We start from the raw sequence: 144179 nt of genomic DNA on the forward strand, positions 1-144179 counted from the left end.
TGAGCAGCAAGATGCAGCACTGGACTATTAGTAATGTACTCTAGTATACTGAGCACCACATTGCAGCACAAGACAATGAGCAGTGATACTGAGCACTGATGAGGATACTACTGAGAACTGACACTGAGCAGGAGAGACACACTACAATTTCATCTTGCGCCTCTTTTTTTATTTATCTTTGCATCATGTGCTGTTTGGGGCTATTTTTTTAAGTGCCATCCTGTCTGACACTGCAGTGCCACTCCTAGATGGGCCAGGTGTTTGTGCTGCCCACTTGGGTCGCTTAGCTTAGTCATCCAGGGACCTTGGTGCAAATTTTAGGACTAAAAATAATATTGGGAGGTGTGAGGTGTTCAGAATAGACTGGAAAGGAGTAGAAATTATGGTTATTGAGCTTAATACTATAGGATCAAAATTACCCCCAAATTCTATGATTTTAGCTGTTTGAGGTTTTAAAAAAAAATCACCCGAATACAAAACCCGAAAGGGTGGTTTTGCCAAAACGCGTCCATATCCAAAACACAACTGCGGATCCGAAACCAAAACCAAAACATGAAACACGAAAAATGCCCGCTGCACATCTCTAGTTAGGGGAGAAGCATGTAGCCTTGTAGACTATGCACAGCTATATCTAGAAAAATATACGATCTAATCTTTAACCAACCAATGCAAGAAAGTATTTAATGTGAAAATACGAAACACTAGACTAATTGGAGGTGCGCCCTAAAGCAAATTACAATGTTAGGATTAGGGGGTTCGGAAAGACCTCTAGTGTAAACACTACTATATACATTTTAAGATAGGAAGGTACAAATTACATATTCACATTGCATCTATGGGCTGGATTCAAGTGTCCCTTTCCTCCCTCAATCGTGCCCGTCAGCAGCTATTCTAATGTTGCTGCCAACGGGTGCGACATGTTTATTTCAGCTCGCTACCCCCAGGGGAAACAAGCTGAAATGTGTGCAAAGAGACCCATTTGGGCAACCAAACGGTGTCTTTTCATGATCGCGCCCATTACTTTATTCAGGTTTAGGGGCTACAGCCTGTCTCAATAATTTTACTGTCACGCTGTGTGTGTTTGTGTTTTTATTTGGGTATTTTTTGTTGTTGTAGAACTACAGGTACCAGCAAGCCCGTTATTTCCCCGCCTGCTGGTACTTGAGGTTCTCCAAGTACCAGCAAGCGGGGGAGGCTTGCTGGGCCTTGTAGTTCCACAACGAAAAAACAATATTCTTTTTTTACACACATGGCTATCAGCCCGGCACCCACCACCCAGGGGTGCTGGGGACAGCCTCGGGCTTCACCCCTGGCCCTTGGGTGCCTCGAGGGGAGGAACCTCTTGATTTAAGGGCCTACATAAAAGTGTCCCCCGGCTGTGGCATTATCTCTCTGGCTGCATGGTGAATATAGAAGTGGTGCTTGCTAAACAGCACCTCCTACTGCATTCCACATCACCGCTGGTCACACTCATATCAGGCCCATAATGCTGTATACTATGCCATAGTGGTGCTTACTATATAACACCAGGTGCTGTGCAGTGGTCAAAACACACTAACTGGTCCCATGCTGTTGTTGAACTAAAGGCCTATACACACGATGAGATTCGGTCTATGCTAATAGGTTTAAAAAGGTTACATAAAAGCTACTTTATGTATTTATTCATTAAAGTTTTTAAGTTGTATTTTACAACCATACAATGATATGATATATAATGTATCGTATAATCATTACATAATGTTGATGGCATTGAATTGTCTCTGCCTTGACTAGTGGCAGCAGCTTCAGCACTAGGTGGAAGTGGATCTTGATCTTTCCCTATTTTACCCTCCACCTTTTTGTTCTCCATTTTTTAATGTGTGGAATTATATGCCAGTAATATATCTGGAATTAGACGGTGGTAATGTCTGGAATTAGATACCACTAGATAGATACCAGATATCACTGTGACTGGAATGATGACATATGCACAGTGACAGGACACTACCACAGCACCCTACAGCAGCCATATGCGGCACAAGACACTGGAGTATTAGTAATGTACTGTAGTATACTGAGCACCACAAGACAATGAGCAGTGATACGGAGCACTGATGAGGATACTAGAACTGACACTGAGCAGCAAGATGCAGCACTGGACTATTAGTAATGTACTCTAGTATACTGAGCACCACATTGCAGCACAAGACAATGAGCAGTGATACTGAGCACTGATGAGGATACTACTGAGAACTGACACTGAGCAGGAGAGACACACTACAATTTCATCTTGTGCCTCTTTTTTTATTTATCTTTGCATCATGTGCTGTTTGGGGCTATTTTTTTAAGTGCCATCCTGTCTGACACTGCAGTGCCACTCCTAGATGAGCCAGGTGTTTGTGCTGCCCACTTGGGTCGCTTAGCTTAGTCATCCAGGGACCTTGGTGCAAATTTTAGGACTAAAAATAATATTGGGAGGTGTGAGGTGTTCAGAATAGACTGGAAAGGAGTAGAAATTATGGTTATTGAGCTTAATACTATAGGATCAAAATTACCCCCAAATTCTATGATTTTAGCTGTTTGAGGTTTTAAAAAAAAATCACCCGAATACAAAACCCGAAAGGGTGGTTTTGCCAAAACGCGTCCATATCCAAAACACAACTGCGGATCCGAAACCAAAACCAAAACATGAAACACGAAAAATGCCCGCTGCACATCTCTAGTTAGGGGAGAAGCATGTAGCCTTGTAGACTATGCACAGCTATATCTAGAAAAATATACGATCTAATCTTTAACCAACCAATGCAAGAAAGTATTTAATGTGAAAATACGAAACACTAGACTAATTGGAGGTGCGCCCTAAAGCAAATTACAATGTTAGGATTAGGGGGTTCGGAAAGACCTCTAGTGTAAACACTACTATATACATTTTAAGATAGGAAGGTACAAATTACATATTCACATTGCATCTATGGGCTGGATTCAAGTGTCCCTTTCCTCCCTCAATCGTGCCCGTCAGCAGCTATTCTAATGTTGCTGCCAACGGGTGCGACATGTTTATTTCAGCTCGCTACCCCCAGGGGAAACAAGCTGAAATGTGTGCAAAGAGACCCATTTGGGCAACCAAACGGTGTCTTTTCATGATCGCGCCCATTACTTTATTCAGGTTTAGGTGCTTTGTGCACCTAAACCAGAGTGTAATGGGCGCAATAATTGAGGGCATTTGAATTTCCCTTATATGTGTGTGTGTGTGTGATATACACACAGACACACATACTGTATTTCTTTATATAATGGACACCTCAGTTTCTATTCATTCATGTCCTGCCCCCTACTCTGTCAGACCCCTTCCCCTCTACTTTTCTGACCCCAAACGCCACTCATTCTTGTTGAGTGCTGGTGGGCCCATTCAGAATTTTGCTATGGGGCCCACAAAGGTCTAGTTACGCCACTGGGCAGGGTTATAGAGGAGGCGGTGCAAGGCATCCTGGGAACAGTCAAAGCTTTAGCCTGTTGGTGCCTTGGATCAAGATCCAACTCTACACCCCGATGTTAGTGTAGTGCCTTTTGGGGTTAAGGTTTTACAGAAAGTTACAGGTTTTTTTAATTTAGTAAAATATGCCCCATTTTAAAGATAGGGCATTTACATTTGTTGCACCTGTGCAGTACATAGCAGCCTGCAGGGCATGTACAGTGGCTTCATTTGGGTGCACATACATTGCCGGCTCCTGGTCGCAAACTGAAATTATTGTGTGTAAGTGGAATTAGCGGTGTTTATGTCATACAGGGGGGTGGGGGAGGTTTGTGGTTGGTGGGGGGCACGCTGTGTGATTATTATCCTGCATCTATACATACATGCGCTAACACCTGGACATACACTGATGTACCCACACCTAATATCCATACATACACGCCCTGACACCTGGACATACACCAACATTCCCACACCTGCATCTATACATACACATGCTGACACCTGGACATACACCAACATACAAGCACCTGCATCTATATATACACGCGCTGACAAATGGACATACACCGACGTACCCACACTTGCATCTATACATACATGCACTGACATCTGGACATACAAGCACCTGCATCTATACATACACGCGCTGACACCTGAACCTACACTGACGTTCCCACACCTGCATCTATACATACACATTCTGACACCTGGACATACACAGACGTACCCACACCTGCATCTATACATACACGCGTTGACACCTGGACGTACACTGACGTACACACACCTACATCTATATATGCATGGATGCAAATGTGGGTACGTCTGTATACGTCCAGGTGTTAGCATGTGTATGTATAGATGTTAGGTGTGGGTACATCAGTGTATGTCCAGGTGTCAGCACATGTATGTATAGATTCACATGTGGGTAAGCCGGTGTACGTCCACGTGTCAGCATGTGTAGGTATAGATGCAGGTGTGGGTACGTTGGTGTACGTTTAGGGGTCAGCGTGTTTATGTATAGATGTTGGTGTGTGTATGTCAGTGTACGTACAGATATAGGTGTGTGACTGTGTATGTATGTATGTATGTATGTATGTATGTATATGTATAGAGGAAGGTGTGATACATACATATAACACATACATGATAGATACATACATATATCACACACGATAGATAGATAGATAGATAGATAGATAGATAGATAGATAGAACACATACATACAAGATAGATACATACATACATACATACATGATAGATACATATATATACACACACATACGAATGATAGATAGATAGATAGATAGATAGATAGATAGATAGATAGATAGATAGATAGATAGATAGATAGATACATATATATATATATATCACAAACATATATGATTCATACATATATCACACACACATACATGATACATACATGAGAAAGACCTGGGATGGTGATGAGACCAGGGCCCCCTGCTGATGTTGCGTTGAGGAAGGCAGTGTTCCAGGGCGGATGCCAGTCGGGGAGAGCGCCGCGCAGCCCGGGAAAAATACTGCTGAGGAGCTACATCTGGAAGAGCCCCTGGGAGGGAGAGTGCCACATGCCCCATCCTGCGTGGCAGACTCTGCAGGCCTGCACATGGGAAGGGAGGTCTCTGGCCACACATACTCACCCTTCTGCTGAAGCCCCGCTGCTGTCCCCATCAGCGCTCTCCAGCGGGGAGCGGGGCCAGGATGAACCTCAACCTGTGAGAACTATCTTCATGATCAAGAGATCTCATATGCAAGATAAGTATGTGTTGGGATAGGGCTGGGGAGGGCGGCTGCTCGGGCACACCCCCGTCAAGTTAAGGAGATTTAACTGAGGAAGCACAAGGGAACTCTCGTCTGGGGACAACAACTGCAGGGAGACCACATCTTTTCAGATGAACATGGGAGGGCGGAAGGCTGCCTAATACTGAAGCACCCTCAGACATTAAACCATATGCAACAACTATTGCAAGCATTCCTGGGGGAAGGTCTGCAGCAGACGGATTTGCATACGGTGATGTCATCCAAGCAGTGGGCCAAAGTTGGCTGGAACCCTCATCTGTATATGAAAAGAGAAAAGGGGCATGCAGGGCATGGCGGCCTTTTGCGGCGCTTGTATAACCCCAAGTTTGCATTAAACACCCCCACCCTCCTTCGGTGTGGGGCTCATGTTGGCCATGCCCAAGCCCCTGAAGCATTCAAGCTGATTTCTTGCAGCAGCTGGGCACTGTAACAGCTTCAGAGCTGCTCTACAAGACAAGTAAAAGGGTGTGGGCCCTGCAGCACCACCTGTAGTTTGCATACACACATATATAGGACAGCATCTCTTATATGCCCCAGGGTCAATAAAATAGTATCCTTGTCTAGGCTATCCATCCCCTCAGATAAGGTATTTGTCCATGCCGCTACAGCACTACACACCCAGGCCGACGCAATTGCCGGTCTGAGTAAGGTACCTGAATGTGTATAAATGGACTTCAGGGTAATCTCCTGTTTGCGGTCAGCACACTCTTTGAGGGTAGCCGTATCCTGGGACGGGAGGGCTACCTTCTTGGATAAGCGTGTTAATGCTTTGTCCACCCTAGGGGAGGATTCCCATCGTAACCTATCCGTTGATGGGAAAGGATACGCCATAAGAATCCTTTTGGAAATCTGCAGTCTTTTATCTGGAGATTCCCAAGCTTTTTCACATAACTCGTTCAGCTCGTGTGAGGGGGGAAAGGTTACCTCAGGCTTCTTTCCCTTGTACATATGTACCCTCTTGTCAGCGACAGGGGGTTCCTCTGTGATGTGCAAAACATCTTTTATTGCCATACTCATAAATCGAATGGATTTTGCCAATTTTGGCTGTAACTTTGCATCATCGTAATCGACACTGGGGTCAGAATCCGTGTCGGTATCTGTGTCAACAATCTGGGATAGTGGGCGCTTATGAGACCCTGACAGTCCCTGCAACATAGGATCAGGCATGGGTTGAAACCCTGACTGTCCCAAAGCTTCTGCCTTGTCTAATATTTTGTGCAATGAGTTTACACTAGCATTTAAAACATTCCACATATCCATCCAATCAGCTGTCGGCGGAGACACCACATTCATTTGCTCCCGCTCCTCTCTAATATAGCCTTCTTCCTCAGACATGTCGACAAACGTGTACCGACACACTACACACACAGGGAATGCTTTTTCTGAAGACAGTTTCCCCACAAGGCCCTTTGGAGAGACAGAGAGAGAGTATGCCAGCACACCCCCCAGCGCTATATAACCCAGGAATAAAACAGTAACTTAATGTTTGCCCAGTAGTGCTGCTGTATGTAATTTGCGAATTATGTGCCCCCCCCACCCCTCTTTTCAACCCTCTTGTCTAACGTGGTATAAGCAGGGTAGAGTCCGGGGAGCTTCCTCTCAGCGGTGCTGTGGAGAAAAAATGGCGCTGGTGAGTGCTGAGGGAGAAGCCCCGCCCCCTCGGAGGCGGGCGTCTGTCCCGCTTAAACTGTAAAATTGGTGGGGGCTTATACATATATAAAGTGCCCAGCTGTATATATGTTATATTTTTGCGAAAGAGGTTTATATTGCTGCCCAGGGCGCCCCCCCTGCGCCCTGCACCCTTACAGTGACCGGAGTATGTGAGGTGTATGGGAGCAAAGGCGCACAGCTGCAGTGCTGTGCGTTACCTCAGTGAAGATCATGAAGTCTTCTGCCGCCTCTGAAGTCTTCTTTTCTTCTCATACTCACCCGGCTTCTATCTTCCGGCTCTGCGAGGGGGACGGCGGCGCGGCTCTTGGACGGACGGCGAGGGTGAGATCCTGCGTACCAATCCCACTGGAGCTAATGGTGTCCAGTAGCCTAAGAAGCAGGACCTTGCAACTCAGAGAGTAGGGCTGCTTCTCTCCCCTCAGTCCCTCGATGAGGGAGTCTGTTGCCAGCAGTGCTCCCTGAAAATTAAAAACCTAACAAAATACTTTCTGTCAGAAAGCTCAGGAGAGCTCCTGAAAAGCACCCAGTCTCCACTGGGTACAGTATCAAACTGAGGTCTGGAGGAGGGGCATAGAGGGAGGAGCCAGTGCACACCCTGAACTAAAGTCTTTCTTAAAGTGCCCATGTCTCCTGCGGAGCCCGTCTATCCCCATGGTCCTTACGGAGTCCACAGCATCCTCTAGGACGTTAGAGAAAATAGGATTTTAATACCTACCGGTAAATCCTTTTCTCTTAGTCCGTAGAGGATGCTGGGCACCCGTCCCAGTGCGTACTGTGTCTGCAGTTATTAAATGGCCCTTAACTCCAGAACATTTATGTGGAGATGAAAACATCCAAGGAAGACTTGACCATCTTCCTTGGATGTTTTCCCCCTGTGTGACTGCTCTCCAGCCTCGGAGGGTTGCATCCGTGGTCCCTAGGATCCCGTCCTGGATCCCGAACCATCGCCCCTCTAGGTGGTGAGAACTGTGCAGACACCAATGGAGTGAGATTCTGGTCTTGGAAGACAGGATTATCCTCCGGTGCATGTGTAGGTGGGATCCGGACCACTTGTCCAACAGGTCCCACTGGAACACTCTGGCATGGAACCTGCCAAACTGAATGGCCTCGTAGGCCGCAACCATCTTCCCCAGCAACTGAATGCATTGATGGATTAACACTCTTGCTGGTTTCAGAATTTGTTTGACCAGACTCTGGATCTCCAGAGCCTTTCCACTAGAAGAAAACCTCTTCTGTGTCCAGTATCACTCCCAAAAACAACAACCGCGTCATTGGGACCAACTGCGATTTTGGCAAGTTTAGGAGCCAACCATGTTGTTGAAGAACTGTCAGGGAGAGTAGATGTTTTGCACCAACTGGTCCCTGGATCTCGCCTTTATCAGGAGATCATCCAAGTACGGGATAATTGTGACTCCTTGCTTGCGAAGGAGAACCATCATTTCCGCCATCACCCTGGTGAAAATCCTCGGAGCCGTGGACAGACCAAACGGCAACGTCTGAAATTGGTAATGACAATCCTGAATTGCAAACCTCAGGTAGCTTGATGCAGTGGCTAAATGGGAACATATAAGTAGGCATCCTTTATGTCTACCAAAACCAGTCCGGGGGATAAATCTCCTTTATCCCCCGGACTGGAGATCACTACCCTGAGAGATTCCATCTTGAAATTGAATTTCTTTAGGTAGAAATTAAGGGATTTCAGATTTAAGATTGGTCTGACTGAGCCGTCCGGCTTCGGGACCACGAAGAGGCTTGAATAAAAACCTTCTCCCTGCTGACTAAGGCTGATTTGAACAATCGGTGAGGGGGAACGTCTTGAAACCCCAGTTTGTACCCTTGGGACACTATTTGTAAAACCCACGAGTCCAGGTCCGAATGAATCCAGAACTGACTGAAGAGTTTTAGACGTGCCCCCCACTGGTGCGGGCTCCTGCAAGAGAGCCCCAGCGTCATGCAGTGGATTTGGCAGAAGCAGAGGACGATCTCTGCTCCTGCGATCTTGAAGAGGCTACAGACCTCTTCCCTCTTTTCCTTCCTCTACCTGCAAAGAAAGGGGAATCTTAACTTCTTGCATATCTATTGGGCCGAAATGACTGCTTCAGATAATGATGCGTCTTCATCCGTTGAGAGGGAACATAGGGCAAGAAGGATGACTTACCTGCGGGAGCTGCCGAGATCAAATTAACTAGGCCGTCGCCAAACAAGGCTTCACCTTCATAGGGAAGAGACTCCCTTTCTTCTTGGAGTCAGCATCAGCATTCCCTTGGTGAATCCACAATGCCCTCCTATCCGAGACTGCCATGAAATTGGCCCGTGAGCACTTGTGCCCGGTGTAGGATTTTTAAATATGTGTAGTTTACTGTATGCAAGGGTTTAAAACCTTTTAGGAACTGAGCTCTAAGGTGTATTACATGTAGTTTAAAAAAAACAAAAAAGGTTTATTTTATGGCAGTAGTTTCCAAACTGGGGTTCTTGCACTGGTAGCATAGTTTGGTGGTCCAGGACCAATTAAAATTATTTATACTTTATTAAATTGGCAAAACCATTCCCTCATAACATAACTGAACCTGAGGATGACATGCTATAAACACAATTTACTTAATTTTATATTTTTTTCTGAATTTCTCAATAAAAAAAACTTTGGCCTAGGGGTGCCGTGAAACAAATTTTGATACTCTAGGGCAGGGGTGTCAAACCCATGGGCCGCATGCCGCCCCCAATGCATCCTTTTGTGGCCCACAGGCCGGGGTCCGGCAGGGGTCCTTTTGTGGCCCGATCACCTTGCTTAGAGCGAGGGCAGGAGAGTGCAGCCAGAGTCTTTGCTTTCTATGTGCGGCACCATCTTCCCGAAGAGATCACCGGGAAGATAGTGCCCCTTCCACTGGCTACAGCACAGGTATACTGGGGTGGGGTAGCAAACTGGGGGCCCCAATGGGCCCCTCCAGCAGTCCCTCTACCAAAACACGTCTTTTGGTGGTTTTGCGGTGTTGTTATAACTACATGGTGACGATACTGTAGCACAGAGATTTTCAACCATTTACAACTCACGTCACACAGAACAAGATTTAAATATTGACAAGGCACACTGAAATATAATGGTGATGCATGGTGCAGTATCGTGTCCTAGGATGTCATGTCGCAGCTTCTCCATAGGTAACGCCTGAACAGGCCCGGTGACAGGGGGGACAAAGGGGACACTTGTTCAGGGCTCCAAGTATTAAGAACAGAAATAATGGGGCCACAGTGCCAATATTGCTTTTTAAAGTGTATCCACCAACTGCTCAATTTAAGCAGGAAAACAATTAACAGGCCAACTAAACCCTCCCCCCTCCTTTTACCCCATCACTTTGTCCAGTCCCTGTGGTCCATACTGTATTGCCATTATTATGCATGTTGCTGTGCTGGCCCTTTTCTGAATGTCCCTGCCACCGCCACCGAAGAGCTGGATAGCCCAGTATGAAAACCACCTGCCGGCCTCACTGACGGTCCGAGTCAAAGGCTCCATTTTTTTTTAAAGATCCCTCTGCCAAGTTAAGGGGGGGTTGAGGGGGCCCCAGAGATATCAGTGTACTGGGCCCCGAGATTTCTGTTTCTGGCCCTGACCCTCAGGGGCGTATCTACCCCTTGGCCAGGATGGCACTTGCCAGGGGCACCATCCAGCTGTGCCAACCGTGGCTAAGGGATAGAGTTCTGCAGTCTCGAAAGGGCGCTATGGCAATCAGCATGGGACTGACCAATTAGACGGTGAGGGAAGGATACTGAAATTGTCCCAACCCTGTTACAGTTTGAAACGCCCCTCAACTGCTGTCCACTGCTTCACTCCTAGCTCTGCCCCTTTGCACAGTGGGCAAGGAGATGGCTGGAGACAGCTGCACAGCCATGCCTTGCAAGTTCGAGAGAGCTGTTGAATTTCAGCACTTCAAGTCAGAGCCTGCCCCCTGCTGCCCAAGCAGTCCGTGACAGTTAGTGTCGAGGAGGGGGGGATTTGTGCATGTGTGCTATCAGTGTGTGTGTGGGGGTGGGGGGGTGGGGGGGTGGAGGATGTGTGTGACTGTGAGGGAGCTGTCAGTGTCAGTGGGGAGAGGAGCAGGAGGGAGTTGTCAGTGTGTGGAAGTGATGAGAGTTGTCAGTACTGGGGAAATGTGTGTGTGTGTGTGTGTGTACTAGATTTAGGAGTGTGTGTTTGTGAGAGGTTTCAGTTGGGGAATTAGAGTTCATACAGTAATTAAATGTTTTCATATTGAGAACTACATCTCCCAGCATATACAGTGTGCTGGGGATGCTAACAAGCTTTATTTAAAAGTTTAAAAAACATTGCTTTTATGACTGCAATGGTTAAAAAGGGAGAGCTATAAATCAATTTATCAGTGAATGATCGCAGTTTGAGCTGTTACATTTTACTGAACCACCTATCCCTCCACACTCACTACCTGTCCTCAGGATACATTTACCATCCCGGCAGACGGTATACCGGCGGTCATTTGACCGATGTTGGAATCCTGACACCACTTGGGAGACTGGTGCCGGCACACAGACAGCCAACATCCCGAAGGCGAGTATTGGAGGGAGGGTTAGGACCGGGGGAGGGGGTGTTAGGGAAGGCACTAGGAGGGGGGGGGGTTAGTCCTAGCTGCCACCCCCTGAGGGTTAGCCCTATCCGCCACCCCCCCAGAGGGTCAGGATTAGGATTAGGTATCATGTGACTGCTGGAATCCCGAGCGCCGGATGCCATACCCAACCCCCTTTACTTTTTCAGGCATTTCTATCTCTCCTCTCTCTATGGTGTTCCGATTGCCCACTTTCCCTTGTGCTTTTCTCTCTCTCTCCTTTGTTTAGAGCATCAGTTTCTGAAGTCCACTTTATCCTTATTTTTTCCAGTGTTTCACTATCTCTCTGATGTAATGAGGATGTATGGTCTAGAGGGATCAGTAATGCATTGTACTGTATAGAGGCGTCAGGGATGTAGCGTAGGGTATAGAGGCGTCAGGGATGTAGCGTAGGTTATAGAGGCATCAGGAATGTAGCGTAGGGAATAGAGGCATCAGGGATGTAGCGTAGGGTATAGAGGCGTCAGGGATGTAGCATAGGGAATAGAGGCGTCAGGGATGTAGCGTAGGGAATAGAGGCGTCAGGGATTTAGCTTAGGGAATATAGGCATCAGGGATGTACTAGCAGGTATATAGAGGTCAGTGTACTGTATAGAGGGGTCAGTAATGCAGTGATGGTTATAGAAAGGTCAGTGATGTAGTGTAGGGTATAGAGGGGTCAGTTATGTAGTGTGGGGTAAAGAGGGGTCAGTATAGATACTAAGCTGAAGTACTTAGAACACTTCTTGAATTAAGACACAACCTGCAAGAAAAAGTATGCAATATGGGTGAAAAGGCAAATGTCAGAGGTCTGATACAAGTGACCAGCTCCACACCTTGCACCACATAGCGTTATGTTAAACTGGGATATGTTCTTTTTTGGTGTGTGTGTGTGTGTGTGTGTGTATGTGTGTGTGTGGGGGGGGGGGGGGGGGGGGGTGCCAAAGGAAATTTTTGCCATTGGCTCCTTTGGTCTAGAAACCAGCCCTGATCACAAAATATTTTTGTCTGAGCAGACTGGACACTGATCAGCGTTGGCTCATTCTCAGCCCCCCGCCCAGCCTCTGCTGCCAACAGACTGCTATTAGCTAGTTATCCTTCTGCCTTCCCTATCTATGACACAGACTGCTGCTAATGCTACCAGAATGTTCCCAGTGGCTTCACACCAACAGTGAATCCCAGCCGATGATGTAGGGCAGCGTGTGGGGGAGGGGGTCAGTTGCTGTGGCTCCAACATGGTAACCGCCAATGGACTGCAATGCTTTATCGAAAGGGGGGGCGCCAGTCCCTTACTTTGCCAGGGGCGCTTGGACCCCTAGCTACACCTCTGTTGACCCTAACCGATACCCCTAAACTAACCATAATTCCTGCAGTAAAAATCCATGTTTCTATGTATATAGGGGGTCATTCCGAGTTGATCGCTTGCTGCCGTTGTTCGCTGCGTAGCAATCAGTTGAAAAAAAATGGCTAATCTGTGCATGCGCATGCTCCGTAATGTGCATGCGCATCGTACGGGTACAAAGTCCATTGTGGTTTTGCACTAGTTCTAGCGATTATTCCAATCACAGAACAGGCCACAAGGAGATTGACAGAAAGAGGGCGTTTCTGGGTGTCAACTGACCGTTTTCAGGGAGTGCTTGGAAAAATGCAGGCGTGGCAGAAGAAATGCAGACGTGGCTGGGCATTCGCTGGATGGGTGTGTGACATCAAAAGCCGTCCCTCGGTTGTTAGAATCAACGCACACGAAGTGTAACTACAGTGCTGGTCTTATTTTGAAACGATTTTGCAGGCGCTCGGCTGCTCAAGTGTTCGCACTTCTCCAAAGTGAATATACACTCTCCAGTGGGCAGCGACAATGCGTTTGCATGGCTGCTAAAAACTGCTAGCGAGCAATCAACTCAGAATGACCCCCATAGTGTATTGCAAGAAAATATCTGTAAATCCAATGGTACCGTAAGTGCGGTATATACTCGCACTTCTTTGCGGGGTGAGAACATCTCCCCTAAGTGAAGTCAGCCCTATGAATAGAGTTTGTGTGATCCCTGTGCAGCAGTCACAGAAAGGGTTCATCTCTGCAGTTTGTCACTCAAATTACATTGCTGCATTTTTTCTAGAAGTGGATCTGAGAGCTGTTACCCGCAGACCAGCTACAATAATTATCCTGGGTACTCACTAGACCAGTGGTTCTCAAACTGCACCCTGGGGTGCCTCAGGACACTTGCCTTGGATTGATGGTCCAGGACCAATTCAAAATATTTATAGTTAGTGTTATAGGCAAAACCAGTGCTGTTGGCTGGCAATCATAACATATGTGCACAAGCAGAAGCAAATCCTGTCCCCTACCAAAGGGCCAGTGCTAGGGTGTTTGGCGCCTCCCTGCAAACTATTAATTTGGGCCCTCTCTCCAATACTTAATAAAGGGACAGTGCGCTCCTTAAAAAAAGAAGGTGTGGTATCACAAGGAAGGGGCATGGCCACACAATAGCACCCCAAATCAAAATACGCCACACAGTAGCACTATCTTATTGTCATTACACCGCATGTAATAATAATAATAATAATAATAATAATAATACCCACAGTCGCAGTGCCCTTTATACACATAACCACCATATCAGTGCAGCTTACACACATAATGCCAACAGTAGCAGTGCCCCTTCTACACATGCCCACGGTGGCAATCCTTTACATGGCAAATATCAACCTGGTTTTGCCATGTAAAAGGATTGCCACTTTAAAAAACAAACAATAAAAAAAAAAAAAACAACAGGAAAAAACACAAAATCTCTCACTTTCTGATTCTCACACCCTATTACATTCCTCCCTATATATTTAAATGTTTCTATTACTGTATGTTCCCTCTTCCCTTCTCCAAACTATACACATCAACATTTTTTAGTATTTCCAGGTAAGTTTTGTGATGTAGGCCATGCACAATTTTAGTTGCCCTAATGTATTTACAGCCTTCTGGAGATATGGCTTCTGGAACTGAACACAGGATTCTAAATGTGGCTGTACCAAGGACCTATACAGTGGCATTACAGGTTGAGTATCCCTCATCCAAAATGCTTGGGACCAGAGGAATTTCGGATATCGGATTTTTCTGTATTTTGGAATAATTGCATACCATAACGAGATATTATGGTGATGGGACCTAAATCTAAGCACAGAATGCATTTATGTTTCATATACACCTTATACACACAGCCTGAAGGTCATTTTAGCCAATATTTTTTATAACTTTGTGCATTAAACAAAGTGTGTGTACATTCACAGAATTCATTCATGTGTCATATACACCTTATACACACAGTCTGAAGTTCATTTAATACAATATTTTTAATAACTTTGAGTATTAAACAAAGTTTGTGTACACTGAGCCATCAAAAAACAAAGGTTTCACTATCTCAGTCTCACTCAAAAAAGTCCGTATTTCGGAATATTCCGTATTTCGGAATATTTGCATATGGGATACTCAACCTGTATTACTTTTTTCTGCTACTGGTTCTTTAACCTATGCAAACAAGCATCTGACTTGCCTTTCCTATTGCTTTGTTACATTGCTCACCTGAAATAGTAATACTTAGATAGCTTTCCTCTTGCCATTATAATGCCCTTAATATTATAGTTAGCCTTTGCATTTTTGAGACATGTATGATTTTGCATTTTTTGGCATTAAATGTTGCCATGTTCTTGACCATTCCTCTAGTCCAGGGGCAGAACTGCCAGAGACAACGGAGTCAGTTGCCGCCGGGCTCCAGCCCTGAAGGGGCTCCAGCCCTAAAGGGGCTTCCTCCATTGCCCCCCGGCTGTTACGTGCCCTTCCTACTAAATAGACAAAGGCGCTACCAGCAGGGTCTCGCAGTTTGTACATTCCATGCCGTAAAACCCTTCTTTCCACCTTTTTCAAGACCCAGCCCAGCAGCCTCGCCGCTGCCACCACCGCTAGCTGCAGCACTGCCAGCGGTGGGGTGCCCCTGCTTCTTCTCACACCACAGATAGCTGGGCAGCACTGCAACTGCCTGCCTGATTGCTCCGCCCCCTTCCGGCTCCCAAGCACCTCTGCTGCCCAGTGATCCAGGAGCCTGCTGCTAGGAAGAAGTGGCCGAGCTTCAGCAAGCGAGTCTGGACACTGGCGGAGGAAGCCATGATAACCAGATAATGGGGAGTGGAGAGCCAGTTCCAAGGTAATACTTTATACAGCTGGTTGAGATCCTGGTCGGTGGATATGGATTCCAAGAAAACCCTGGAGGTGCTTCCTTTCAAGGGAGACACTCTCTTTGGAGAAGACCTCAATAAGATTGTAGCTGATCTGGCTACTGCTAAAACAGCTTGCCTACCTCGTATGACTCCTACCACGCAGAAGGCTAAAAGTACTTTCCCTTGGCCCTTTCATCCCTCAGGTAAAGCGTACCCAAGGTCAGGCATACCCAAAGCAAGCTCATGCTTCCAGACCTGCCAAGCCCAGACTGAAGCAAGCCTGGGCTGCCCATCAGCCTGCTTCCAAAACGGACAAGCCTGCCGCATGACGGTGCAGGCCTCCCTCTGGGGGATCCCAGGGTGGGGGGCCCGACTTCTAGGTTTGGCATAGAAAGGTATAATTCTAAGCTAGAGAATTCTGTTTGGAGCTCACCTTGTACTTTGTGAAGAAATAATCAGCATTGTGGCTGAGCAGATACATGTAGTGTGTGGCTGCAAACTGCATGGATCTGCTGCGTTGTAATGCTGATACTTTTTTTTTGCAAAGTACCAATAGCTTCATATAATGTTCACAATTTTTATGCAGGATCAAATAGCTCAATAGGTAGGGTGTTTGATTAGAATTCAACAGGTTATAGGTTTGAATCCTGGGTATGGTAGTTTGAGATGTGTTATTTAATAAAGTATGTTGTTCTGACTGCTGGGATATCATACTAAATAAATGGAGTTGATCAATTTTTTTTTAAAGTTTTTTTTAAACTAGGGACAATTTCCAGATACTTTTCTTTATAACTGAGATTGCCCCCTGGAACTTCACATCAGTTGACAACTATGCATGAGTGGGCAGTGCTTGCTCTGGATCTGCCCACCCATTTATGTGCCGTCATAAAAGAAAGCACAACTGACAGTTATCCTGGGCGTACACTACACAATTATCTGTCAGGCTATCTATCCAGTCTGGATGGGTGGAATGAAAATATGGTAATGTATAGTAGCAAATGTCAATTAACCATTTGCTCCCAAACACTAGAAAAGTGGTCAAAAATGGTCATTACACAAATTGGTTAAACCCAAAATTTAACCAATTTGTTTAGGGGACCATGTTTGTCCATTTTCTAGTGTTTGAGAGTAAATCGTTGATGGTCATTTGCTCACATAGATAACCGGATTTCTATTCCAACCAGCCAGTGTTGGAGATATGGTCTGCCAGATTACATAATGCATACCAGAGCCATAACTAGACTTTTTGGTGCCCTGTGACAGAGAATTATATGCCCCCCCCCCCTCCCCTCCCCATTTTTGCAATATGGACAAAAGGCGCATGCCTTGTGGGGAAGGGGCATAACAAGATTGGTCTCAGAGAAAGCACATGAGATATGAAGATATATCTAGTATACTTGACACTCAATGGTTTGTGGTATTGCCGGGGTGCCCTCCTTAAATGCATATACAGTCACACATGGGGTGTTTGTGCAAATGGCATATCAGCAGTCAGCACTAACTGGTGACATGCCATTTGTAAAAGTAAGCCATGTGTGACTAATATATAAACATACTTTATTAAATAACACCTCAAACTATCATACCCAGGATTCAAATCTATAACCTGTTGAATTCTAATCAAACACCCTACCCATTGAGCTACTTGATCCTGCATCTATTCTAACCTCCAAAAACAGATTCAGTTGCATTTTCCAGCGTGTTTTGTTTGCGCCTTTGCAAATGTCTTACATCGACAAACTTATTTAGTACTATTTTGCAAATAGGGTTACATTGTCGCAACATTGTGTTCCCTAATTGCTTGATTTTTTAAATGCAACAATTGATAAAGACACCTGATAATTGCTCTGTGGAGTGTTATTTTGTGTCTACTTCTTATCTACATTTAATTCCCTACCTCTAATCAAGGCATTTTTAAATGCTGGGGGCTGCCAGGACGTGAGGCCTACCTAGACTTTAGATCGGAATTTGAATGTACTTGTGAACTAACTTAATTTCCTACTTCTAAATTAATTCCTAAATTCACTACTTACATTAATCCTGTAGTTGGGCATTTTGAGCCTTCAATTGTGGGTATTGTTTTGTGTCCAGACCAGCAGCTGGTGGTGTGCATTTGCTGGAAAGGCATCGAAGACCTCCGATATGCTGCATCTCCTGATGTGTGTCTCCCTCAAGTGGCTGTCAGCAAATGCATGCTAGACACCCCATTCCAAGCTGATTGTGACATCACGGAACATGCATCATAGAACAGGCATGCTAGAATATGGGTCTTCAACCTGCGACCCTCCAGCTGCTGTGGAACTACATATACCAGCATGCCCTGCCTCAGTTTTAGCATACCTTAATAGCAAAACTGTGGCAGGGCATGCTGGGATGTGTAGTTTCACAGCAGCTGGAGGGCCACAGGATGAAGACCCATGTGCTAGAGCCAAGCCGCAGGTACATTGAATGCTAGCAAGCTGAATGTTTAAATCCTTTTTGTTCCGCAGCATTCCAATGCGGAAGATTCCATGGAACCAGAGATTATTCCATTGAGAAGGACATGCTGCCTGGATGACTGCACTGTGCAAATTAAATCACGGAGCCAGTTGGCTTGTGGGTGGCTCTGGTGACTGGGTGGTTGGGTGGGCGGTGTGTCAGAGGTGGAGCACATGCAAATGAATGTGTATCATCCTGCTAGTGAGAGTGAAAACTCATGCAGGAGTGTGCCTGCTTGTCAGTGGGTTATGCACCTTGCCAGGCGTCAAATCTACATGGAGCAGCTGGAGGGGACAAGAGCAGGTTTGCAAAATATAGATAGAAGAGCATATATGCTGGCGCATTCTCCATGATTGTGTCAGCTTATGTTTTGGTGCACTGCACTTTCCTCCACTAAGTTTTAGCCATTTTGGTTAAACGCAAGTGTAGTTGCTTCTCGCCCTTTTGGCTGTGATCTTGTATCGTGGTTGAAGAGTCTGCTGGAGGGATTGTTTTCTTCATTGACGAGAGACTGAAGATATTACAGGATGGAAGGCTTGGGAACACTATCTGTTTTTCAGTTGTGGAAGAGTTGAAAGACAGCTTTTCCTTGCCAATATCTCTCTTTTGCAAAGAGCTACGCATTGGAAAATTCAGGGCTATACCGTGTAGATGAAGCACTAACAGGAGGCTTTAAAATTTTCATTCTAGTTACCTTCGTTTGGGAGAAAAATGCAAAGGTACAAGACAGCTTTTCCTTGCCAATATCTCTCTTTTGCAAAGAGCTGCACATTGGAAAATTCAGGGCTATGCCGTGTAGATGATGGCCTAACAGGAGGCTTTAAAATTTTCTTTCTAGTGTCCTTCGTTTGGGAGAAAAATGCAAAGGTACAAGACAGCTTTTCCTTGCCAATATCTCTCTTTTGCAAAGAGCTACGCATTGGAAAATTCAGGGCTATGCCGTGTAGCTGATGGCCTATCAGGAGGCTTTAAAATTTTCTTTCTAGTGTCCTTCGTTTGGGAGAAAAATGCAAAGGTACAAGACAGCTTTTCCTTGCCAATATCTCTCTTTAGCAAAGAGCTACGCATTGGAAAATTCAGGGCTATACCGTGTAGATGAAGCACTAACAGGAGGCTTTAACATTTTCATTCTAGTGTCTTTCGTTTGGGAGAAAAATGCAAAGGTAGCTTGTGCCATCGCCACTCTGCTCCTTGTGCCGCCTTGGCGGTTTACATGAGCCACTGCGGTGACGTTGTCTGACTGGATCAGAACCGGTTGGTCGCAAAGTAAGGTCTCCGCTTGACGTAGGGCATTGTATATGGCCCCTAGTTTCAGGATGTTGATGTGAAGACAAGTCTCTTGACTTGACCAAAGACCTTGGAAATTTCTTCCCTGTGTGACTGCTCCCCAACCTTGGAGGCTTGCATCTGTGGTCACCAGGATCCAGTCCTGAATGCCGAATCTGCGTCACTCGAGAAGGTGAGCACTCTGCAGCCACCACAGGAGTGATACCCTGACCCTGGGGGACAGGGTGATCAACCAATGCATCTGTAAATGTGACCCAGACCACTTGTCCAGTAGGTCCCATTGGAAAGTCCTCGCATGGAACCTACCGAATGGAATGGCTTTGAATGATGCCACCATCTTTCCCAGGACTCGAGTGCAGTGATGCACTGACACAAGTTTTGGTTTCAATAGGTTCCTGACAAGAGTCATGAGTTCCTGGGCCTTTTCTATCGGGAGATAAACCCTCTTCTGGTCTGTGTCCAGAATCATGCCCAAGAAAGACAGACGAGTCGTAGGAACCAACTGCGACTTTGGGATATTGAAAATCCAGCCGTGTTGCTGTAACACTTTCAGTGAAAGTGATACGCTGTTCAGCAACTGCTCTCTTGATCTCGCTTTTATGAGATCGCTCAAGTACGGGATAATTGTGACACATTGCTTGCGCAGGAGAACCATCATTTCCACCATTACCTTGGTGAAAATTCTCTGGGCAGTGGAGAGACCAAACAGCAACGTCTGAAATTGGCAATGACAGTCCTGTACCGCAAATCTGAGGTACGACTGATGAGATGGATAAATTTGGACATGAAGGTATGCATCCTGTACACAAATGCGGACAACAGGTGTCAAGCCGTGTGTTGCCTTTGTCAAGCTGTAATAAGTAGGGGTAAGGACGTTAACCACCTCAGAACATCCTCCCTTATACGTCACCTGCAGCGCATTAATCATAAGTCAGTGACAAGTTCAAAAACTTTGGATGACAGCGGAAGCAGTCCACTGACCACTAAATCCCTTCCTCTTGTAACCAAGCTCCTGCAAACCACACCACATACTCCCTCAGTGTCAATTTCCTTCTTAGACAGGAGAGCCAATAGTCCTGCAGGCCATGTCACTGGCAAGTCTGACGAGTCCTCTCCTGCCTGGGATTCCTCCGATGCATCCTTGAGTGTAACGCCTACTGCTGCTGGCGCTGCTGTTGTTGCTGCTGGGAGTCGATCGTCATCCCAGAGGGGAAGTCGGAAGACCACTTGTACTACTTCCAGTAGGCAATTGACTGTCCAACAGTCCTTTGCGAGGAAGATGAAATATCACAGCAGTCATCCTGCTGCAAAGCGGATAACTCAGGTCTTGTCAGCCTGGGTGGTGAGAAACGTGGTTCCGGTATCCATCGTTAATTCAGAGGCAACTAGAGACTTGATTGAGGTACTGTGTCCCCGGTACCAAATGCCATCTAGGTTCCATTTCTCTAGGCAGGCGATACCGAAAATGTACACAGACCTCAGAAAAAGAGTCACCAGTGTCCTAAAAAATGCAGTTGTACCCAATGTCCACTAGTCCACATGTCCGTGGTTAAGTGGAGCAGGGCAGACTCAGGACTATATGACTGTGACAGCCCACTGGGTAGATGTATTGCCTCCCGCAGCAAGAACAGCAGCGGCGGCACCAGTAGCAGCATCTCGCAAATGCCAACTCGTTCCTAGGCAGGCTACGCTTTGTATCACCGCTTTCCATAAGAGGCACACAGCTGACAACCTCTTACGGAAACTGAGGAACATCATCGCAGAATGGCTTACCCCAATTTGACTCTCCTGAGGATTTGTGACATCGGACAACGCCACCAATATTGTGCGTGCATTACATCTGGGCAAATTCCAGCACGTCCCATGTTTTGCACATACATTGAATTTGGTGGTGCAGAATTATTTAAAAAACGACAGGGGCGTGCAAGAGATGCTGTCGGTGGCCCGAAGAATTGCGGGCCACTTTCTGCATTCAGCCACCGCGTGCCGAAGACTGGAGCACCACCAAACATTCCTGAACCTGCTCTGCCATCCTCTGAAGCAAGAGGTGGTAACGAGGTGGAATTCAACCCTCTATATGCTTCAGAGGATGGAGGAGCAGCAAAAGGCCATTCAAGCCTATACATCTACCCACGATATAGGCAAAGGAGGGGGAATGCACCTGACTCAAGCGCAGTGGAGAATGATTTCAACGTTGTGCAAGGTTCTGCAATCCTTTGAACTTGCCACACGTGAAGTCAGTTCAGACACTGCCAGCCTGAGTCAGGTCATTCCCCTCATCAGGCTTTTGCAGAAGAAGCTGGAGACATTGAAGGAGGAGCTAAAACAGAGCGATTCCGCTAGGCATGTGGGACTTGTGGATGGAGCCCTTAATTCGCTTAACCAGGATTCAATCTGTTGAAATCAGAGCAATAAATTTTGGCCACCGTGCTCGATCCTAGATTTAAAACCTACATTGTATCTCTCTTTCCTGCAGACACAAGTCTGCAGAGGTTCAAAGACCTGCTGGTGAGAAAATTGTCAAGTCAAGCGGAACGTGACCCGTCAACAGCTCCTCCTTCACATTCTCCCGCAACTGGGGGTGCGAGGAAAAGGCTAAGAATTCCGAGCCCACCCGCTGGCGGTGATGCAGGGCAGTCTGGAGTGAGTGCTGACATCTGGTCCGGACTGAAGGACCTGGCAACGATTACTGACATGTCGTCTACTGTCACTGCATATGATTCTGTCACCTTTGAAAGAATGGTGGAGGATTATATGAGTGACCGCATCCAGGTAGGCACGTCAGACAGTCCGTATGTATACTGGCAGGAAAAAGAGGCAATTTGGAGGCCCTTGCACAAACTGGCTTTATTCTACCTAAGTTGCCCTCCCTCCAGTGTGTACTCCAAAAGAGTGTTTAGTGCAGCCGCTCACCTTGTCAGCAATCGGCGTACGAGGTTACTTCCAGAAAATGTGGAGAAGATGATGATCATCAAAATGAATTATAATCAATTCCTCCGTGGAGACATTCACCAGCAATTGCCTCCAGAAAGTACACAGGGATCTGAGATGGTGGATTCCAGTGGGGACGAATTAATAATCTATGAGGAGGGCGATGTACACAGTGAAAGGGGTGAGGAATCGGAGGATGATGAGGTGGACATCTTGCCTCTGTAGAGCCAGTTTGTGCAAGGAGAGATTGATTGCTTCTTTTTTGGTGGGGGTCCAAACCAACCAGTCATTTCAGTCAGCCGTGTGGCAGACCCTGTTGCTGAAATGATGGATTCGTCAATGTTTTTCTTTTCAATCTAAGCCCCTGCAGTTTTCTGTAAGAATCTGCTTCGCTATGATGATCAACAAGTCACAAGGGCAAACACTCAGGGCTGGAGGCGTAGATCTTAGGACCAGCTGCTACAAGCATGGCAAAGGTGTCACTATCATTTGTGACACCCAGAGAGGAAGCGAGGGAGATTGTAATGCAGTGCGCGCAGATAAGCAGCGCAATGGTAAAATGGAGGCATGGTCTCATAGGTAGGGGTGTGGCCTGTTGGCCTGAATCTCCATTTTGTTGCTCCGGGTATCCCGGGGGTTGAGTGCTGCACCCGGGGACTAGTGTGTGAGTGGTGCTGGCTCCTGCACAGTGACAGAAACTGGGTGTTGCACGTAATGTCACAGTGAAACACCCATATTCTGTCACTGAAGAGGAGCCGGCACTTTGGTGTCACCCCCCTTGGCGGGTGACACTCGGGTGTGGGCCGCAACCCCGTTGTGATGCCACTGACCCATGGGAAGCTTTACGTGGCTTACCCATGTGTTAGTAGCCCCAAGCATCTTTTGTGTTAGTCCCTGAAGAAAAACTTCAAATATTTACAAATAAATTTTGTAATCAATGGGCCTAATTCAGTAAGGATTGCAAATTCTGCTAAGTAACAGAATTTGCAATCCTTTGGTTCGCATGCTGGGGCCACCCAGCATGCCGCCTCCCTTCTTGACCACGCTGAAATTGCAGTCGCAGTGCAGTTCAGCGTGATCATAAAAAATGGGTTAGCCTCCTGTTGGTGCAGACTGTATGTGTGCGCAGGAAGCCGCCACCATTTTTGTGATCGCAGCTGCTGCATGTGATGTCATGCAACCGCTCTGACCACGCCTCCTGTTTCTCCGTTGCCGACCCCATTTTGAAGCCCTGCCCACGCACCGCTCCATCTCCGACTTGGAAATGGAGTGTTGCCGACCCCCCCCCCCCAGCACCGATTGACAGTCAGAGGCGATCGCATTAACTGCGGGGTGCCGCAGAAAATGCAGGCGCATGCGTATGCTCTTAGCAATTTTTGCAGTTGGACTGCTTATTGCGATTGCAATCCAACCTGAATCAGGCTCTATTACCTATCACAATGCACTGCGGGTAGTACAAAATGGGGTTAATATAAGAGAAAACCCCCCAGAGCTGTGCTCCTTAACTGTCCCTGGTGGCTAGTGGAGCAGCTGCCCAGTAATCAGTGTCCACGCCAGTGCGCACATGGCCCGCCCCCTACAGCCACGCTGGATCACGGTATAGTGTGGGCACAGAAGTCCCTTACCTCCCTTTCATCAGCGGCCTCGTGATCCCGGAGGGCGGTGTGTGTGTGACTGACCTTAGGAAGAAACCGGAGCCTCCGCTGCAGTGACCCAGCAACCAGGGCGCGGGAGTATACTGCGCCGCTGGGAGTGATGGAGCTGCAGTAAAGATGTCTATTAGACCTAGCCTGCTGCAGCCCTTGTAGATTCTTATAAAAAAAAGTTCTTCTTTTCTTGTCAAAATTAATAGCTAAGAATAGGCAGCCTGAGGCAGCCCCCTCTTAAGTGGCCTGCTACTGAAGGCACCAACTACAAACTGAGCTCCCTGTTCATGGAAGCGAGGTTATAGAGGAGGGGGCGCTGAGCATCTTGGGAACAGTCAAAAGCTTTGAGCCTGTTGGTGCCTCAGATCAAGATCCTACTCTACACCCTAATGTGAATCCTTGTGGAGTCCAGTGTACCCCACAGAAGAAATGAATGTGTCACACCCATTGGCAGCAACATTAGAATAGCTGCTGATGGGCACAATTGAGAAAGGAAGGGGGGAAAACATTTGAATCCAGCACATATATGTAATTTGAATATGTAATTTGTACCTTCCTACTTTAAAATGTAATGGATGAACCTCACCCTGTGAGAACTATCTTCATGATCAAGAGATCTCATACGCAAGAAAAGCATGTGCTGGGATAGGGCTGTGGAGGGCGGCTGCTCGGGCACACACCCGTCAAGTTAAGGAGATTCAACTGAGGAAGCACAAGGGAACTGCAGGGAGACCACATATTTTCAGATGAACATGAGAGGGCGGAAGGCTGCCTAATACTGAAGCACCCTCAAACATCAAACCATATGCAACAACTAGTACAAGCATTCCTGGGGAAAGGTCTGCAGCAGACGGATTTGCATACGGTGATGTCATCCAAGCAATGGGCATAGTTGGCTGCAACCCTCGTCTGCATATGAAAAGAGAAAATGGTCACGCAGGGCATGGCGGCCTTTGTGGGGTTGCGCTTGGATGACCCCTAGATCGCTTTATACACCCCCATCAGTGTGGGGCTCATGTTGGCCATGCCCAAGCCCCTGAAGCATTCAAGCTGATTTCTTGCAGCAGCTGGACCCAGTAACAGCTCCAGAGTTGCTCTACAAGACAAGTAAAAGGGTGTGAGCCCTGCAGCACCACCTGTAGTTTGCATACACACATATATAGGACAGCATCTCTTATATGCCCCAGGGGCAATAAAATAGTAGCCTTATCTAGGGTATCCGTCCATGCCGCTACAGCACTACACACCCAGGCCGACGCAATTGCCGGTCTGAGTAAGGTACCTGAATGTGTATAAATGGACTTCAGGGTAATCTCCTGTTTGCGGTCAGCAGACTCTTTGAGGGTAGCCGTATCCTGGGACGGGAGGGCTACCTTCTTGGATAAGCGTGTTAATGCTTTGTCCACCCAAGGGGAGGATTCCCATCGTAACCTATCCGTTGATGGGAAAGGGGAATCCTTTTGGAAATCTGCAGGAGATTCCCAAGCTTTTTCACATAACTCGTTCAGCTCGTGTGAGGGGGGAAAGGTTACCTCAGGCTTCTTTCCCTTGTACATATGTACCCTCTTGTCAGGGATAGGGGGCTCCTCTGTGATGTGCAAAACATCTTTTATTGCCATAATCATATATCAAATGTATTTTGCCAATTTTGGCTGTAACTTTGCATCATCGTAATCGACACTGGAGTCAGAATCCGTGTCGGTATCTGTGTCAACAATCTGGATAGTGGGCGCTTATGAGACCCTGACAGTCCCTGCGACATAGGATTAGGCATTGGTTGAGACCCTGACTGTCCCAAAGCTTCTGCCTTGTCTAATCTTTTGTGCAATGAGTTTACACTAGCATTTAAAACATTCCACATATCCATCCAATCAGTTGTCGGCGGAGACACCACGTTCATTTGCTCCCGCTCCTCTCTAATATAGCCTTCTTCCTCAGACATGTCGACACACGCGTACCGACACACCACACACACAGGGAATACTTTTACTGAAGACATTTCCCCCACAAGGCCCTTTGGAGAGACAGAGAGAGAGTATGCCAGCACATACCCCAGCGCTATATAACCCAGGAATAGCACAGTAACTTAATGTTTGAACAATCGGTGAGGGGGAACATCTTGAAACCCCAGTTTGTACCCTTGGGACACTATTTGTAAAACACACGAGTCCATGTCCGAATGAATCCAGAACTGACTGAAGAGTTTTAGACGTGCCCCCACTGGTGCGGGCTCCTGCAAGAGAGCCCCAGCGTCATGCAGTGGATTTGGCAGAAGCAGAGGATGATCTCTGCTCCTGCGATCTTGAAGAGGATGCAGACCTCTTCTCTCTTCTCCTTCCTCTACCTGCAAAGAAAGGGGAATCTTAACTTCTTGCATATCTATTGGGCCGAAATGACTGCATCAGATAATGATGCGTCTTCATCCGTTGGGAGGGAACATAGGGCAAGAAGGTTGACTTACCTGCGGGAGCTGCCGAGATCAAATTAACTAGGCAGTCACCAAACAAGGCTTCACCTTCATAGGGAAGAGACTCCCTTTCTTCTTGGAGTCAGCATCAGCATTCTCTTGGTGAATCCACAATGCCCTCCTATCCGACACTGCCATGAAATTGGCCCGTGAACTCAAGAGTCCTATATCCCTTGCAGTCTCACGTAAGTATGCTGCAGTGTCCTTGATATGATACAACGTAAGGAGTATCCCATCTCTCCAGGGTATCTATATCGGATGACAAGGTATTCGACCAATTCTTGAATACTACTACTCACCCATGCACATGTAATGGCAGGTCTAAGTAATGTACCCGTGGTTACATAACTAGAAATAATGTAGCTTCCTGCATACGATCCGCTGGATTTGTGACAGGGCCCCGTGCAGAACAGGGGGTGACTCCCACTTTATTCTGTCCGCGGCGGGAAATGAATAAACAACCAGAATCCTTTTGGGGATTTGAAACCATCTTGTCGAGCTGGCCCAGACTTTCTCAAACAGAGATGGAGGAACGTTACATCAGCTTTCATTATATATCTATATATACATACATATAGACCCCTTTGTCAGGAACAGCAGGGTCTTCAGTGATTTTAATATGTCCTTAATATCCACAATCATGTACTGAATGCTCCTTGCCAATATTGGATCTAATCAGGAAACATTATGGTCGACATAAGTATCAGTATCCGTGTCAGTATCAGTGTGTAGTAACTGGGCAAAATAACATTTTTGCGACCCAGCGGGGCCTGAGGGAAAAGAAACATAGCCATGAATATCACATCTATTCTCTACATCTGTGTCTGGGACACAGATTTATCCAACCTTACTCTGATATTACTGAAACATTTACCCAGTCAGTTATTGGTGGTGCCAACAGGGCCACCATCATATGTCTGCATTCCTAATATAGTTTCCTCTTGGGAAAAACATTCAGCCACCGACATGTTGACACACATATACCAAGTACCCACAGACACACCGGCTTATGGGGGACAGACCGTCAGTAAATCTGTCAGAGGGACACAGAGGATTTTTCAGCTCACAATCCAGCGCCAAAAGTACACAGTCTGGGAAATAATAAACTCTATAGTGATAGACTTGTAATGCTCTAAAGATGTTCTGGTGAGGTGAGGAAGAAGCCCCGCCGCTGTAATGGCGCGTATCTGTCCCGCTCAGAAATAATTAATTACGCTAGCGGGGTAAGGACAGTGCCCAGGCACTAATGTCCACTTTTTCCAGCCTTTTGTGAGGAATTTATGCTGCCCAGGGTGCCCCCCCCCCCGTGCCCTGCACCCTGCAGTGCCTGTGTTTGTGTGGGAGCATGGCGCGCAGCGTTCCGCTCGCTGCTCGGTACCTCAGAATGCCGTCACTGAAGAAGAAGTCTTCTGTTCTTCTGCTACTCACATGTCTTCTGGCTCTGTAAGGGGGTGACGGCAGGCTGCGGGAGTGTGCATCTAGGCGTACCCAGCGATCAGCACCCTCAGGAGCTAATGGTGTCCTGTCAGCCTGAAGCAGAGCCATTGAACTCACTAGAAGTTGGTCATACTTCTCTCCCCTAAGTCCCACGAAGCAGGGAGACTGTTGCCAGCAGCCTCCCTGAAAATAAAAAAAACTAACAAGTCTTTTCAGAGAAACTCAGTAGAGCTCCCCTGTAGTGCATCCAGTATCACTGCGCACAATACTAAAACTGGAGTCTGGAGGAGGGGCATAGAGGGAGGAGACAGTTCACACCCTTTGAAAGTCTTAAAGTGCCCATGTCTCCTGCGGATCCCGTCTATACCCCATGGTTCTTAATGTGACCCCAGCATCCTCTAGGACGTATGAGAAAACAAATAACGCACACACGAGGAGGAGAGAACTAAGGAAGCTATAAGGAGAAGAGGGGAGGGAGGGGGTGTTGAAAGGTAAGGTAGTAAAGGCATATTGGATAAACTACAACCTTATACATATTCATTAATGTACCAGTAGTTAGAAGTAGAAGAGCTCTAACAGAAACCACAAAGCTTATCTAAAGCCACACCACACTGGATATGCCCAATCTCATTTGATTTTTGAAGCAAAGCAGTATTGGACTTTGTTAATACATGGATGGGAGACTGCTTGGTAGTATCAGATTCTTTAGGTGTTTTTAAACTACCAACACCATTTTCTTGGTACATTTAATTTTTACATGTATTCTTTTATGTACCAGAAGTTAGAAGTAGAAGAGCTGTAACAGAAACCACCAGCTCATCTACAGCCACAGCACACTGGATTTGCCCAATCTCTCCTGATCATGGAAGCTGAGCAGTGTTGGTCCTGGTTTTAGTACTTGGATGGGAGACCACAAGGAAATACCAGGAGCTGTGTGTATTTTTACAATACTAACACCGTTCTCTTGATGCATTCCATTTTGAAACATTGGGGCAGATCTATTAAGCCTGGTGAACTGATAAAGTGCAAGGTGATAAAGTACCAGCCAGTCAGCTCCTAACTGTCATTTTTCAAACCCAGCCTGTGACATGGCAATTAGGAGCTGATTGGCTGGTACTTTATCACCATGCAAATTATCATTTCACCAGGTTTAATAAATCGGCTGCTTACTCATTTATGTACGAGTAGTTAGAAGTAGAAGAACTCTAACAGAAACCACTAAGCTCATCTACAGCCACACCACACTGTATATGCCCAATATCACCTGATTTTAGGCCTGGTTTGTTCTTGGATGTGAGACCACCTGGGAATACCAGGTGCTGTAGGTAGTTTTATACTACCAACACCGTTCTCTTGATGCATTCCATTTTGAAACATTGGGGCAGATCTATTAAGCCTGGTGAACTGATAAAGTGCAAGGTGATAAAGTACCAGCCAGTCAGCTCCTAACTGTCATTTTTCAAACCCAGCCTGTGACATGGCAATTAGGAGCTGACTGGCTGGTACTTTATCACCATGCAAATTATCATTTCACCAGGTTTAATAAATCGGCTGCTTACTCATTTATGTACGAGTAGTTAGAAGTAGAAGAACTCTAACAGAAACCACTAAGCTCATCTACAGCCACACCACACTGTATATGCCCAATATCACCTGATTTTAGGCCTGGTTTGTTCTTGGATGTGAGACCACCTGGGAATACCAGGTGCTGTAGGTAGTTTTATACTACCAACACCGTTCTCTTGATGCATTCCATTTTGAAACATTGGGGCAGATCTATTAAGCCTGGTGAACTGATAAAGTGCAAGGTGATAAAGTACCAGCCAGTCAGCTCCTAACTGTCATTTTTCAAACCCAGCCTGTGACATGGCAATTAGGAGCTGACTGGCTGGTACTTTATCACCATGCAAATTATCATTTCACCAGGTTTAATAAATCGGCTGCTTACTCATTTATGTACGAGTAGTTAGAAGTAGAAGAACTCTAACAGAAACCACTAAGCTCATCTACAGCCACACCACACTGTATATGCCCAATATCACCTGATTTTAGGCCTGGTTTGTTCTTGGATGTGAGACCACCTGGGAATACCAGGTGCTGTAGGTAGTTTTATACTACCAACACCGTTCTCTTGATGCATTATATTTTGAAACTTATTCATTGATGTACCAGTAGTTAGAAGTAGAAGTTAGAAACAGCAAAAATCATCTACAGCCGCATCACACTGGATATGTCCAATCTCATCTGATGTTGGAAGCTAAGCAGTGTTGTGCCTGGTTAGTTTTTGGATTTCAGGTCCTGCCTTCTGGTTTGGCCACGGCACCTCGGAAATTCACCAAGGTCATGGCCGTGATGACGACCCTTCACCATCGGTGGACCAGGGAGGAATCTCTCCTCCCGATAAACATTCTGGAATTGCGGGCAGTGTTCAATTCATTGACACTGGCCCTGCCTCTAGTACAGAACAGGCCTGTTCAAGTACAATCGGACAACGACACCACGGTAGTGTACACAAATCATCAAGGCGGCACTCGAAATTGCATGGCAAAGCTGGAAGTATCAAAAATCCTCAGTTGGGTAGAACGTCATCTGCCAGCAATATCGGCAGTGTTCATTCCCGGAGTTCTCAACTGGGAAGCGGATTTCCTCAGTCGTCAGTACGTTCACGCTGGAGAGTGGAGAGGCCGCAGCAGAAATGTCTGCACTGGTGTCAGTAGGTGACTGAGGCAGGGATGACTGGGAGATAGTGGGTGACTGAAGCATGTATGACTGGGAGATAGTGGGTGACTGAGGCCGGGGTGACTGGGAGATAGTCAGTGACTAAGGCAGGGGTGATAGGGATATAGTGGATGACTGTGGCAGGGGTGACAGGGACAGTTGGAGACTGAGGCAGGGGTGACAGGGATAGTGGGTGACTGAGGCAGGGGTGATAGGGTGACAGTGGGTGACTGAGGCAGAGGTGACAGGGATAGTGGGTGACTGAGGTAGGGGTGATATGGAGATAGTGGTTGACTGAGGCAGGGGTGACAGAGATAGTGGGTGACTAAAGCAGGGGTGACTGGTATAGTGGGTGACTGAGGCAGGGGTCGCAGGTATAGTGGTTAACTGAGGCAGCGGTGACTGGGAGATAGTGGGTAACTGGGGCAGGGGTGACAGGGAAAGTGTGTGACTCAGGCAGGGGTGATAGGGAGATAGTGGGCAGCAGATCACTGCCTCGCTGACAGCAGCACATCCCTGCTTCACTGACAGCAGCACATCCCTGCCTCATTGACAGCAGCACATACCTGCCTCACTTATAGCAGCACATCCCTGCCTCACTGGCAGCAGCAGATCCCTGCCTCACTGGCAGCAGCAGATCACTGCTTCACTGACAGCAGCACATCCCTGCCTCACTGGCAGCAGCAGATCCCTGCCTTACTGACAGCTGTATATAGGGCCTAATTCAGACCTGATCTCTGCTGTGCATATTCACACAACAGGAGATCAGGTCTGAAGTGTGTGTGTGTGTGCTGGTGCCGCAGTGCACCGGCACATGCCAGAGATGCGATCAGCATCTCTGCCCAGTGAGCGCCTCTGCCAACACATACTTATCTTGCATATGAGATCTCTTGTTCATGAAGATAGTTCTCACAGGGTGAGGTTCATCCATTACATTTTAAAGTAGGAAGGTACAAATTACATATTCAAATTACATATATGTGCTGGATTCAAATGTTTTCCCCCCTTCCTTTCTCAATTGTGCCCATCAGCAGCTATTCTAATGTTGCTGCCAATGGGTGTGACACATTCATTTCTTCTGTGGGGTACACTGGACTCCACAAGGATTCACATTGGGGTGTAGAGTAGGATCTTGATCTGAGGCACCAACAGGCTCAAAGCTTTTGACTGTTCCCAAGATGCTCAGCGCCCCCTGCTCTATAACCTCGCTTCCATGAACAGGGAGCTCAGTTTGTAGTTGGTGCCTTCAGTAGCAGGACACTTAACAGGGGGCTGCCTCAGGCAGCCTATACTTAGCTATTAATTTTGACAAGAAAAGAAGAACTTTTTTTATAAGAATGTACAAGGGCTGCAGCAGGCTAGGTCTAATAGACATCTTTACTGCAGCTCCATCACTCCCAGCGGCGCAGTATACTCCCGTGCCCTGGTTGCTGGGTCACTGCAGCGGAGGCTCCGGTTTCTTCCTAAGGTCAGTCACACACACACCGCCCTCCGGGATCACGAGGCCGCTGATGAAAGGGAGGTAAGGGGCTTCTGTGCCCACACTATACCGTGATCCAGCGTGGCAGTAGGGGGCGGGCCGTGTGCGCACTGGCGTGGACACTGATTACTTGGCAGCCGCTCCACTAGCCACCAGGGACAGTTAAGGAGCACAGCTCTGGGGGTTTTTCTCCTATATTAACCCCATTTTGTACTACCTGCAGTGCATTGTGATAGGTAATAGAGCCTGATTCAGGTTGGATTGCAATCACAATAAGCAATCCAACTGCAAAAATTGCTAAGAGCATACGCATGCGCCTGCATTTTCTGTGACTGTCAATCGGTGTGGGGGGGGGGGGGTCAGCAACACTCCATTTCAAAGTCGGAGATGGAGCGGTGCGGGGGCAGGGCTTCAACGGAGAAACAGGAGGCGTGGTCAGAGCGGCTGCATGACATCACATGCAGCCGTTGCGATCACAAAAATGGTGGCGGCTTCCTGCGCACACGTACAGTCTGCACCAACAGGAGGCTAACCCATTTTTTATGATCACGCTGAACTGCACTGAGACTGCAATTTCAGCGTGGTCAAGAAGGGAGGCGGCATGCTGGGTGGCCATGCCCTGTGATGGGTGGCCCCAGCATGCGAACCAAAGGATTGCAAATTCTGTTACTTAGCAGAATTTGCAATCCTTACTGAATTAGGCCATTGATTACAAAATTGTAAACATATTTGAAGTTTTTCTTCAGGGACTAACACAAAAGATGCTTGGGGCTACTAACACATGGGTAAGCCACGTAAAGCTTCCCATGGGTCAGTGGCATCACAACGGGGTTGCGGCACACACCCGAGTGTCACCCGCCAAGTGGGGTGACACCAAAGTGCCGGCTCTTCTTCAGTGACAGAATATGGGTGTTTCACTGTGACATTACGTGCAACACCCCAGTTTCTGTCACTGTGCAGGAGCCAGCACCACTCACACACTAGTCCCCGGGTACAGCCCCCAACCCCCGGGATACCCGCAGCAACAAAATGGTGATTCAGGCCACGCCCCTACCTATGAGACCATGCCTCCTTTTTACCATTGCGCTGCTTATCTGCGCGCACTGCATTACAATCTCCCTCGCCGCCTCTCTGGGTGTCACCAGTGATAGTGACACCTCTGCCATGCTTGTAGCAGCTGGTCCTAAGATCTACGCCTCCAGCCCTGAGTGTTTTCCCTTGTGACTTGTTGATCATCATAGCGAAGCAGATGCTTACAGAAAACTGCAGGGGCTTAGATTGAAAAGAAAAACATTGACGAACCCATCATTTCAGCGACAGGGTCTGCCACACGACTGACTGAAATGACTGGTTGGTTTGGGCCCCCACCAAAAAAGAATCAATCAATCTCTCCTTGCACAAACTGGCTCTACAGAGGCAAGATGTCCACCTCATCATCCTCCGATTCCTCACCCCTTTCACTGTGTACATCCCCCTCCTCACAGATTATTAATTCGTCCCCACTGGAATCCACCATCTCAGATCCCTGTGTACTTTCTGGAGGCAATTGCTGGTGAATGTCTCCACGGAGGAATTGATTATAATTAATTTTGATGATCATCATCTTCTCCACATTTTCTGGAAGTAACCTTGTACGCCGATTGCTGACAAGGTGAGCGGCCGCACTAAACACTCTTTCGGAGTACACACTGGAGGGAGGGCAACTTAAGTAGAATAAAGCCAGTTTGTGCAAGGGCCTCCAAATTGCCTCTTTTTCTCCACCATTCTTTCAAAGGTGACAGAATCATATGCAGTGACAGTAGACGACATGTCAGTAATCGTTGCCAGGTCCTTCAGTCTGGACCAGATGTCAGCACTCACTCCAGACTGCCCTGCATCACCGCCAGCGGGTGGGCTCGGAATTCTTAGCCTTTTCCTCGCACCCCCAGTTGCGGTAGAATGTGAAGGAGGAGCTGTTGACGGGTCACGTTCCGCTTGACTTGACAATTTTCTCACCAGCAGGTCTTTGAACCTCTGCAGACTTGTGTCTGCCGGAAAGAGAGATACAATGTAGGTTTTAAATCTAGGATCGAGCACGGCGGCCAAAATGTAGTGCTCTGATTTCAACAGATTGAATCCTGGTTAAGCAAATTAAGGGCTCCATCCACAAGTCCCACATGCCTAGTTGAATCGCTCTGTTTTAGCTCCTCCTTCAATGTCTCCAGCTTCTTCTGCAAAAGCCTGATGAGGGGAATAACCTGACTCAGGCTGGCAGTGTCTGAACTGACTTCACGTGTGGAAAGTTCAAAGGGTTGCAGAACCTTGCACAACGTTGAAATCATTCTCCACTGCGCTTGAGTCAGGTGCATTCCCCCTCCTTTGCCTATATCGTGGGCAGATGTATAGGCTTGAATGGCCTTTTGCTGCTCCTCCATCCTCTGAAGCATATAGAGGGTTGAATTCCACCTCGTTACCACCTCTTGCTTCAGATGATGGCAGGGCAGGTTCAGGAATGTTTGGTGGTGCTCCAGTCTTCGGCATGCGGTGGCTGAAGGCAGAAAGTGGCCCGCAATTCTTCGGGCCACCGACAGCATCTCTTGCACGCCCCTGTCGTTTTTTAAATAATTCTGCACCACCAAGTTCAATGTATGTGCAAAACATGGGACGTGCTGGAATTTGCCCAGATGTAATGCACGCACAATATTGGTGGCGTTGTCCGATGTCACAAATCCCCAGGAGAGTTCAATTGGGGTAAGCCATTCTGCGATGATGTTCCTCAGTTTCCGTAAGAGGTTGTCAGCTGTGTGCCTCTTATGGAAAGCGGTGATACAAAGCGTAGCCTGCCTAGGAATGAGTTGGCAATTGCGAGATGCTGCTACTGGTGCCGCCGCTGCTGTTCTTGCTGCGGGAGGCAATACATCTACCCAGTGGGCTGTCACAGTCATATAGTCCTGAGTCTGCCCTGCTCCACTTAACCACAGACAAGTGGACATTGGGTACAACTGCATTTTTTAGGACACTGGTGACTCTTTTTCTGAGGTCTGTGTACATTTTCGGTATCGCCTGCCTAGAGAAATGGAACCTAGAGGGTATTTGGTACCGGGGACACAGTACCTCAATCAAGTCTCTAGTTGCCTCTAAATTAACGATGGATACCGGAACCACGTTTCTCACCACCCAGACCTGAGTTATCCGCTTTGCAGCAGGATGACTGCTGTGATATTTCATCTTCCTCGCAAAGGACTGTTGGACAGTCAATTGCTTACTGGAAGAAGTACAAGTGGTCTTCCGACTTCCCCTCTGGGATGACGATCGACTCCCAGCAGCAACAACAGCAGCGCCAGCAGCAGTAGGCGTTACACTCAAGGATGCATCGGAGGAATCCCAGGCAGGAGAGGACTCGTCAGAGTTGCCAGTGACATGGCCTGCAGGACTATTGGCTCTCCTGTCTAAGGAGGAAATTGACACTGAGGGAGTTGATGGTGTGGTTTGCAGGAGCTTGGTTACAAGAGGAAGGGATTTAGTGGTTAGTGGACTGCTTCCGCTGTCATCCAAAGTTTTTGAACTTGTCACTGACTTATGATGAATGCGCTGCAGGTGACATATAAGGGAGGATGTTCCGAGGTGGTTAACGTCCTTATCCCTACTTATTACAGCTTGACAAAGGCAACACACGGCTTGACACCTGTTGTCCGCATTTGTGTACAGGATGCATACCTTCATGTCCCCATTTATCCACCTCATCAGGCGTAACTCAGATTTGCGGTACAGGACTGTCATTGCCAATTTCAGACGTTGCTGTTTGGTCTCTCCATGGCCCTGAGAATTTTCACCAAGGTAATGGCGGAAATGATGGTGCTCCTGTGCAAGCAAGGTGTCACAATTATCCCGTACTTGGGCGATCTCATAAAAGCGAGATCAAGAGAGCAGTTGCTGAACAGCGTATCACTTTCACTGAAAGTGTTACAGCAACACGGCTGGATTCTCAATATCCCGAAGTCGCAGTTGATTCCTACTACTCGTCTGTCTTTCTTGGGCATGATTCTGGACACAGACCAGAAGAGGGTTTATCTCCTGATAGAAAAGGCCCAGTAACTCATGACTCTTGTCAGGAACCTATTGAAACCAAAACAGGTGTCAGTGCATCACTGCACTCGAGTCCTGGGAAAGATGGTGGCATCATACGAGGCCATTCCAATCGGCAGGTTCCATGCGAGGACTTTCCAATGGGACCTACTGGACAAGTGGTCCGGGTCACATTTACAGATGCACTGGTTGATCACCCTGTCCCCCAGGGTCAGGGTATCACTCTTGTGGTGGCTGCAGAGTGCTCACCTTCTCGAGGGACGCAGATTCAGCATTCAGGGCTGGATCCTGGTGACCACAGACGCAAGCCTCCAAGGTTGGGGAGCAGTCACACAGGGAAGAAATTTCCAAGGTCTTTGGTCAAGTCAAGAGACTTGTCTTCACATCAACATCCTGGAACTAAGGGCCATATACAATGCCCTACGTCAAGCGGAGACCTTACTTTGCGACCAACCGGTTCTGATCCAGTCAGACAACGTCACCGCAGTGGCTCATGTAAACCGCCAAGGCGGCACAAGAAGCAGAGTGGCGATGGCACAAGCCACCAGAATTCTTCGCTGGGTGGAGAATCACGCAAGCGCACTGTCAGCAGTGTTCATTCCGGGAGTGGACAACTGGGAAGCAGACATCCTCAGCAGACACGACCTACATCCGCGAGAGTGGGGACTTCATCAGGAAGTCTTTGCACAGATTACAAGTCGGTGGGAACTGCCACAGATAGACATGATGCCGTCCCGGCTCAACAAAAAGCTACAGAGGTATTGCGCAAGGTCAAGAGACCCTCAGGCAGTAGCTGTAGACGCCCTAGTGACACCGTGGGTGTTCCGGTCGGTCTATGTATTTCCTCCTCTTCCTCTCATACCCAAGGTGTTGAGGATAATAAGACAAAGAGGAGTGAGAACAATCCTCATTGTTCCAGATTGGCCACGGAGGACCTGGTATCCGGATCTGCAGGAAATGCTCACAGAAGATCTGTGGCCTCTCCCTCTAAGACAGGACCTGTTGCATCAGGGGCCCTGTCTGTTCCAAGACTTACCGCGGCTGCGTTTGACGGCATGGCGGTTGAATGCCGGATCCTAGCATTCCGGTTGAGGTCATCCCTACGCTGATAAAGGCTAGGAAGGATGTAAGGTTAAAACATTACACCGTATATGGCGAAATTATGTTTCTTGGTGTGAGGCCAGGAATGCTCCTACGGAAGAATTCCATCTGGGCCGTTTCCTTCACTTCCTACAAACTGGAGTGAATTTGGGCCTAAAATTAGGCTCTATTAAGGTCCAGATTTCGGCCTTATCCATTTTCTTTCAAAAAGAATTGGCTTCTCTTCCAGAAGTTCAGACTTTTGTAAAAGGAGTGCTGCATATTCAGCCTCCTTTTGTGCCTCCGGTGGCACCTTAGGACCTTAACGTGGTGTTAAGTTTTCTAAAATTACACTGGTTTGAACCACTTAAAACAGTGGAGTTAAAATATCTCACATGGAAGGTGGTCATGTTATTAGCCTTGGCTTCGGCTAGGCGAGTGTCGGAATTAGCGGCTTTGTCACATAAAAGCCCATATTTGGTATTCCATGTGGATAGAGCGGAATTGCAGACCCGTCCTCAATTCCTACCAAAAGTGGTCTCATCTTTTCATATGAACCAACCTATTGTGGTGCCTGTGGCTACGCGTGACTTGGAGGATTCCGAGTTACTTGATGTGGTTAGGGCTTTGAAAATTTACGTGGCCAGGACGGCTAGAGTCAGGAAAACTGAAGCGCTGTTTGTCCTGTATGCAACCAACAAGATTGGTGCCCCTGCTTCAAAGCAGGCTATTGCTCGCCGGATTTGTAACACGATTCAGCAAGCGCATTCTATGGCTGGATTGCAGTTACTGAAATCGGTCAAGGCCCATTCCACGAGGAAAGTGGGCTCTTCTTGGGCGGCTGCCCGAGGGGTCTCGGCACTACAGCTGTGTCAAGCTGCTACTTGGTCGGGTTCACACACCTTTGCAAAATACTATAAGTTTGATACCCTGGCTGAGGAGGAACTCATGTTTGCTCAATCGGTGCTGCAGAGTCATCCGCACTCTCCCGCCCGTTTTGGAGCATTGGTATAATCCCCATGGTCCTTACGGAGTCCCCAGCATCCTCTAGGACGTTAGAGAAAATAAGATTTTAAACCTACTGGTAAATCTTTTTCTCGTAGTCCGTAGAGGATGCTGGGCGCCCGTCCCAAGTGCGGACTACTTCTGCAATACTTGTATATAGTTATTGCTTCAATAAGGGTTATGTTATAGTTGCATCGGTCCTGCACTGATGCTATGTTGTTTTTTCATACTGATAACTGGGTAGTTTATCACAAGTTATACGGTGTGATTGGTGTGGCTGGTATGAATCTTGCCCTGGATTAACAAAATCCTTTCCTCATACTGTCCGTCTCCTCTGGGCACAGTTTCTCTAACTGTGGCATAGAGGGAGGAGCCAGTGCACACCCAGAACTAAAGTCTTTCTTAAAGTGCCCATGTCTCCTGTGGAGCCCGTCTATCCCCATGGTCCTTACGGAGTCCCCAGCATCCTCTACGGACTACGAGAAAAAGATTTACCGGTAGGTTTAAAATCTTATTTTCTACTTTATTCTTTTCTATCCTAGTTTATTACGACCAACTCTCATCCAAGGAGTTTGATATTCTACTACCTGCATGCAATTTAAATTGCTTAAATTGTTTATATGGTTGATTTGTCCTTCACAATCCATAATCTGCAACTTGGATGTACTTGTGTCATTGAAAATCTTATAATAAAAATGTATATACAGATACTCAACCTGTATATTGAAAAAAAAAAAAAGTTATAAGACATATGCATTCAATATTTGAAGAAACAAAATAAAATAAAGCTATCTATTGGGTTTCACTAACAAGCACATTGGAAGACTTGACTACTGTTAAAAGACATGCATTACATGGTATAGAGCCACAAACCACAATGTAGTAAAATAAAAACAAACTTACATGTGTATCAAACCTATGTGAGGCTTACATTGATAGTGCAAGATCAACACTCTATCAACTGTGCAAACTAGACTGCACATAAATGCCATAAAATTTATCTGAGATTTTAGTAAATAAGGCCCGTTGCTGTCCGGGTCACGCAGCCGTCACGGCCCGCCCCCATACGGTCCGGTCATGTCTGCGTTGTCCTGACTGTGCCCCCAAAATGGCGGCACAACGCCGCTGGCCCGACTCCTCCTGCCCAGTGACCGCCTCTGCCTGTCAATCAGGCAGAGGCGCTCACTGGGCAGAGATGCTGATCGCATCTCTGGCATGTGCCGGTGCACTGCGGCACCAGCACACACGCACTTCAGACCTGATCTCCTGTTGTGTGAATATGCACAGCAGGGATCAGGTCTGAATTAGGCCCTATATACAGCTGTCAGTAAGGCAGGGATGTGCTGCTGCCAGTGAGGCAGGGATGTGCTGCTGGTAGTGAAGCAGTGATGTGCTGCTGTCAGCGAAGCAGTGCTGTGCTGCTGTCAGCGAGACAGGGATGTGCTGCTGTCAGCGAGGCAGGGATGTGCTGCTGTCAGCGAAGCAGGGATGTGCTGCTGTCAGCGAAGCAGGGACGTGCTGCTGTCAGCGAAGCAGGGATGTGCTGCTGTCAGCGAGGCAGGGATGTGCTGCTGTCAGCGAGGCAGGGATGTGCTGCTGTCAGCGAGGCAGGGATGTGCTGCTATAAGTGAGGTAGGGATGTGCTGCTGTCATTGAAGCAGGAATGTGCTGCTGCAGTGAGGCAGAGATATGCAGCCCACTATCTCCCTATCACCCCTGCCTGAGTCACACACTTTCCCTGTCACCCCTGCCTCAGTTACCCACTATCTCCCAGTCACCGCTGCCTCAGTCAACCACTATATCTGCGATCCCTGCCTCAGTCACCCACTATACCAGTCACCCCTGCTTTAGTCACCCACTGTCACCCTATCACCCCTGCTTCAGTCACCCACTATCCCTGTCAACCCTGCCTCAGTCACCCACTATCTCCCAGTCACCCCTGCCTCAGTCAGCCACTATCCCTGTCACCCCTGCCTCAGTCTCTTACTGTCCCTGTCACCCCTGCCACAGTCATCCACTATCTCCCTATCACCCCTGCCTTAGTCATTTATTATACCTGTCACCCACTTTCTTCCCATACTTACCCAACCCCTTCCTATCACCCCTCCCTCAGTAACCCACTATCTCCCTGTCACCCACTATCTCCCAGTCACCCCGGCCTCAGTCACCCACTATCTCCCACTCATACATGCTTCAGTCACCCACTATCTCCCAGTCATCCCTGCCTCAGTCACCTACTGACACCAGTGCAGACATTTCTGCTGCGGCCTCTCCACTCTCCAGCGTGAACGTCCTGACGACTGAGGAAATCCGCTTCCTAGTTGAGGACTCCGGGAATGAACACTGCCGATATTGCTGTCAGATGACTTTCTACCCAACGGAGGATTTTTGATACTTCCAGCTTTGCCATGCAGTTTCGAGTGCCGCCTTGATGATTTGTGTACACTACCGTGGTGGCGTTGTCAGATTGTACTTGAACAGGCCTGTTCTGTACTAGAGGCAGGGCCAGTGTCAATTAATTGAACACTGCCTGCAATTCCAGAATGTATATCAGGAGGAGAGATTCCTCCCTGGTCCACCGACCCTGGAGAAAGTGTTGCTCCAACACCATGGCCCAGCCCAAAAGACTGGCATCCATTGTCAGGAGGACACAGTTGGAGATCCAGAAGGGATGGCCCCTGCTCAACTGTTGGTCCTGTAACCACCAGCTCAGTGTCAGACGAACCTCCGGAGTCAAGGAGATCATTTGAGACATCATCCGATGAGGCAGGCCGTCCCACTTGGAGAGGATTAACCTCTGCAGAGGGCGGTAATGAAATTGAGCGTACTCTACCATATCGAAAGCCGACACCATGAGGTCTAGTACTTGCATCGCCGTGTGTATCAACACTCTTGGGCGAGAGAGGACGATACTGTCCTGAATTTTCAGGACTTTCTCTGGAGACAGAAACAATTGTTGGCTGTGTGTGTCCAGCAGTGCCCCTAGGTGCACAATGTTCCGAGCAGGGACCAGCGAGGACTTTTTTCAGTTGAATAGCCACCCGTGGACTTTTAGGAATTGGACCGCCAGTTCCAGATAACTGTGGAGAACCTCTTGGGAGTTCACCAGGATCAGCAAGTCGTCCAGATTTGTCAGGATCCTGATTCTCTGATGGTGAAGGGTCGTCATCACGGCCATGACCTTGGTGAATATCCGAGGTGCCGTGGCCAAACCAGAAGGCAGGACTTGAAATCCAAAAACAAACCAGGCACAACACTGCTTAGCTTCCATCATCAGATGAGATTGGACCAGTGGCGTAACTACTGCCCCCGCAGTCCTCGCGGTGGCTTGGGGGCGAGGGGCTGCGGGGGCGCCACTGATTTACAGCAGACTGACATGCGGACGAGCGTCCGCATGTCAGTCTGCAGTCTCCTTCCCTCCGCCGCTTTTTGGAGGGACACGGAGGGCACACAGCGTGCCTCCCTGTGTCCCTCCTGCTGCATCATCTCTGGCGGCCGCGGGTCTAATAGGGGGAAGTGCCGTCCGTGAGCTCTAATTGGCTCACGAACCGGCACTTCCCCCTATTAGACCCGCGGCCGCCGGAGATGATGCAGCAGGAGGGACACAGGAGAGACGAGCTGTGCCCTCCGTGTCCCTCCAAAAAGCGACGGCGGGGGGGGGGGGGGTAAATATCTGGCACTGGGGGCATATATGGCACGGGGGGGGAGGAATATCTGGCACTGGGGCATTTCTGGCACTGGGGGGAATATCTGGCACTGGGGGCATATCTGGCACTGGGGGGGATATCTGGCACTGGGGCATATATGGCACTGGGGGGGAATATCTGGCACTGGGGGCATATATGGCACTGGGGGGGGGGGTATCTGGCACTGGGGGCATATATGGCACGGGGGGCATATATGGCACTGGGGGGAATATCTGGCACTGGGGGCATATATGGCACTGGGGGGGAATATCTGGCACTGGGGGCATATGTGTACCTGGCACATGGGGGGGACGACTATATTTGGCACTGGGGCATGTAAGTACCTGGCACCGTGGGGGAATATCTGGCACTGGGGACATATGTGGCACTGGGAGCACTGCCCTAGCAACAAAGACTACCTCCTAGCAACGAGCATGACACCCAGTGCATGAAACATCTGGCAACGAGCATGACACCCAGTGCATGAAACACCTGGCAACGAGCATGACACCCAGTGCATGAAACCCCTGGCAACGAGCATGACACCCTGAGCATGAAAACCCCTGGCACCGTGCATGGAACCAAGAGCATGAAACCCCTGGCAACGAGCATGACACCCAGTGCATGAAACCCCTGACAACGAGCAGGTAATTGAAAAGTAATTAGAAGCCTTACTGTAGACTTAATGTGTAATGGGCATTACGGTGTGTGGCATAATGTATCACGGACATTGCGGTGTGTGTCATAATGTGTCGCAGGCATTACGGTGTATGGTATACTATATCGCGGGCATTGTGATATGTGGTATAATGTCTCAGGGTCATTGCAGTGTGTGGCATAATGTATCACGGACATTGCGGTGTGTGTCATAATGTGTCAGGCATTACGGTGTGTGGTATACTATATCACGGGCATTGTGGTATGTGGTATAATGTCTCAGGGTCATTGCAGTGTGGCATAATACATAACGGGCATTGCGATGTGTGGCATAGGGTATAACGGGCAGGGCATTGCGGTATGTGTCACAGGCATTACGGTGTATGGTATACTATATCACGGGCATTGTGGTATAATGTCTCAAGGTCATTGCAGTGTGTGGCATAATGTGTCACAGGCATTGTATGTGCTATAATGTATCGGGCATTGCAGTGTGTGGCATAATGTATCACGGACATTGCGGTGTGTGTCATAATGTGTCACAGACATTGTATGTGCTATAATGTATCAGGGGCATTGCAGTGTGTAGCATAATGTATAACGGGCATTGCGATTCCTGTCATAATGTGTCACAGGCATTACGGTGTGTGGCATAATGTGTCACAGACATTACGGTGTGTGGCATAATGTGTCGGGGGCATTACAGTGTGTGCATATTGTGTCGTGCATTATTGTGTGCGGCATAATGTCTAAGGGCCATTGCAGTATGTGGCATAATGTATACTGGGCATTACTATAAGGAGGAAAAATGACAAATAATGTAAGGGGCATGAATCAGGATAATTTTTCTTTCCTGTGGTGGCCAACGTATGGGCGTGCAGGTTGCAAAACTGGGGTATAAGGTAGTCTTTTCCTGCAATGCCACGCCCCTTTATGCGAAATCACGCCCACTCCAACAAAACCACGCCCCTTTTTTGACGCGCGCGCCTTAGGCGCGCGCATATTTATCCCTTTCTTGCTCCCAATTATGGAGCATGAAGGGGGGGGGGGGCGCCGAAGAATTTTTTGGCTTGGGGGAGAAAAATTTCTAGTTACGCCACTGGATTGGACATATCCAGTGTGATGCGGCTGTAGATGATTTTTGCTGTTTCTAACTTCTACATCAATGAATAAGTTTCAAAATAGAATGCATCAAGAGAACGGTGTTGGTAGTATAAAACTACCTACAGCACCTGGTATTCCCAGGTGGTCTCACATCCAAGAACAAACCAGGCCTAAGATCAGGTGATATTGGGCATATACAGTGTGGTGTGGCTGTAGATGAGCTTAGTGGTTTCTGTTAGAGTTCTTCTACTTCTAACTACTCGTACATAAATGAATAAGCGGACGATTTATTAAACCTGAGAAACACCTACTGTATTTGCACCTGCCAGTGACAACCTAATCTACCACTCACGCCGAGCATCAGGAGGACTTTGGACGTATCTCCGGATAAGGCTCGTTTGGAACGGTAAATTAGCACCAGAGCCGGGAGGGTTACAAAGACGGAAACCTGAGGCGGAGTGGTAATTAAAACTTAACATGGCCATGTCTTATAAAAACTGTGACTATATCCATTAATCCTACTGCTTCACGATGAAATTGCTGTTAATCTGATCAGCGTCATTTAAAGTGGACAAAAAAGCTGCTAAATACTATACGTACTATATATGATTGAAAGCAAGCCCTATTCCATATATCATACATTATCTAACGTTATAACATCTATCCTAAGATTACCATCACCAAAGAAAGGAAACAGCAGTAAACTAAATGAAACTAAGTAACCAGACATTGGACTCAGCTGTTGCAGTTGTAGCAGTTAAGTGAAACACTGGGACTCATTGAAACTATTGTATCTCTTTCTGTACTAAGAGGGCTAGCTAAACCAATTTGTGGAGCAGAGCATTTTCTTATATATTATTAATTGATGTCAATGTGGTTTTAGTTTTTTTATATATGTAAATTTGTTGTCAAGGCAAGGGAAAGATATTTTTTTTTTTATTAATCTATATCCTTGGTACTATAATAGTACTAGTGAAGAATTATCATTGAGATAATAGTTAATTAATAAATTTATAATAATAAATCTGCAAGCGCTATCTGTACTTCTTTTGTTTTGATTTATTAAACCTGGTGAAATGATAATTTGCATGGTGATAAAGTACCAGCCAATCAGCTCCTAATTGCCATGTCACAGGCTGGGTTTGAAAAATGACAGTTAGGAGCTGACTGGCTGGTACTTTATCACCTTGCACTTTATCAGTTCACCAGGCTTAATAGATCTGCCCCAATGTTTCAAAATGGAATGCATCAAGAGAACGGTGTTGGTATTGTAAAAATACACACAGCTCCTGGTATTTCCTGGTGGTCTCCCATCCAAGTACTAAAACCAGGACCAACACTGCTCAGCTTCCATGATCAGGAGAGATTGGGCAAATCCAGTGTGCTGTGGCTGTAGATGACCTCGTGGTTTCTGTTAGAGCTCTTCTACTTCTAACTTCTGGTACATAAAAGAATATGTGTAAAAATTAAATGTACAGTACCAAGAAAAGGGTGTTGGTAGTTTAAAAACACCTAAATAATCTGATAATACATGGATGGGAGACTGCTTGGTAGTAACAAAGTCCAATACTGCTTTGCTTCAAAGATCAAATGAGATTGGGCATATCCAGCGTGGTGTGGCTTTAGATAAGCTTTGTGGTTTCTGTTAGAGCTCTTCTACTTCTAACTACTGGTACATTAATGAATATGTATAAGGTTGTAGTTTATCCAATATCCCTTTACTACCTTACCTCCCCCCCCCCTCCCCTCCCCTCCTTATAGCTTCCTTTGTTCTCTCCTCCTCGTGTGTGCGTTATTTGTTTTCTCATACGTCCTAGAGGATGCTGGGATCACATTAAGAACCATGGGGTATAGACGGGATCCGCAGGAGACATGGGCACTTTAAGACTTTCAAAGGGTGTGAACTGTCTCCTCCCTCTATGCCCCTCCTCCAGACTCCAGTTTTAGAATTGTGCCCAGTGAGACTGGATGCACTACAGGGGAGCTCTACTGAGTTTCTCTGAAAAGACTTATGTTAGTTTTTCTTATTTTCAGGGAGGCTGCTGGCAACAGTCTCCCTGCTTCGTGGAACTTAGGGGAGAGAAGTATGACCAACTTCTAGTGAGTTCAATGGCTCTGCTTCTGGCTGACAGGACACCATTAGCTCCTGAGGGTGCTGATCGCTGGGTACGCCTAGATGCCCACTCCCGTAGCCTGCCATCACCCCCTTACAGAGCCAGAAGTCAGAAGACAGGCGAGTAGCAGAAGAACAGAAGACTTCTTCTCCAGTGACGGCATTCTGAGGTACCACGCAGCGAGCGGAATGCTGTGCGCCATGCTTCCACACAAACACAGGCACTGCAGGGTGCAGGGCATGTGGGTGGGTGGGGGGGGGGCACCCTGGGCAGCATAAATTCCTCACAAAAGGCTGGCAAAAGTGGACATTAGTGCCTGGGCACTGTCCTTACCCCGCCAGCGTAATTAATTATTTGTTTCTGAGCGGGACAGAAGCGTGCCATTACAGCGGCGGGGCTTCTTCCTCACCTCACCAGCACATCTATAGAGCGTTACAAGTCTATCACTATAGAGTTTATTATTTCCCAGACTGTGTACTTTTGGCGCTGGGTTGTGAGCTAAAAAATCCTCTCTGTCCCTCTGACAGATTTACTGTAGGTCTATCCCCCATAAGCCGATGTGTCTGTGGGTACTTGGTACATGTGTGTCAACATGTCGGTGGCTGAATGTTTTTCCCAAGAGGAAACTATATTAGGAATGCAGACATATGATGGTGGCCCTGTTGGCACCACCAATAACTGACTGGGTGAAAGTTTCAATAATATCAGAGTGAGGTTGGATAAATCTGTGTCCCAGACACAGACGTAGAGAATAGATGTGATGTTCATGGCTATGCTTCTTTTCCCTCAGGCCCGCAAAAATGTTACTACACACTGATACTGACTCGGATACTGATTCCTATGTCGACCATAATATTTCCTGATTAGATCCAATATTGGCAAGGAGCATTCAGTACATGATTGTGGATATTAAGGACATATTAACATCACTGAGGACCCTGCTGTTCCTGACAAAGGGGTCTATATGTATGTATATATAGATATATAATGAAAGCTGATGTAACGTTCCTCCATCTCTGTTTGAGAAAGTCTGGGCCAGCTCGACAAGATGGTTTCAAATCCCCAAAAGGTTTCCGATTGTTTATTCATTTCCTGCTGCGGACAGAATAAAGTGGGAGTCACCCCCTGTTCTGCACGGGGCCCTGTCACAAATCCAGCGGATCGTATGCAGGAAGCTACATTATTTCTAGTTATGTAACCACGGGTACATTACTTAGACCTGCCATTACATGCGCATGGGTGAGTAGTAGTATTCAAGAATTGGTCGAATACCTTGTCTTCCGATATAGATATCTTGGAGAGATGGGATACTCCTTACGTTGGATCATATCAAGGACACTGCAGCATACTTACAACTGCAAGGGATATAGGACTCTTGAGTTCACGGGCCAATTTCATGGCAGTCTCGGATAGGAGGGCAGTGTGGATTCACCAAGGGAATGCTGATGCTGACTCCAAGAAGAAAGGGAGTCTCTTCCCTATGAAGGTGAAGCCTTGTTTGGCAACGGCCTAGTTAATTTGATCTCGGCAGCTCCCGCAGGTAAGTCAACCTTCTTGCCCTATGTTCCCTCTCAACGGATGAAGACGCATCATTGTCTAACGCAGTCATTTTGTCCCAATAGATATGCAAGAAGTTAAGATTCCCCTTTCTTTGCATTAGAGGAAGGAGAAGAGGGAAGAGGTCTGTAGCCTCTTCAAGATCGCAGGAGCAGAGTTCGTCCTCTGCTTCTGCCAAATCCACTGCATGACGCTGGGGCTCTCTTGCAGGAGCCCACACCAGTGGGGGCACGTCTAAAACACTTCAGTCAGTTCTGGATTAATTTGGACCTGGACTCGTGGGTTTTACAAATAGTGTCACAAGGGTACAAACTGGGGTTTCAAGACGTTCCCCCTCACCGATTGTTCAAATCGGCCTTAGTCAGCAGGGAGAAGGTTTTTATTCAAGCCTCTTCGTGCTCCCGAAGCCGGACGGCTCAGTCAGACCAATCTTAAATCTGAAATCCCTCAATTTCTACCTAAAGAAATTCAATTTCAAGATGGAATCTCTCTGGGTAGGGATCTCCAGTCCGGAGGAAGGAGATTTCTTGGTTTTGGTAGACATAAGGTTGCCTAATTACATGTTCCCGTTTAGCCACTGCATCAAGCTACCTGAGGTTTGCAATTCAGGATTGTCATTACCAATTTCAGACGTTGCCGTTTGGTCTGTCCACGGCTCTGAGGATTTTCACCAGGGTGATGGTGGAAATGATGGTTCTCCTTCACAAGCAAGGAGTCACAATTATGCCGTACTTGGATGATCTCCTGATAAAGGCGAGATCCAGGGACCAGTTGGTGCAAAACATCTACTCTCCCTGACAGTTCTTCAACAACATGGTTGGCTCCTAAACTTGCCAAAATCGCAGTTGGTCCCAATGACGCGGTTGTTGTTTCTGGGAGTCATACTGGACACAGAAGAGGCTTTCTTCCAGTGGAAAGGCTATGGAGTTCCAGAGTCTGGTCAAACAAATTCTGAAACCAGCAAGAGTGTTAATCCATCAATGCATTCTGTTGCTGGGGAAGATGGTTGCGGCCTACGAGGCCATTCAGTTTGGCAGGTTCCATGCCAGAGTGTTCCAGTGGGACCTGTTGGACAAGTGGTCCGGATCCCACCTACACATGCACCGGAGGATAATCCTGTCTTCCAAGACCAGAATCTTACTCCATTGGTGGCTGCACAGTTCTCACCTCCTAGAGGGGCGATGGTTCGGGATCCAGGACTGGATCCTAGGGACCATGGATGCAACCCTCCGAGGCTGGGGAGCAGTCACACAGGGGGAAAACATCCAAGGAAGATGGTCAAGTCAGGAAAGTTTTCTCCACATAAATGTTCTGGAGTTAAGGGCCATTTAATAACTGCAGACACAGTACGCACTGGGACGGGTGCCCAGCATCCTCTACGGACTAAGAGAAAAGGATTTACCGGTAGGTATTAAAATCCTATTTTCTCTAACGTCCTAGAGGATGCTGGGGACTCCGTAAGGACCATGGGGATAGATAGGCTCCGCAGGAGACATGGGTACTTTAAGAAAGACTTTAGTTCTGGGTGTGCACTGGCTCCTCCCTCTATGCCCCTCCTCCAGACCTCAGTTTGATACTGTGCCCAGTGGAGACTGGGTGCTTTTCAGGAGCTCTCCTGAGCTTTCTGACAGAAAGTATTTTGTTAGGTTTTTAATTTTCAGGGAGCACTGCTGGCAACAGACTCCCTCATCGAGGGACTGAGGGGAGAGAAGCAGCCCTACTCTCTGAGTTGCAAGGTCCAGCTTCTTAGGCTACTGGACACCATTAGCTCCAGAGGGATTGGTACGCAGGATCTCACCCTCGCCGTCCGTCCCAGAGCCGCGCCTCCGTCCCCCTTGCAGAGCCGGAAGATAGAAGCCGGGTGAGTATGAGAAGAAAAGAAGACTTCAGAGGCGGCAGAAGACTTCATGATCTTCACTGAAGTAACGCACAGCACTGCAGCTGTGCGCCATTGCTCCCATACACCTCACACACTCCGGTCACTGTAAGGGTGCAGGGCGCAGGGGGGGGGGCACCCTGGGCAGCAATATAAACCTCTTTTTGGCAAAAATATAACACATATACAGCGGGGCACTGTATATATGTATGAGCCCCCGCCAATTTTACAGTTTAAGCGGGACAGAAGCCTGCCGCCGAGGGTGCGGGGCTTCTCCCTCAGCACTCACCAGCGCCATTTTTTCTTCACAGCACCGCTGAGAGGAAGCTCCCCGGACTCTCCCCTGCTTATACCACGGTAGACAAGAGAGTTGAAAAGAGGGGGGGGGCACATAATTTGGCGCAAATTACATACAGCAGTACTACTGGGCAAACATTAAGTTACTGTGTATTCCTGGGTTATATAGCGCTGGGGTGTGTGCTGGCATACTCTCTCTCTGTCTCTCCAAAGGGCCTTGTGGGGAAACTGTCTTCAGAAAAAGCATTCCCTGTGTGTGTGGTGTGTCGGTACACGTGTGTCGACATGTCTGAGGAAGAAGGCTATATTAGAGAGGAGCAGGAGCAAATGAATGTGGTGTCTCCGCCGACAGCTGATTGGATGGATATGTGGAATGTTTTAAATGCTAGTGTAAACTCATTGCACAAAAGATTAGACAAGGCTGAAGCTTTGGGACAGTCAGGGTCTCAACCCATGCCTGATCCTATGTTGCAGGGACTGTCAGGGTCTCATAAGCGCCCACTATCCCAGATTGTTGACACAGATACAGACACGGATTCTGACTCCAGTGTCGATTACGATGATGCAAAGTTACAGCCAAAATTGGCAAAATCCATTCGATATATGATTATGGCAATAAAAGATGTTTTGCACATCAGAGAGGAACCCCCTGTCCCTGACAAGAGGGTACATATGTACAAGGTGAAAAAGCCTGAGGTAACCTTTGAGGGGGTCACACGAGCTGAACGAGTTATGTGAAAAAGCTTGGGAATCTCCAGATAAAAGACTGCAGATTTCCAAAAGGATTCTTATGGCGTATCCTTTCCCATCAATGGATAGGTTACGATGGGAATCCTCCCCTAGGGTGGACAAAGCATTAACACGCTTATCCAAGAAGGTAGCCCTCCCGTCCCAGTATACGGCTACCCTCAAAGAGTCTGCTGACCGCAAACAGGAGATTACCCTGAAGTCCATTTATACACATTCAGGTACCTTACTCAGACCGGCAATTGCGTCGGCCTGGGTGTGTAGTGCTGTAGCGGCATGGACGGATACCTTATCTGAGGGGATGGATACCCTAGATAAGGATACTATTTTATTGACCCTGGGGCATATAAGAGATGCTGTCCTATATATGTGTGTATGCAAACTACAGGTGGTGCTGCAGGGCTCACACCCTTTTACTTGTCTTGTAGAGCAACTCTGGAGCTGTTTCTGGGTCCAGCTGCTGCAAGAAATCAGCTTGAATGCTTCAGGGGCTGGGGCATGGCCAACATGAGCCCACACTGATGGGGGGTGGGGGTGTATAAAGCGATTTAGGGGTCATCCAAGCGCAACCCCACAAAGGCCGCCATGCCCTGCGTGACCCTTTTCTCTTTTCATATGCAGACGAGGGTTGCAGCCAACTATGCCCACTGCTTGGATGACATCACTATATGCAAATCCATCTGCTGCAGGCCTTCCCCCAGGAATGCTTGCAGTAGTTGTTGCATTTGGTTTGTTGTTTGGGGGTGCTTCAGTATTAGGCAGCCTTCTGCCCTCCCACATTCGTCTGAAAATGTGTTCTCCCTGCAGTTGTTGTTCCCAGATAAGAGTTCCCTTGTGCTTCCTTAGTTGAATCTCCTTAACTTGACAGGGGTGTGCCCGAGCAGCCGCCCTCCACAGCCCTATCCCAACACATACTTATCTTGCATATGAGATCTCTTGATCATGAAGATAGTTCTCACAGGGTGAGGTTCATCCATTACATTTTAAAGTAGGAAGGTACAAATTACATATTCAAATTACATATATGTGCTGGATTCAAATGTTTTCCCCCCTTCCTTTCTCAATTGTGCCCATCAGCAGCTATTCTAATGTTGCTGCCAATGGGTGTGACGCATTCATTTCTTCTGTGGGGTACACTGGACTCCACAAGGATTCACATTGTATATGTACACCAGAGTAGGATCTTGATCTGAGGCACCAACAGGCTCAAAGCTTTTGACTGTTCCCAAGATGCTCAGCGCCCCCTCCTCTATAACCTCGCTTCCATGAACAGGGAGCTCAGTTTGTAGTTGGTTCCTTCAGTAGCAGGCCACTTAACAGGGGGCTGCCTCAGGCTGCCTATTCTTAGCTATTAATTTTGGAAAGAAAAGAAGAACTTTTTTTATAAGAATCTACAAGGGCTGCAGCAGGCTAGGTCTAATAGACCTCTTTACTGCAGCTCCATCACTCCCAGTGGCGCAGTATACTCCCGTGCCCCGGTTGCTGGGTCACTGCAGCGGAGGCTCCGGTTTCTTCCTAAGGTCAGTCACACACACACCGCCCTCCGGGATCACGAGGCCGCTGATGGGGGCGGGCCGTGTGCGCACTGGCGTGGACACTGATTACTGGGCAGCCGCTCCACTAGCCACCAGGGACAGTTAAGGAGCACAGCTCTGGGGTTTTTTCTCCTATATTAACCCCATTTTGTACTACCCGCAGTGCATTGTGATAGGTAATGGGGCCTGATTCAGGTTGGATCGCAATCCAACTGCAAAAACTGCTAAGAGCATACGCCTGCATTTTCTGCGGCACCCCGCAGATAATGCGATCACCTCTGCCTGTGAATCGGTGAAGGGGGGGGGGGGAGGGGGGTCAACAACACTCCATTTCCAAGTCAGAGATGGAGCGGTGCGGGGGCACGGTTTCAAAATGGGGTCGGCAACGGAGAAACAGGAGGCGTGGTCAGAGCAGCTGCATGACATCACATTGGCCGGACTCTGCCAGTGGAGCCCCAGCGTCATGAGGTAGATTTTGTAGAGGCCGGGGAGGACTTCTGTTCCTGGGAACTAGCTGTGTTGTGCAGCTTTATTCCTCTGCCCCTACCTCTGGCAAGAAAGGACGCACCACGCACTTTCTTGTTTCTTTGTGACCGAAAGGACTGCATTTGATAATGCGGAGCTTTCTTATGCTGTGAGGGAACATAAGGTAAAAAATTTGATTTTCCAACTGTAGCTGTGCGTGTTAATGCTTTGTCCATCCTACGGGAGGATTTCCATCGTAACCTATCCGTTGATGGAATAGGATACGCCATAAGAATCCTTTTGGAAATCTGCAGTCTTTTATCTGGAGATTCCCAAGCTTTTTCACATAACTCGTTCAGCTCGTGTGACCCCCTCAAAGGTTACCTCAGGCTTCTTTCCCTTGTACATATGTACCCTCTTGTCAGGGACAGGGGGTTCCTCTGTGATGTGCAAAACATCTTTTATTGCCATAATCATATATCGAATGGATTTTGCCAATTTTGGCTGTAACTTTGCATCATCGTAATCGACACTGGAGTCAGAATCCGTGTCGGTATCTGTGTCAACAATCTGGGATAGTGGGCGCTTATGAGACCCTGACAGTCCCTGCAACATAGGATCAGGCATGGGTTGAGTCCCTGACTGTCCCAAAGCTTCAGCCTTGTCTAATCTTTTGTACAATGAGTTTACACTAGCATTTAAAACATTCCACATATCCATCCAATCAGGTATCAGCGGAGACACCACATTCATTTGCTCCCGCTCCTCTCTAATATAGCCTTCTTCCTCAGACATGTCGACACACGTGTACCGACACACCACACACACAGGGAATACTTTTTCTGAAGACAGTTTCCCCACAAGGCCCTTTGGAGAGACAGAGAGAGAGTATGCCAGCACACTCCCCAGCGCTATATAACCCAGGAATAACACAGTTACTTAATGTTTGTCCAGTAGCGCTGCTGTATGTAATTTGCGCCGAATTATGTGCCCCCCCTCTCTTTTCAACCCTCTTCTCTACCGTGGTATAAGCAGGGGAGAGTCCGGGGAGCTTCCTCTCAGCGGTGCTGTGGAGAAAAAATGGCGCTGGTGAGTGCTGAGGGAGAAGCCCCGCCCCCTCGGCGGCGGGCTTCTGTCCCACTTAAACTGTAAAAATGGTGGGGGCTCATACATATATACAGTGCCCAGCTGTATATATGTTATATTTTTGCCAAAAAGAGGTTTATATTGCTGCCCAGGGCGCCCCCCCTGCGCCCTGCACCCTTACAGTGACCGGAGTATGTGAGGTGTATGGGAGCAATGGCGCACAGCTGCAGTGCTGTACGCTACCTCAGTGAAGATCATGAACTCTGTGGAGCCCGTCTATCCCCATGGTCCTTACGGAGTCCCCAGCATCCTCTAGGACGTTAGAGAAAATAGGATTTTAATACCTACCGGTAAATCCTTTTCTCTTAGTCTGTTGAGGATGCTGGGCACCCGTCCCAGTGTGTACTGTGTCTGCAGTTATTAAATGGCCCTTAACTCCAGAACATTTATGTGGAGACAACTTTCCTGACTTGACCATCTTCCTTGGACGTTTTCCCCCTGTGTGACTGCTCCCCAGCCTCGGAGGGTTGCATCTGTAGTCCCTAGGATCCAGTCCTGGATCCCGAACCATCGCCCCTCTAGGAGGTGAGAACTGTGCAGCCACCAATGGAGTGAGATTCTGGTCTTGGAAGACAGGATTATCCTCCGTTGCATGTGTAGGTGGGATCCGGACCAATTGTCCAACAGGTCCCACTGGAACACTCTGGCATGGAACCTGCCAAACTGAATGGCCTCGTAGGCCACAACCATCTTCCCCAGCAACTGAATGCATTGATGGATTAACACTCTTGCTGGTTTCAGAATTTGTTTGACCAGACTCTGGATCTCCATAGCCTTTCCACTGGAAGAAAACCTCTTCTGTGTCCAGTATGTGTTATGATTCCAGCACTCTGGTCAGAGAAGATCTTATGGCAAGGACCGGAGCACTGGAACGGAATGCTGGGGAAGGGAGCAGGACAGGAAAATAGCCCCTGGCGCCCTAACTCTGTTGTCTCACCCGTGTTGTCAGAAATCCCCTGCGAGACTATGGTTTCTTGAGCCCTTGGCAGCCGTGTTTGAAGGGCGGATTATGTCTGCCCAACTTCGATGCCCCCCGGTCTTAATGAGAGACAAAGGGAAACCCAAAACAGGGTGATAACAAGAGGCCCTCTAACTAAACAACCAGGCCAGGGGATAAGCAAACTCAAAACTATAATATGTGCGGAGAAACCGCCAGGAAAAAGGACAACCAAAATATCCACTTGTCCAATTCTCCTACCCGGCACCGCCGAGTACCAGAGAGGACTTGTGGAAGCGGAACCCTCCGCAAATGCTCCAAACACAAAATATAAAAGGTAAAGCGGCTGAGCCGCAACACACGGCAGAGCCGCAACTCACGAACACCACTGGATATAAAACGGTGATCAGTCAGGACTCCAGGGAACCAAACGACCTCTTGGGATGAGATGACAACTCCCGAATACCGGACTTCTGCGGACTGGAATGACCGGATACAGCAGGACTGGAAACAGACTCTCAGCAAACAAAGGCAGCATGCAGGAAGCTTTTACCGGCATCTGTGAGAAGCCCTGGGAGTGTATTTAACAAGGAGTCCTCCAATCAGCTGCTAATGGCTGATTAGAATAAATGCCGTGCAGCTGCCTTGCTGCACGGCCAGAGAGCAGGTGAATATCTTAATTTCCTAAAGCCTAGCAACGGGGAACGCGGTCCGCCAGTGGCGTCCCCGTTGCTAGGGTCCGTGCGGCTCAGCGCGCCCGGCGTCTAGCGTTGCTAGGGAGCCGGCGGCTGTACGTGCACGGCATCTCTAGTTGCTAGGCGCCGGGCCGCGCAGACCATCAAGCGGACCCCGGCGCTTAACAGTACCCCCCCCTTGAGGAGGGGTCAAGGAACCCCTAAAGCCAGGTTTCTGAGGAAATTCCCGAAAAAATGCCCTCTTGAGCCTCGGGGCATGAAGATCCTTATCCAGGACCCAAGACCTTTCCTCCGGACCATAGCCTTTCCAGTGAACCAGAAAATACAGCCGATCCCGGGACAATTTGGAATCGAGAACCTTCTCTACCAAGAACTCCTGTTGTCCCTGTACATCCACTGGAGATCTACCCTGAGAGATCTTCCGAGGAAATCTACTGGAAGAAACGTATTGTTTCAACAGGGAACAATGAAACGTATTTCCAATCCTGAGAGATCTTGGTAAACGTAACCGAAAGGCAACTGGGTTGACTCTTTTAATAATAAGAAATGGCCCAATAAATTTGGGTCCCAGTCTAGCTGAGGATTGTCGAAGCCTGATGTTGCGAGTCGACAACCACACCCTATCTCCCACCTTAAAAGTGCAAGGACGTCGGAGCCTGTCAGAAAATTTCTTCTCTCGAAAGGCCGCTTTTCTGAGAGCAAGGTGCACCTTTTTCCAAATGGCTCTGAGATGGGAGGTTAAGGTAAGCGAGGAGACTGAGGAATGATGAAAAAAAGAATTAGCTCTGGGGTGAAAACCAAAAACTGAAAAGAATGGAGACTCTTTAGTGGAGGAATGACAAGAATTATTGTAAGCAAATTCAGCCAACGGAAGAAACTCGGACCAATCATTCTGGAGTTTGGCTGAATACAAGCGCAAATATTGTTTCAATGATTGGTTAACTCGTTCGGTTTGCCCGTTGGATTGTGGGTGGTAACCGGATGTTAACGACAATTTCATCTTCAATGAGGCACAAAAACATTTCCAGAATTGTGCGATGAATTGTGGACCCCGATCAGAAACAATATCAGTAGGCAACCCATGAAGCCTGAATACATGGCGGAGAAACAAAACTGCCAACCCTTGGGCAGAAGGCAATCGGGGAAGAGCAATAAAATGAGCCATTTTACTAAAACGGTCCACTACCACCCATATGACTCGGAATCCGGCTGAAAGGGGAAGGTCAACCACAAAATCCATGGAAATATGAGACCACGGCCTGAGAGGAACATTTAAGGGCATAAGTTGCCCGATGGGCAAGGAACGGGGAACCTTATGCTGTGCACAAACCTGACATGAATAAACAAATTCCTTGACGTCTTTAGAAAGACCAGGCCACCATACTGAGCGAGAGACTAACTCCAATGTCTTAGAGACTCCTGGATGCCCTGAAACTTTGTTATCATGGAATTCCGTTAAAACAGTAACTCTCAAAAACTCAGGGACGTAAAGACGACCAGCAGGAGTAATTCTAGGAGCTTGGTGTTGAAGCTGTTTTAACTGGGTAAATAAATCTTGTGTGAGGCCCGCCCAGATGACCGAAGATGGAAGTATGGGGGTAACAGGATTGTTATTGTGAACCGGAAGAAAGCTATGTGACAGGGCATCAGCCTTAGTATTCTTGGAACCAGGCCTGAAAGTGATTATAAATTTGAAACGCGTAAAAAATAATGCCCAACGTGCCTGCCGGGCATTAAGCCGCTTAGCCGATTCAATGTATTGCAGGTTCTTATGGTCAGTCAATACCGAAATAGTATGTTTTGCTCCCTCCAGCCAATGCCTCCACTCCTCGAAAGCCCATTTTACCGCCAGTAACTCCCGATTACCAACGTCATAGTTGGATTCAGCGGAGGAGAATTTCCTGGACATAAAGGCACAAGGATGTAATTCCAGAGACTCCGGATCCTTTTGAGAAAGGATAGCCCCCACTCCAACCTCCGAGGCATCAACCTCCACCACAAAGGGCAATTCCGGATTAGGATGTCTGAGGACTGGAGCCGAGACAAAGGCTTGTTTCAAGGCCCGGAAGGACAACTCAGCTTCACGCGACCAGTTGGTAGGATCCGCTCCTTTCTTTGTCAGAGCTACAATGGGAGCAACCAGGTCAGAAAAAGAATGAATGAACCTCCTATAATAATTCGCAAACCCTAAAAAACGCTTAATTGCTTTTAAATTGGTGGGTTGCGCCCAACTAAGGATGGCCTGGAGTTTCTTTGGTTCCATGGAAAATCCCTGAGGGGAAATTATGTACCCTAAAAAAGATACTTCCGTGACATGAAACTCACACTTCTCCAGCTTGGCATATAAATGATTCTCACATAACTTTTGAAGAACCAGACGCACCTGGGTAACATGTTGTTCCATTGATTTAGAAAAAATCAGGATGTCGTCTAAGTAAACGACCACGAATTTCCCTAGGAAGTCACGGAGCACATCGTTAATGAGGTCTTGAAAAACTGCCGGAGCATTGGACAGGCCGAACGGCATCACCAGGTATTCGTAGTAACCCGACTGAGTACTGAAGGCCGTTTTCCACTCATCTCCAGATTTAATTCGGATGAGGTTGTACGCTCCTCTAAGGTCAATTTTAGAAAAAAATCACAGCAGAACGTAACTGATCAAAGAGTACAGAAATCAACGGCAAAGGATAGGTGTTTTTAACTGAGATCTTATTCAGGGCTCTAAAATCAATGCAAGGTCTAAGCGAGCCATCCTTTTTCTCCACAAAGAAGAAGCCTGCACTTAAAGGAGATTTTGATGGTCTAATAAATCCTTTCTCAAGGCTCTCATTTACATAATCATTCATAGCCGCAGTTTCTGGCCCGGATAATGCATATAATCTTCCCTTTGGCAATGCGGCACCAGGAATTAACTCAATAGCACAATCATAAGGCCGATGGGGAGGAAGAATGTCCGCATTGCCTTTGGAGAAAACATCAGCAAACTCCTGGTATTCCACCGGAATGAGTTCTGGAATGATAGCTGCTACTCTGACTGGAAACGTGATACATTCCTTATCACAAAAAGTACCCCAATGTGAAATCTCCCCCGACCGCCAATCAATGGTGGGATTATGAAAGGCCAGCCAAGGGTGACCCAGAACAACTGGAACTGCTGGGCAATGTGTAAGAAAGAACTCGATTTTCTCGGAATGTAGAGCTCCTACTGTAAGTAGTACAGGGGGTGTACGGAGAGAAATAATCCCATTAGACAGCGGACTCCCATCTAAGCCATGCATGGTGACACACCTACCCAAAGGTAACTGAGGAATGCCTAAGGCCTTAGCCCAAGTTAAATCCATAAAGTTTCCTGCAGCTCCACTGTCAACAAAAGCCGACACCGAAGAACTGAGGCTGCCAAAGGAAACTTTAACTGGGACTAAAAGGGAGTTATTCGAGGAGATAAGCTGCAGACCTAGGTGAACCCCCTCACAATTCACCTGGTCAAAGCGTTTCCCGACTTGTTCGGACAATTACGAGCAAAATGTCCCTTACCCCCACAGTACAGACAAAGACCAGAATTTTGCCTTCTGGCTCTTTCTTCAGGAGACAGCCGGGAGAGACCCATCTGCATGGTCTCCTCTACGTCTTCAGGAATGGAATATACACACGGACTTGACCTTACAGGTGCTCCTTTTTCAGCCCTCCGCTCTCTGAGACGACGATCAATCTTAATAGAAAGCTCCATGAGTTTATCGAGAGTCTCAGGAGCGGGGTACTGACGGAGACTGTCTTTTATAGACTCTGATAAGCCGAGGCGAAACTGACTGCGCAGGGCTGGGTCATTCCAGCCACAGTCGTTCGACCAACGGCGAAACTCCGTACAATAAACCTCTGCAGGATTTCTACCCTGTCTGAGAGCGCGCAACTGACTTTCAGCGGACGCCTCTCTATCAGGGTCATCATACAAGAGCCCTAAAGACTCAAAAAAAGCGTCAACTGACAACAATGCCGGATCCTCTGCTCTTAAACCAAATGCCCAGGTCTGAGGATCCCCCTGGAGCAAAGAAATAATAAACCCGACCCGCTGAGATTCAGTACCCGAGGAAGTCGGTCTTAAACGAAAATAAAGTTTACAGGATTCTTTAAAATTAAAAAACTCTTTTCTATCACCAGAAAAACGGTCAGGCAAATGCATCTTTGGTTCAGGGACTACCCTTGGGGAAGCTCGCAAAAGATCTTCCTGCGACTTCACCCGAAGAGAAAGATCCTGAACCATCTGAGTAAGTTCTTGAATCTGGCTGACTAAGAGCTGACCAGAATTTGGCCCTAAACCTGTTGGATTCATGAGGCCGATAAACTCTCACAAAACTGAATGAGAAAAAATTAAACCCCGTTTAATTTTAAGTTTTGGTATGGCCGGTAATAATGTTATGATTCCAGCACTCTGGTCAGAGAAGATCTTATGGCAAGGACTGGAGCACTGGAACGGAATGCTGGGGAAGGGAGCAGGACAGGAAAATAGCCCCTGGCGCCCTAACTCTGTTGTCTCACCCGTGTTGTCAGAAATCCCCTGCGAGACTATGGTTTCTTGAGCCCTTGGCAGCCGCGTTTGAAGGGCGGATTATGTCTGCCCAACTTCGATGCCCCCCGGTCTTAATGAGAGACAAAGGGAAACCCGAGACAGGGTGATAACAAGGGGCCCTCTAAATAAACAACCAGGCCAGGGGCTAAGCAAACTCAAAACTATAATATGTGCGGAGAAACCGCCAGGAAAAAGGACAACCAAAATATCCACTTGTCCAATTCTCCTACCCGGCACCGCCAAGTACCAGAGAGGACTTGTGGAAGCGGAACCCTCCGCAAATGCTCCAAACACAAAATATAAAAGGTAAAGCGGCTGAGCCGCAACACACGGCAGAGCCGCAACTCACGAACACCACTGGATATAAAACGGTGATCAGTCAGGACTCCAGGGAACCAAACGACCTCTTGGGATGAGATGACAACTCCCGAATACCGGACTTCTGCGGACTGGAATGACCGGATACAGCAGGACTGGAAACAGACTCTCAGCAAACAAAGGCAGCATGCAGGAAGCTATTACCGGCGTCTGTGAGAAGCCCTGGGAGTGTATTTAACAAGGAGTCCTCCAATCAGCTGCTAAAGGCTGATTAGAATAAATGCCGTGCAGCTGCCTTGCTGCACGGCCAGAGAGCAGGTGAATATCTTAATTTCCTAAAGCCTAGCAACGGGGAACGCGGTCCGCCAGTGGCGTCCCCGTTGCTAGGGTCCGTGCGGCTCAGCGCGCCCGGCGTCTAGCGTTGCTAGGGAGCCGGTGGCTGTACGTGCACGGCGTCTCTAGTTGCTAGGCGCCGGGCCGCGCAGACCATCAAGCGGACCCCGGCGCCTAACAGTATGACTCCCAAAAACAACAACCGCGTCATTGGGACCAACTGCGATTTTGGCAAGTTTAGGAGCCAACCATGTTGTTGAAGAACTGTCAGGGAGAGTGCAATGTTTTGCACCAACTGGTCCCTGGATCTCGCCTTTATCAGGAGATCATCCAAGTACGGGATAATTGTGACTCCTTGCTTGCGAAGGAGAACCATAATTTCCGCCATCACCCTGGTGAAAATCCTCGGAGCCGTGGACAGACCAAACGGCAATGTCTGAAATTGGTAATGACAATCCTGAATTGCAAACCTTAGGTAGCTTGAGGCAGTGGCTAAATGGGAACATGTAAGTAGGCATCCTTTATGTCTACCAAAACCATGAAATCTCCATCCTCCGGACTGGAGATCACTGCCCTGAGAAATTCCATCTTGAAATTGAATTTCTTTAGGAAGAAATTGAGGGATTTCAGATTTAAGATTGGTCTGACTGAGCCGTCCGGCTTCGGGACCACGAAGAGGCTTGAATAAAAACCTTCTCCCTGCTGACTAAGGCCAATTTGAACAATCGGTGAGGGGGAACGTCTTGAAACCCCAGTTTGTACCCTTGGGACACTATTTGTAAAACCCACGAGTCCAGGTCCGAATGAATCCAGAACTGACTGAAGAGTTTTAGACGTGCCCCCACTGGTGTGGGCTCCTGCAAGAAAGCCCCAGTGTCATGCAGTGGATTTGGCAGAAGCAGAGGACAATCTCTGGTCCTGCGATCTTGAAGAGGCTACAGACCTCTTCCTTTTCCTTCCTCTACCTGCAAAGAAAGGGGAATCTTAACTTCTTGCATATCTATTGGGCCAAAATGACTGCGGTAGATAATGATGCGTCTTCATCCGTTGAGAGGGAACATAGGGCAAGAAGGTTGACTTACCATTGAAATGAGGATGCATCTTGCTGCCTTTCCAATGAAGCAAGTTTAATTTAGTAATAGGTAAAAAACCATCCTTACAAAGGTGTTAATCAGAGACTTGGCTTTGTGGACACTTTTCAGAGAACAAATTTGTTAGCATAAAAATAAAGCCAGAAAATGAAGAGCTGTTTAATCACTCAATTGGATTTTTCTGCCAGCATATTTTTTTTCTCTGCAACCCACTGCTAAATTGTGCTTCCTAGCTGTTTTTATAAAATCACTGAATCAAATCTAACTCTGATTACATCAGAGAAGGCCAGGTACCCTACACCATAACAGGGGGTTTGAAATTTTGACTTGTCTACTTAAAGATCACCAAAATCTGATAACAAGGTCAATTAGGTCCCTGGGTGGGATTGAACCACCAACCTTATGGTTAATAGCCGTACACACTAACTGATTGCGCCACAGAGACACTTTTAAAGATAAAGGAAGGCCCCTACAGAGGAATTTCAACTGGGTCGTTTCCTGCATTTCCTGCAAACAGGACTGTCTATGGGCCTAAAATTAGGGTCCATTAAGGTTCAAATTTCGGCCCTGTCGATTTTCTTCCAGAAAGAACTGGCTTCAGTTCCTGAAGTTCAGACGTTTGTCAAGGGGGTACTGCATAAAACGTTTCCTAGAAAAACTTAAAAAAGTCAATAATCTGGTGAGTTTTTGTAAGATGTTTCTTCTATCAACCAACGAAGAAACACATTGGTACTTTCCCATGATGATTGAGTGCTTCAGGATCTCTTGCACTTACATGTGCAGCAGAGTACAGCAATGGAAGCATGCTGGGCCCATAACCAAGAGGTAGGCAGATTGAAACTATCCTCTGCTATATGCATTTTTTTGTTTGTTAATTAAGGTAATCCAAAACTGGGATTGATATTTTGGCTCTTTTATTTTTACTTAAAGTACAATAACTTTTACCATTTTAATTTGTTTTAATAGTATATTGACAGTATTGTTTTCTTTCAAAAATCCACTTAATTTTCTTTACCCTATTATTAAAATGGTAATTGACAAAAACAAACTACATTGTCACCAGAAGAGCAATACAAAATGTACAAGTGATATATTAAAATCATCTTTCCAGCTTGAATTTCAATGATGCATTGGGGCAACGATTTTGTGAGAAACATCTTCACCCTTAAATAAAGATTTTCTTAATTCCTTACCTGTGTGCTAATTAGATATCACCTTGTTTTCACATTAAACAGACTTCCACATGAGAAAGCAGCAAGGATGCAGTGGCGTTAATGTTTCCTGGTGTCAACCTGTATTATTTCAGTAGACATTGAAATGAGGATGCATCTTGCTGCCTTTCCAATGAAGCAAGTTTAATTTAGTAATAGGTGAAAAACCATCATTACAAAGGTGTTAATCAGAGACTTGGCTTTGTGGACACTTTTCAGAGAACAAATTTGTTAGCATAAAAATAAAGCCAGAAAATAAAGAGCTGTTTAATCACTCAATTGGATTTTTCTGCCAGCATATTTTTTTCTCTGCAACCCACTGCTAAATTGTGCTTCCTAGCTGTTTTTATAAAATCACTGAATCAAATCTAACTCTGATTACATCAGAGAAGGCCAGGTACCCTACACCATAACAGGGGGTTTGAAATTTTGACTTGTCTACTTAAAGATCACCAAAATCTGATAACAAGGTCAATTAGGTCCCTAGGTGGAATTGAACCACCAAACTTTTGGTTAATAGCCGTACATACTAACTGATTGCGCCACAGAGACACTTTGCAAAAGTACATACTGACAAAGGCTAATAAGCATTCATCTAAAACGTTTCCTAGAAAAACTTAAAAAAGTCAATAATCTGGAGCGTTTTTGTAAGATGTTTCTTCTATCAACCAACGAAGAAACACATTGGTACTTTCCCATGATGAGTGAGTGCTTCAGGATCTCTGGCACTTACATGTGCAGCAGAGTACAGCAATGGAAGCATGCAGGGCCCATAAGCCAGAGGTAGGCAGATTGAAACTATCCTCTGCTATATGCATTTTTTTTTGTTAATTAAAGTAATCCAAAACTGGGATTGATATTTTGTCTCTTTTATTTTTACTTAAAGTACAATAACTTTTACCATTTTAATTTGTTTTAATAGTATATTGACAGTATAGTTTTCTTTCAAAAATCCACTTAATTTTCTTTACCCTGTTATTAAAATGGTAATTGACAAAAACAAACTACATTGTCACCAGAAGAGCAATACAAAATGTACAAGTGATATATTAAAATCATCTTTCCAGCTTGAATTTCAATGATGCATTGGGGCAACAATTTTGTGAGAAACATCTTCACCCTTAAATAAAGATTTTCGTAATTCCTTACCTGTGTGCTAATTAGATATCACCTTGTTTTCACATTAAACAGACTTCCACATGAGAAAGCAGCAAGGATGCAGTGGCGTTAATGTTTCCTGGTGTCAACCTGTATTATTTCAGTAGACATTGAAATGAGGATGCATCTTGCTGCCTTTCCAATGAAGCAAGTTTAATTTAGTAATAGGTGAAAAGCCATCCCTACAAAGGTGTTAATCAGAGACTTGGCTTTGTGGACACTTTTCAGAGAACAAATTTGTTAGCATAAAAATAAAGCAAGAAAATTAAGAGCTGTTTAATCACGCAATTTGGTTTTTTTGCCAGCATATTTCTTTTTCTCTGCAACCCACTGCTAAATTGTGCTTCCTAGATGTTTTTATAAAATCACTGAATCAAATCTAACTCTGATTACATCAGCGAAGGCCAGGTACCCTACACCATAACAGGGGGTTTGAAATTTGACTTGTCTACTTAAAGATCACCAAAATCTGATAACAAGGTCAATTAGGTCCTGGGTGGGATTGAACCACCAACCTTTTGGTTAATAGCCGTACATACTAACTGATTGCGCCACAGAGACACTTTGCAAAAGTCCATACTGACAAAGGCTAATAAGCATTCATCTAAAACGTTTCCTAGCAAAACTTTAAAAAGTCAATAATCTGGAGAGTTTTTGTAAGATGTTTCTTCCATCAACCAACGAAGAAACACATTGGTACTTTCCCATGATGAGTGAGTGCTTCAGGATCTCTTGCACTTACATGTGCAGCAGAGTACTGCAATGGAAGCATGCTGGGCCCATAACCCAGAGGTAGGCAGATTGAAACTATCCTCTGCTATATGCATTTTTTTTTGTTAATTAAAGTAATCCAAAACTGGGATTGATATTTTGTCTCTTTTATTTTTACTTAAAGTACAATAACTTTTACCATTTTAATTTGTTTTAATAGTATATTGACAGTATTGTTTTCTTTCAAAAATCCACTTAATTTTCTTTACCCTATTATTAAAATGGTAATTGACAAAAACAAACTACATTGTCACCAGAAGAGCAATACAAAATGTACAAGTGATATATTAAATTCATCTTTCCAGCTTGAATTTCAATGATGCATTAGGTCAACAATTTTGTGAGAAACATCTTCACCCTTAAATAAAGATTTTCTTAATTCCTTACCTGTGTGCTAATTAGATATCACCTTGTTTTTCACATTAAACAGACTTCCACATGAGAAAGCAGCAAGGATGCAGTGGCGTTAATGTTTCCTGGTGTCAACTTGTATTATTTCAGTAGACATTGAAATGAGGATGCATCTTGCTGCCTTTCCAATGAAGCAAGTTTAATTTAGTAATAGGTGAAAAACCATCCTTACAAAGGTGTTAATCAGAGACTTGGCTTTGTGGACACTTTTCAGAGAACAAATTTGTTAGCATAAAAATAAAGCCAGAAAATGAAGAGCTGTTTAATCACTCAATTGGATTTTTCTGCCAGCATATTTTTTTTCTCTGCAACCCACTGCTAAATTGTGCTTCCTAGCTGTTTTTTATAAAATCACTGAATCAAATCTAACTCTGATTACATCAGAGAAGGCCAGGTACCCTACACAATAAGAGGGGGTTTGAAATTTTGACTTGTCTACTTAAATATCACCAAAATCTGATCACAAGGTCAATTACGTCCCTGGGTGGGATTGAACCACCAACCTTTTGGTTAATAGCCGAACACACTAACCAATTGCGCCACAGAGACACTTTGCAAAAAGTACATACTGACAAAGGCTAATAAGCATACATCTAGAACGTTTCCTAGAAAAACATTAAAAAATCAATAATCTGGAGAGTTTTTGTAAGATGTTTCTTCCATCAACCAACGAATAAACACATTGGTACTTTCCCATGATGAGTGAGTGCTTCAGGATCTCTTGCACTTACATGTGCAGCAGAGTACTGCAATGGAAGCATGCTGGACCCATAACCCAGAGGTAGGCAGATTGAAACTATCCTTTGCTATATGCATTTTTTTTTGTTAATTTAAGTAATCAAAACTGGGATTGATATTTTTGCTCTTTTATTTTTACTTAAAGTACAATAACTTTTACCATTTTAATTTGTTTTAATAGTATATTGACAGTATAGTTTTCTTTTAAAAATCCACTTAATTTTCTTTACCCTATTATTAAAATGGTAATTGACAAAAAAAACTACATTGTCACCAGAAGAGAAATACAAAATGTACAAGTGATATATTAAAATCATCTTTCCAGCTTGAATTTCAATGATGCATTGGGGCAACAATTTTGTGAGAAACATCTTCACCCTTAAATAAAGATTTTCGTAATTCCTTACCTGTGTGCTAATTAGATATCACCTTGTTTTCACATTAAACAGACTTCCACATGAGAAAGCAGCAAGGATGCAGTGGCGTTAATGTTTCCTGGTTTCAACCTGTATTATTTCAGTAGACATTGAAATGAGGATGCATCTTGCTGCCTTTCCAATGAAGCAAGTTTAATTTAGTAATAGGTGAAAAACCATCCCTACAAAGGTGTTAATCAGAGACTTTGCTTTGTGGACACTTTTCAGAGAACAAATTTGTTAGCATAAAAATAAAGCCAGAAAATGAAGAGCTGTTTAATCACTCAATTGGATTTTTTTGCCAGCATATTTCTTTTTCTCTGCAACCCACTGCTAAATTGTGCTTCCTAGCTGTTTTTATAAAATCACTGAATCAAATCTAACTCTGATTACATCAGAGAAGGCCAGGTACCCTACACCATAACAGGGGGATTGAAATTTTGACTTGTCTACTTAAAGATCACCAAAATCTGATAACAATGTCAATTACGTACCTGGGTGGGATTGAACCACCAACCTTTTGGTTAATAGCCGTACACACTAACTGATTGCACCACAGAGACACATTGCAAAAGTACATACTGACAAATGCTAATAAGCATTCATCTAAAACGTTTCCTAGAAAAACTTAAAAAAGTCAATAATCTGGAGAGTTTTTGTAAGATGTTTCTTCCATCAACCAACGAAGAAACACATTGGTACTTTCCCATGATGAGTGAGTGCTTCAGGATCTCTTGCACTTACATGTGCAGCAGAGTACAGCAATGGAAGCATGCTGGGCCCATAACCCAGAGGTAGGCAGATTGAAACTATCCTCTGCTATATGCATTTTTTTTTGTTAATTAAAGTAATCCAAAACTGGGATTGATATTTTGGCTCTTTTATTTTTACTTAAAGTACAATAACTTTTACCATTTTAATTTGTTTTAATAGTATTTTGACAGTATTGTTTTCTTTCAAAAATCCACTTCATTTTCTTTACCCTATTATTAAAATGGTAATTGACAAAAACAAACTACATTGTCACCAGAAGAGCAATACAAAATGTACAAGTGATATATTAAAATCATCTTTCCAGCTTGAATTTCAATGATGCATTGGGGCAACGATTTTGTGAGAAACATCTTCACCCTTAAATAAAGATTTTCTTAATTCCTTACCTGTGTGCTAATTAGATATCACCTTGTTTTCACATTAAACAGACTTCCACATGAGAAAGCAGCAAGGATGCAGTGGCGTTAATGTTTCCTGGTGTCAACCTGTATTATTTCAGTAGACATTGAAATGAGGATGCATCTTGCTGCCTTTCCAATGAAGCAAGTTTAATTTAGTAATAGGTGAAAAACCATCCCTACAAAGGTGTTAATCAGAGACTTGGCTTTGTGGACACTTTTCAGAGAACAAATTTGTTAGCATAAAAATAAAGCCAGAAAACGAAGAGCTGTTTAATCACTCAATTGGATTTTTTTGCCAGCATATTTCTTTTTCTCTGCAACCCACTGCTAAATTGTGCTTCCTAGCTGTTTTTATAAAATCACTGAATCAAATCTAATTACATCAGAGAAGGCCAGGTACCCTACACCATAACAGGGGGTTTGAAATTTTGACTTGTCTACTTAAAGATCACCAAAATCTGATCACAAGGTCAATTACGTCCCTGGGTGTGATTGAACCACCAACCTTTTGGTTAGTAGCCGTACACACTAACTGATTGCGCCACAGAGACACTTTGCAGAAGTAAATACTGACAAAGGCTAATAAGCATTCATCTAAAACGTTTCCTAGAAAAACTTTAAAAAGTCAATAATCTGGAGAGTTTTTGTAAGATGTTTCTTCCATCAACCAACGAAGAAACACATTGGTACTTTCCCATGATGAGTGAGTGCTTCAGGATCTCTTGCACTTACATGTGCAGCAGAGTATAGCAATGGAAGCATGCTGGGCCCATAACCCAGAGGTAGGCAGATTGAAACTATCCTCTGCTATATGCATTTTTTTTTGTTAATTAAAGTAATCCAAAACTGGGATTGATATTTTGCCTCTTTTATTTTTACTTAAAGTACAATAACTTTTACCATTTTAATTTGTTTTAATAGTATATTGACAGTATTGTTTTCTTTCAAAAATCCACTTAATTTTCTTTACCCTATTATTAAAATGGTAATTGACAAAAACAAACTACATTGTCACCAGAAGAGCAATACAAAATGTACAAGTGATATATTAAAATCATCTTTCCAGCTTGAATTTCAATGATGCATTGGGGCAACGATTTTGTGAGAAACATCTTCACCCTTAAATAAAGATTTTCTTAATTCCTTACTTATGTGCTAATTAGATATCACCTTGTTTTCACATTAAACAGACTTCCACATGAGAAAGCAGCAAGGATGCAGTGGCGTTAATGTTTCCTGGTGTCAACTTGTATTATTTCAGTAGACATTGAAATGAGGATGCATCTTGCTGCCTTTCCAATGAAGCAAGTTTATTTTAGTAATATGTGAAAAACCATCCCTACAAAGGTGTTAATCAGAGACTTGGCTTTGTGGACACTTTTCAGAGAACAAATTTGTTAGCATAAAAATAAAGCCAGAAATGAAGAGCTGTTTAATCACTCAATTGGATTTTTTTGCCAGCATATTTCTTTTTCTCTGCAACCCACTGCTAAATTGTGCTTCCTAGCTGTTTTTATAAAATCACTGAATCAAATCTAACTCTGATTACATCAGAGAAGGCTAGGTACCCTACACAATAAGAGGGGGTTTGAAATTTTTACTTGTCTACTTAAATATCACCAAAATCCGATCACAAGGTCAATTACATCCCTGGGTGGGATTGAACCACCAACCTTTTGGTTAATAGCCGAACACACTAACCGATTGCGCCACAGAGACACTTTGCAAAAAGTACATACTGACAAAGGCTAATAAGCATTCATCTAGAACGTTTCCTAGAAAAACTTTAAAAAGTCAATAATCTGGAGAGTTTTTGTAAGATGTTTCTTCCATCAACCAATGAAGAAACACATTGGTACTTTCCCATGATGAGTGAGTGCTTCAGGATCTCTTGCACTTACATGTGCAGCAGAGTACTGCAATGGAAGCATGCTGGGCCCATAATCCAGAGGTAGGCAGATTGAAACTATCCTTTGCTATATGCATTTTTTTTGTTAATTAAAGTAATCCAAAACTGGGATTGATATTTTGGCTCTTTTATTTTTACTTAAAGTACAATAACTTTTACCATTTTAATTTGTTTTGATAGTATATTGACAGTATTGTTTTCTTTCAAAAATCCACTTAATTTTCTTTACCCTATTATTAAAATGGTAATTGACAAAAACAAACTACATTGTCACCAGAAGAGCAATACAAAATGTACAAGTGATATATTAAAATCATCTTTCCAGCTTGAATTTCAATGATGCATTGGGGCAACGATTTTGTGAGAAACATCTTCACCCTTAAATAAAGATTTTCTTAATTCCTTACCTGTGTGCTAATTAGATATCACCTTGTTTTCACATTAAACAGACTTCCACATGAGAAAGCAGCAAGGATGCAGTGGCGTTAATGTTTCCTGGTGTCAACCTGTATTATTTCAGTAGACATTGAAATGAGGATGCATCTTGCTGCCTTTCCAATGAAGCAAGTTTAATTTAGTAATAGGTGAAAAACCATCCCTACAAAGGTATTAATCAGAGACTTGGCTTTGTGGACACTTTTCAGAGAACAAATTTGTTAGCATAAAAATAAAGATAGAAAATGAAGAGCTGTTTAATCACTCAATTGTATTTTTTTGCCAGCATATTTTTTTTATCTGCAACCCACTGCTAAATTGTGCTTCCTAGCTGTTTTTTTATAAAATCACTGAATCAAATCTAACTCTGATTACATCAGAGAAGGCCAGGTACCCTACACAATAAGAAGAGGTTTGAAATTTTGACTTGTCTACTTAAAGATCACCAAAATCTGATCACAAGGTCAATTACGTCCCTGGGTGTGATTGAACCACCAACCTTTTGGTTAGTAGCCATACACACTAACTGATTGCGCCACAGAGACACTTTGCAGAAGTAAATACTGACAAAGGCTAATAAGCATTCATCTAAAACGTTTCCTAGAAAAACTTTAAAAAGTCAATAATCTGGAGAGTTTTTGTAAGATGTTTCTTCCATCAACCAACGAAGAAACACATTGGTACTTTCCCATGATGAGTGAGTGCTTCAGGATCTCTTGCACTTACATGTGCAGCAGAGTACTGCAATGGAAGCATGCTGGGCCCATAACCCAGAGGTAGGCAGATTGAAACTATCCTTTGCTATATGCATTTTTTTTGTTAATTAAAGTAATCCAAAACTGGGATTGATATTTTTGCTCTTTTATTTTTACTTAAAGTACAATAACTTTTACCATTTTAATTTGTTTTAATAGTATATTGACAGTATTGTTTTCTTTCAAAAATCCACTTAATTTTCTTTACCCTATTATTAAAATGGTAATTGACAAAAACAAACTACATTGTCACCAGAAGAGCAATGCAAAATGTACAAGTGTTATATTAAAATCATCTTTCCAGCTTGAATTTCAATGATGCATTGGGGCAACGATTTTGTGAGAAACATCTTCACCCTTAAATAAAGATTTTCTTAATTCCTTACCTGTGTGCTAATTAGATATCACCTTGTTTTCACATTAAACAGACTTCCACATGAGAAAGCAGCAAGGATGCAGTGGCGTTAATGTTTCCTGGTGTCAACCTGTATTATTTCAGTAGACATTGAAATGAGGATGCATCTTGCTGCCTTTCCAATGAAGCAAGTTTAATTTAGTAATAGGTGAAAAACCATCCCTACAAAGGTGTTAATCAGAGACTTGGCTTTGTGGACACTTTTCAGAGAACAAATTTGTTAGCATAAAAATAAAGCCAGAAAATGAAGAGCTGTTTAATCACTCAATTGGATTTTTTTGCCAGCATATTTCTTTTTCTCTGCAACCCACTGCTAAATTGTGCTTCCTAGCTGTTTTTATAAAATCACTGAATCAAATCTAACTCTGATTACACCAGAGAAGGCCAGTACCAGTACACCATAACAGGGGGTTTGAAATTTTGACTTGTCTACTTAAAGATCACCAAAATCTGATCACAAGGTCAATTACGTCCCTGGGTGTGATTGAACCACCAACCTTTTGGTTAGTAGCCGTACACACTAACTGATTGCGCCACTGAGACACTTTGCAGAAGTAAATACTGACAAAGGCTAATAAGCATTCATCTAAAACGTTTCCTAGAAAAATTTTAAAAAGTCAATAATCTGGAGAGTTTTTGTAAGATGTTTCTTCCATCAACCAACGAAGAAACACATTGGTACTTTCCCATGATGAGTGAGTGCTTCAGGATCTCTTGCACTTACATGTGCAGCAGAGTACAGCAATGGAAGCATGCTGGGCCCATAACCCAGAGGTAGGCAGATTGAAACTATCCTCTGCTATATGCATTTTTTTTTGTTAATTAAAGTAATCCAAAACTGGGATTGATATTTTGCCTCTTTTATTTTTACTTAAAGTACAATAACTTAAAAGTACCCAGTCTCCACTGGGCACAGTATCAAACTGAGGTCTGGAGGAGGGGCATAGAGGGAGGAGCCAGTGCACACCCAGAACTAAAGTCTTTCTTAAAGTACCCATGTCTCCTGCGGAGCCTATCTATCCCCATGGTCCTTACGGAGTCCCCAGCATCCTCTAGGACGTTAGAGAAAATAGGATTTTAATACCTACCGGTAAATCCTTTTCTCTTAGTCCGTAGAGGATGCTGGGCACCCGTCCCAGTGCGTACTGTGTCTGCAGTTATTAAATGGCCCTTAACTCCAGAACATTTATGTGGAGAAAACTTTCCTGACTTGACCATCTTCCTTGGATGTTTTCCCCCTGTGTGACTGCTCCCCAGCCTCGGAGGGTTGCATCCATGGTCCCTAGGATCCAGTCCTGGATCCCGAACCATCGCCCCTCTAGGAGGTGAGAACTGTGCAGCCACCAATGGAGTAAGATTCTGGTCTTGGAAGACAGGATTATCCTCCAGTGCATGTGTAGGTGGGATCCAGACCACTTGTCCAACAGGTCCCACTGGAACACTCTGGCATGGAACCTGCCAAACTGAATGGCCTCGTAGGCCGCAACCATCTTCCCCAGCAACAGAATGCATTGATGGATTAACACTCTTGCTGGTTTCAGAATTTGTTTGACCAGACTCTGGAACTCCATAGCCTTTCCACTGGAAGAAAGCCTCTTCTGTGTCCAGTATGACTCCCAGAAACAACAACCGCGTCATTGGGACCAACTGCGATTTTGGCAAGTTTAGGAGCCAACCATGTTGTTGAAGAACTGTCAGGGAGAGTAGATGTTTTGCACCAACTGGTCCCTGGATCTCGCCTTTATCAGGAGATCATCCAAGTACGGCATAATTGTGACTCCTTGCTTGTGAAGGAGAACCATCATTTCCACCATCACCCTGGTGAAAATCCTCGGAGCCGTGGACAGACCAAACGGCAACGTCTGAAATTGGTAATGACAATCCTGAATTGCAAACCTCAGGTAGCTTGATGCAGTGGCTAAACGGGAACATGTAATTAGGCAACCTTATGTCTACCAAAACCATGAAATCTCCTTCCTCCGGACTGGAGATCCCTACCCTGAGAGATTCCATCTTGAAATTGAATTTCTTTAGGTAGAAATTGAGGGATTTCAGATTTAAGATTGGTCTGACTGAGCCGTCCGGCTTCGGGAGCACGAAGAGGCTTGAATAAAAACCTTCTCCCTGCTGACTAAGGCCGATTTGAACAATCGGTGAGGGGGAACGTCTTGAAACCCCAGTTTGTACCCTTGTGACACTATTTGTAAAACCCACGAGTCCAGGTCCAAATTAATCCAGAACTGACTGAAGTGTTTTAGACGTGCCCCCACTGGTGTGGGCTCCTGCAAGAGAGCCCCAGCGTCATGCAGTGGATTTGGCAGAAGCAGAGGACGATCTCTGCTCCTGCGATCTTGAAGAGGCTACAGACCTCTTCTCCTTCCTCTAATGCAAAGAAAGGGGAATCTTAACTTCTTGCATATCTATTGGGACAAAATGACTGCGTTAGACAATGATGCGTCTTCATCCGTTGAGAGGGAACATAGGGCAAGAAGGTTGACTTACCTGCGGGAGCTGCCGAGATCAAATTAACTAGGCCGTTGCCAAACAAGGCTTCACCTTCATAGGGAAGAGACTCCCTTTCTTCTTGGAGTCAGCATCAGCATTCCCTTGGTGAATCCACACTGCCCTCCTATCCGAGACTGCCATGAAATTGGCCCGTGAACTCAAGAGTCCTATATCCCTTGCAGTCGTAAGTATGCTGCAGTGTCCTTGATATGATCCAACGTAAGGAGTATCCCATCTCTCCAAGATATCTATATCGGAAGACAAGGTATTCGACCAATTCTTGAATACTACTACTCACCCATGCGCATGTAATGGCAGGTCTAAGTAATGTACCCGTGGTTACATAACTAGAAATAATGTAGCTTCCTGCATACGATCCGCTGGATTTGTGACAGGGCCCCGTGCAGAACAGGGGGTGACTCCCACTTTATTCTGTCCGCAGCAGGAAATGAATAAACAATCGGAAACCTTTTGGGGATTTGAAACCATCTTGTCGAGCTGGCCCAGACTTTCTCAAACAGAGATGGAGGAACGTTACATCAGCTTTCATTATATATCTATATATACATACATATAGACCCCTTTGTCAGGAACAGCAGGGTCCTCAGTGATGTTAATATGTCCTTAATATCCACAATCATGTACTGAATGCTCCTTGCCAATATTGGATCTAATCAGGAAATATTATGGTCGACATAGGAATCAGTATCCGAGTCAGTATCAGTGTGTAGTAACATTTTTGCGGGCCTGAGGGAAAAGAAGCATAGCCATGAACATCACATCTATTCTCTACGTCTGTGTCTGGGACACAGATTTATCCAACCTCACTCTGATATTATTGAAACTTTCACCCAGTCAGTTATTGGTGGTGCCAACAGGGCCACCATCATATGTCTGCATTCCTAATATAGTTTCCTCTTGGGAAAAACATTCAGCCACCGACATGTTGACACACATGTACCAAGTACCCACAGACACATCGGCTTATGGGGGATAGACCTACAGTAAATCTGTCAGAGGGACAGAGAGGATTTTTTAGCTCACAACCCAGCGCCAAAAGTACACAGTCTGGGAAATAATAAACTCTATAGTGATAGACTTGTAACGCTCTATAGATGTGCTGGTGAGGTGAGGAAGAAGCCCCGCCGCTGTAATGGCACGCTTCTGTCCCGCTCAGAAACAAATAATTAATTACGCTGGCGGGGTAAGGACAGTGCCCAGGCACTAATGTCCACTTTTGCCAGCCTTTTGTGAGGAATTTATGCTGCCCAGGGTGCCCCCCCCCACCCATCCACATGCCCTGCACCCTGCAGTGCCTGTGTTTGTGTGGAAGCATGGCGCACAGCATTCCGCTCGCTGCGTGGTACCTCAGAATGCCGTCACTGGAGAAGAAGTCTTCTGTTCTTCTGCTACTCGCCTGTCTTCTGACTTCTGGCTCTGTAAGGGGGTGATGGCAGGCTACGGGAGTGGGCATCTAGGCGTACCCAGCGATCAGCACCCTCAGGAGCTAATGGTGTCCTGTCAGCCAGAAGCAGAGCCATTGAACTCACTAGAAGTTGGTCATACTTCTCTCCCCTAAGTTCCACGAAGCAGGGAGACTGTTGCCAGCAGCCTCCCTGAAAATAAGAAAAACTAACATAAGTCTTTTCAGAGAAACTCAGTAGAGCTCCCCTGTAGTGCATCCAGTCTCACTGGGCACAATTCTAAAACTGGAGTCTGGAGGAGGGGCATAGAGGGAGGAGACAGTTCACACCCTTTGAAAGTCTTAAAGTGCCCATGTCTCCTGCGGATCCCGTCTATACCCCATGGTTCTTAATCTGATCCCAGCATCCTCTAGGACGTATGAGAAAACAAATAACGCACACACGAGGAGGAGAGAACAAAGGAAGCTATAAGGAGGGGAGGGGAGGGGGGGGGTAAGGTAGTAAAGGGATATTGGATAAACTACAACCTTATACATATTCATTAATGTACCAGTAGTTAGAAGTAGAAGAGCTCTAACAGAAACCACAAAGCTTATCTAAAGCCACACCACGCTGGATATGCCCAATCTCATTTGATCTTTGAAGCAAAGCAGTATTGGACTTTGTTACTACCAAGCAGTCTCCCATCCATGTATTATCAGATTATTTAGGTGTTTTTAAACTACCAACACCCTTTTCTTGGTACTGTACATTTAATTTTTACACATATTCTTTTATGTACCAGAAGTTAGAAGTAGAAGAGCTCTAACAGAAACCACGAGGTCATCTACAGCCACAGCACACTGGATTTGCCCAATCTCTCCTGATCATGGAAGCTGAGCAGTGTTGGTCCTGGTTTTAGTACTTGGATGGGAGACCACCAGGAAATACCAGGAGCTGTGTGTATTTTTACAATACCAACACCGTTCTCTTGATGCATTCCATTTTGAAACATTGGGGCAGATCTATTAAGCCTGGTGAACTGATAAAGTGCAAGGTGATAAAGTACCAGCCAGTCAGCTCCTAACTGTCATTTTTCAAACCCAGCCTGTGACATGGCAATTAGGAGCTGATTGGCTGGTACTTTATCACCATGCAAATTATCATTTCACCAGGTTTAATAAATCAAAACAAAAGAAGTACAGATAGCGCTTGCAGATTTATTATTATAAATTTATTAATTAACTATTATCTCAATGATAATTCTTCACTAGTACTATTATAGTACCAAGGATATAGATTAATAAAAAAAAAAAATATCTTTCCCTTGCCTTGACAACAAATTTACATATATAAAAAAACTAAAACCACATTGACATCAATTAATAATATATAAGAAAATGCTCTGCTCCACAAATTGGTTTAGCTAGCCCTCTTAGTACAGAAAGAGATACAATAGTTTCAATGAGTCCCAGTGTTTCACTTAACTGCTACAACTGCAACAGCTGAGTCCAATGTCTGGTTACTTAGTTTCATTTAGTTTACTGCTGTTTCCTTTCTTTGGTGATGGTAATCTTAGGATAGATGTTATAACGTTAGATAATGTATGATATATGGAATAGGGCTTGCTTTCAATCATATATAGTACGTATAGTATTTAGCAGCTTTTTTGTCCACTTTAAATGACGCTGATCAGATTAACAGCAATTTCATCGTGAAGCAGTAGGATTAATGGATATAGTCACAGTTTTTATAAGACATGGCCATGTTAAGTTTTAATTACCACTCCGCCTCAGGTTTCCGTCTTTGTAACCCTCCCGGCTCTGGTGCTAATTTACCGTTCCAAACGAGCCTTATCCGGAGATACGTCCAAAGTCCTCCTGATGCTCGGCGTGAGTGGTAGATTAGGTTGTCACTGGCAGGTGCAAATACAGTAGGTGTTTCTCAGGTTTAATAAATCGTCCGCTTATTCATTTATGTACGAGTAGTTAGAAGTAGAAGAACTCTAACAGAAACCACTAAGCTCATCTACAGCCACACCACACTGTATATGCCCAATATCACCTGATCTTAGGCCTGGTTTGTTCTTGGATGTGAGACCACCTGGGAATACCAGGTGCTGTAGGTAGTTTTATACTACCAACACCGTTCTCTTGATGCATTCTATTTTGAAACTTATTCATTGATGTAGAAGTTAGAAACAGCAAAAATCATCTACAGCCGCATCACACTGGATATGTCCAATCCAGTGGCGTAACTAGAAATTTTTCTCCCCCAAGCCAAAAAATTCTTCGGCGCCCCCCCCCCCCCCCCCCCTTCATGCTCCATAATTGGGAGCAAGAAAGGGATAAATATGCGCGCGCCCAAGGCGCGCGCGGCAAAAAAGGGGCGTGGTTTTGTTGGAGTGGGCGTGATTTCGCATAAAGGGGCGTGGCATTGCAGGAAAAGACTACCTTATACCCCAGTTTTGCAACCTGCACGCCCATACGTTGGCCACCACAGGAAAGAAAAATAATCCTGATTCATGCCCCTTACATTATTTGTCATTTTTCCTCCTTATAGTAATGCCCAGTATACATTATGCCACATACTGCAATGGCCCTTAGACATTATGCCGCACACAATAATGCACGACACAATATGCACACACTGTAATGCCCCCGACACATTATGCCACACACCGTAATGTCTGTGACACATTATGCCACACACCGTAATGCCTGTGACACATTATGACAGGAATCGCAATGCCCGTTATACATTATGCTACACACTGCAATGCCCCTGATACATTATAGCACATACAATGTCTGTGACACATTATGACACACACCGCAATGTCCGTGATACATTATGCCACACACTGCAATGCCCGATACATTATAGCACATACAATGCCTGTGACACATTATGCCACACACTGCAATGACCTTGAGACATTATACCACAATGCCCGTGATATAGTATACCATACACCGTAATGCCTGTGACACATACCGCAATGCCCTGCCCGTTATACCCTATGCCACACATCGCAATGCCCGTTATGTATTATGCCACACTGCAATGACCCTGAGACATTATACCACATACCACAATGCCCGTGATATAGTATACCACACACCGTAATGCCTGACACATTATGACACACACCGCAATGTCCGTGATACATTATGCCACACACTGCAATGACCCTGAGACATTATACCACATATCACAATGCCCGCGATATAGTATAACATACACCGTAATGCCTGCGACACATTATGACACACACCGCAATGTCCGTGATACATTATGCCACACACCGTAATGCCCATTACACATTAAGTCTACAGTAAGGCTTCTAATTACTTTTCAATTACCTGCTCGTTGTCAGGGGTTTCATGCACTGGGTGTCATGCTCGTTGCCAGGGGTTTCATGCTCTTGGTTCCATGCACGGTGCCAGGGGTTTTCATGCTCAGGGTGTCATGCTCGTTGCCAGGGGTTTCATGCACTGGGTGTCATGCTCGTTGCCAGGTGTTTCATGCACTGGGTGTCATGCTCGTTGCCAGATGTTTCATGCACTGGGTGTCATGCTCGTTGCTAGGAGGTAGTCTTTGTTGCTAGGGCAGTGCTCCCAGTGCCACATATGTCCCCAGTGCCAGATATTCCCCCACGGTGCCAGGTACTTACATGCCCCAGTGCCAAATATAGTCGTCCCCCCCATGTGCCAGGTACACATGTGCCCCCAGTGCCAGATATTCCCCCCCAGTGCCATATATGCCCCCAGTGCCAGATATTCCCCCCAGTGCCATATATGCCCCCCGTGCCATATATGCCCCCAGTGCCAGATACCCCCCCCCAGTGCCATATATGCCCCCAGTGCCAGATATTCCCCCCCAGTGCCATATATGCCCCAGTGCCAGATATCCCCCCCAGTGCCAGATATGCCCCCAGTGCCAGATATTCCCCCCAGTGCCAGAAATGCCCCAGTGCCAGATATTCCTCCCCCCCCCCGTGCCATATATGCCCCCAGTGCCAGATATTTACCCCCCCCCCCGCCGTCGCTTTTTGGAGGGACACAGAGGGCACAGCTCGTCTCTCCTGTGTCCCTCCTGCTGCATCATCTCCGGCGGCCGCGGGTCTAATAGGGGGAAGTGCCGGTTCGTGAGCCAATTAGAGCTCACGGACGGCACTTCCCCCTATTAGACCCGCGGCCGCCGGAGATGATGCAGCAGGAGGGACACAGGGAGGCACGCTGTGTGCCCTCCGTGTCCCTCCAAAAAGCGGCGGAGGGAAGGAGACTGCAGACTGACATGCGGACGCTCGTCCGCATGTCAGTCTGCTGTAAATCAGTGGCGCCCCCGCAGCCCCTCGCCCCCAAGCCACCGCGAGGACTGCGGGGGCAGTAGTTACGCCACTGGTCCAATCTCATCTGATGATGGAAGCTAAGCAGTGTTGTGCCTGGTTTGTTTTTGGATTTCAAGTCCTGCCTTCTGGTTTGGCCACGGCACCTCGGATATTCACCAAGGTCATGGCCGTGATGACGACCCTTCACCATTAGAGAATCAGGATCCTGACAAATCTGGACGACTTGCTGATCCTGGTGAACTCCCAAGAGGTTCTCCACAGTTATCTGGAACTGGCGGTCCAATTCCTAAAAGTCCACGGGTGGCTATTCAACTGAAAAAAGTCCTCGCTGGTCCCTGCTCGGAACATTGTGCACCTAGGGGCACTGCTGGACACACACAGCCAACAATTGTTTCTGTCTCCAGAGAAAGTCCTGAAAATTCAGGACAGTATCGTCCTCTCTCGCCCAAGAGTGTTGATACACACGGCGATGCAAGTACTAGACCTCATGGTGTCGGCTTTCGATATGGTAGAGTACGCTCAATTTCATTACCGCCCTCTGCAGAGGTTAATCCTCTCCAAGTGGGACGGCCTGCCTCATCGGATGATGTCTCAAATGATCTCCTTGACTCCGGAGGTTCGTCTGACACTGAGCTGGTGGCTACAGGACCAACAGTTGAGCAGGGGCCATCCCTTCTGGATCTCCAACTGTGTCCTCCTGACAATGGATGCCAGTCTTTTGGGCTGGGCCATGGTGTTGGAGCAACACTTTCTCCAGGGTCGGTGGACCAGGGAGGAATCTCTCCTCCTGATATACATTCTGGAATTGCAGGCAGTGTTCAATTAATTGACACTGGCCCTGCCTCTAGTACAGAACAGGCCTGTTCAAGTACAATCTGACAACGCCACCACGGTAGTGTACACAAATCATCAAGGCGGCACTCGAAACTGCATGGCAAAGCTGGAAGTATCAAAAATCCTCCGTTGGGTAGAAAGTCATCTGACAGCAATATCGGCAGTGTTCATTCCAGGAGTCCTCAACTAGGAAGCGGATTTCCTCAGTCGTCAGGACGTTCACGCTGGAGAGTGGAGAGGCCGCAGCAGAAATGTCTGCACTGGTGTCAGTAGGTGACTGAGGCAGGGATGACTGGGAGATAGTGGGTGACTGAAGCATGTATGAGTGGGAGATAGTGGGTGACTGAGGCCGGGGTGACTGGGAGATAGTGGGTGACAGGGAGATAGTGGGTTACTGAGGGAGGGGTGATAGGAAGGGGTTGGGTAAGTATGGGAAGAAAGTGGGTGACAGGTATAATAAATGACTAAGGCAGGGGTGATAGGGAGATAGTGGATGACTGTGGCAGGGGTGACAGGGACAGTAAGAGACTGAGGCAGGGGTGACAGGGATAGTGGCTGACTGAGGCAGGGGTGACTGGGAGATAGTGGGTGACTGAGGCAGGGTTGACAGGGATAGTGGGTGACTGAAGCAGGGGTGATAGGGTGACAGTGGGTGACTAAAGCAGGGGTGACTGGTATAGTGGGTGACTGAGGCAGGGATCGCAGATATAGTGGTTGACTGAGGCAGCGGTGACTGGGAGATAGTGGGTAACTGAGGCAGGGGTGACAGGGAAAGTGTGTGACTCAGGCAGGGGTGATAGGGAGATAGTGGGCTGCATATCTCTGCCTCACTGCAGCAGCACATTCCTGCTTCAATGACAGCAGCACATCCCTACCTCACTTATAGCAGCACATCCCTGCCTCGCTGACAGCAGCACATCCCTGCCTCGCTGACAGCAGCACATCCCTGCCTCGCTGACAGCAGCACATCCCTGCTTCGCTGACAGCAGCACATCCCTGCTTCGCTGACAGCAGCACATCCCTGCTTCGCTGACAGCAGCACATCCCTGCCTCGCTGACAGCAGCACATCCCTGTCTCGCTGACAGCAGCACAGCACTGCTTCGCTGACAGCAGCACATCACTGCTTCACTACCAGCAGCACATCCCTGCCTCACTGGCAGCAGCACATCCCTGCCTTACTGACAGCTGTATATAGGGCCTAATTCAGACCTGATCCCTGCTGTGCATATTCACACAACAGGAGATCAGGTCTGAAGTGCGTGTGTGCTGGTGCCGCAGTGCACCGGCACATGCCAGAGATGCGATCAGCATCTCTGCCCAGTGAGCGCCTCTGCCTGATTGACAGGCAGAGGCGGTCACTGGGCAGGAGGAGTCGGGCCAGCGGCGTTGTGCCGCCATTTTGGGGGCACAGTCAGGACAACGCAGACATGACCGGACCGTATGGGGGCGGGCCGTGACGGCTGCGTGACCCGGACAGCAACGGGCCTTATTTACTAAAATCTCAGATAAATTTTATGGCATTTATGTGCAGTCTAGTTTGCACAGTTGATAGAGTGTTGATCTTGCACTATCAATGTAAGCCTCACATAGGTTTGATACACATGTAAGTTTGTTTTTATTTTACTACATTGTGGTTTGTGGCTCTATACCATGTAATGCATGTCTTTTAACAGTAGTCAAGTCTTCCAATGTGCTTGTTAGTGAAACCCAATAGATAGCTTTATTTTATTTTGTTTCTTCAAATATTGAATGCATATGTCTTATAACTTTTTTTTTTTTTTCAATATACAGGTTGAGTATCTGTATATACATTTTTATTATAAGATTTTCAATGACACAAGTACATCCAAGTTGCAGATTATGGATTGTGAAGGACAAATCAACCATATAAACAATTTAAGCAATTTAAATTGCATGCAGGTAGTAGAATATCAAACTCCTTGGATGAGAGTTGGTCGTAATAAACTAGGATAGAAAAGAATAAAGTAGAAAATAAGATTTTAAACCTACCGGTAAATCTTTTTCTCGTAGTCCGTAGAGGATGCTGGGGACTCCGTAAGGACCATGGGGATAGACGGGCTCCACAGGAGACATGGGCACTTTAAGAAAGACTTTAGTTCTGGGTGTGCACTGGCTCCTCCCTCTATGCCACAGTTAGAGAAACTGTGCCCAGAGGAGACGGACAGTATGAGGAAAGGATTTTGTTAATCCAGGGCAAGATTCATACCAGCCACACCAATCACACCGTATAACTTGTGATAAACTACCCAGTTATCAGTATGAAAAAACAACATAGCATCAGTGCAGGACCGATGCAACTATAACATAACCCTTATTGAAGCAATAACTATATACAAGTATTGCAGAAGTAGTCCGCACTTGGGACGGGCGCCCAGCATCCTCTACGGACTACGAGAAAAAGATTTACCAGTAGGTTTAAAATCTTATTTTCTCTAACGTCCTAGAGGATGCTGGGGACTCCGTAAGGACCATGGGGATTATACCAATGCTCCAAAACGGGCGGGAGAGTGCGGATGACTCTGCAGCACCGATTGAGCAAACATGAGTTCCTCCTCAGCCAGGGTATCAAACTTATAGTATTTTGCAAAGGTGTGTGAACCCAACCAAGTAGCAGCTTGACACAGCTGTAGTGCCGAGACCCCTCGGGCAGCCGCCCAAGAAGAGCCCACTTTCCTCGTGGAATGGGCCATGACCGATTTCAGTAACTGCAATCCAGCCATAGAATGCGCTTGCTGAATCGTGTTACAAATCCGGCGAGCAATAGCCTGCTTTGAAGCAGGGGCACCAATCTTGTTGGTTGCATACAGGACAAACAGCGCTTCAGTTTTCCTGACTCTAGCCGTCCTGGCCACGTAAATTTTCAAAGCCCTAACCACATCAAGTAACTCGGAATCCTCCAAGTCACGCGTAGCCACAGGCACCACAATAGGTTGGTTCATATGAAAAGATGAGACCACTTTTGGTAGGAATTGAGGACGGGTCTGCAATTCCGCTCTATCCACATGGAATACCAAATATGGGCTTTTATGTGACAAAGCCGCTAATTCCGACACTCGCCTAGCCGAAGCCAAGGCTAATAACATGACCACCTTCCATGTGAGATATTTTAACTCCACTGTTTTAAGTGGTTCAAACCAGTGTAATTTTAGAAAACTTAACACCACGTTAAGGTCCTAAGGTGCCACCGGAGGCACAAAAGGAGGCTGAATATGCAGCACTCCTTTTACAAAAGTCTGAACTTCTGGAAGAGAAGCCAATTCTTTTTGAAAGAAAATGGATAAGGCCGAAATCTGGACCTTAATAGAGCCTAATTTTAGGCCCAAATTCACTCCAGTTTGTAGGAAGTGAAGGAAACGGCCCAGATGGAATTCTTCCGTAGGAGCATTCCTGGCCTCACACCAAGAAACATAATTTCGCCATATACGGTGTAATGTTTTAACGTTACATCCTTCCTAGCCTTTATCAGCGTAGGGATGACCTCAACCGGAATGCTAGGATCCGGCATTCAACCGCCATGCCGTCAAACGCAGCCGCGGTAAGTCTTGGAACAGACAGGGCCCCTGATGCAACAGGTCCTGTCTTAGAGGGAGAGGCCACAGATCTTCTGTGAGCATTTCCTGCAGATCCGGATACCAGGTCCTCCGTGGCCAATCTGGAACAATGAGGATTGTTCTCACTCCTCTTTGTCTTATTATCCTCAACACCTTGGGTATGAGAGGAAGAGGAGGAAATACATAGACCGACCGGAACACCCACGGTGTCACTAGGGCGTCTACAGCTACTGCCTGAGGGTCTCTTGACCTTGCGCAATACCTCTGTAGCTTTTTGTTGAGCCGGGACGGCATCATGTCTATCTGTGGCAGTTCCCACCGACTTGTAATCTGTGCAAAGACTTCCTGATGAAGTCCCCACTCTCCCGGATGTAGGTCGTGTCTGCTGAGGATGTCTGCTTCCCAGTTGTCCACTCCCGGAATGAACACTGCTGACAGTGCGCTTGCGTGATTCTCCACCCAGCGAAGAATTCTGGTGGCTTGTGCCATCGCCACTCTGCTTCTTGTGCCGCCTTGGCGGTTTACATGAGCCACTGCGGTGACGTTGTCTGACTGGATCAGAACCGGTTGGTCGCAAAGTAAGGTCTCCGCTTGACGTAGGGCATTGTATATGGCCCTTAGTTCCAGGATGTTGATGTGAAGACAAGTCTCTTGACTTGACCAAAGACCTTGGAAATTTCTTCCCTGTGTGACTGCTCCCCAACCTTGGAGGCTTGCGTCTGTGGTCACCAGGATCCAGCCCTGAATGCTGAATCTGCGTCCCTCGAGAAGGTGAGCACTCTGCAGCCACCACAAGAGTGATACCCTGACCCTGGGGGACAGGGTGATCAACCAGTGCATCTGTAAATGTGACCCGGACCACTTGTCCAGTAGGTCCCATTGGAAAGTCCTCGCATGGAACCTGCCGATTGGAATGGCCTCGTATGATGCCACCATCTTTCCCAGGACTCGAGTGCAGTGATGCACTGACACCTGTTTTGGTTTCAATAGGTTCCTGACAAGAGTCATGAGTTCCTGGGCCTTTTCTATCAGGAGATAAACCCTCTTCTGGTCTGTGTCCAGAATCATGCCCAAGAAAGACAGACGAGTAGTAGGAATCAACTGCGACTTCGGGATATTGAGAATCCAGCCGTGTTGCTGTAACACATTCAGTGAAAGTGATACGCTGTTCAGCAACTGCTCTCTTGATCTCGCTTTTATGAGATCGCCCAAGTACGGGATAATTGTGACACCTTGCTTGCACAGGAGCACCATCATTTCCGCCATTACCTTGGTGAAAATTCTCAGGGCCATGGAGAGACCAAACAGCAACGTCTGAAATTGGCAATGACAGTCCTGTACCGCAAATCTGAGTTACGCCTGATGAGGTGGATAAATGGGGACATGAAGGTATGCATCCTGTACACAAATGCGGACAACAGGTGTCAAGCCGTGTGTTGCCTTTGTCAAGCTGTAATAAGTAGGGATAAGGACGTTAACCACCTCGGAACATCCTCCCTTATATGTCACCTGCAGCGCATTCATCATAAGTCAGTGACAAGTTCAAAAACTTTGGATGACAGCGGAAGCAGTCCACTAACCACTAAATCCCTTCCTCTTGTAACCAAGCTCCTGCAAACCACACCACCAACTCCCTCAGTGTCAATTTCCTCCTTAGACAGGAGAGCCAATAGTCCTGCAGGCCATGTCACTGGCAACTCTGACGAGTCCTCTCCTGCCTGGGATTCCTCCGATGCATCCTTGAGTGTAACGCCTACTGCTGCTGGCGCTGCTGTTGTTGCTGCTGGGAGTCGATCGTCATCCCAGAGGGGAAGTCGGAAGACCACTTGTACTTCTTCCAGTAAGCAATTGACTGTCCAACAGTCCTTTGCGAGGAAGATGAAATATCACAGCAGTCATCCTGCTGCAAAGCGGATAACTCAGGTCTGGGTGGTGAGAAGCGTGGTTCCGGTATCCATCGTTAATTTAGAGGCAACTAGAGACTTGATTGAGGTACTGTGTCCCCGGTACCAAATACCCTCTAGGTTCCATTTCTCTAGGCAGGCGATACCGAAAATGTACACAGACCTCAGAAAAAGAGTCACCAGTGTCCTAAAAAATGCAGTTGTACCCAATGTCCACTTGTCTGTGGTTAAGTGGAGCAGGGCAGACTCAGGACTATATGACTGTGACAGCCCACTGGGTAGATGTATTGCCTCCCGCAGCAAGAACAGCAGCGGCGGCACCAGTAGCAGCATCTCGCAATTGCCAACTCGTTCCTAGGCAGGCTACGCTTTGTATCACCGCTTTCCATAAGAGGCACACAGCTGACAACCTCTTACGGAAACTGAGGAACATCATCGCAGAATGGCTTACCCCAATTGAACTCTCCTGGGGATTTGTGACATCGGACAACGCCACCAATATTGTGCGTGCATTACATCTGGGCAAATTCCAGCACGTCCCATGTTTTGCACATACATTGAACTTGGTGGTGCAGAATTATTTAAAAAACGACAGGGGCGTGCAAGAGATGCTGTCGGTGGCCCGAAGAATTGCGGGCCACTTTCTGCCTTCAGCCACCGCATGCCGAAGACTGGAGCACCACCAAACATTCCTGAACCTGCCCTGCCATCATCTGAAGCAAGAGGTGGTAACGAGGTGGAATTCAACCCTCTATATGCTTCAGAGGATGGAGGAGCAGCAAAAGGCCATTCAAGCCTATACATCTGCCCACGATATAGGCAAAGGAGGGGGAATGCACCTGACTCAAGCGCAGTGGAGAATGATTTCAACGTTGTGCAAGGTTCTGCAACCCTTTGAACTTTCCACACGTGAAGTCAGTTCAGACACTGCCAGCCTGAGTCAGGTTATTCCCCTCATCAGGCTTTTGCAGAAGAAGCTGGAGACATTGAAGGAGGAGCTAAAACAGAGCGATTCAACTAGGCATGTGGGACTTGTGGATGGAGCCCTTAATTTGCTTAACCAGGATTCAATCTGTTGAAATCAGAGCACTACATTTTGGCCGCCGTGCTCGATCCTAGATTTAAAACCTACATTGTATCTCTCTTTCCGGCAGACACAAGTCTGCAGAGGTTCAAAGACCTGCTGGTGAGAAAATTGTCAAGTCAAGCGGAACGTGACCCGTCAACAGCTCCTCCTTCACATTCTCCTGCAACTGGGGGTGCGAGGAAAAGGCTAAGAATTCCGAGCCCACCCGCTGGCGGTGATGCAGGGCAGTCTGGAGTGAGTGCTGACATCTGGTCCAGACTGAAGGACCTGGCAACGATTACTGACATGTCGTCTACTGTCACTGCATATGATTCTGTCACCTTTGAAAGAATGGTGGAGAAAAAGAGGCAATTTGGAGGCCCTTGCACAAACTGGCTTTATTCTACTTAAGTTGCCCTCCCTCCAGTGTGTACTCCGAAAGAGTGTTTAGTGCGGCCGCTCACCTTGTCAGCAATCGGCGTACAAGGTTACTTCCAGAAAATGTGGAGAAGATGATGATCATCAAAATTAATTATAATCAATTCCTCCGTGGAGACATTCACCAGCAATTGCCTCAAGAAAGTACACAGGGATCTGAGATGGTGGATTCCAGTGGGGACGAATTAATAATCTGTGAGGAGGGGGATGTACACAGTGAAAGGGGTGAGGAATCGGAGGATGATGAGGTGGACATCTTGCCTCTGTAGAGCCAGTTTGTGCAAGGAGAGATTGATTGATTCTTTTTTGGTGGGGGCCCAAACCAACCAGTCATTTCAGTCAGTCGTGTGGCAGACCCTGTCGCTGAAATGATGGGTTCGTCAATGTTTTTCTTTTCAATCTAAGCCCCTGCAGTTTTCTGTAAGCATCTGCTTCGCTATGATGATCAACAAGTCACAAGGGAAAACACTCAGGGCTGGAGGCGTAGATCTTAGGACCAGCTGCTACAAGCATGGCAGAGGTGTCACTATCACTGGTGACACCCAGAGAGGCGGCGAGGGAGATTGTAATGCAGTGCGCGCAGATAAGCAGCGCAATGGTAAAAAGGAGGCATGGTCTCATAGGTAGGGGCGTGGCCTGAATCACCATTTTGTTGCTGCGGGTATCCCGGGGGTTGGGGGCTGTACCCGGGGACTAGTGTGTGAGTGGTACTGGCTCCTGCACAGTGACAGAAACTGGGTGTTGCACGTAATGTCACAGTGAAACACCCATATTCTATCACTGAAGAAGAGCCGGCACTTTGGTGTCACCCCACTTGGCGGGTGACACTCGGGTGTGTGCCGCAACCCCGTTGTGATGCCACTGACCCATGGGAAGCTTTACGTGGCTTACCCATGTGTTAGTAGCCCCAAGCATCTTTTGTGTTAGTCCCTGAAGAAAAACTTCAAATATTGTTTACAATTTTGTAATCAATGGCCTAATTCAGTAAGGATTGCAAATTCTGCTAAGTAACAGAATTTGCAATCCTTTGGTTCGCATGCTGGGGCCACCCATCACAGGGCATGGCCACCCAGCATGCCGCCTCCCTTCTTGACCACGCTGAAATTGCAGTCTCAGTGCAGTTCAGCGTGATCATAAAAAATGGGTTAGCCTCCTGTTGGTGCAGACTGTACGTGTGCGCAGGAAGCCGCCACCATTTTTGTGATCGCAACGCCTGCATGTGATGTCATGCAGCCGCTCTGACCACGCCTCCTGTTTCTCCGTTGAAGCCCTGCCCCCGCACCGCTCCATCTCCGACTTTAAAATGGAGTGTTGCTGACCCCCCCCCCCCCACACCGATTGACAGTCACAGAAAATGCAGGCGCATGCGTATGCTCTTAGCAATTTTTGCAGTTGGATTGCTTATTGTGATTGCAATCCAACCTGAATCAGGCTCTATTACCTATCACAATGCACTGCAGGTAGTACAAAATGGGGTTAATATAGGAGAAAAACCCCCAGAGCTGTGCTCCTTAACTGTCCCTGGTGGCTAGTGGAGCGGCTGCCCAGTAATCAGTGTCCACGCCAGTGCGCACACGGCCCGCCCCCTACTGCCACGCTGGATCACGGTATAGTGTGGGCACAGAAGCCCCTTACCTCCCTTTCATCAGCGGCCTCGTGATCCCGGAGGGCGGTGTGTGTGTGACTGACCTTAGGAAGAAACCGGAGCCTCCGCTGCAGTGACCCAGCAACCAGGGCACGGGAGTATACTGCGCCGCTGGGAGTGATGGAGCTGCAGTAAAGATGTCTATTAGACCTAGCCTGCTGCAGCCCTTGTACATTCTTATAAAAAAAGTTCTTCTTTTCTTGTCAAAATTAATAGCTAAGTATAGGCTGCCTGAGGCAGCCCCCTGTTAAGTGTCCTGCTACTGAAGGCACCAACTACAAACTGAGCTCCCTGTTCATGGAAGCGAGGTTATAGAGCAGGGGGCGCTGAGCATCTTGGGAACAGTCAAAAGCTTTGAGCCTGTTGGTGCCTCAGATCAAGATCCTACTCTACACCCCAATGTGAATCCTTGTGGAGTCCAGTGTACCCCACAGAAGAAATGAATGTGTCACACCCATTGGCAGCAACATTAGAATAGCTGCTGATGGGCACAATTGAGAAAGGAAGGGGGGAAAACATTTGAATCCAGCACATATATGTAATTTGAATATGTAATTTGTACCTTCCTACTTTAAAATGTAATGGATGAACCTCACCCTGTGAGAACTATCTTCATGAACAAGAGATCTCATATGCAAGATAAGTATGTGTTGGCAGAGGCGCTCACTGGGCAGAGATGCTGATCGCATCTCTGGCATGTGCCGGTGCACTGCGGCACCAGCACACACACACACACTTCAGACCTGATCTCCTGTTGTGTGAATATGCACAGCAGAGATCAGGTCTGAATTAGGCCCTATATACAGCTGTCAGTAAGGCAGGGATCTGCTGCTGCCAGTGAGGCAGGGATGTGCTGCTGTCAGTGAAGCAGTGATCTGCTGCTGCCAGTGAGGCAGGGATCTGCTGCTGCCAGTGAGGCAGGGATGTGCTGCTATAAGTGAGGCAGGTATGTGCTGCTGTCAATGAGGCAGGGATGTGCTGCTGTCAGTGAAGCAGGGATGTGCTGCTGTCAGCGAGGCAGTGATCTGCTGCCCACTATCTCCCTATCACCCCTGCCTGAGTCACACACTTTCCCTGTCACCCCTGCCCCAGTTACCCACTATCTCCCAGTCACCGCTGCCTCAGTTAACCACTATACCTGCGACCCCTGCCTCAGTCACCCACTATACCAGTCACCCCTGCTTTAGTCACCCACTATCTCTGTCAACCCTGCCTCAGTCAACCACTATCTCCATATCACCCCTACCTCAGTCACCCACTATCCCTGTCACCTCTGCCTCAGTCACCCACTGTCACCCTATCACCCCTGCCTCAGTCACCCACTATCCCTGTCACCCCTGCCTCAGTCTCCTACTGTCCCTGTCACCCCTGCCACAGTCATCCACTATATCCCTATCACCCCTGCCTTAGTCACTGACTATCTCCCAGTCACCCCGGCCTCAGTCACCCACTATCTCCCAGTCATACATGCTTCAGTCACCCACTATCTCCCAGTCATCCCTGCCTCAGTCACCTACTGACACCAGTGCAGACATTTCTGCTGCGGCCTCTCCACTCTCCAGCGTGAACGTACTGACGACTGAGGAAATCCGCTTCCCAGTTGAGGACTCCGGGAATGAACACTGCCGATATTGCTGGCAGATGACGTTCTACCCAACTGAGGATTTTTGATACTTCCAGCTTTGCCATGCAATTTCGAGTGCCGCCTTGATGATTTGTGTACACTACCGTGGTGTCGTTGTCCGATTGTACTTGCACAGGCCTGTTCTGTACTAGAGGCAGGGCCAGTGTCAATGAATTGAACACTGCCCGCAATTCCAGAATGTTTATCGGGAGGAGAGATTCCTCCCTGGTCCACCGATGGTGAAGGGTCGTCATCACGGCCATGACCTTGGTGAATTTCCGAGGTGCCGTGGCCAAACCAGAAGGCAGGACCTGAAATCCAAAAACTAACCAGGCACAACACTGCTTAGCTTCCAACATCAGATGAGATTGGACATATACAGTGTGATGCGGCTGTAGATGATTTTTGCTGTTTCTAACTTCTACTTCTAACTACTGGTACATCAATGAATAAGTTTCAAAATATAATGCATCAAGAGAACGGTGTTGGTAGTATAAAACTACCTACAGCACCTGGTATTCCCAGGTGGTCTCACATCCAAGAACAAACCAGGCCTAAAATCAGGTGATATTGGGCATATACAGTGTGGTGTGGCTGTAGATGAGCTTAGTGGTTTCTGTTAGAGTTCTTCTACTTCTAACTACTCGTACATAAATGAGTAAGCAGCCGATTTATTAAACCTGGTGAAATGATAATTTGCATGGTGATAAAGTACCAGCCAGTCAGCTCCTAGTTGCCATGTCACAGGCTGGGTTTGAAAAATGACAGTTAGGAGCTGACTGGCTGGTACTTTATCACCTTGCACTTTATCAGTTCACCAGGCTTAATAGATCTGCCCCAATGTTTCAAAATGGAATGCATCAAGAGAACGGTGTTGGTAGTATAAAACTACCTACAGCACCTGGTATTCCCAGGTGGTCTCACATCCAAGAACAAACCAGGCCTAAAATCAGGTGATATTGGGCATATACAGTGTGGTGTGGCTGTAGATGAGCTTAGTGGTTTCTGTTAGAGTTCTTCTACTTCTAACTACTCGTACATAAATGAGTAAGCAGCCGATTTATTAAACCTGGTGAAATGATAATTTGCATGGTGATAAAGTACCAGCCAATCAGCTCCTAATTGCCATGTCACAGGCTGGGTTTGAAAAATGACAGTTAGGAGCTGACTGGCTGGTACTTTATCACCTTGCACTTTATCAGTTCACCAGGCTTAATAGATCTGCCCCAATGTTTCAAAATGGAATGCATCAAGAGAACGGTGTTAGTATTGTAAAAATACACACAGCTCCTGGTATTTCCTTGTGGTCTCCCATCCAAGTACTAAAACCAGGACCAACACTGCTCAGCTTCCATGATCAGGAGAGATTGGGCAAATCCAGTGTGCTGTAGCTGCAGATGAGCTGGTGGTTTCTGTTACAGCTCTTCTACTTCTAACTTCTGGTACATAAAAGAATACATGTAAAAATTAAATGTACCAAGAAAATGGTGTTGGTAGTTTAAAAACACCTAAAGAATCTGATACTACCAAGCAGTCTCCCATCCATGTATTAACAAAGTCCAATACTGCTTTGCTTCAAAAATCAAATGAGATTGGGCATATCCAGTGTGGTGTGGCTTTAGATAAGCTTTGTGGTTTCTGTTAGAGCTCTTCTACTTCTAACTACTGGTACATTAATGAATATGTATAAGGTTGTAGTTTATCCAATATGCCTTTACTACCTTACCTTTCAACCCCCCCTCCCTCCCCTCTTCTCCTTATAGCTTCCTTAGTTCTCTCCTCCTCGTGTGTGCGTTATTTGTTTTCTCATACGTCCTAGAGGATGCTGGGGTCACATTAAGAACCATGGGGTATAGACGGGATCCGCAGGAGACATGGGCACTTTAAGACTTTCAAAGGGTGTGAACTGTCTCCTCCCTCTATGCCCCTCCTCCAGACTCCAGTTTTAGTATTGTGCGCAGTGATACTGGATGCACTACAGGGGAGCTCTACTGAGTTTCTCTGAAAAGACTTGTTAGTTTTTTTTATTTTCAGGGAGGCTGCTGGCAACAGTCTCCCTGCTTCGTGGGACTTAGGGGAGAGAAGTATGACCAACTTCTAGTGAGTTCAATGGCTCTGCTTCAGGCTGACAGGACACCATTAGCTCCTGAGGGTGCTGATCGCTGGGTACGCCTAGATGCACACTCCCGCAGCCTGCCGTCACCCCCTTACAGAGCCAGAAGACATGTGAGTAGCAGAAGAACAGAAGACTTCTTCTTCAGTGACGGCATTCTGAGGTACCGAGCAGCGAGCGGAACGCTGCGCGCCATGCTCCCACACAAACACAGGCACTGCAGGGTGCAGGGCACGGGGGGGGGGGCACCATGGGCAGCATAAATTCCTCACAAAAGGCTGGAAAAAGTGGACATTAGTGCCTGGGCACTGTCCTTACCCCGCTAGCGTAATTAATTATTTCTGAGCGGGACAGATACGCGCCATTACAGCGGCGGGGCTTCTTCCTCACCTCACCAGAACATCTTTAGAGCATTACAAGTCTATCACTATAGAGTTTATTATTTCCCAGACTGTGTACTTTTGGCGCTGGATTGTGAGCTGAAAAATCCTCTGTGTCCCTCTGACAGATTTACTGACGGTCTGTCCCCCATAAGCCGGTGTGTCTGTGGGTACTTGGTATATGTGTGTCAACATGTCGGTGGCTGAATGTTTTTCCCAAGAGGAAACTATATTAGGAATGCAGACATATGATGGTGGCCCTGTTGGCACCACCAATAACTGACTGGGTAAATGTTTCAGTAATATCAGAGTAAGGTTGGATAAATCTGTGTCCCAGACACAGATGTAGAGAATAGATGTGATATTCATGGCTATGTTTCTTTTCCCTCAGGCCCCGCTGGGTCGCAAAAATGTTATTTTGCCCAGTTACTACACACTGATACTGACACGGATACTGATACTTATGTCGACCATAATGTTTCCTGATTAGATCCAATATTGGCAAGGAGCATTCAGTACATGATTGTGGATATTAAGGACATATTAAAATCACTGAAGACCCTGCTGTTCCTGACAAAGGGGTCTATATGTATGTATATATAGATATATAATGAAAGCTGATGTAACGTTCCTCCATCTCTGTTTGAGAAAGTCTGGGCCAGCTCGACAAGATGGTTTCAAATCCCCAAAAGGATTCTGGTTGTTTATTCATTTCCCGCCGCGGACAGAATAAAGTGGGAGTCACCCCCTGTTCTGCACGGGGCCCTGTCACAAATCCAGCGGATCGTATGCAGGAAGCTACATTATTTCTAGTTATGTAACCACGGGTACATTACTTAGACCTGCCATTACACGTGCATGGGTGAGTAGTAGTATTCAAGAATTGGTCGAATACCTTGTCATCCGATATAGATACCCTGGAGAGATGGGATACTCCTTACGTTGTATCATATCAAGGACACTGCAGCATACTTACGTGAGACTGCAAGGGATATAGGACTCTTGAGTTCACGGGCCAATTTCATGGCAGTGTCGGATAGGAGGGCATTGTGGATTCACCAAGAGAATGCTGATGCTGACTCCAAGAAGAAAGGGAGTCTCTTCCCTATGAAGGTGAAGCCTTGTTTGGTGACTGCCTAGTTAATTTGATCTCGGCAGCTCCCGCAGGTAAGTCAACCTTCTTGCCCTATGTTCCCTCCCAACGGATGAAGACGCATCATTATCTGATGCAGTCATTTCGGCCCAATAGATATGCAAGAAGTTAAGATTCCCCTTTCTTTGCAGGTAGAGGAAGGAGAAGAGAGAAGAGGTCTGCATCCTCTTCAAGATCGCCGGAGCAGAGATCATCCTCTGCTTCTGCCAAATCCACTGCATGACGCTGGGGCTCTCTTGCAGGAGCCCGCACCAGTGGGGGCACGTCTAAAACTCTTCAGTCAGTTCTGGATTCATTCGGACATGGACTCGTGTGTTTTACAAATAGTGTCCCAAGGGTACAAACTGGGGTTTCAAGATGTTCCCCCTCACCGATTGTTCAAACATTAAGTTACTGTGCTATTCCTGGGTTATATAGCGCTGGGGTATGTGCTGGCATACTCTCTCTCTGTCTCTCCAAAGGGCCTTGTGGGGGAAATGTCTTCAGTAAAAGTATTCCCTGTGTGTGTGGTGTGTCGGTACGCGTGTGTCGACATGTCTGAGGAAGAAGGCTATATTAGAGAGGAGCGGGAGCAAATGAACGTGGTGTCTCCGCCGACACCTGATTGGATGGATATGTGGAATGTTTTAAATGCTAGTGTAAACTCATTGCACAAAAGATTAGACAAGGCAGAAGCTTTGGGACAGTCAGGGTCTCAACCAATGCCTAATCCTATGTCGCAGGGACTGTCAGGGTCTCATAAGCGCCCACTATCCAGATTGTTGACACAGATACCGACACGGATTCTGACTCCAGTGTCGATTACGATGATGCAAAGTTACAGCCAAAATTGGCAAAATACATTTGATATATGATTATGGCAATAAAAGATGTTTTGCACATCACAGAGGAGCCCCCTATCCCTGACAAGAGGGTACATATGTACAAGGGAAAGAAGCCTGAGGTAACCTTTCCCCCCTCACACGAGCTGAACGAGTTATGTGAAAAAGCTTGGGAATCTCCTGCAGATTTTCAAAAGGATTCCCCTTTCCCATCAACGGATAGGTTATGATGGGAATCCTCCCCTTGGGTGGACAAAGCATTAACACGCTTATCCAAGAAGGTAGCCCTCCCGTCCCAGGATACGGCTACCCTCAAAGAGTCTGCTGACCGCAAACAGGAGATTACCCTGAAGTCCATTTATACACATTCAGGTACCTTACTCAGACCGGCAATTGCGTCGGCCTGGGTGTGTAGTGCTGTAGCGGCATGGACGGATACCCTAGATAAGGCTACTATTTTATTGCCCCTGGGGCATATAAGAGATGCTGTCCTATATATGTGTGTATGCAAACTACAGGTGGTGCTGCAGGGCTCACACCCTTTTACTTGTCTTGTAGAGCAACTCTGGAGCTGTTACTGGGTCCAGCTGCTGCAAGAAATCAGCTTGAATGCTTCAGGGGCTTGGGCATGGCCAACATGAGCCCCACACTGATGGGGGTGTATAAAGCGATCTAGGGGTCATCCAAGCGCAACCCCACAAAGGCCGCCATGCCCTGCGTGACCATTTTCTCTTTTCATATGCAGACGAGGGTTGCAGCCAACTATGCCCATTGCTTGGATGACATCACCGTATGCAAATCCGTCTGCTGCAGACCTTTCCCCAGGAATGCTTGTACTAGTTGTTGCATATGGTTTGATGTTTGAGGGTGCTTCAGTATTAGGCAGCCTTCCGCCCTCTCATGTTCATCTGAAAATATGTGGTCTCCCTGCAGTTCCCTTGTGCTTCCTCAGTTGAATCTCCTTAACTTGACGGGTGTGTGCCCGAGCAGCCGCCCTCCACAGCCCTATCCCAGCACATGCTTTTCTTGCGTATGAGATCTCTTGATCATGAAGATAGTTCTCACAGGGTGAGGTTCATCCATTACATTTTAAAGTAGGAAGGTACAAATTACATATTCAAATTACATATATGTGCTGGATTCAAATGTTTTCCCCCCTTCCTTTCTCAATTGTGCCCATCAGCAGCTATTCTAATGTTGCTGCCAATGGGTGTGACACATTCATTTCTTCTGTGGGGTACACTGGACTCCACAAGGATTCACATTAGGGTGTAGAGTAGGATCTTGATCTGAGGCACCAAAAGGCTCAAAGCTTTTGACTGTTCCCAAGATGCTCAGCGCCCCCTCCTCTATAACCTCGCTTCCATGAACAGGGAGCTCAGTTTGTAGTTGGTGCCTTCAGTAGCAGGCCACTTAAGAGGGGGCTGCCTCAGGCAGCCTATTCTTAGCTATTAATTTTGACAAGAAAAGAAGAACTTTTTTTTATAAGAATGTACAAGGGCTGCAGCAGGCTAGGTCTAATAGACATCTTTACTGCAGCTCCATCACTCCCAGCGGCGCAGTATACTCCCGCGCCCTGGTTGCTGGGTCACTGCAGCGGAGGCTCCGGTTTCTTCCTAAGGTCAGTCACACACACACCGCCCTCCGGGATCACGAGGCCGCTGATGAAAGGGAGGTAAGGGACTTCTATGCCCACACTATACCGTGATCCAGCGTGGCTGTAGGGGGCGGGCCATGTGCGCACTGGCGTGGACACTGATTACTGGGCAGCTGCTCCACTAGCCACCAGGGACAGTTAAGGAGCACAGCTCTGGGGAGTTTTCTCTTATATTAACCCCATTTTGTACTACCCGCAGTGCATTGTGATAGGTAATAGAGCCTGATTCAGGTTGGATTGCAATCGCAATAAGCAGTCCAACTGCAAAAATTGCTAAGAGCATACGCATGCGCCTGCATTTTCTGTGGCACCCCGCAGTTAATGCGATCGCCTCTGACTGTCAATCGGTGCTGGGGGGGGGGGTCAGCAACACTCCATTTCCAAGTCGGAGATGGAGCGGTGCGTGGGCAGGGCTTCAAAATGGGGTCGGCAACGGAGAAACAGGAGGCGTGGTCAGAGCGGTTGCATGACATCACATGCAGCAGCTGCGATCACAAAAATGGTGGCGGCTTCCTGCGCACACATACAGTCTGCACCAACAGGAGGCTAACCCATTTTTTATGATCACGCTGAACTGCACTGCGACTGCAATTTCAGCGTGGTCAAGAAGGGAGGCGGCATGCTGGGTGGCCCCAGCATGCGAACCAAAGGATTGCAAATTCTGTTACTTAGCAGAATTTGCAATCCTTACTGAATTAGGCCATTGATTACAAAATTGTAAACAATATTTGAAGTTTTTCTTCAGGGACTAACACAAAAGATGCTTGGGGCTACTAACACATGGATAAGCCACGTAAAGCTTCCCATGGGTCAGTGGCATCACAACGGGGTTGCGGCCCACACCCGAGTGTCACCCGCCAAGGGGGGTGACACCAAAGTGCCGGCTCCTCTTCAGTGACAGAATATGGGTGTTTCACTGTGACATTACGTGCAACACCCAGTTTCTGTCACTGTGCAGGAGCCAGCACCACTCACACACTAGTCCCCGGGTGCAGCACTCAACCCCCGGGATACCCGGAGCAACAAAATGGAGATTCAGGCCAACAGGCCACACCCCTACCTATGAGACCATGCCTCCATTTTACCATTGCGCTGCTTATCTGCGCGCACTGCATTACAATCTCCCTCGCTTCCTCTCTGGGTGTCACAAATGATAGTGACACCTTTGCCATGCTTGTAGCAGCTGGTCCTAAGATCTACGCCTCCAGCCCTGAGTGTTTGCCCTTGTGACTTGTTGATCATCATAGCGAAGCAGATTCTTACAGAAAACTGCAGGGGCTTAGATTGAAAAGAAAAACATTGACGAACCCATCATTTCAGCAACAGGGTCTGCCACACGGCTGACTGAAATGACTGGTTGGTTTGGACCCCCACCAAAAAAGAAGCAATCAATCTCTCCTTGCACAAACTGGCTCTACAGAGGCAAGATGTCCACCTCATCATCCTCCGATTCCTCACCCCTTTCACTGTGTACATCGCCCTCCTCATAGATTATTAATTCGTCCCCACTGGAATCCACCATCTCAGATCCCTGTGTACTTTCTGGAGGCAATTGCTGGTGAATGTCTCCACGGAGGAATTGATTATAATTCATTTTGATGATCATCATCTTCTCCACATTTTCTGGAAGTAACCTCGTACGCCGATTGCTGACAAGGTGAGCGGCTGCACTAAACACTCTTTTGGAGTACACACTGGAGGGAGGGCAACTTAGGTAGAATAAAGCCAGTTTGTGCAAGGGCCTCCAAATTGCCTCTTTTTCCTGCCAGTATACATACGGACTGTCTGACGTGCCTACCTGGATGCGGTCACTCATATAATCCTCCACCATTCTTTCAAAGGTGACAGAATCATATGCAGTGACAGTAGACGACATGTCAGTAATCGTTGCCAGGTCCTTCAGTCCGGACCAGATGTCAGCACTCACTCCAGACTGCCCTGCATCACCGCCAGCGGGTGGGCTCGGAATTCTTAGCCTTTTCCTCGCACCCCCAGTTGCGGGAGAATGTGAAGGAGGAGCTGTTGACGGGTCACGTTCCGCTTGACTTGACAATTTTCTCACCAGCAGGTCTTTGAACCTCTGCAGACTTGTGTCTGCAGGAAAGAGAGATACAATGTAGGTTTTAAATCTAGGATCGAGCACGGTGGCCAAAATTTATTGCTCTGATTTCAACAGATTGAATCCTGGTTAAGCGAATTAAGGGCTCCATCCACAAGTCCCACATGCCTAGCGGAATCGCTCTGTTTTAGCTCCTCCTTCAATGTCTCCAGCTTCTTCTGCAAAAGCCTGATGAGGGGAATGACCTGACTCAGGTTGGCAGTGTCTGAACTGACTTCACGTGTGGCAAGTTCAAAGGATTGCAGAACCTTGCACAACGTTGAAATCATTCTCCACTGCGCTTGAGTCAGGTGCATTCCCCCTCCTTTGCCTATATCGTGGGTAGATGTATAGGCTTGAATGGCCTTTTGCTGCTCCTCCATCCTCTGAAGCATATAGAGGGTTGAATTCCACCTCGTTACCACCTCTTGCTTCAGAGGATGGCAGGGCAGGTTCAGGAATGTTTGGTGGTGCTCCAGTCTTCTGCACGCGGTGGCTGAATGCAGAAAGTGGCCCGCAATTCTTCGGGCCACCGACAGCATCTCTTGCACGCCCCTGTCGTTTTTTAAATAATTCTGCACCACCAAATTCAATGTATGTGCAAAACATGGGACGTGCTGGAATTTGCCCAGATGTAATGCACGCACAATATTGGTGGCGTTGTCCGATGTCACAAATCCCCAGGAGAGTCAAATTGGGGTAAGCCATTCTGCGATGATGTTCCTCAGTTTCCGTAAGAGGTTGTCAGCTGTGTGCCTCTTATGGAAAGCGGTGATACAAAGCGTAGCCTGCCTAGGAACGAGTTGGCATTTGCGAGATGCTGCTACTGGTGCCGCCGCTGCTGTTCTTGCTGCGGGAGGCAATATATCTACCCAGTGGGCTGTCACAGTCATATAGTCCTGAGTCTGCCCTGCTCCACTTAACCACGGACATGTGGACTAGTGGACATTGGGTACAACTGCATTTTTTAGGACACTGGTGACTCTTTTTCTGAGGTCTGTGTACATTTTCGGTATCGCCTGCCTAGAGAAATGGAACCTAGATGGCATTTGGTACCGGGGACACAGTACCTCAATCAAGTCTCTAGTTGCCTCTGAATTAACGATGGATACCGGAACCACGTTTCTCACCACCCAGGCTGACAAGACCTGAGTTATCCGCTTTGCAGCAGGATGACTGCTGTGATATTTCATCTTCCTCGCAAAGGACTGTTGGACAGTCAATTGCCTACTGGAAGTAGTACAAGTGGTCTTCCGACTTCCCCTCTGGGATGACGATCGACTCCCAGCAGCAACAACAGCAGCGCCAGCAGCAGTAGGCGTTACACTCAAGGATGCATCGGAGGAATCCCAGGCAGGAGAGGACTCGTCAGACTTGCCAGTGACATGGCCTGCAGGACTATTGGCTCTCCTGTCTAAGAAGGAAATTGACACTGAGGGAGTTGGTGGTGTGGTTTGCAGGAGCTTGGTTACAAGAGGAAGGGATTTAGTGGTCAGTGGACTGCTTCCGCTGTCATCCAAAGTTTTTGAACTTGTCACTGACTTATGATTAATGCGCTGCAGGTGACGTATAAGGGAGGATGTTCTGAGGTGGTTAACATCCTTACCCCTACTTATTACAGCTTGACAAAGGCAACACACGGCTTGACACCTGTTGTCCGCATTTGTGTACAGGATGCATACCTTCATGTCCAAATTTATCCATCTCATCAGTCGTACCTCAGATTTGCGGTACAGGACTGTCATTGCCAATTTCAGACGTTGCTGTTTGGTCTCTCCACTGCCCAGAGAATTTTCACCAAGGTAATGGTGGAAATGATGGTTCTCCTGCGCAAGCAATGTGTCACAATTATCCCGTACTTGAGCGATCTCATAAAAGCGAGATCAAGAGAGCACTTTCACTGAAAGTGTTACAGCAACACGGCTGGATTTTCAATATCCCAAAGTCGCAGTTGGTTCCTACGACTCGTCTGTCTTTCTTGGGCATGATTCTGGACACAGACCAGAAGAGGGTTTATCTCCCGATAGAAAAGGCCCAGGAACTCATGACTCTTGTCAGGAACCTATTGAAACCAAAACTTGTGTCAGTGCATCACTGCACTCGAGTCCTGGGAAAGATGGTGGCATCATACAAAGCCATTCCATTCGGCAGGTTCCATGCGAGGACTTTCCAATGGGACCTACTGGACAAGTGGTCTGGGTCACATTTACAGATGCATTGGTTGATCACCCTGTCCCCCAGGGTCAGGGTATCACTCCTGTGGTGGCTGCAGAGTGCTCACCTTCTCGAGTGACGCAGATTCGGCATTCAGGACTGGATCCTGGTGACCACAGATGCAAGCCTCCAAGGTTGGGGAGCAGTCACACAGGGAAGAAATTTCCAAGGTCTTTGGTCAAGTCAAGAGACTTGTCTTCACATCAACATCCTGAAACTAGGGGCCATATACACTGCCCTACGTCAAGCGGAGACCTTACTTTGCGACCAACCGGTTCTGATCCAGTCAGACAACGTCACCGCAGTGGCTCATGTAAACCGCCAAGGCGGCACAAGGAGCAGAGTGGCGATGGCACAAGCTACCTTTGCATTTTTCTCCCAAACGAAGGACACTAGAATGAAAATTTTAAAGCCTCCTGTTAGTGCTTCATCTACACGGTATAGCCCTGAATTTTCCAATGCGTAGCTCTTTGCAAAAGAGAGATATTGGCAAGGAAAAGCTGTCTTGTACCTTTGCATTTTTCTCCCAAACGAAGGACACTAGAAAGAAAATTTTAAAGCCTCCTGATAGGCCATCAGCTACACGGCATAGCCCTGAATTTTCCAATGCGTAGCTCTTTGCAAAAGAGAGATATTGGCAAGGAAAAGCTGTCTTGTACCTTTGCATTTTTCTCCCAAACGAAGGACACTAGAAAGAAAATTTTAAAGCCTCCTGTTAGGCCATCATCTACACGGCATAGCCCTGAATTTTCCAATGTGCAGCTCTTTGCAAAAGAGAGATATTGGCAAGGAAAAGCTGTCTTGTACCTTTGCATTTTTCTCCCAAACGAAGGAAACTAGAATGAAAATTTTAAAGCCTCCTGTTAGTGCTTCATCTACACGGTATAGCCCTGAATTTTCCAATGCGTAGCTCTTTGCAAAAGAGAGATATTGGCAAGGAAAAGCTGTCTTTCAACTCTTCCACAACTGAAAAACAGATAGTGTTCCCAAGCCTTCCATCCTGTAATATCTTCAGTCTCTCGTCAATGAAGAAAACAATCCCTCCAGCAGACTCTTCAACCACGATACAAGATCACAGCCAAAAGGGCGAGAAGCAACTACACTTGCGTTTAACCAAAATGGCTAAAACTTAGTGGAGGAAAGTGCAGTGCACCAAAACATAAGCTGACACAATCATGGAGAATGCGCCAGCATATATGCTCTTCTATCTATATTTTGCAAACCTGCTCTTGTCCCCTCCAGCTGCTCCATGTAGATTTGACGCCTGGCAAGGTGCATAACCCACTGACAAGCAGGCACACTCCTGCATGAGTTTTCACTCTCACTAGCAGGATGATACACATTCATTTGCATGTGCTCCACCTCTGACACACCGCCCACCCAACCACCCAGTCACCAGAGCCACCCACAAGCCAACTGGCTCCGTGATTTAATTTGCACAGTGCAGTCATTCAGGCAGCATGTCCTTCTCAATGGAATAATCTCTGGTTCCATGGAATCTTCCGCATTGGAATGCTGCGGAACAAAAAGGATTTAAACATTCAGCTTGCTAGCATTCAATGTACCTGCGGCTTGGCTCTAGCACATGGGTCTTCATCCTGTGGCCCTCCAGCTGCTGTGAAACTACACATCCCAGCATGCCCTGCCACAGTTTTGCTATTAAGGTATGCTAAAACTGAGGCAGGGCATGCTGGTATATGTAGTTCCACAGCAGCTGGAGGGTCGCAGGTTGAAGACCCATATTCTAGCATGCCTGTTCTATGATGCATGTTCCGTGATGTCACAATCAGCTTGGAATGGGGTGTCTAGCATGCATTTGCTGACAGCCACTTGAGGGAGACACACATCAGGAGATGCAGCATATCGGAGGTCTTCGATGCCTTTCCAGCAAATGCACACCACCAGCTGCTGGTCTGGAACACAAAACAATACCCACAATTGAAGGCTCAAAATGCCCAACTACAGGATTAATGTAAGTAGTGAATTTAGGAATTAATTTAGAAGTAGGAAATTAAGTTAGTTCACAAGTACATTCAAATTCCGATCTAAAGTCTAGGTAGGCCTCACGTCCTGGCAGCCCCCAGCATTTAAAAATGCCTTGATTAGAGGTAGGGAATTAAATGTAGATAAGAAGTAGACACAAAATAACACTCCACAGAGCAATTATCAGGTGTCTTTATCAATTGTTGCATTTAAAAAATCAAGCAATTAGGGAACACAATGTTGCGACAATGTAACCCTATTTGCAAAATAGTACTAAATAAGTTTGTCGATGTAAGACATTTGCAAAGGCGCAAACAAAACACGCTGGAAAATGCAACTGAATCTGTTTTTGGAGGTTAGAATAGATGCAGGATCAAGTAGCTCAATGGGTAGGGTGTTTGATTAGAATTCAACAGGTTATAGATTTGAATCCTGGGTATGATAGTTTGAGGTGTTATTTAATAAAGTATGTTTATATATTAGTCACACATGGCTTACTTTTACAAATGGCATGTCACCAGTTAGTGCTGACTGCTGATATGCCATTTGCACAAACACCCCATGTGTGACTGTATATGCATTTAAGGAGGGCACCCCGGCAATACCACAAACCATTGAGTGTCAAGTATACTAGATATATCTTCATATCTCATGTGCTTTCTCTGAGACCAATCTTGTTATGCCCCTTCCCCACAAGGCATGCGCCTTTTGTCCATATTGCAAAAATGGGGAGGGGAGGGGGGGGGGCATATAATTCTCTGTCACAGGGCACCAAAAAGTCTAGTTATGGCTCTGGTATGCATTATGTAATCTGGCAGACCATATCTCCAACACTGGCTGGTTGGAATAGAAATCCGGTTATCTATGTGAGCAAATGACCATCAACGATTTACTCTCAAACACTAGAAAATGGACAAACATGGTCCCCTAAACAAATTGGTTAAATTTTGGGTTTAACCAATTTGTGTAATGACCATTTTTGACCACTTTTCTAGTGTTTGGGAGCAAATGGTTAATTGACATTTGCTACTATACATTACCATATTTTCATTCCACCCATCCAGACTGGATAGATAGCCTGACAGATAATTGTGTAGTGTACGCCCAGGATAACTGTCAGTTGTGCTTTCTTTTATGACGGCACATAAATGGGTGGGCAGATCCAGAGCAAGCACTGCCCACTCATGCATAGTTGTCAACTGATGTGAAGTTCCAGGGGGCAATCTCAGTTATAAAGAAAAGTATCTGGAAATTGTCCCTAGTTTAAAAAAAAATTAAAAAAAAAATTGATCAACTCCATTTATTTAGTATGATATCCCAGCAGTCAGAACAACATACTTTATTAAATAACACATTTCAAACTACCATACCCAGGATTCAAACCTATAACCTGTTGAATTCTAATCAAACACCCTACCTATTGAGCTATTTGATCCTGCATAAAAATTGTGAACATTATATGAAGCTATTGGTACTTTGCAAAAAAAAAGTATCAGCATTACAACGCAGCAGATCCATGCAGTTTGCAGCCACACACTACATGTATCTGCTCAGCCACAATGCTGATTATTTCTTCACAAAGTACAAGGTGAGCTCCAAACAGAATTCTCTAGCTTAGAATTATACCTTTCTATGCCAAACCTAGAAGTCGGGCCCCCCACCCTGGGATCCCCCAGAGGGAGGCCTGCACCGTCATGCGGCAGGCTTGTCCGTTTTGGAAGCAGGCTGATGGGCAGCCCAGGCTTGCTTCAGTCTGGGCTTGGCAGGTCTGGAAGCATGAGCTTGCTTTGGGTATGCCTGACCTTGGGTACGCTTTACCTGAGGGATGAAAGGGCCAAGGGAAAGTACTTTTAGCCTTCTGCGTGGTAGGAGTCATACGAGGTAGGCAAGCTGTTTTAGCAGTAGCCAGATCAGCTACAATCTTATTGAGGTCTTCTCCAAAGAGAGTGTCTCCCTTGAAAGGAAGCACCTCCAGGGTTTTCTTGGAATCCATATCCACCGACCAGGATCTCAACCAGCTGTATAAAGTATTACCTTGGAACTGGCTCTCCACTCCCCATTATCTGGTTATCATGGCTTCCTCCGCCAGTGTCCAGACTCGCTTGCTGAAGCTCGGCCACTTCTTCCTAGCAGCAGGCTCCTGGATCACTGGGCAGCAGAGGTGCTTGGGAGCCAGAAGGGGGCGGAGCAATCAGGCAGGCAGTTGCAGTGCTGCCCAGCTATCTGTGGTGTGAGAAGAAGCAGGGGCACCCCACCGCTGGCAGTGCTGCAGCTAGCGGTGGTGGCAGCGGCGAGGCTGCTGGGCTGGGTCTTGAAAAAGGTGGAAAGAAGGGTTTTACGGCATGGAATGTACAAACTGCGAGACCCTGCTGGTAGCGCCTTTGTCTATTTAGTAGGAAGGGCACGTAACAGCCGGGGGGCAATGGAGGAAGCCCCTTTAGGGCTGGAGCCCATTCAGGGCTGGAGCCCGGCGGCAACTGACTCCGTTGTCTCTGGCAGTTCTGCCCCTGGACTAGAGGAATGGTCAAGAACATGGCAACATTTAATGCCAAAAAATGCAAAATCATACATGTCTCAAAAATGCAAAGGCTAACTATAATATTAAGGGCATTATAATGGCAAGAGGAAAGCTATCTAAGTATTACTATTTCAGGTGAGCAATGTAACAAAGCAATAGGAAAGGCAAGTCAGATGCTTGTTTGCATAGGTTAAAGAACCAGTAGCAGAAAAAAGTAATACAGGTTGAGTATCCCATATGCAAATATTCCGAAATACGGAATATTCCGAAATACGGACTTTTTTGAGTGAGACTGAGATAGTGAAACCTTTGTTTTTTGATGGCTCAGTGTACACAAACTTTGTTTAATACTCAAAGTTATTAAAAATATTGTATTAAATGAACTTCAGACTGTGTGTATAAGGTGTATATGACACATGAATGAATTCTGTGAATGTACACACACTTTGTTTAATGCACAAAGTTATAAAAAATATTGGCTAAAATGACCTTCAGGCTGTGTGTATAAGGTGTATATGAAACATAAATGCATTATGTGCTTAGATTTAGGTCCCATCACCATAATATCTCGTTATGGTATGCAATTATTCCAAAATACAGAAAAATCCGATATCCAAAATTCCTCTGGTCCCAAGCATTTTGGATGAGGGATACTCAACCTGTAATGCCACTGTATAGGTCCTTGGTACAGCCACATTTAGAATCCTGTGTTCAGTTCCAGAAGCCATATCTCCAGAAGGCTGTAAATACATTAGGGCAACTAAAATTGTGCATGGCCTACATCACAAAACTTACCTGGAAATACTAAAAAATGTTGATGTGTATAGTTTGGAGAAGGGAAGAGGGAACATACAGTAATAGAAACATTTAAATATATAGGGAGGAATGTAATAGGGTGTGAGAATCAGAAAGTGAGAGATTTTGTGTTTTTTCCTGTTGTTTTTTTTTTTTTTATTGTTTGTTTTTTAAAGTGGCAATCCTTTACATGGCAAAACCAGGTTGATATTTGCCATGTAAAGGATTGCCACCGTGGGCATGTGTAGGAGGGGCACTGCTACTGTTGGCATTATGTGTGTAAGCTGCACTGATATGGTGGTTATGTGTATAAAGGGCACTGCGACTGTGGGTATTATTATTATTATTATTATTATTATTACATGCGGTGTAATGACAATAAGATAGTGCTACTGTGTGGCGTATTTTGATTTGGGGTGCTATTGTGTGGCCATGCCCCTTCCTTGTGATACCACACCTTCTTTTTTTAAGGAGCGCACTGTCCCTTTATTAAGTATTGGAGAGAGGGCCCAAATTAATAGTTTGCAGGGAGGCGCCAAACACCCTAGCACTGGCCCTTTGGTAGGGGACAGGATTTGCTTCTGCTTGTGCACATATGTTATGATTGCCAGCCAACAGCACTGGTTTTGCCTATAACACTAACTATAAATATTTTGAATTGGTCCTGGACCATCAATCCAAGGCACCCCTGCAAGTGTCCTGAGGCACCCCAGGGTGCAGTTTGAGAACCACTGGTCTAGTGAGTACCCAGGATAATTATTGTAGCTGGTCTGCGGGTAACAGCTCTCAGATCCACTTCTAGAAAAAATGCAGCAATGTAATTTGAGTGACAAACTGCAGAGATGAACCCTTTCTGTGACTGCTGCACAGGGTTCACACAAACTCTATTCATAGGGCTGACTTCACTTAGGGGAGATGTTCTCACCCCGCAAAGAAGTGCGAGTATATACCGCACTTACGGTACCATTGGATTTACAGATATTTTCTTGCAATACACTATGGGGGTCATTCTGAGTTGATTGCTCGCTAGCAGTTTTTAGCAGCCATGCAAACGCATTGTCGCTGCCCACTGGAGAGTGTATATTCACTTTGGAGAAGTGCGAACACTTGAGCAGCAGAGCGCCTGCAAAATCGTTTCAAAATAAGACCAGCACTGTAGTTACACTTCGTGTGCGTTGATTCTAACAACCGAGGACGGCTTTTGATGTCACACACCCATCCAGCGAATGCCCAGCCACGTCTGCATTTCTTCTGCCACGCCTGCATTTTTCCAAGCACTCCCTGAAAACGGTCAGTTGACACCCAGAAACGCCCTCTTTCTGTCAATCTCCTTGTGGCCTGTTCTGTGATTGGAATAATCGCTAGAACTAGTGCAAAACCACAATGGACTTTGTACCCGTACGATGCGCATGCACATTACGGAGCATGCGCATGCACAGATTAGCCATTTTTTTTCAACTGATTGCTACGCAGCGAACAACGGCAGCAAGCGATCAACTCGGAATGACCCCCTATATACATAGAAACATGGATTTTTACTGCAGGAATTATGGTTAGTTTAGGGGTATCGGTTAGGGTCAACAGAGGTGTAGCTAGGGGTCCAAGCGCCCCTGGCAAAGTAAGGGACTGGCGCCCCCCCTTTCGATAAAGCATTGCAGTCCATTGGCGGTTACCATGTTGGAGCCACAGCAACTGACCCCCTCCCCCACACGCTGCCCTACATCATCGGCTGGGATTCACTGTTGGTGTGCAGCCACTGGGAACATTCTGGTAGCATTAGCAGCAGTCTGTGTCATAGATAGGGAAGGCAGAAGGATAACTAGCTAATAGCAGTCTGTTGGCAGCAGAGGCTGGGCGGGGGGCTGAGAATGAGCCAACGCTGATCAGTGTCCAGTCTGCTCAGACAAAAATATTTTGTGATCAGGGCTGGTTTCTAGACCAAAGGAGCCAATGGCAAAAATTTCCTTTGGCACCCCCCCCCCCACACACACACATACACACACACACACACACACACACACACACACACACACACACACCAAAAAAGAACATATCCCAGTTTAACATAACGCTATGTGGTGCAAGGTGTGGAGCTGGTCACTTGTATCAGACCTCTGACATTTGCCTTTTCACCCATATTGCATACTTTTTCTTGCAGGTTGTGTCTTAATTCAAGAAGTGTTCTAGGTACTTCAGCTTAGTATCTTTACTGACCCCTCTTTACCCCACACTACATAACTGACCCCTCTATACCCTACACTACATCACTGACCTTTCTATAACCATCACTGCATTACTGACCCCTCTATACAGTACACTGACCTCTATATACCTGCTAGTACATCCCTGATGCCTATATTCCCTAAACTAAATCCCTGACGCCTCTATTCCCTACGCTACATCCCTGATGCCTCTATTCCCTATGCTACATCCCTGACGCCTCTATACCCTACGCTACATCCCTGATGCCTCTATTCCCTACGCTACATTCCTGATGCCTCTATAACCTACGCTACATCCCTGACGCCTCTATACCCTACGCTACATCCCTGACGCCTCTATACAGTACAATGCATTACTGATCCCTCTAGACCATACATCCTCATTACATCAGAGAGATAGTGAAACACTGGAAAAAATAAGGATAAAGTGGACTACAGAAACTGATGCTCTAAACAAAGGAGAGAGAGAGAAAAGCACAAGGGAAAGTGGGCAATCGGAACACCATAGAGAGAGGAGAGATAGAAATGCCTGAAAAAGTAAAGGGGGTTGGGTATGGCATCCGGCGCTCGGGATTCCAGCAGTCACATGATACCTAATCCTAATCCTAACCCTCTGGGGGGGTGGCGGATAGGGCTAACCCTCAGGGGGTGGCAGCTAGGACTAACCCCCCCCCCCTCCTAGTGCCTTCCCTAACACCCCCTCCCCCGGTCCTAACCCTCCCTCCAATACTCGCCTTCGGGATGTTGGCTGTCTGTGTGCCGGCACCAGTCTCCCAAGTGGTGTCAGGATTCCAACATCGGTCAAATGACCGCCGGTATACCGTCTGCCGGGATGGTAAATGTATCCTGAGGACAGGTAGTGAGTGTGGAGGGATAGGTGGTTCAGTAAAATGTAACAGCTCAAACTGCGATCATTCACTGATAAATTGATTTATAGCTCTCCCTTTTTAACCATTGCAGTCATAAAAGCAATGTTTTTTAAACTTTTAAATAAAGCTTGTTAGCATCCCCAGCACACTGTATATGCTGGGAGATGTAGTTCTCAATATGAAAACATTTAATTACTGTATGAACTCTAATTCCCCAACTGAAACCTCTCACAAACACACACTCCTAAATCTAGTACACACACACACACACATTTCCCCAGTACTGACAACTCTCATCACTTCCACACACTGACAACTCCCTCCTGCTCCTCTCCCCACTGACACTGACAGCTCCCTCACAGTCACACACATCCTCCACCCCCCCCCCCCCCACACACACACACACTGATAGCACACATGCACAAATCCCCCCCTCCTCGACACTAACTGTCACGGACTGCTTGGGCAGCAGGGGGCAGGCTCTGACTTGAAGTGCTGAAATTCAACAGCTCTCTCGAACTTGCAAGGCATGGCTGTGCAGCTGTCTCCAGCCATCTCCTTGCCCACTGTGCAAAGGGGCAGAGCTAGGAGTGAAGCAGTGGACAGCAGTTGAGGGGCGTTTCAAACTGTAACAGGGTTGGGACAATTTCAGTATCCTTCCCTCACCGTCTAATTGGTCAGTCCCATGCTGATTGCCATAGCGCCCTTTCGAGACTGCAGAACTCTATCCCTTAGCCACGGTTGGCACAGCTGGATGGTGCCCCTGGCAAGTGCCATCCTGGCCAAGGGGTAGATACGCCCCTGAGGGTCAGGGCCAGAAACAGAAATCTCGGGGCCCAGTACACTGATATCTCTGGGGCCCCCTCAACCCCCCCTTAACTTGGCAGAGGGATCTTTAAAAAAAAATGGAGCCTTTGACTCGGACCGTCAGTGAGGCCGGCAGGTGGTTTTCATACTGGGCTATCCAGCTCTTCGGTGGCGGTGGCAGGGACATTCAGAAAAGGGCCAGCACAGCAACATGCATAATAATGGCAATACAGTATGGACCACAGGGACTGGACAAAGTGATGGGGTAAAAGGAGGGGGGAGGGTTTAGTTGGCCTGTTAATTGTTTTCCTGCTTAAATTGAGCAGTTGGTGGATACACTTTAAAAAGCAATATTGGCACTGTGGCCCCATTATTTCTGTTCTTAATACTTGGAGCCCTGAACAAGTGTCCCCTTTGTCCCCCCTGTCACCGGGCCTGTTCAGGCGTTACCTATGGAGAAGCTGCGACATGACATCCTAGGACACGATACTGCACCATGCATCACCATTATATTTCAGTGTGCCTTGTCAATATTTAAATCTTGTTCTGTGTGACGTGAGTTGTAAATGGTTGAAAATCTCTGTGCTACAGAATCGTCACCATGTAGTTATAACAACACCGCAAAACCACCAAAAGATGTGTTTTGGTAGAGGGACTGCTGGAGGGGCCCATTGGGGCCCCCAGTTTGCTACCCCACCCCAGTATACCTGTGCTGTAGCCAGTGGAAGGGGCACTATCTTCCCGGTGATCTCTTCGGGAAGATGGTGCCGCACATAGAAAGCAAAGACTCTGGCTGCACTCTCCTGCCCTCGCTCTAAGCAAGGTGATCGGGCCACAAAAGGACCCCTGTCGGACCCCTGCCGGACCCCGGCCTGTGGGCCACAAAAGGATGCATTGGGGGCGGCATGCGGCCCATGGGTTTGACACCCCTGCCCTAGAGTATCAAAATTTGTTTCACGGCACCCCTAGGCCAAAGTTTTTTTTATTGAGAAATTCAGAAAAAAATATAAAATTAAGTAAATTGTGTTTATAGCATGTCATCCTCAGGTTCAGTTATGTTGTGAGGGAATGGTTTTGCCAATTTAATAAAGTATAAATAATTTTAATTGGTCCTGGACCACCAAACTATGCTACCAGTGCAAGAACCCCAGTTTGGAAACTACTGCCATAAAATAAACCTTTTTTGTTTTTTTTAAACTACATGTAATACACCTTAGAGCTCAGTTCCTAAAAGGTTTTAAACCCTTGCATACAGTAAACTACACATATTTAAAAATCCTACACCGGGCACAAGTGCTCACGGGCCAATTTCATGGCAGTCTCGGATAGGAGGGCATTGTGGATTCACCAAGGGAATGCTGATGCTGACTCCAAGAAGAAAGGGAGTCTCTTCCCTATGAAGGTGAAGCCTTGTTTGGCGACGGCCTAGTTAATTTGATCTCGGCAGCTCCCGCAGGTAAGTCATCCTTCTTGCCCTATGTTCCCTCTCAACGGATGAAGACGCATCATTATCTGAAGCAGTCATTTCGGCCCAATAGATATGCAAGAAGTTAAGATTCCCCTTTCTTTGCAGGTAGAGGAAGGAAAAGAGGGAAGAGGTCTGTAGCCTCTTCAAGATCGCAGGAGCAGAGATCGTCCTCTGCTTCTGCCAAATCCACTGCATGACGCTGGGGCTCTCTTGCAGGAGCCCGCACCAGTGGGGGGCACGTCTAAAACTCTTCAGTCAGTTCTGGATTCATTCGGACCTGGACTCGTGGGTTTTACAAATAGTGTCCCAAGGGTACAAACTGGGGTTTCAAGACGTTCCCCCTCACCGATTGTTCAAATCAGCCTTAGTCAGCAGGGAGAAGGTTTTTATTCAAGCCTCTTCGTGGTCCCGAAGCCGGACGGCTCAGTCAGACCAATCTTAAATCTGAAATCCCTTAATTTCTACCTAAAGAAATTCAATTTCAAGATGGAATCTCTCAGGGTAGTGATCTCCAGTCCGGGGGATAAAGGAGATTTCATGGTTTTGGTAGACATAAAGGATGCCTACTTATATGTTCCCATTTAGCCACTGCATCAAGCTACCTGAGGTTTGCAATTCAGGATTGTCATTACCAATTTCAGACGTTGCCGTTTGGTCTGTCCACGGCTCCGAGGATTTTCACCAGGGTGATGGCGGAAATGATGGTTCTCCTTCGCAAGCAAGGAGTCACAATTATCCCGTACTTGGATGATCTCCTGATAAAGGCAAGATCCAGGGACCAGTTGGTGCAAAACATCTACTCTCCCTGACAGTTCTTCAACAACATGGTTGGCTCCTAAACTTGCCAAAATCGCAGTTGGTCCCAATGACGCGGTTGTTGTTTTTGGGAGTGATACTGGACACAGAAGAGGTTTTCTTCTAGTGGAAAGGCTCTGGAGATCCAGAGTCTGGTCAAACAAATTCTGAAACCAGCAAGAGTGTTAATCCATCAATGCATTCAGTTGCTGGTGAAGATGGTTGCGGCCTACGAGGCCATTCAGTTTGGCAGGTTCCATGCCAGAGTGTTCCAGTGGGACCTGTTGGACAAGTGGTCCGGATCCCACCTACACATGCACCGGAGGATAATCCTGTCTTCCAAGACCAGAATCTCACTCCATTGGTGGCTGCACAGTTCTCACCACCTAGAGGGGCGATGGTTCGGGATCCAGGACGGGATCCTAGGGACCACGGATGCAACCCTCCGAGGCTGGAGAGCAGTCACACAGGGGGAAAACATCCAAGGAAGATGGTCAAGTCTTCCTTGGATGTTTTCATCTCCACATAAATGTTCTGGAGTTAAGGGCCATTTAATAACTGCAGACACAGTACGCACTGGGACGGGTGCCCAGCATCCTCTACGGACTAAGAGAAAAGGATTTACCGGTAGGTATTAAAATCCTATTTTCTCTAACGTCCTAGAGGATGCTGTGGACTCCGTAAGGACCATGGGGATAGACGGGCTCCGCAGGAGACATGGGCACTTTAAGAAAGACTTTAGTTCTGGGTGTGCACTGGCTCCTCCCTCTATGCCCCTCCTCCAGACCTCAGTTTGATACTGTACCCAGTGGAGACTGGGTGCTTTTCAGGAGCTCTCCTGAGCTTTCTGACAGAAAGTATTTTGTTAGGTTTTTAATTTTCAGGGAGCACTGCTGGCAACAGACTCCCTCATCGAGGGACTGAGGGGAGAGAAGCAGCCCTACTCTCTGAGTTGCAAGGTCCTGCTTCTTAGGCTACTGGACACCATTAGCTCCAGTGGGACTGGTACGCAGGATCTCACCCTCGCCGTCCGTCCCAGAGCCGCGCCGCCGTCCCCCTCGCAGAGCCGGAAGATAGAAGCCGGGTGAGTATGAGAAGAAAAGAAGACTTCAGAGGCGGCAGAAGACTTCATGATCTTCACTGAGGTAACGCACAGCACTGCAGCTGTGCGCCTTTGCTCCCATACACCTCACATACTCCGGTCACTGTAAGGGTGCAGGGCGCAGGGGGGGCGCCCTGGGCAGCAATATAAACCTCTTTCGCAAAAATATAACATATATACAGCTGGGCACTTTATATATGTATAAGCCCCCACCAATTTTACAGTTTAAGCGGGACAGAAGCCCGCCTCCGAGGGGGCGGGGCTTCTCCCTCAGCACTCACCAGCGCCATTTTTTCTCCACAGCACCGCTGAGAGGAAGCTCCCCGGACTCTACCCTGCTTATACCACGTTAGACAAGAGGGTTGAAAAGAGGGGTGGGGGGGGCACATAATTCGCAAATTACATACAGCAGCACTACTGGGCAAACATTAAGTTACTGTTTTATTCCTGGGTTATATAGCGCTGGGGGGTGTGCTGGCATACTCTCTCTCTGTCTCTCCAAAGGGCCTTGTGGGGAAACTGTCTTCAGAAAAAGCATTCCCTGTGTGTGTAGTGTGTCGGTACACGTGTGTCGACATGTCTGAGGAAGAAGGCTATATTAGAGAGGAGCGGGAGCAAATGAATGTGGTGTCTCCGCCGACAGCTGATTGGATGGATATGTGGAATGTTTTAAATGCTAGTGTAAACTCATTGCACAAAAGATTAGACAAGGCAGAAGCTTTGGGACAGTCAGGGTTTCAACCCATGCCTGATCCTATGTTGCAGGGACTGTCAGGGTCTCATAAGCGCCCACTATCCCAGATTGTTGACACAGATACCGACACGGATTCTGACTAGAGATGAGCGCCTGAAATTTTTCGGGTTTTGTGTTTTGGTTTTGGGTTCGGTTCCGCGGCCGTGTTTTGGGTTCGAACGCGTTTTGGCAAAACCTCACCGAATTTTTTTTGTCGGATTCGGGTGTGTTTTGGATTCGGGTGTTTTTTTCAAAAAACACTAAAAAACAGCTTAAATCATAGAATTTGGGGGTCATTTTGATCCCAAAGTATTATTAACCTCAAAAACCATAATTTACACTCATTTTCAGTCTATTCTGAATACCTCACACCTCACAATATTATTTTTAGTCCTAAAATTTGCACCGAGGTCGCTGTGTGAGTAAGATAAGCGACCCTAGTGGCCGACACAAACACCGGGCCCATCTAGGAGTGGCACTGCAGTGTCACGCAGGATGTCCCTTCCAAAAAACCCTCCCCAAACAGCACATGACGCAAAGAAAAAAAGAGGCGCAATGAGGTAGCTGTGTGAGTAAGATTAGCGACCCTAGTGGCCGACACAAACACCGGGCCCATCTAGGAGTGGCACTGCAGTGTCACGCAGGATGTCCCTTCCAAAAAACCCTCCCCAAACAGCACATGACGCAAAGAAAAAAAGAGGCGCAATGAGGTAGCTGACTGTGTGAGTAAGATTAGCGACCCTAGTGGCCGACACAAACACCGGGCCCATCTAGGAGTGGCACTGCAGTGTCACGCAGGATGTCCCTTCCAAAAAACCCTCCCCAATCAGCACATGATGCAAAGAAAAAGAAAAGAAAAAAGAGGTGCAAGATGGAATTGTCCTTGGGCCCTCCCACCCACCCTTATGTTGTATAAACAAAACAGGACATGCACACTTTAACCAACCCATCATTTCAGTGACAGGGTCTGCCACACGACTGTGACTGATATGACGGGTTGGTTTGGACCCCCCCCAAAAAAGAAGCAATTAATCTCTCCTTGCACAAACTGGCTCTACAGAGGCAAGATGTCCACCTCATCTTCACCCTCCGATATATCACCGTGTACATCCCCCTCCTCACAGATTATCAATTCGTCCCCACTGGAATCCACCATCTCAGCTCCCTGTGTACTTTGTGGAGGCAATTGCTGCTGGTCAATGTCTCCGCGGAGGAATTGATTATAATTCATTTTAATGAACATCATCTTCTCCACATTTTCTGGATGTAACCTCGTACGCCGATTGCTGACAAGGTGAGCGGCGGCACTAAACACTCTTTCGGAGTACACACTTGTGGGAGGGCAACTTAGGTAGAATAAAGCCAGTTTGTGCAAGGGCCTCCAAATTGCCTCTTTTTCCTGCCAGTATAAGTACGGACTGTGTGACGTGCCTACTTGGATGCGGTCACTCATATAATCCTCCACCATTCTATCAATGTTGAGAGAATCATATGCAGTGACAGTAGACGACATGTCCGTAATCGTTGTCAGGTCCTTCAGTCCGGACCAGATGTCAGCATCAGCAGTCGCTCCAGACTGCCCTGCATCACCGCCAGCGGGTGGGCTCGGAATTCTGAGCCTTTTCCTCGCACCCCCAGTTGCGGGAGAATGTGAAGGAGGAGATGTTGACAGGTCGCGTTCCGCTTGACTTGACAATTTTGTCACCAGCAGGTCTTTCAACCCCAGCAGACCTGTGTCTGCCGGAAAGAGAGATCCAAGGTAGGCTTTAAATCTAGGATCGAGCATGGTGGCCAAAATGTAGTGCTCTGATTTCAACAGATTGACCACCCGTGAATCCTTGTTAAGCGAATTAAGGGCTGCATCCACAAGTCCCACATGCCTAGCGGAATCACTCCCTTTTAGCTCCTTCTTCAATGCCTCCAGCTTCTTCTGCAAAAGCCTGATGAGGGGAATGACCTGACTCAGGCTGGCAGTGTCTGAACTGACTTCACGTGTGGCAAGTTCAAAGGGCATCAGAACCTTGCACAACGTTGAAATCATTCTCCACTGCACTTGAGACAGGTGCATTCCACCTCCTATATCGTGCTCAATTGTATAGGCTTGAATGGCCTTTTGCTGCTCCTCCAACCTCTGAAGCATATAGAGGGTTGAATTCCACCTCGTTACCACTTCTTGCTTCAGATGATGGCAGGGCAGGTTCAGTAGTTTTTGGTGGTGCTCCAGTCTTCTGTACGTGGTGCCTGTACGCCGAAAGTGTCCCGCAATTTTTCTGGCCACCGACAGCATCTCTTGCACGCCCCTGTCGTTTTTTAAAAAATTCTGCACCACCAAATTCAAGGTATGTGCAAAACATGGGACGTGCTGGAATTTGCCCATATTTAATGCACACACAATATTGCTGGCGTTGTCCGATGCCACAAATCCACAGGAGAGTCCAATTGGGGTAAGCCATTCCGCGATGATCTTCCTCAGTTGCCGTAAGAGGTTTTCAGCTGTGTGCGTATTCTGGAAAGCGGTGATACAAAGCGTAGCCTGCCTAGGAAAGAGTTGGCGTTTGCGAGATGCTGCTACTGGTGCCGCCGCTGCTGTTCTTGCGGCGGGAGTCCATACATCTACCCAGTGGGCTGTCACAGTCATATAGTCCTGACCCTGCCCTGCTCCACTTGTCCACATGTCCGTGGTTAAGTGGACATTGGGTACAACTGCATTTTTTAGGACACTGGTGAGTCTTTTTCTGACGTCCGTGTACATTCTCGGTATCGCCTGCCTAGAGAAGTGGAACCTAGATGGTATTTGGTAACGGGGGCACACTGCCTCAATAAATTGTCTAGTTCCCTGTGAACTAACGGCGGATACCGGACGCACGTCTAACACCAACATAGTTGTCAAGGACTCAGTTATCCGCTTTGCAGTAGGATGACTGCTGTGATATTTCATCTTCCTCGCAAAGGACTGTTGAACAGTCAATTGCTTACTGGAAGTAGTACAAGTGGGCTTACGACTTCCCCTCTGGGATGACCATCGACTCCCAGCGGCAACAACAGCAGCGCCAGCAGCAGTAGGCGTTACACGCAAGGATGCATCGGAGGAATCCCAGGCAGGAGAGGACTCGTCAGAATTGCCAGTGACATGGCCTGCAGGACTATTGGCATTCCTGGGGAAGGAGGAAATTGACACTGAGGGAGTTGGTGGGGTGGTTTGCGTGAGCTTGGTTACAAGAGGAAGGGATTTACTGGTCAGTGGACTGCTTCCGCTGTCACCCAAAGTTTTTGAACTTGTCACTGACTTATTATGAATGCGCTGCAGGTGACGTATAAGGGAGGATGTTCCGAGGTGGTTAACGTCCTTACCCCTACTTATTACAGCTTGACAAAGGGAACACACGGCTTGACACCTGTTGTCCGCATTTCTGGTGAAATACCTCCACACCGAAGAGCTGATTTTTTTGGTATTTTCACCTGGCATGTCAACGGCCATATTCCTCCCACGGACAACAGGTGTCTCCCCGGGTGCCTGACTTAAACAAACCACCTCACCATCAGAATCCTCCTGGTCAATTTCCTCCCCAGCGCCAGCAACACCCATATCCTCCTCATCCTGGTGTACTTCAACACTGACATCTTCAATCTGACTATCAGGAACTGGACTGCGGGTGCTCCTTCCAGCACTTGCAGGGGGCGTGCAAATGGTGGAAGGCGCATGCTCTTCATGTCCAGTGTTGGGAAGGTCAGGCATCGCAACCGACACAATTGGACTCTCCTTGTGGATTTGGGATTTCGAAGAATGCACAGTTCTTTGCTGTGCTGCTTTTGCCAGCTTGAGTCTTTTCATTTTTCTAGCGAGAGGCTGAGTGCTTCCATCCTCATGTGAAGCTGAACCACTAGCCATGAACATAGGCCAGGGCCTCAGCCGTTCCTTGCCACTCCGTGTGGTAAATGGCATATTGGCAAGTTTACGCTTCTCCTCCGACAATTTTATTTTAGGTTTTGGAGTCCTTTTTTTACTGATATTTGGTGTTTTGGATTTGACATGCTCTGTACTATGACATTGGGCATCGGCCTTGGCAGACGACGTTGCTGGCATTTCATCGTCTCGGCCATGACTAGTGGCAGCAGCTTCAGCACGAGGTGGAAGTGGATCTTGATCTTTCCCTAATTTTGGAACCTCAACATTTTTGTTCTCCATATTTTAATAGGCACAACTAAAAGGCACCTCAGGTAAACAATGGAGATGGATGGATTGGATACTAGTATACAATTATGGACGGGCTGCCGAGTGCCGACACAGAGGTAGCCACAGCCGTGAACTACCGCACTGTACTGTGTCTGCTGCTAATATAGACTGGTTGATAAAGAGATAGTATACTCGTAACTAGTATGTATGTATAAAGAAAGAAAAAAAAACCACGGTTAGGTGGTATATACAATTATGGACGGGCTGCCGAGTGCCGACACAGAGGTAGCCACAGCCGTGAACTACCGCACTGTACTGTGTCTGCTGCTAATATATAGACTGGTTGATAAAGAGATAGTATACTCGTAACTAGTATGTATGTATAAAGAAAGAAAAAAAAAACACGGTTAGGTGGTATATACAATTATGGACGGGCTGCCGAGTGCCGACACAGAGGTAGCCACAGCCGTGAACTACCGCACTGTACTGTGTCTGCTGCTAATATATAGACTGGTTGATAAAGAGATAGTATACTCGTAACTAGTATGTATGTATAAAGAAAGAAAAAAAAACCACGGTTAGGTGGTATATACAATTATGGACGGGCTGCCGAGTGCCGACACAGAGGTAGCCACAGCCGTGAACTACCGCACTGTACTGTGTCTGCTGCTAATATATAGACTGGTTGATAAAGAGATAGTATACTCGTAACTAGTATGTATGTATAAAGAAAGAAAAAAAAACCACGGTTAGGTGGTATATACAATTATGGACGGGCTGCCGAGTGCCGACACAGAGGTAGCCACAGCCGTGAACTACCGCACTGTACTGTGTCTGCTGCTAATATAGACTGGTTGATAAAGATATAGTATACTCGTAACTAGTATGTATGTATAAAGAAAGAAAAAAAAACCACGGTTAGGTGGTATATACAATTATGGACGGGCTGCCGAGTGCCGACACAGAGGTAGCCACAGCCGTGAACTACCGCACTGTACTGTGTCTGCTGCTAATATAGACTGGTTGATAAAGAGATAGTATACTACTAATATTATATATACTGGTGGTCAGGTCACTGGTCACTAGTCACACTGGCAGTGGCACTCCTGCAGCAAAAGTGTGCACTGTTTAATTTTAATATAATATTATGTACTCCTGGCTCCTGCTATAACCTATAACTGGCACTGCAGTAGTGCTCCCCAGTCTCCCCCACAATTATAAGCTGTGTGAGCTGAGCAGTCAGACAGATATATAATATATATAGATGATGCAGCACACTGGCCTGAGCCTGAGCAGTGCACACAGATATGGTATGTGACTGACTGAGTCACTGTGTGTATCGCTTTTTTCAGGCAGAGAACGGATATATTAAATAAACTGCACTGTGTGTCTGGTGGTCACTCACTATATAATATATTATGTACTCCTGGCTCCTGCTATAACCTATAACTGGCACTGCTGTAGTGCTCCCCAGTCTCCCCCACAATTATAAGCTGTGTGAGCTGAGCAGTCAGACAGATATATATAATATTATATATAGATAATAGATGATGCAGCACACTGGCCTGAGCCTGAGCAGTGCACACAGATATGGTATGTGATAGAGATGAGCGCCTGAAATTTTTCGGGTTTTGTGTTTTGGTTTTGGGTTCGGTTCCGCGGCCGTGTTTTGGGTTCGAACGCGTTTTGGCAAAACCTCACCGAATTATTTTTGTCGGATTCGGGTGTGTTTTGGATTCGGGTGTTTTTTTCCAAAAAACACTAAAAAACAGCTTAAATCATAGAATTTGGGGGTCATTTTGATCCCAAAGTATTATTAACCTCAAAAACCATAATTTACACTCATTTTCAGTCTATTCTGAATACCTCACACCTCACAATATTATTTTTAGTCCTAAAATTTGCACCAAGGTCGCTGTGTGAGTAAGATAAGCGACCCTAGTGGCCGACACAAACACCGGGCCCATCTAGGAGTGGCACTGCAGTGTCACGCAGGATGTCCCTTCCAAAAAACCCTCCCCAAACAGCACATGACGCAAAGAAAAAAAGAGGCGCAATGAGGTAGCTGTGTGAGTAAGATTAGCGACCCTAGTGGCCGACACAAACACCGGGCCCATCTAGGAGTGGCACTGCAGTGTCACGCAGGATGGCCCTTCCAAAAAACCCTCCCCAAACAGCACATGACGCAAAGAAAAAAAGAGGCGCAATGAGGTAGCTGACTGTGTGAGTAAGATTAGCGACCCTAGTGGCCGACACAAACACCGGGCCCATCTAGGAGTGGCACTGCAGTGTCACGCAGGATGGCCCTTCCAAAAAACCCTCCCCAAACAGCACATGACGCAAAGAAAAAAAGAGGCGCAATGAGGTAGCTGACTGTGTGAGTAAGATTAGCGACCCTAGTGGCCGACACAAACACCGGGCCCATCTAGGAGTGGCACTGCAGTGTCACGCAGGATGTCCCTTCCAAAAAACCCTCCCCAAACAGCACATGACGCAAAGAAAAAAAGAGGCGCAATGAGGTAGCTGTGTGAGTAAGATTAGCGACCCTAGTGGCCGACACAAACACCGGGCCCATCTAGGAGTGGCACTGCAGTGTCACGCAGGATGTCCCTTCCAAAAAACCCTCCCCAAACAGCACATGACGCAAAGAAAAAAAGAGGCGCAATGAGGTAGCTGACTGTGTGAGTAAGATTAGCGACCCTAGTGGCCGACACAAACACCGGGCCCATTTAGGAGTGGCACTGCAGTGTCACGCAGGATGTCCCTTCCAAAAAACCCTCCCCAATCAGCACATGATGCAAAGAAAAAGAAAAGAAAAAAGAGGTGCAAGATGGAATTATCCTTGGGCCCTCCCACCCACCCTTATGTTGTATAAACAAAACAGGACATGCACACTTTAACCAACCCATCATTTCAGTGACAGGGTCTGCCACACGACTGTGACTGATATGACGGGTTGGTTTGGACCCCCCCCAAAAAAGAAGCAATTAATCTCTCCTTGCACAAACTGGCTCTACAGAGGCAAGATGTCCACCTCATCTTCACCCTCCGATATATCACCGTGTACATCCCCCTCCTCACAGATTATCAATTCGTCCCCACTGGAATCCACCATCTCAGCTCCCTGTGTACTTTGTGGAGGCAATTGCTGCTGGTCAATGTCTCCGCGGAGGAATTGATTATAATTCATTTTAATGAACATCATCTTCTCCACATTTTCTGGATGTAACCTCGTACGCCGATTGCTGACAAGGTGAGCGGCGGCACTAAACACTCTTTCGGAGTACACACTTGTGGGAGGGCAACTTAGGTAGAATAAAGCCAGTTTGTGCAAGGGCCTCCAAATTGCCTCTTTTTCCTGCCAGTATAAGTACGGACTGTGTGACGTGCCTACTTGGATGCGGTCACTCATATAATCCTCCACCATTCTATCAATGTTGAGAGAATCATATGCAGTGACAGTAGACGACATGTCCGTAATCGTTGTCAGGTCCTTCAGTCCGGACCAGATGTCAGCATCAGCAGTCGCTCCAGACTGCCCTGCATCACCGCCAGCGGGTGGGCTCGGAATTCTGAGCCTTTTCCTCGCACCCCCAGTTGCGGGAGAATGTGAAGGAGGAGATGTTGACAGGTCGCGTTCCGCTTGACTTGACAATTTTGTCACCAGCAGGTCTTTCAACCCCAGCAGACCTGTGTCTGCCGGAAAGAGAGATCCAAGGTAGGCTTTAAATCTAGGATCGAGCACGGTGGCCAAAATGTAGTGCTCTGATTTCAACAGATTGACCACCCGTGAATCCTTGTTAAGCGAATTAAGGGCTGCATCCACAAGTCCCACATGCCTAGCGGAATCGCTCCCTTTTAGCTCCTTCTTCAATGCCTCCAGCTTCTTCTGCAAAAGCCTGATGAGGGGAATGACCTGACTCAGGCTGGCAGTGTCTGAACTGACTTCACGTGTGGCAAGTTCAAAGGGCATCAGAACCTTGCACAACGTTGAAATCATTCTCCACTGCACTTGAGACAGGTGCATTCCATCTCCTATATCGTGCTCAATTGTATAGGCTTGAATGGCCTTTTGCTGCTCCTCCAACCTCTGAAGCATATAGAGGGTTGAATTCCACCTCGTTACCACTTCTTGCTTCAGATGATGGCAGGGCAGGTTCAGTAGTTTTTGGTGGTGCTCCAGTCTTCTGTACGTGGTGCCTGTACGCCGAAAGTGTCCCGCAATTTTTCTGGCCACCGACAGCATCTCTTGCACGCCCCTGTCGTTTTTTAAAAAATTCTGCACCACCAAATTCAAGGTATGTGCAAAACATGGGACGTGCTGGAATTTGCCCATATTTAATGCACACACAATATTGCTGGCGTTGTCCGATGCCACAAATCCACAGGAGAGTCCAATTGGGGTAAGCCATTCCGCGATGATCTTCCTCAGTTGCCGTAAGAGGTTTTCAGCTGTGTGCGTATTCTGGAAAGCGGTGATACAAAGCGTAGCCTGCCTAGGAAAGAGTTGGCGTTTGCGAGATGCTGCTACTGGTGCCGCCGCTGCTGTTCTTGCGGCGGGAGTCCATACATCTACCCAGTGGGCTGTCACAGTCATATAGTCCTGACCCTGCCCTGCTCCACTTGTCCACATGTCCGTGGTTAAGTGGACATTGGGTACAACTGCATTTTTTAGGAGACTGGTGAGTCTTTTTCTGACGTCCGTGTACATTCTCGGTATCGCCTGCCTAGAGAAGTGGAACCTAGATGGTATTTGGTAACGGGGGCACACTGCCTCAATAAATTGTCTAGTTCCCTGTGAACTAACGGCGGATACCGGACGCACGTCTAACACCAACATAGTTGTCAAGGACTCAGTTATCCGCTTTGCAGTAGGATGACTGCTGTGATATTTCATCTTCCTCGCAAAGGACTGTTGAACAGTCAATTGCTTACTGGAAGTAGTACAAGTGGGCTTACGACTTCCCCTCTGGGATGACCATCGACTCCCAGCGGCAACAACAGCAGCGCCAGCAGCAGTAGGCGTTACACGCAAGGATGCATCGGAGGAATCCCAGGCAGGAGAGGACTCGTCAGACTTGCCAGTGACATGGCCTGCAGGACTATTGGCATTCCTGGGGAAGGAGGAAATTGACACTGAGGGAGTTGGTGGGGTGGTTTGCGTGAGCTTGGTTACAAGAGGAAGGGATTTACTGGTCAGTGGACTGCTTCCGCTGTCACCCAAAGTTTTTGAACTTGTCACTGACTTATTATGAATGCGCTGCAGGTGACGTATAAGGGAGGATGTTCCGAGGTGGTTAACGTCCTTACCCCTACTTATTACAGCTTGACAAAGGGAACACACGGCTTGACACCTGTTGTCCGCATTTCTGGTGAAATACCTCCACACCGAAGAGCTGATTTTTTTGGTATTTTCACCTGGCATGTCAACGGCCATATTCCTCCCACGGACAACAGGTGTCTCCCCGGGTGCCTGACTTAAACAAACCACCTCACCATCAGAATCCTCCTGGTCAATTTCCTCCCCAGCGCCAGCAACACCCATATCCTCCTCATCCTGGTGTACTTCAACACTGACATCTTCAATCTGACTATCAGGAACTGGACTGCGGGTGCTCCTTCCAGCACTTGCAGGGGGCGTGCAAATGGTGGAAGGCGCATGCTCTTCACGTCCAGTGTTGGGAAGGTCAGGCATCGCAACCGACACAATTGGACTCTCCTTGTGGATTTGGGATTTCAAAGAACGCACAGTTCTTTGCGGTGCTTTTGCCAGCTTGAGTCTTTTCAGTTTTCTAGCGAGAGGCTGAGTGCTTCCATCCTCATGTGAAGCTGAACCACTAGCCATGAACATAGGCCAGGGCCTCAGCCGTTCCTTGCCACTCCGTGTGGTAAATGGCATATTGGCAAGTTTACGCTTCTCCTCCGACAATTTTATTTTAGGTTTTGGAGTCCTTTTTTTACTGATATTTGGTGTTTTGGTTTTGACATGCTCTGTACTATGCCATTGGGCATCGGCCTTGGCAGACGACGTTGCTGGCATTTCATCGTCTCGGCCATGACTAGTGGCAGCAGCTTCAGCACGAGGTGGAAGTGGATCTTGATCTTTCCCTAATTTTGGAACCTCAACATTTTTGTTCTCCATATTTTAATAGGCACAACTAAAAGGCACCTCAGGTAAACAATGCAGATGGATGGATTGGATACTAGTATACAATTATGGACGGGCTGCCGAGTGCCGACACAGAGGTAGCCACAGCCGTGAACTACCGCACTGTACTGTGTCTGCTGCTAATATATAGACTGGTTGATAAAGAGATAGTATACTCGTAACTAGTATGTATGTATAAAGAAAGAAAAAAAAACCACGGTTAGGTCACTGGTATATACAATTATGGACGGGCTGCCGAGTGCCGACACAGAGGTAGCCACAGCCGTGAACTACCGCACTGTACTGTGTCTGCTGCTAATATATAGACTGGTTGATAAAGAGATAGTATACTCGTAACTAGTATGTATGTATAAAGAAAGAAAAAAAAACCACGGTTAGGTCACTGGTATATACAATTATGGACGGGCTGCCGAGTGCCGACACAGAGGTAGCCACAGCCGTGAACTACCGCACTGTACTGTGTCTGCTGCTAATATATAGACTGGTTGATAAAGAGATAGTATACTCGTAACTAGTATGTATGTATAAAGAAAGAAAAAAAAACCACGGTTAGGTCACTGGTATATACAATTATGGACGGGCTGCCGAGTGCCGACACAGAGGTAGCCACAGCCGTGAACTACCGCACTGTACTGTGTCTGCTGCTAATATATAGACTGGTTGATAAAGAGATAGTATACTCGTAACTAGTATGTATGTATAAAGAAAGAAAAAAAAACCACGGTTAGGTCACTGGTATATACAATTATGGACGGGCTGCCGAGTGCCGACACAGAGGTAGCCACAGCCGTGAACTACCGCACTGTACTGTGTCTGCTGCTAATATATAGACTGGTTGATAAAGAGATAGTATACTCGTAACTAGTATGTATGTATAAAGAAAGAAAAAAAAACCACGGTTAGGTGGTATATACAATTATGGACGGGCTGCCGAGTGCCGACACAGAGGTAGCCACAGCCGTGAACTACCGCACTGTACTGTGTCTGCTGCTAATATATAGACTGGTTGATAAAGAGATAGTATACTCGTAACTAGTATGTATGTATAAAGAAAGAAAAAAAACCCACGGTTAGGTCACTGGTATATACAATTATGGACGGGCTGCCGAGTGCCGACACAGAGGTAGCCACAGCCGTGAACTACCGCACTGTACTGTGTCTGCTGCTAATATATAGACTGGTTGATAAAGAGATAGTATACTCGTAACTAGTATGTATGTATAAAGAAAGAAAAAAAAACCACGGTTAGGTGGTATATACAATTATGGACGGGCTGCCGAGTGCCGACACAGAGGTAGCCACAGCCGTGAACTACCGCACTGTACTGTGTCTGCTGCTAATATATAGACTGGTTGATAAAGAGATAGTATACTCGTAACTAGTATGTATGTATAAAGAAAGAAAAAAAAACCACGGTTAGGGCACTGGTATATACAATTATGGACGGGCTGCCGAGTGCCGACACAGAGGTAGCCACAGCCGTGAACTACCGCACTGTACACTGGTTGATAAAGAGATAGTAGTATACTCGTAACAACTAGTATGACGACGGTATAAAGAATGAAAAAAAAACCACGGTTAGGTGGTATATAATACAATTATGGTTGGACGGACTGCCTGCCGAGTGCCGACACAGAGGTAGCCACAGCCGTGAACTACCGCACTGTACACTGGTTGATAAAGAGATAGTAGTATACTCGTAACAACTAGTATGACGACGGTATAAAGAATGAAAAAAAAACCACGGTTAGGTGGTATATAATACAATTATGGTTGGACGGACTGCCTGCCGAGTGCCGACACAGAGGTAGCCACAGCCGTGAACTACCGCACTGTACACTGGTTGATAAAGAGATAGTAGTATACTCGTAACAACTAGTATGACGACGGTATAAAGAACGAAAAAAAAACCACGGTTAGGTGGTATATATTATAATACAATTATGGATGGACGGACTGCCTGCCGAGTTCCGACACAGAGGTAGCCACAGCCGTGAACTACCGCACTGTACACTGGTTGATAAAGAGATAGTAGTATACTCGTAACAACTAGTATGACGACGGTATAAAGAACGAAAAAAAAACCACGGTTAGGTGGTATATATTATAATACAATTATGGATGGACGGACTGCCTGCCGAGTTCCGACACAGAGGTAGCCACAGCCGTGAACTACCGCACTGTACACTGGTTGATAAAGAGATAGTAGTATACTCGTAACAACTAGTATGACTATGACGACGGTATAAAGAAAGAAAAAAAAAACCACGGTTAGGTGGTATATAATACAATTATGGATGGACGGACTGCCTGCCGAGTGCCGACACAGAGGTAGCCACAGCCGTGAACTACCGCACTGTACTGTGTCTGCTGCTAATATAGACTGGTTGATAAAGAGATAGTATACAATACTACTAATATACTGGTGGTCAGGCACTGGTCACCACTAGTCACACTGGCAGTGGCACTCCTGCAGCAAAAGTGTGCACTGTTTAATTTTAATATAATATTATTTATCATGTACTCCTGGCTCCTGCTATAACAACCTGCAGTGCTCCCCAGTCTCCCCCACAATTATAAGCTTTATATACAATACATTGATGTGCAGCACACTGGGCTGAGCAGTGCACACAGACTGAGTCACTGTGTGACTGTGTATCGTTTTTTTCAGGCAGAGAACGGATATATTAAATAAAACAAACAACTGCACTGTCTCTGGTGGTCACTGGTCACTGTGGTCGTCAGTCACTAAACTCTGTCTGCACTCTGCACTCTCTTCTAATCTACAGTATCACAGCAATCTCTCTCTCTCTCTCTCTCTTCTAAATCTAATCTAAATGGAGAGGACGCCAGCCACGTCCTCTCCCTATCAATCTCAATGCACGTGTGAAAATGGCGGCGACGCGCGGCTCCTTATATAGAATCCGAGTCTCGCGAGAATCCGACAGCGTCATGATGACGTTCGGGCGCGCTCGGGTTAACCGAGCAAGGCGGGAAGATCCGAGTCGCTCGGACCCGTGAAAAAAAAAGTGAAGTTCGTGCGGGTTCGGATTCAAAGAAACCGAACCCGCTCATCTCTAGTATGTGACTGAGTCACTGTGTGCTGTGTATCGCTTTTTTCAGGCAGAGAACGGATTATAAATAAAACTGGTGGTCACTATCAGCAAAACTCTGCACTGTACTGAGTACTCCTAATGCTCCCCAAAATTAGTAAATCAAGTGTCTCTCTAATCTATTCTAAACGGAGAGGACGCCAGCCACGTCCTCTCCCTATCAATCTCAATGCACGTGTGAAAATGGCGGCGACGCGCGGCTCCTTATATAGAATCCAAGTCTCGCGATAGAATCCGAGCCTCGCGAGAATCCGACAGCGTCATGATGACGTTCGGGCGCGCTCGGGTTAACCGAGCAAGGCGGGAAGATCCGAGTCGCTCGGACCCGTGTAAAAAAACATGAAGTTCTGGCGGGTTCGGATTCAGAGAAACCGAACCCGCTCATCTCTAATTCTGACCCCAGTGTCGATTACGATGATGCAAAGTTACAGCCAAAATTGGCAAAATCCATTCGATTTATGATTATGGCAATAAAAGATGTTTTGCACATCACAGAGGAACCCCCTGTCGCTGACAAGAGGGTACATATGTACAAGGGAAAGAAGCCTGAGGTAACCTTTCCCCCCTCACACGAGCTGAACGAGTTATGTGAAAAAGCTTGGGAATCTCCAGATAAAAGACTGCAGATTTCCAAAAGGATTCTTATGGCGTATCCTTTCCCATCAACGGATTACGATGGGAATCCTCCCCTAGGGTGGACAAAGCATTAACACGCTTATCCAAGAAGGTAGCCCTCCCGTCCCAGGATACGGCTACCCTCAAAGAGTGTGCTGACCGCAAACAGGAGATTACCCTGAAGTCCATTTATACACATTCAGGTACCTTACTCAGACCGGCAATTGCGTCGGCCTGGGTGTGTAGTGCTGTAGCGGCATGGACAAATACCTTATCTGAGGGGATGGATAGCCTAGACAAGGATACTATTTTATTGACCCTGGGGCATATAAGAGATGCTGTCCTATATATGTGTGTATGCAAACTACAGGTGGTGCTGCAGGGCCCACACCCTTTTACTTGTCTTGTAGAGCAGCTCTGAAGCTGTCACAGTGCCCAGCTGCTGCAAGAAATCAGCTTGAATGCTTCAGGGGCTTGGGCATGGCCAACATGAGCCCCACAATGAAGGAGGGTGGGGGTGTTTAATGCAAACTTGGGGTTATACAAGCGCCGCAAAAGGCCGCCATGCCCTGCATGCCCCTTTTCTCTTTTCATATACAGATGAGGGTTCCAGCCAACTTTGGCCCACTGCTTGGATGACATCACCGTATGCAAATCCGTCTGCTGCAGACCTTCCCCAAGGAATGCTTGCAATAGTTGTTGCATATGGTTTAATGTCTGAGGGTGCTTCAGTATTAGGCAGCCTTCCGCCCTCCCATGTTCATCTGAAAAGATGTGGTCTCCCTGCAGTTGTTGTCCCCAGACGAGAGTTCCCTTGTGCTTCCTCAGTTAAATCTCCTTAACTTGACGGGGGTGTGCCCGAGCAGCCGCCCTCCCCAGCCCTATCCCAACACATACTTATCTTGCATATGAGATCTCTTGATCATGAAGATAGTTCTCACAGGTTGAGGTTCATCCTGGCCCCGCTCCCCGCTGGAGAGCGCTGATGGGGACAGCAGCGGGGCTTCAGCAGAAGGGTGAGTATGTGTGGCCAGAGACCTCCCTTCCCATGTGCAGGCCTGCAGAGTCTGCCACGCAGGATGGGGCATGTGGCACTCTCCCTCCCAGGGGCTCTTCCAGATGTAGCTCCTCAGCAGTATTTTTCCCGGGCTGCGCGGCGCTCTCCCCGACTGGCATCCGCCCTGGAACACTGCCTTCCTCAACGCAACATCAGCAGGGGGCCCTGGCCTCATCACCATCCCAGGTCTTTCTCATGTATGTATCATGTATGTGTGTGTGATATATGTATGAATCATATATGTTTGTGATATATATATATATGTATCTATCTATCTATCTATCTATCTATCTATCTATCTATCTATCTATCTATCTATCTATCTATCTATCGTATGTGTGTGTATATATATGTATCTATCATGTATGTATGTATGTATGTATCTATCTTGTATGTATGTGTTCTATCTATCTATCTATCTATCTATCTATCTATCTATCTATCTATCTATCTATCTATCTATCGTGTGTGTGATATATGTATGTATCTATCATGTATGTGTTATATGTATGTATCACACCTTCCTCTATACATATACATACATACATACATACATACATACACAGTCACACACCTATATCTGTACGTACACTGACATACACACACCAACATCTATACATAAACACGCTGACCCCTAAACGTACACCAACGTACCCACACCTGCATCTATACCTACACATGCTGACACGTGGACGTACACCGGCTTACCCACATGTGAATCTATACATACATGTGCTGACACCTGGACATACACTGATGTACCCACACCTAACATCTATACATACACATGCTAACACCTGGACGTATACAGACGTACCCACATTTGCATCCATGCATATATAGATGTAGGTGTGTGTACGTCAGTGTACGTCCAGGTGTCAACGCGTGTATGTATAGATGCAGGTGTGGGTACGTCTGTGTATGTCCAGGTGTCAGAATGTGTATGTATAGATGCAGGTGTGGGAACGTCAGTGTAGGTTCAGGTGTCAGCGCGTGTATGTATAGATGCAGGTGCTTGTATGTCCAGATGTCAGTGCATGTATGTATAGATGCAAGTGTGGGTACGTCGGTGTATGTCCATTTGTCAGCGCGTGTATATATAGATGCAGGTGCTTGTATGTTGGTGTATGTCCAGGTGTCAGCATGTGTATGTATAGATGCAGGTGTGGGAATGTTGGTGTATGTCCTGGTGTCAGGGCGTGTATGTATGGATATTAGGTGTGGGTACATCAGTGTATGTCCAGGTGTTAGCGCATGTATGTATAGATGCAGGATAATAATCACACAGCGTGCCCCCCACCAACCACAAACCTCCCCCACCCCCCTGTATGACATAAACACCGCTAATTCCACTTACACACAATAATTTCAGTTTGCGACCAGGAGCCGGCAATGTATGTGCACCCAAATGAAGCCACTGTACATGCCCTGCAGGCTGCTATGTACTGCACAGGTGCAACAAATGTAAATGCCCTATCTTTAATATGGGGCATATTTTACTAAATTAAAAAAACCTGTAACTTTCTGTAAAACCTTAACCCCAAAAGGCACTACACTAACATCGGGGTGTAGAGTTGGATCTTGATCCAAGGCACCAACAGGCTAAAGCTTTGACTGTTTCCAGGATGCCTTGCACCGCCTCCTCTATAACCCTGCCCAGTGGCGTAACTAGACCTTTGTGGGCCCCATAGCAAAATTCTGAATGGGCCCACCAGCACTCAACAAGAATGAGTGGCGTTTGGGGTCAGAAAAGTAGAGGGGAAGGGGTCTGACAGAGTAGGGGGCAGGACATGAATGAATAGAAACTGAGGTGTCCATTATATAAAGAAATACAGTATGTGTGTCTGTGTGTATATCACACACACACACATATAAGGGAAATTCAAATGCCCTCAATTATTGCGCCCATTACACTCTGGTTTAGGTGCACAAAGCACCTAAACCTGAATAAAGTAATGGGCGCGATCATGAAAAGACACCGTTTGGTTGCCCAAATGGGTCTCTTTGCACACATTTCAGCTTGTTTCCCCTGGGGGTAGCGAGCTGAAATAAACATGTCGCACCCGTTGGCAGCAACATTAGAATAGCTGCTGACGGGCACGATTGAGGGAGGAAAGGGACACTTGAATCCAGCCCATAGATGCAATGTGAATATGTAATTTGTACCTTCCTATCTTAAAATGTATATAGTAGTGTTTACACTAGAGGTCTTTCCGAACCCCCTAATCCTAACATTGTAATTTGCTTTAGGGCGCACCTCCAATTAGTCTAGTGTTTCGTATTTTCACATTAAATACTTTCTTGCATTGGTTGGTTAAAGATTAGATCGTATATTTTTCTAGATATAGCTGTGCATAGTCTACAAGGCTACATGCTTCTCCCCTAACTAGAGATGTGCAGCGGGCATTTTTCGTGTTTCATGTTTTGGTTTTGGTTTCGGATCCGCAGTTGTGTTTTGGATATGGACGCGTTTTGGCAAAACCACCCTTTCGGGTTTTGTATTCGGGTGATTTTTTTTTAAAACCTCAAACAGCTAAAATCATAGAATTTGGGGGTAATTTTGATCCTATAGTATTAAGCTCAATAACCATAATTTCTACTCCTTTCCAGTCTATTCTGAACACCTCACACCTCCCAATATTATTTTTAGTCCTAAAATTTGCACCAAGGTCCCTGGATGACTAAGCTAAGCGACCCAAGTGGGCAGCACAAACACCTGGCCCATCTAGGAGTGGCACTGCAGTGTCAGACAGGATGGCACTTAAAAAAATAGCCCCAAACAGCACATGATGCAAAGATAAATAAAAAAAGAGGCGCAAGATGAAATTGTAGTGTGTCTCTCCTGCTCAGTGTCAGTTCTCAGTAGTATCCTCATCAGTGCTCAGTATCACTGCTCATTGTCTTGTGCTGCAATGTGGTGCTCAGTATACTAGAGTACATTACTAATAGTCCAGTGCTGCATCTTGCTGCTCAGTGTCAGTTCTAGTATCCTCATCAGTGCTCCGTATCACTGCTCATTGTCTTGTGGTGCTCAGTATACTACAGTACATTACTAATACTCCAGTGTCTTGTGCCGCATATGGCTGCTGTAGGGTGCTGTGGTAGTGTCCTGTCACTGTGCATATGTCATCATTCCAGTCACAGTGATATCTGGTATCTATCTAGTGGTATCTAATTCCAGACATTACCACCGTCTAATTCCAGATATATTACTGGCATATAATTCCACACATTAAAAAATGGAGAACAAAAAGGTGGAGGGTAAAATAGGGAAAGATCAAGATCCACTTCCACCTAGTGCTGAAGCTGCTGCCACTAGTCAAGGCAGAGACAATTCAATGCCATCAACATTATGTAATGATTATACGATACATTATATATCATATCATTGTATGGTTGTAAAATACAACTTAAAAACTTTAATGAATAAATACATAAAGTAGCTTTTATGTAACCTTTTTAAACCTATTAGCATAGACCGAATCTCATCGTGTGTATAGGCCTTTAGTTCAACAACAGCATGGGACCAGTTAGTGTGTTTTGACCACTGCACAGCACCTGGTGTTATATAGTAAGCACCACTATGGCATAGTATACAGCATTATGGGCCTGATATGAGTGTGACCAGCAGTGATGTGGAATGCAGTAGGAGGTGCTGTTTAGCAAGCACCACTTCTATATTCACCATGCAGTATATTGTGTGAATATAGAAGTGTTGGCTGTGTTATGTATTAGAGTAATTATTGCAGCTCCCAGCTAAAATTGCAACAATGTAATTTAGTGACAAGCTGCAGAGATTAACCCTTTCTGTGGCTGCTGCACAACCTCTATTCATATCGCTAAATTCAATTAGGGAGATGTTCTCACCCCGCGAGCAAGCGCAGGTAAATGCCACACTTAAATGTATGGGTATGGTCTCCATAAAATGAGCGTAGCCTTGCAGGCAAAGACTACCTTACACCCCAGTTCTTGACCCTGCACCAACAGACCTCGGCCACCACAGGGAAAAAAGTACAGTAATTTCCACCATGTTAAGCCCCACACATTAATGCCCTTTGGAACATATTATGTCACTCACCACAATATCTGTGATACACTATGCCCTACAGTAAAGCTTCTAATTACTTTTACAAAAACTGCTCAACGCCAAGAGTTTCACGTGCTGGGTGTCATGCTCATTGCCAGGGGTTTCACTCTCTGGGTGTCATGCTCATTGCCAGGGGGAACGCAGTAGGAGGTGTTATATAGTAAGCACCACTATGGCATAGTATATAGCATTATATATATTGTGAGCACTGGTGATGTTGAGTGCAGTAGAGCTGCTGCTGGGTAATTACAATTTACTACAACCACCAATATATTCTGCTGCACTATATATATGCAAAGCTAATTCTGCTGGGTAATTACAATTGACTACAACCACCAATATATTCTGCTGCACTATATCTATATTTGCAAAGCTAATTCTGCTGGGTAATTACAATTGACTACAACCACCAATATATTCTGCTGCACTATATCTATATATGCAAAGCTAATTCTGCTGAGTAATTACAATTGACTACAACCACCAATATATTCTGCTGCACTATATCTATATATGCAAAGCTAATTCTGCTGGGTTATGCAAATTGAAACATTATTGCATAGTATGTGATTTTGAAGTACTTTTTTAAAGTTTTGAATGATATAGAACCAGTTTAATCTTTGTGGAATGCCTGGTTGTTGTTTTTAAGGTAATTTATTGCCTGGCATTTGAGGTGGGGGGGGGTTTGGTTACAGATTTCAATTATTGGTTTTACTTGTAATAGTCTTCTACTTAAGTCCAATGGTGTAGGCTGTGCAAAGCCGTTTGGCTGTGCATTTATTGATCCAAGCGTGCATTTTTATCAAAGCGTGATAAAATTGACACATAACAGCAGCGTTCAATCAGCGTTAATTTATCTTCAGCTGATATCGATTGTGAATTGACGTTTCTTCTCTTCTTGTCACCTACAGTTAATTACAATTGACTACAACCACCAATATATTCTGCTGCACTATATCTATATATGCAAAGCTAATTCTGCTGGGTAATGCAAATTGAAACATTATTGCATAGTATGTGATTTTGAAGTACTTTTTTAAAGTTTTGAATGATATAGACCCAGTTTAATCTTTGTGGAATGCCTGGTTGTTGTTTTTAAGGTAATTTATTGCCTGGCATTTGAGGGGGTGGGGTGTGGTTACAGATTTCAATTATTGGTTTCACTTGTAATAGTCTTCTACTTAAGTCCAATGGTGTAGGCTGTGCAAAGCCGTTTGGCTGTGCATTTATTGATCTAAGCGTGCATTTTTATCAAAGCGTGATAAAATTGACACATATCAGCAGCGTTCAATCAGCGTTAATTTATCTTCAGCTGATATCGATTGTGAATTGACGTTTCTTCTCTTCTTGTCACCTACAGGTAATTACAATTGACTACAACCACCAATATATTCTGCTGCACTATATCTATATATGCAAAGCTAATTCTGCTGGGTTATGCAAATTGAAACATTATTGCATAGTATGTGATTTTGAAGTACTTTTTTAAAGTTTTGAATGATATAGACCCAGTTTAATCTTTGTGGAATGCCTGGTTGTTGTTTTTAAGGTAATTTATTGCCTGGCATTTGAGGGTGTGGGGTGTGGTTACAGATTTCAATTATTGGTTTCACTTGTAATAGTCTTCTACTTAAGTCCAATGGTGTAGGCTGTGCAAAGCCGTTTGGCTGTGCATTTATTGATCTAAGCGTGCATTTTTATCAAAGCGTGATAAAATTGACACATAACAGCAGTGTTCAATCAGCATTAATTTATCTTCAACTGATATCAATTGTGAATTGACGTTTCTTCTCTTCTTGTCACCTACAGGTAATTACAATTGACTACAACCACCAATATATTCTGCTGCACTATATCTATATATGCAAAGCTAATTCTGCTGGGTAATGCAAATTGAAACATTATTGCATAGTATGTGATTTTGAAGTACTTTTTTAAAGTTTTGAATGATATAGACCCAGTTTAATCTTTGTGGAATGCCTGGTTGTTGTTTTTAAGGTAATTTATTGCCTGGCATTTGAGGGGGTGGGGTGTGGTTACAGATTTCAATTATTGGTTTCACTTGTAATAGTCTTCTACTTAAGTCCAATGGTGTAGGCTGTGCAAAGCCGTTTGGCTGTGCATTTATTGATCTAAGCATGCATTTTTATCAAAGCGTGATAAAATTGACACATAACAGCAGTGTTCAATCAGCATTAATTTATCTTCAGCTGATATCGATTGTGAATTGACGTTTCTTCTCTTCTTGTCACCTCCAGGTAATTACAATTGACTACAACCACCAATATATTCTGCTGCACTATATCTATATATGCAAAGCTAATTCTGCTGGGTAATGCAAATTGAAACATTATTGCATAGTATGTGATTTTGAAGTACTTTTTTAAAGTTTTGAATGATATAGACCCAGTTTAATCTTTGTGGAATGCCTGGTTGTTGTTTTTAAGGTAATTTATTGCCTGGCATTTGAGGGTGTGGGGTGTGGTTACAGATTTCAATTATTGGTTTCACTTGTAATAGTCTTCTACTTAAGTCCAATGGTGTAGGCTGTGCAAAGCCATTTGGCTGTGCATTTATTGATCTAAGCGTGCATTTTTATCAAAGCGTGATAAAATTGACACATAACAGCAGTGTTCAATCAGCGTTCAATCGAAGTGAAAAAGAAGGAAAACAGAAGAACACCAATCTAACAAAACAAAGAAAACTGAAGAACTAATAACAAATGTGAGTCACTTACTCCTCAGATCACTCACCTCCTGATTGTTGCATCTGATTACATAGCACAGAACTACCTTACTTGGACATTTCATAAACCATCCATTTCACCTACAAATGCCTGTATCTGTATTATTGTAATTTTGTTTTTTAAGCACAGCTGCACCAATGCAATTTTACCTGCAAACACTTAAAACATCTAACATAATTACCATTGCTTCTTAAACCTCTCACAATCCTTTCATTTCTTACACTCCAAATACATTTCTGCACCCACTTTATCTACGCTTTTGACTCATTTCATACTAAATCTACACCCCTTGAGCCTACACTGCTTTTCTCACCTGCATTTCTGCAATTCTTCTGCTCGGATTGCCTTACCGTCTCCTCTCCTACTTCCACTACTTCAACCTATTTACCTACTTAACACTATGTCAAGGTTTTCTTATACTCCCCACATCACTCAGTGTCTACCTAATAATGTATCTTTATCCTTCCCCCACTAGTCTCCTCCACCTCCTCCTCTCTCCCCTCCTCTGTCTCCCCTCCATCCCTCTGTTTCCTTCCCCCACCTTTCCTGTTACCCCACTTTCATTCACCTCTGCCCCATGGTCCTGCTACCCCACAACTCAGCCCTGCTCCCTCTCTCCCTTCCCTGTCACCTCCCCACACCCCCATCCACATCACACTGACCTCCCTCCCTGCCCACCTCCTGCAGTTTCCCCTCCTAGCTCAGGCACCCGTACCATCACTACTCTCTCATCATCCCTGCCCTCAAAGTTAATCCCACCTCATCGCTACAGCAACCCTGAAAATCTAATTCACATCTCTCCCACAAACTCATACCCCCTATCCTGTGCCCTCTGGAATGCCAGATCTGTTTGTAACAAACTGGTCCCCACTCATGACCTTTTCATTTCCAACTCCCTACACCTACTAGCCATTACTGAAACTTGGATTACGCCCTCTGACACTACTTCTGCTGCTGCTCTCTCTGCTGGGGGCCTTACATTCACACACACACCCCGACCTGGGGGTCGCCATGGGGGTGGTGTTGGGGTCCTTTTACCTTCTAGTTACTCCTACCAACTCATACCACCAGAACCATCCCTTATATTCTCTACATTTGAGGTCCACGCCATATGCCTCTTCCAACCAGTCCATCTTAGAGTAGCTGTCATTTACCGCCCCCCTGGCACTGCTTCCAAATTCATCGACAACTTTGCTTCCTGGCTTCCTCACTTCCTCTCTTCTGACATTCCCACCATTATCCTAGGCGATTTCAACATCCCTATTGACATCCCCACACAATCCCCTGCCTCTAAACTCCTTAACCTCACCTCTTCACTTGGTCTCTCCCAGTGGACCTCCTCACCCTCCCATGTGAATGGGAGCACACTGGATCTGGTCTTCACTCACCGCTGTGATATTTCTGATTTTTCCAACTCCCCATTTCCCCTCTCTGACCACCACCTGCTCTCCTTCAACCTATCTCTCTCGACTTCCCCATCTCTACCTCCTAAGGCTACCATCACTAAGCGTAACATTGAAGCTATTGACACCACATTCCTTTCCTCCCTGTTTGACTCACTTCTCTCTCCTATTCTCTCTTTCTCATGCCCTGAACAAGCCACTTCCACATACAATGCTTCCCTTACTTCTGCTCTTGACTCTGTTGCTCCACCAACGACTATTCACCCTTGCAAATTAACACCTCAACCCTGGCACACCAAATGCACCAGATATCTGCAAAAATGCTCATGTACTGCTGAGCGACACTGGAGGAAATCACGCTCTAAGGCAGACTTCCTCCATTTCAAACTTATGCTCTCATCCTTCAGTGCTGCCCTTTCTCTTGCTAAACAGTCATACTTCAAGAACCTAATCTCCTCCCAGTCTTCCAACCCCCGGCGCCTCTTTGCCACTCTCAACTCACTCCTCTGCCCACCTCCACCTCATCTCCCTTCCTCACTCTCTGCTCTTGACTTTGCCACTTACTTCACATCCAAAATTGACTCCATACGTCAGGACATCACATCACACCAGACTATCAGTAACCAGCCTTCTCCCATCCCTTACCAACCCTCCCCATCCCTCGCACCAACTCTGTCATCTTTCTCCCATGCATCTGGAGAGGAAGTCATGGCCCTCATTCGTTCCTGTCCCCTCACCACTTGACCCTATCCCCTCCCGCCTCCTTTGCCACCTCTCTTCTTCTGCTTGTTCCCATCTTTCCCACCTTCTCAATCTCTCCCTCTCATCAGGCACTGTCCCCTCTGCCTTCAAGCACGCTCTCATCTCTCCTATTCTTAAAAAAACCTACCCTTGATCCAAACACTCTCTCCAACTACCGACCCATCTCTCTCCTCCCTTTTGCCTCCAAACTCCTTGAGCGTATTGTCTACAACCGCCTTACTTCCTTTCTTTCCTCACACTCACTGCTTGACCCATTCCAGTCTGGCTTCCGTCCTCTCCACTCCACTGAAACTGCCCTTACAAAAGTATGCAATGACCTCCATGCTGCTAAATCTAAGGGACACTACTCTCTACTTATTCTACTTGATCTCTCTGCTGCTTTTGACACTGTGGACCATCCTCTCCTACTGCAAATCCTTCACTCCATTGGTCTGCGTAACACTGCCCTCTCTTGGTTGTCGTCCTACCTTTCTGACCGTTCATTCTCTGTCTCCTCTCATGACTCCACCTCCCCCTCACTTCCACTAACTGTAGGGGTACCCCAAGGTTCTGTCCTTGGTCCTCTTCTCTTCTCTCTCTATACGTCCTCACTAGGTAAGCTCATTAGTTCTTTTGGTTTCCAATATCATCTCTATGCTGATGACACTCAAATCTATCTTTCCTCTCCAGACCTCTCCCCTACTCTCCTCACTCGTATCTCCAACTGTCTCTCTGCTATCTCTTCCTGGATGTCCCAGCGCTTTCTTAAACTTAACATGTCTAAGACCGAGCTGATCATCTTCCCTCCCTCCCGCATAATCTCACCTCCTACAATCTCATTATCTATTGATGGCACTACTATCTCCTCTACCCCCCAAGCGCGCTGTCTTGGAGTAATCCTTGACTCCTCCCTCTCCTTCAAACCACACATTCAGCACCTCTCACAAACCTGCCGTTTTCATCTAAAAAATATTTCCAGGATCAGACTTTTTCTGACCCAGGATGCTACTAAGACTCTTATCCACTCACTGGTCATCTCCAGACTGGACTGCTGTAATCTCTTCCTGACTGGCATTCCTGACAAATACCTCTCTCCACTCCAATCTATCCTCAATGCTGCTGCCCGGCTCATTTTCCTCACCAAACGCACTACGTCCACCTCTCCTCTCTTACTAGTCCTTCACTGGCTCCCCTTCCCTTTCAGAATCCATTTCAAGCTTCTCACACTTGCTTACAAAGCCCTCACCCACTCCTCTCCCATCTACATCTCTGATCTTATCTCGCTTTACACTCCCACCCGTCCTCTTCGCTCTGCTAATGCACACCGACTCTCCTGCCTACGGATTACTTCCTCCCACTCCTACCTCCAAGATTTTTCACGTGCTGCACCACTTCTCTGGAATTCCCTACCTCTCCCCCTCAGACTCTCCACCTCTCTACAAAACTTCAAACGGGCTCTCAAGACCCACTTCTTCACCAAACCCAGCCAAATCTCATCCTAAACCTCTGTTCCATGCTCTCTATGTACCCCATCTGTCTCACCCCTGTCTGTCTACCCCTCCCTTTAAGAATGTAAGCTCTCACGAGCAGGGCCCTCTTCCCTCATGTGCTTACTCTTTTCTTACTTTAATAATCTTCAGCTGCACCAAATCCATCAGTCTTCTGCCACCTGATACTTATTCCAGTGTCATCTGCTGATGTAGCTATGTTTATTTACCCTGTACTTGTCCTATATTGTCGTCAACTGTAAGTTGCTGTTTTCCTGTTTGATTATTTGTTTATGTACTCTGTAATTGGGCACTGCGGAACCCTTGTGGCGCCATATAAATAAAGGATAATAATAATAATAAATAATATAATATTTAGCAGTACGGTACAGTAGGCCACTGCTCTACCTACCTCTGTGTCGTCAAGTATACTATCCATCCATACCTGTGGTGCATTTTAGAAAAAAACATGTCTCGGCAGAGCAATCTATAAATCCATCATTTTTCAGACAGCAACAGTGGGTATTGTAATAGTCACCCAATCCATCACTTTTATAGGGTTACATGCACCCACATGCTACAGCCTGTCTCAATAATTTTACTGTCACGCTGTGTGTGTTTGTGTTTTTATTTGGGTATTTTTTGTTGTTGTAGAACTACAGGTACCAGCAAGCCCGTTATTTCCCCGCCTGCTGGTACTTGAGGTTCTCCAAGTACCAGCAAGCGGGGGAGGCTTGCTGGGCCTTGTAGTTCCACAACGAAAAAACAATATTCTTTTTTTACACACATGGCTATCAGCCCGGCACCCACCACCCAGGGGTGCTGGGGACAGCCTCGGGCTTCACCCCTGGCCCTTGGGTGCCTCGAGGGGAGGAACCTCTTGATTTAAGGGCCTACATAAAAGTGTCCCCCGGCTGTGGCATTATCTCTCTGGCTAGAGGAGCCCGGTGCTGGTTTTAAAAATATGGGGGACCCCTACATCTATTGTCCCACGTATTTTTGGAACCTGGACCGGTCTAAGAGCCCGGTGCTAGTTGTCTAAATACGGGGAACCCCTGTCCAATTTTTCCCCCAGTATTTAAATAACCAGGACCGGCTCAAAGAGCCCGAGGCTGGTTATACTAAGGAGGGGGGACCTCACGCATTTTTTTTAACCCATTCAGACCCTTCTCCTTTAAGTTAATGGAAGCCCTGGACAACAAAATTGCATTCATGTCCTCCTCCCTCACCCTTCCCAGTCCCAAACACTCATTTTTTTTTTCTTTAAAAATGTATAATATATAACGAGAACAATGAGCAGGCAGGCAGCGGGCATTGGCGGCATCGGACTGAGATAGAAATTAGTGGTGGAGGGCTGGGTCAGTTGATTGTGGGCGAGTTTGTAAGCCATTGGCGGTGGCAGCGGGTATCGGCTCAGAGGCAGTAGCGGGCATTGGCTAAGGGTCATCGGCAGGATTCGGCGGACATTATGGCTGTAGTGCCTCAGTAGCCACTGACCTCACTGCACGCCACTGTGGGACAGATGTAACATGCAGAGAGAGGTAGATTTGGGAGGGGGAATGTCCTAGCATAACTGTTAATTGCAGTGTAATACTGTAATTCAGCTGTGCAGCATTTGTGGCTAAATGTCAAAGAAGCAAGTATTTACCCTGCATGCAAAACAATAAATGTATTTGAACATACCTCCCAACTATCCCAATTTTTGCAGGACAGTCACTTTTTTGGGGAATGTCCAGCTAACCCAAACAACCCCCCCCCTTCCCATGGGGAAGGGGGGGGGGGTGGAAGGCTCCCTGTAGCTTGTTGCTCTGCAAATATGCACATTGTGGGTAATTCAGACCTGATCGCTAGGGTGTGTTTTTTGCATCCCTGTAATCAGGTAGTTGCCGCCTACAGCGGAAGGGAAAATTTGCTGTGCAGGTGTGTGATCACATGTGCACAAGAGCTGCACAGCTCAGCACTTACTCAGCCATTGAGGTGACGTCACAAATCCTCCCACAAAACGCCGGGTCCCTCCAGTGTTTTTCCGGACACTCCCTAGAAACATTCAGTTGCCACCCACACAAACACCCTCTTCTTGTCAATCTTCTTGTGATCTCCGGACCGTCGCACTTACGCATTGTGGCGCATACGCATGTGCAGTGCAGACCAGATTGCCCGCTGGCTGAAAATAAATTGAAGCGATCTGGTCTGAATAAGCCTCAATGTCTATTTACGGGAGACAGAGGGGCTGGGGCATGGCCAGCAGCTCACAGAGCACCTATAATGACAAAAATGGGAGACATGGCTCATGATCGCGATATACCTGCGAAGGTACGCCCTCTACTGATTGACAGGCAGAGGCATTCGCATTTTCTGCGGGGCACCCGGAGAAAATGTAGGCACACGCACAGGATGGACCCTGCGTATATGCCCCCATCCTCTTCATAGTTTTTGCGGTTGGAACGCGTATTACGATCCAAACTGAATTAGGCCCTATGTCTTATATACACGAGCAGTGTGAAAACATCAATCGATGGGGGTAATTCCAAGATGATCGCAGCAGGAATTTTGTTAGCAGTTGGGCAAAACCATGTGTACTGCAGGGGAGGCAGATATAACATGTGCAGAAAGAGTTAGATTTGGGTGAGTTATTTTGTTTCTGTGCAGGGTAAATACTGACTGCTTTATTTTTACACTGCAAATTAGATTGCAGATTGAACACACCACACCCAAATCTAACTCTCTCTGCACATGTTAAATCTGCCTTCCCTGCAGTGCACATAGGTGGTCATTCCGAGTTGTTCGCTCGGTAATTTTCTTCGCATCGCAGCGATTTTCCGCTTAATGCGCATGCGCAATGTTCACACTGCGACTGCGCCAAGTAAATTTGCTATGCAGTTAGGAATATTACTCACGTTTTTTTCATCGTTCTGGTGATCGTAATGTGATTGACAGGAAGTGGGTGTTTCTGGGCGGAAACAGGCCGCTTTAGGGGCGTGTGGGAAAAAATGCTACCGTTTCTGGGAAAAACGCGGGAGTGGCTGGAGAAACGGAGGAGTGTCTGGGCGAACGCTGGGTGTGTTTGTGACGTCAAACCAGGAACGACAAGCACTGAACTGATCGCACTGGCGAGTAAGTCTCGAGCTACTCAGAAACTGCACAGAGATGTCTTATCGCAATATTGCAAATCTTTCGTTCGCAATTTTAAGATGCTAAGATTCACTCCCAGTAGGCGGCAGCTTAGCGTGTGCAATGCTGCTAAAAGCAGCTTGCGAGCGAACAACTCGGAATGAGGGCCATGGGGGGTAATTCTGAGTTGATCGCAGCAGGATTTTTGTTAGCAGTTGGGCAAAACCATGTGCACTGCATTTACGAACAGATGATTTTTTTATATAAATTTTAAAATGTTAGTAAATGTGTGTGTTTTTTTCAACCTGGAAGCCCAACATCGATTAAGATCGATCTTAAATAGACCCCTGGGTTTTAAGGATAACCATGGTTGAGTCCAATGGTTAATTCACATTGACCGAAGTTCTAATTAAGTCACCTGTGCTCAAGCATGATATCCTTAAAATCTGGATTGCAATGACAGCATTTTGGAACTATGCCTAAGGGTTTAATTTTTACATTTATCCACTGACAATAAACTACCTACAATATCCCTGTAACTGTTATGATTACAGTATTTCACTAAATAATTTAATTTGCTGAACCTTCTGTAAAAAGAAATATTAAGCTGCTGTAATTCCCAGATGCAGCAAATTTGTTAGCTAGTGGGCAAAACCATGTGCACTGCAGGGATGGGGGGGGGGGGGGGGCAGATATAACATTTGCAGAGAGATTTAGGTGGGTTATATTGTTTGTGTGCAGGGTAAATACTGGCTGTTTTGTTTTTACACTGCAATTTAGATTTCAGTTTGAACACACCGCACCAAAATCTAACTCTCTCTGCACATATTATACACCCCCCCCCCCCTGCAGTGTACATGGTTTTAGCTAATAAATTTGCTGCTGTGATCAGATCTGAGTTAAGCCCTATGTATTTGGCACTGGCAAAGGGTTAGAGGCCTTGCTGTAGAGCTCACACCTTTCTTATCATGCATTGTAATATTTCCTATGTCCTGATGTTGTGCACTCTGCTCCATCCAAGTAAACAGCAATGTAGCATGGCTATCAAAGAGCGTGAAGATTGCAGATTTCCTGGGATTAATGCTAAGGAATGCTATTCCAGAGGCTGCTGCTTTAATTCAAGTGTCACTGGGGTTAAATGGTGTTTTTACCTTAAAAACACAGGTAGAGTATATAGTACAGTGGTAAAGTGGGAGCATGTAGTGCTATTGATTACAGATTTGATGGAGCTTAAACATGGATAAGGTCCATGGCTCTAAGAGTTTATCTTGTGTATCCTTTATTCTTAGTCATGGTCAGATAAGATTAGAAAATACCATTTAAGTGGAAATTTCCTGTTAGCTGTTTTTCAGTTTGCTCAACTGTCTGATTAACTGGTCCTAAAAAAGGACCAAAGGAGCTAAATTGCCCTGTGATCTAGCTAAATTGCCCCAGTTAAAAAAAAAAAAACTAAGCTGCTGTAATTCCTGGATGTTTCCTTACTGCATCAACAGGAAGTGACAAGAAACAATGTAATGTGGAACCGTACAGCAGAAGGGATTGCGGCTACCCCACAA

Source organism: Pseudophryne corroboree, assembly GCF_028390025.1.
Source record: "Pseudophryne corroboree isolate aPseCor3 chromosome 11 unlocalized genomic scaffold, aPseCor3.hap2 SUPER_11_unloc_3, whole genome shotgun sequence".
Classification (NCBI taxonomy): domain Eukaryota; kingdom Metazoa; phylum Chordata; class Amphibia; order Anura; family Myobatrachidae; genus Pseudophryne; species Pseudophryne corroboree.